The following is a 131,700-nucleotide window of genomic DNA, read 5'->3' on the forward strand; positions in this document are numbered from 1 at the left end:
TTGGCCCACGAGTCTCTTCCACTACAGGAGGATCTATCCTACAATGAGGTACTAGTCGACATTGTAGATCGAAAGAGCAGATTAGTTCGCAACCAAAAAATTTCCTTTATAAAGGTTATATGATAGAACCACACACCGAATGAGGCTATATGAGAGTTAGAATCATACTTTAAAGTCCAGTATCCCCAGCTATTTGATTGAGAGTGAGAGACAAATTTGAGGGACCAAATTTCTTTTATGGGGGAGAGAGTTATAACACCCATCAAAATCTTTTTTTTTTATAATTAATAAATATAATTTTTTTATATTTATTTTATTTTATTTTAATGAAAAAGATGGAGTAAAATTGATGGAAGATTAAACTGAAAACAATTTTGAGAAAAAGGGGTGAAAAATTGGATTATGATGGTATTTTTGAAAGAAAAATTGAAAATCGGAGGTCAAAACATAATTTAGAAAAAACTTACCACGTCAGACGCCTGGTCAGCAACCCCCACCAACTAGAACACGCCAAGTGGCAGAGGCGCTAACGCGGGAGGCCACGCGGGGGCCACGTGGGCGATTCGCATGCGCGCGATCAAACGACTGAGGTCTGTTCCCGCGCGCATGGACGGCCCAGATGTGCTCCCTTCCAAACACAATCGAACGGCCAGATTAAAAACGATCGGATGGCCCATAGTAAATCGCGATGGACGACCCATATTGGATCGCAATAAACGATCCAGATTTACTCCCTATTTAATCACGATCGGACGGTTCAGATCAAACGCGATGGATGACCCAGATAAAAAGCGGATGGCTATAAATAACCCCATCCGCACCAAACCCTAACCCTAACCGCTAGAACCCCTCGTCGGAGAAGATGACTCAGCCATCGGGGAGCCGACCATCGCTACCCGCCGCCGCATCAGAACTTTTCTAACCGCCAAAAAAGGCAAAAACTTTTCTTTTTGCATGAAATTCAATTTTAAGCTCACCCATAGCCAAATCGGAGTGAAATGATTGACCAATTGGCCAAAAAATACCGACGAAGCCCGGTGCCACCACCGCAGGGAATTTCACAAACTGCCTCCGATGAAGCCCTTTCCGATTCTCGTTTCGCGTAATTTTTTCACTGTTGTGATCACCGTTTTCTTCTCTACAGATTGACCGAAGCGAAACACGCAACTGCAATGTGAGCCTGAGGAGTCGTCGCACCGGAGAGTCCCGTCGCCAATGAGTTTTGGTTTTTCGTATTTCATTCAGAGAATTTATTCTGTAATATTATTTAGTACTTTTAAGTTATTATGTAAGGAATGTAAACTTTAGCATTTTATTTTGGTTCCGCACTTAAATTATTATATATTTTTATTTGGATTTCCGGAGTCGTTACACCTCGGATTTTTTATTTTTCTTTCAAAAATACCTCCAGAATCCAAAATTTCACCAATTTTTCTCTAAATTATTTTCAATTTCATCATACATCACATTTCCTTCATTTTTACATAAATTAAAATTAAAAAATTATATTTTTAATTAATTTAATTTAAAATTAAATAAATTTGGGTATTACAAAATAATTGCTAAATACTTAAAAAATTCTAAAAACAATAACGATTACTAACAAAGTTTTATACTAAACTAATTAACACAGAATCTAATTAAATTAAAAATAAATTATTATTAAATTAGTATTTAAGAATTTATATCTACGAAGAACATTAATACTTTATAAAATAAGAACAAAATTTTTATTTATTCTTATGTACATTTTCCTAGTAAAACATTAGAAAAAATTGATAAATTAACAAATGTAAAATATATATATGTATATATATATTCTAGAACATAACTTAATATATCTTATTATAATGTTCGAATTCTTAAACAACTAAATATAACATTATTTAACTTTTTACTGCTATATTTGTAAATAAAATAATTCATCTTTGTGTTATAAAAATTTAATACATATAAGAAATAAGGAATCAACTCAATCTCATCCACCTTCACCAACTTATATTATATAAGCCAGAGAGAGAGAAACTCAACTTTGTTAGATATGATATCTATTGTTATTTTTATAATAAGATTATATATATATATATATATATTTTTATATAATAAATAATGCAGGATATAATATAATCTTACACTTAGTTGGTAATTCTAAACTCAAATCTTATTTAAATGCATGTAATCCAATATAATGTTGCATGATCATATCTAACATGTATAACCCAAATTAATCTTGTCCAATGCTATTTAATCATGTCTAATCTATAGTTATTAAAGAGATAAATTTTGTGATAGGTTGGTTACTTGCTAGGAATGGGTGCATGTAAGAAAAAACTATATGAATAATATATTATAATATATAATATTATATACTGTAGGTATATGTTAATGTATGTATTAACCAATCAACGCTTGGGCTCGGCTCATTTTTTGGGGTGTCTGGAAGGCAGGCATAGTGCTGAGGCAGGCAGTTGGGCGAAAAGGGTTTTGGGTTTTGAAAAGTTGATTATTGCAGACTCTGCAGCCTTGCTTGGAGCTTGCTAGACTGGTCAGCTTCACCATTCTTCTTCTTCTTCTTTCTTTCTCACAGCCTTCCTTTCTAGTATTTTAGCAGTGTAATCGAAACATGTGGTACCTCTGCGTCTTCTACCACAGATTGTTAGATTACAGAAAGCCAGAAGTAGAGTCTCTGGCAGAGCTATTTGGGAAGCAGGACCAGGACCTGGAATGGCGGCTTCCCTTGCATCACCACCCAGACTCTCCTTTCCATCTCGTCAATCTCCCGTCGGAGGACGTCGCCCGGAGCATCGCCAACCGGAGTAAGTAGTAACCTTCAATTCCTCATGCTTAGCTTTTCTGGATCGCTCAAGTGATTACACTTTCTCATATATTATATTCGAGATTTTTGCAGGTATTCTTGTGAAGGGAATCTATGAGCTCTGGGGAGAAGGAAATAACTACGAAGAACTGGAAGAGGCCATCAAAAGTTACCCCGACGAGTGTAAGTTGCCGTATTTGGCTCCGGAAAGCACGTTTAAGATCACTGTCGACAGCTTCGGGAAGGCCATCAGCTTCCAGGAGCAAAATGATAGAATTCGAGAGCTTGCTTATATTCCGTTCAAGGTCTGCTTCTTTGTCCTGGGAGTTTTAGTGAATTGGCATTTTGGAATTTTGTAGGATAATACTTTGATTTTAATATGGCAATTGAATTGTCTTCTGACTATGCTAAGAGGTAATTAATAAGTTTGGTCCCTGATGGGCACCTTGAGGCGTTGGTTTTTTGATGTCTAGCCTACTGCCAAATGTGTTTTCAGAAGATTCTGGCATCGTATACAAGTATTCACAAAATTATTGTATTACAATTTGTTTGGTCGATTCAACAAGTAATAAGCATAGATTTATTTCGTTAGAATTTATTTTACAGGATATACTACTCGATTTCCAGTGGATTTTTAATTACTTCTGCATTTCTACAGTAAATTCGTTTTACAGAATATATTAATCTTTCTTTCAGAAATATGATAAATGTGAAACTCTCTGCCATAGATTTTTATATCTGCACTTTTAGGAGGTCTCTTACTATAATTCACAGGTGTGTTTGTTGGCTTATAACTTTGCCAAGCAAAAGGAACAATTTACTTCCATAAGAGTCTTGGTTATTATGAATAGTAAGTAAAATTAATCATTATGTTCTAGGGTCGAGTAAATCTAAAAAATCCAGATCACAAGTTTTGGCTTATGGAGACTGATGACTATGGACTTAACAATGGGCTTCCCCCGGTTAGCCAAAGGAGAATATTTTTTGGTCGGGAGGTTGGTGGTGCTGATAGAAAGCTTATACCGACTTATCAGTTGAAAAGTCGCACTTATCTTGGCCCAACTGCCATGGATGCAGAAATAGCTTTCTTGATGGCGAATCAAGCACATGCTGCACCTGGGAAACTTGTCTATGACCCATTTGTGGGCACTGGGAGCATTCTTGTTTCTGCAGCTCATTTCGGAGCCATGACAATGGTTTGCACTTTGTGTCTCCATGTTTGCTTTATGTTGACCTCTATAACAGTTTTCTATTTTTAGAAACTCATGAAACCATTCATACGTTATGAGCTTCTTGTGATATAAACTAATGTGAATATTCAGGGTGCAGATATTGACATTAGGGTTGTCCGTGATGGGCGAGGTCCTAACTGTAATGTTTGGAGCAACTTCAAGCAGGTGAGCTGGCTTTATGCTAACAAATTCTGAAACTGATATCCTTGTGTATCAATGAGATATCTCAAGTGGCATTTATTAGTTTTCAACGTATCCAAGTGAATCTACTAGTCAAATAAAAATTCCACATGTATATGTTACGTTTCTGTTGCGTGCATACTCATGTCCATCATGATTACATGGATTAGATACTGATGCTGATGGATTTTGGTTGGAAGTATATGTGCTTCTGAGCTCTATATTTATGGAAATTATAGTGGAATTATTTGCTGATTTGAAGTTACAACATATCCCTGATAGAAGATTACCTCCTTTGGTTTGGAAAAACAAAAAGTAGTTTACGGCATAACTCAGATTGATACTTACTCATACATGCTTCTTCTCTCAGTATGGGTTACCAATGCCAATTGGACTGCTACGAGCAGATAATAACCTTCCTCCCTGGCGTCCTGGATTGAAAGAGGTAATAGAATCTCTACAATACTTCCTGTTTGTGCTGGAACAATTAGATAATCCGTTTTTGCTCTCTTCTTTCTAGATTTCTAGAATTGCAGTATGCAGGTCTTGAAATTCTTTTCAAATTGGTATCTAGGCTTTATGAGCCAATAAATGTTTCTTACTATCTTGCTCTTTTTTGTTGAATCACACTTTTTCCTAATTTTTGACACAACATGAGTGGAAAAGCAGCATAATATGATTAGCTAAGACACATATTTTTCCTCCTTTTGAGATATGGTATATCTGAAATTATGAAAGGATTTAATATGTCCATAATGTACATCAAGCGTTGTGTGCTAAGTTCAGCCAAGAAAAAAGTTGTGTGCCTTCAGCAAAAAAAAGTTGCGTGCCTTATAGAGATGAATATTTTCCCACAAGTTCGATATGATTTTCTTATTATCTGGAGAAAGAGGATACTCGCATTAAGGAATATGGTTTTGCTGGAAAATGATTTTTGCTAAAGTAAATGAGTTCTCAAAGTAGCCAAAGGAGTTAGCTGGATTGAGAAACTGATTCAAACAGACCAAAAAGAACCCAGGAAATGATTTTTTTAATTATTTATTATTTATTATTTTTCTTTTTCAGTGTTCATCTGGAATTTGTTAGATTTTTGGTTATCAGCTCTGTCTGTTTTTGAACTATGGTTTTACAGAGTGGATTTATTCACCTGCCTACATTTTGATGGTGATGCAAACTAGTGTAGTGTCTCACATGCAATCAAACTTCAGATGGTCTTAGATAATATTATAATCATATTAAGCTGTATTCTTTTCGCTAACAATATAAAAAATTGTATTTGATAGAATATATAAAAGGTAAAGTTTTTTCCCACCCCCCCAAAGAAAAAGAATGATCAAGTTAGGCCCTCTTCAATTGTATTTAAATTTGGGATGATTAACCTAATTGCTTGGTAAAGTATTAGAATCTGATTTTAAAAATATGGAAGTCTTTTGCTGTTTTGTTTCTATTTAAAATAATATATTTCAGAATAAGATACAACAGAATATTTTGCTCACATTTGTAATCCAATATGCATGTTGAGGGGACATGTTAGGATACAGAAACAATTAATTTGGATTATTTTCTAGTGGCTTAAACTTCTAAGTAATTCATATAATCTAATTATTTAGCCAATAAGCTTTGCCCGTGTCTCTCTCTCTAATAAGATGGCACAGCTTTAGTCTGTAGAGACAGCCACCGACCACCACAATCTATCTATGATTTATGTCGTTCGAAATCTTGTCTCTCTATATCTCTTTCCTGGTACTTCTTTTACTACATTGAAAAAATTTTGTTGCAAAACGGACAATATTCATCCTACACCTCCTTGGAGCGAGTTAGAAATCATTATTCTTTACCAAAAGTCCATCTTTTCCCATAGAAGAAGAAATAACAGAGATCCTACTCGGGTGGACTGCCCAGGACTCATGGACTTTTACCTCCAGTTGTATGCTGTTCCTCAATGATTTTATTTGTCCCGTCTCTTTGTTTACCTCTTCTTTTTTTTTTTTTCTATTAGGTGTTTGATGCCATAATCTGTGATCCTCCTTATGGTGTTCGTGCTGGTGGACGTAAATCTGGGGGCCGAAAATTGCTCAAGGGGGTGGTTGACCCATACATTGTTCCTGATGATAAGAGGACAGACCACATACCATCGACAGCACCTTACAGCTTAGTAGAATGCGTGCACGATTTGCTGGACCTTGCTGCTAAGATGCTTGTGAAGGGTGGCAGGCTTGTCTTCTTCTATCCTGTACTAAGAGAAGATGATTTTCCAGAGAACCATTTTCCTGAGCACCCTTGCTTTCAATTAGTTGCATCTTCTGAACAAATCCTAAGTTCCCGTTACAGTCGGGTTTTACTGACAATGATTAAGATAGGACCATACACCAAGGAAATTGAAGAGGCAGCAAGGCTAAAGCATATGGAGTTCAGAGAGAATCATGTCAAGTGGTTAGAAGATGGTAATATTCACTCTTCTGTCTTTACTCCTCCTGATTCTCAGCTTACTGCAGATTCCAACAACTGCAAGGAACCAAAGCCAAAGTATAGAGGGAAATATGTCTAAAGTCTAAGGTTGGGCAATTGTACCATTTTACCTGATTAGCCATTCATCATTAGGAATTCTATTTGCTAATGGAAGTGCATAACTTAACCTTAATGTGGTCTGTAAGTTCTCAATTGTTTGAGTAGAGATACCCAGCAGGCTAGGAATATTTTTGTTTGTAACTCTAAGATGAAGGTTATGAACATTTTTATTTGTTTTATATAAAGTCTTTTTTTTTTTTTTTTTTTTTCATTAAGTCATTGAAGTAGCATTGCAGAGCTTTAAAGTATGTATTGAGATACATCAAGAGTGCCTCTGCTGATGTTCTGTTTAGTGATGGTATGTAAGAGATAAGATCCTGAAACTTAAATCATCCTCTAATTCTTTGATTAAAATAGAAAACAGAACGGTGTTGAAAACAGGTCATAATATTTGAACCTAAGCTGGCACTTTCATGGGTTAAAAGATTAGAACTAAATTATTGGAAAGAGTCAGTTTCCATTTAAGTTGGGAGTTTTTTAGGCTCTATAATTTTCTATTCTAATTTAAATCTTATTTTATTTGAATTATAATCACTATCCCTCTTATGTATTACCCAAAAACATATGAATAATAAAACCATCACAGAATTTCAAAACAAGATTTTTGTTATAGTTAAATAATTATAGTAATTTTAGAGGGGAAAAAAACATTGGCAATGGATGGTAAACCATGAAGGGTTAATTAATTAAGTTTAATAATTTGCTTAATATAATATAAGTAAGTATTCTAATTATAGAGTGAATGAGAAATGGAAGCGGATAATAATTATCTTAGGAGGTCTGAAAGGGTCAAAGATGAAAACTAAGAATGTCTACGGTACAGCCAAATTGAGCTTGACAAGCAGTAGGCAGCCAGGGCGATTGAATTTTCCTGCGTTTGCGGGCAGCGCATGGTTGATTGATCAGAACAAAACACACTCAAAAAAACACAGAAGAGAGGGAAAACACACATCGAAAATCAGAAGAGAAAGGAGAGAAAATTTCACCTCTTCTTTCCCTTCTACTTCCTCTCACCATTAACCTTTTTTTTTTTCTTCAACTAGGAACAAACAAACAGACCCACTTACAATTTCTTTTCAAAAACAATATATATACATATATACACATATTTGTATTGATTTATTGCCAGATTACATTATATACAATAATAAGTTGGAGCCGCAGGTAAGCATCTTATCTCCTTTTGATATATAGATATATATATATATATATATGTGTGTGTGTGTGTGTGTGTATATATACATGTTATCCTTAATAGAGAAAAGAGTTTATTTATTTGTGTAGGTGATAAGAATTAGCTAAAGTCAAACATGGCTCCAAGCACGATCAGGAGAGCCCTTGGGGCAGTGAAGGATCAAACCAGCATTGGGCTTGCAAAAGTGGGTAACAGCGCCTCAATCTCAGACCTTGATGTGGCCATTGTTAAGGCAACCAGACACGAAGAATACCCAGCTGAAGAAAAATACATTAGAGAAATCCTAAGCTTAACCTCCTACTCCCGAGCCTACATTAGCGCCTGTGTCAACACCCTCTCCAGACGCCTAAACAAGACCAAGAACTGGACGGTGGCCTTAAAGACGCTCATACTCATCCAGCGCCTGCTTTCTGAAGGTGATCCAACATACGAGCAGGAGATTTTCTTTTCAACACGGCGTGGGACTCGGATGCTCAACATGTCCGATTTCCGTGATGCTTCGCGATCGAATTCATGGGATTATTCCGCGTTCGTGAGAACATACGCACTGTATCTGGACGAGAGGCTGGAGTTTAGGATGCAAGGTAGGCGGAAACGGAGCGTGTATGGGATGGATGAAGAAGAGGAGGAAGCTACTGCAAGATCAACGCCAATCCGTGATATGAAGACTGAACATATTTTTTCAAGGGTGCAGCATTTGCAGCAGCTTCTTGAACGCTTTTTAGCTTGTCGACCAACAGGTTTGTCTTACTAAATATTTGATTCTAAACATTTCAAAGTTTTTCAAGTCTAAATCAAAATTTCGATTGAATCTTTTTTGAGTATTTACAAATACAACAATAAACACAATAGAAATAAATTTTAGACGAACACATACAAGAAAAAATAGTTTGAATCAAATATATGACCTTTTATAGAAAAGAAAATATAATAACCGTTCAGCTAACATACAGTTGCTAATCAAAATTCTATTTTTAATTCGAGGGAGAAATGATAATTTTCAAACGTGACCGTGGTTCTCTTACATGTGCCTATATATATATATATATATATATTTACCATTTATTGTTTAGAACTGTTGGGCTTTTTCTTCTTCCATAAGAAGTGGAAGAAAAAATTGTGGTTTGGAACTATATCTTTTCATGTACTTCTGATACAAAGTTATTTTATAGAAAGTTACGTCATGATTAATGTATGTATTACTTAATTTTTAATTAATAAATATATATATTAATTTAATAAATGTATACGTAGAGTACATGCTGATATTGGGTTGAACAGGTTGTGCGAAGAACAATAGGGTGGTGATTGTGGCTCTATACCCAATTGTGAAGGAAAGTTTCAACATATACTACGACATTACAGAAATACTTGGCATCTTAATAGATCGTTTCATGGAGCTTGAGATCCCGGACTCCGTCAAGGTTTACGAAATCTTCTGCCGCGTCTCTAAGCAGTTCGATGAACTTGACATTTTCTACGGCTGGTGCAAGACCATGGGCATAGCCCGCTCCTCCGAGTACCCTGAAGTCGAGAAGATAACCCAGAAGAAGATCGACCTCATGGACGAGTTTATTCGAGACAAGTCTGCTTTAGCCCAAAGCAAGAGAATAAAAAACCCAGCTGACCAGAAAAAGGAGATATCAACTGAAAAGCAAGAGGTTGATGAAGACCAGGAAGTCAAAGAAGATATGAACGCCATTAAAGCGCTACCGCCACCCGAGGGTTTTGAAGCTCCAGAGGAATTAAAACCAGAGCCCGTCAGAGAACCCAACAAAGATTTGAAACAAGAGGCTGATTTGTTGAACTTGGGAGAAGATGCAATGACATGCCAACAACATGAAGACAACTTGGCTTTGGCTTTATTCGACGGCGGTGTACCACCAGCAACAGTCTCTGCAACAACAACTTCAGCTTGGGAAGCCTTCAACGACGATGGAGCAGATTGGGAGACCGCACTGGTTGAATCCGCCAGTCATTTATCCAACCAGAAAAACTCACTTCCGGGCGGTTTCGACATGTTAATGCTCGACGGAATGTACCAACAAGGCATTATGTCTAATGCAATGATCGCGGCTACTGGTTCGGGAGCAAGCGGGAGTAAAAGCAGTATGGTAATGGTACGGCCTTCGATGCTAGCATTGCCGGCGCCGCCGACGTCAAGCGGACATAAGGGAGGAGGAATAAACTCGGACCCATTTGCGGCGTCGTTGGCGGTGGCGCCGCCATCCTATGTGCAAATGTCGGATATGGATAAGAAGCAGAGGTTGCTGACGGAAGAACAAGTAATGTGGCAACAGTATGCGAGAGATGGAATGCAAGGACAAGTTGGGTTGAGCAAGATACAACAACCACAGAATTATAATATGGGAATGGGAGGTTATGTGCCGCGCTATTGATTGGAAATGGACCTTGTATAGGGATTCTTTGTGTTTAGTGTAATGTTTTTTTGGGAGCTACATACAGTCTCCATCAGAAACTTTTAGTGTGTATAAATTATATAAGCAGAATGGAATGAAAGGAGAAGAAAACACATGCATGCCATGCCATGCCATGCCTATGGTCATGAGAAAATTCATATGATAATCTCAACTATTTTTAAATTTTTACTAAATACCAATTAGAATTTTCAAGAAAATGCTAGTAACAATATAACTTTTATGAGAAAATTTAGAATTCCAATGTATACCTTTATAAAAAGAGATAAATGTAATAAATATTTAGTTAATAATTAAAATTTAATTAACTCCGTAATATTAATTTACTAATAGTAAATTTATATAAATTTATAATTTTTTTTACTTTTATATATTTTTAATAAAATTATTAATCTTTTTTAGAACTCGTGTAAAACATAGGAACCAAAGTTTCAATAGAGAATCTATTTGGATTGTTTGTTCGGATTTTTGAATTTTACGACATATTAGTTACTTTTTTTAACACTGCAATTATTCGCTTGTTTTCTATTTTCATGTTTATATTAGTTTCTTCATAGTCTTTTCTTTTTTTTTTTTGGGGAAACATAATATGGAAAGGAAGATTACAACCCTATTTTCCTCATCTCCTCTCAATTTCTTTCTCTTCTCTCCCAACCTCAAATTTCTTCTCCTAATCAGATATAGGATCAAAGTGTCATCAGAATGGGAAGTTTGTAAAAAAATGGGAGATTAAAAATATACTGCAAATAGTGAATTGAAGGTCAATTTCAGAATAATGAAATATAATTACATAAACATCATTTTAAAATTAAAAATACAAACCAAACTACCTTCCTCCTATCCATGCATACACCAAGGAAGCAATTTGGGTTTTACAATTGGCTTGATTATGAACTTAATTTCATCTAAGATTGTTTTGAATCACAAGTCTTAACAGTAGAATTAAGTGGATCTTTTTAACTGATGAATGAGTTTGCACCAAATTTTATTGGCCATTAATATATCACGTGATTGGAGAAAAGTGCTGTACAATGGAAGATCAGCACACTCATTGAAGTAGACCACCTAAATGAATAAATAAAAGCTGATTAAAGCTAGAGCTGTTGAAGATTTTACAAAGACAAATTATCCATGCATAGATAAACCAGTGAAATAGTTATGATCCAGCGGGTTAACCAGGAACCAGAGGAGTTCTGCAAGCCAGGAGAAATGTCAGGACCCATGTGACACATAAGAGCTCAAGTGTCAATAGAGAAACTGCTTTGAGTTGTTTGTTTGAATTCCTGAATTTATGACTTACTAAATCTAGGGTGAGTTATTTTCTGGTTTGAACCGGAAAACCAGACTCAACTTTTTGGTGCAGACTGAATTTGGACCTCGGTCGAGGATATTTTGGATCGAAAATCCAATCTATACCGGTTCAAACAGAATTTTTATGTTAATAATATATATATACACACACACACTACAAAATTAACATTTATATAAACATATATATATATATATATATATCCACACAACCCGCAAAAACACACATGGATGTTGCAGTATATTTATGTTTATATACATATATACGCACGCGGCTTTGCAGTGTGTACATATATATATATATATATATGTATATATATATCCTATTGTATAACATATCTCCTCATAATTTACATAGAGAAACTAAGGTAAATTAATAAACAAATTTCATAAATTTAAAAGTGTTACTTACATAACAAATTTAAAAGAATTTTTAAAAGTGTTTTTGTTTTTTAAGTATTGAAGGATGCACAGGTACGTCTGATCCCTCCAGCCGATCCAGTTTTAATATCGATGAGACCCATCTTTATGATCGATTCAACAAAATCGGCCTCAAACGATGGGCCTAGAAATGGGCTTAGAGGCCCAAAGTAAGAGTCGATAACACTTCTCGTTGAAACGTCGTCGTATAATCTAGCGTCAGATTCAAGAACCGCAAATCCATCCCTGATGTTCTGTAGAATCTGTTTATCAAACGTCCGTTCGCTGCCGCGATCGATGGGTAGCCGGACGTTAACGTTGCCGTCTCGAGGACACGTGGCCTTTAACTCTGGTAAGAAACTGGGGTTGATTTCTGGATCAGATCCAGTGGAACTCAGAGCGAAATTGTAAAGCCGGTTGGTCATGAAAAAGCATGCTGTGGTTCCAATGGTATGCGCAGCTGAAAATTCTCATGCAATCGGAAGAACAATTAATTTTAATTTAATTTAAAACGTAAATAAATTATATTATGATGAAATTATGATTGCATCGAATAAATCAGATTAGTATTTAATTTATTTTATGTACAATTATAGTACGTCTCATAAATGGGTGTGACTAAAACTGTGCCACCTGCCACTGATAATGGTGAGGGCATTTGGTCATAAAATTAATTAGTTCATAATAAATATAATTTAATTTCCATGGAAATTATATAGTTTTGGTGGTGTATACGGCAGAGGCCATTCCGCAAGTCATTGTCAATAAAATAAATAAATGATAATAAAGAAACTGAAAAAACAGCACATGGTTTCCTCTTTTTGTTTTGAAGAAGTAGGACACGGTTTCTTTACTCCACTTGATCCAACCCCCCCTAACCAATGTGTTTTATTATTTAATAAATCATATGGTTCTTTTGTTTTGTTGTTGAATTTTATGATAAATAATCATATAAATATCATGTCCTTTTTCTAAAACACGCAATTAAATTTTTTAATTAATACATATTGATAATTTGGAATTTAGAGTTAATTAATGAATTGAGAGAAGGATATATGTATATGTGCACATATGTACGCGTTAAAGATTCATATGAGATGGCGTTTGTACCGGCCTTGACATCACTACAAATGCATGAGAGAGAGAGAGAGAGAGAGAGAGTTATTGTGTATGTTACCAGAGAGAAGGACAAGGTCTTTGTCTGAAAGGCCTTTGCGCAGAAACTTGGCTTTCAATTGCTGTATTGAGTCACCCACATCCGGCATATCGTCTGCCAGTGATACACTTGATACTCTTCCATCTCTCCTCCCTGTCGGAACCTGATATTCAGGTCCTTGCGCCTGCACGTACGTATATGTCAGCTGGTGATCACACAGGTTAATTTAAGGTACATGCAAGAGAGGTATGTCATTAATATTATAATTATAAACATAATTAACATACATTGTGAAGCAAAAGACATTTTACCAAATTTCCTACAAATATGTATTATTATATATATAAAAGATGTATACCAAAGCTACGGCATCTCGAGCAGCCAAGGCTACTATGTCTGCACAAGAAACAACTCCTGGACATACAGCTTCTAACTCAGCTTTGGCTCTCTCTATCACTTCAAACCCTCCAACTCCTTGGTGGCCAAAGGCATGTCTCTCCGCATTTGTTCCATTCTCAATCAGAATCGACCCATCACATCCCTATTAATATATGTATGTGTATGTGTATAATCAATTCAACAATAATTTTACACCAAAATGAAACATACATACACATATATATGTGTGAAGAGGGAGGAGACCTGGACAAAGCAGTCATGGAAATGGAGCCTGAGCAAGACGGCAGGCATGTTAGGGTTAGAGACCGCAGCATCTGAAACAACTCTGGTGATTATTGACTCAGCGTCAGGGCAAGTCTGGGAATAAAATCCGATTTGAACTTGGCTCTCACATATCTGCACAAACAGGATAATCAACAAGAAGCTCAAAACCATAGCCATTGATGCTCTGAACATCAACAACTTTTTTTTTTTTTTAAAGGAAAAAGAAAATGGACAAGAGAATGAAGGGGGTAGAGGTATTAGGTACTAACTATGTAAGAGAAATATATATATACACATAAATACAGCAGGTTATAAGCTGACAGCTTTGAGGATGGGACAGCAATGTGTCAACTAAGCTGCATGCCTCTTTGTCATCTAGCTAGCTGGGTCGTGTAATTAATTTCTTCTATCGCCTACGGCTGATATAGTTCTGGACTTTTTTTTTTTTCTTTTGTTATATATATTTTTTCCAATTAAGATTTTTTTCTTAATTTTCTTTAAAAAAATTTCGGATCTTGCACGTGCACATCTACTTAATCTTGATGTGTTTTCATTGTGTTTGATCTGTAAAGGCAAAAATCATAATTCTTGCGAGAAATTTGTGTGGAGTTTATTTCTTCTACACATATAGACATTTCCGATTTTCTTACTCTTTCCTTTTGCTCAGCGAAAATCGTATATATATATAAATTTGAAAGAAAACTACACACAAATTTCTAGGGAGTATACTTGAAAATTAACAGAGGAGACTGAGAGATTATCTACTTCAAAGGTGATGGTCAATTTGCTTTTGGCTTTTCTTTCTAAGAGGTGGTTTGTGTTAAATAGAGTCACGTGCTCTTCTGACAGAGAAATGCAAACTGGGGAAGAGCGCAGAATGATGATATTTATCCTAATCACATCCTTTACTCTCAGTTTGAAACCTGAAAGAGCCGGTGGCTAGAGACTCTATCTGACGTACATGTTCACCTCATAACACGCCTCCATGCCCACTAATTTTATTTCCACGAGTCAACATCGTCATCTTCATCGAGAAAGGATCCATGGCCATCAAGTGACTCCATCCATACCTACACATATAAATACGAACATACACTATAAAAGTTTTGATTGGAATGAGTTGACTTTATTTTTTTAGAAAAAATGACTCTCGTCGAAATTTTGTATCTCCACTTACATTTTCTTATAAACGTTGAAATTTAAGAGCACGATGTTAGTTACCATCGACATAGAACTTACATGGGCATCTCGACCTTCCAGTGTTTCAAATGCAGTTCTAGTCTGATGAGTTCCTCAAAACTTATAGAATATTTTTGTAAAATCTTAAATTTTATACTTGAAATTATTCTAAATGTAAATAATCTGTTCGAAATAAATTCCAGATAAAATTGGATCAATGTCTTTTCAAATTCATTAGACATGATGGAATTTAGAAATATACATATTATGGCAGTTCAAGAAAAAAGTATATGAACCGTAAACATATTTTGAAATACAAGTAGGATTGCCAGCATACCACTAGGCTAAAAATTCTATACCAAAGAACAAACTGAATTCCACAAGTTATTTTTGAAATTCATAATTTAGTTCAAATTGAAGAAATTATTTACAAATGCATTCCTTATAAAATGTGTTATTTGATACGGAATAGGTGCTAATTGGAATACTCTATCTTTTGATAGTATAAATTTCTAAACAAATGGCTGGGCCAAAAGCAGGGGACCAAATGTGCAGTAATTTACCAAATACACTACCTCGCACATGATACAGGCTCATCAGGCTCCTAAAACACAATTTTCCAAGTTCAACGATACTTGTTCAGCTTGCTTCCTTGTTGAGACACCCAAACTCATCCCAACACAAACCAAAGTTTCCAACGATCTGGCACTATTAGCCAGGAGATCCTCATCAATCTGGATAGCGTCCTGCATAACACCGAAAGGGAGTTCCCAATTTACACTCAAAAGTGGAATAAGATACTGGTTACCCACTGGAACTGAATGCCTAATTACCATTAAGTTTGTTCTACGATAATTCAAGCCATGTGCATATAAGACCTATCAAATCTATTCAAATATAACAACCTCAAGGAAGAGGCTGATTCATCAATAAAATGAGACTTAATATATGCATTGGCAGCAAGAAGTAAATCAGGAAAAAGCCTCAATTCATGTTTGTAGAAACAAGGTGCTGACTACTGGCCATTGAGCCAGAGAATCCCCCTGCTTCCTTTACCCGGAGAAGAGCGGTTCAAGCCTTTTGGTCCTCATTGGGATTTATTCCCTCCTGTGGCTTTGACTATACACCCGTTCAATGAGCTAAAGATAGAATAAAAAAAGGGAAAAATATAATACTTCTCCTTCCCAACGCATTTGAATAGCTGATACCAACCTTTTCAAAGATGCAAATCACTGTGCTCCCACCAAACGAGAAATACCCGAACTGTAGATATGAAGATGAAGATACAAATCAAAGACAAGATAGGACAATTAACATATGCATAAACATAAAACGAGATGGATTTGCAAAATGCTAACCTCATCGCCCTTTCTCACATGGTCACCCTCATTTCTTAAGAAGGTAATACTACCAACCATAGTTGCTCCAATTGCCACAAATGCCACCTGGAACAAAAATGTTAAGAAAACTCTCATATTTTGTGGTTGCAAAAGTTACAAAACACATATTCCCTTTGTTACATGCAATAAATTGTCAAAGAAATATAGAGAAAATTAAAAAAGCTAAACATAGGACATAGGTTATATAGTTCAACAGCTATCCAAAGAGATAGAAATCATGAGGTTATAAGCAATAGATTATATAGGTCATTGAAAGCCATCCAAAGACATAGAAGTGATGAGCTTAGTTTTTCTGATGTCAGTATTACGCACCAAAACCAATAATTATCACTGCCACTGGCTGAAAACCTTAGCATATTATCCTTTTAGTGAAAAGCTAACTAATAGTTCATTTTGTACTCTTATGATCTAAAATAGTTAAATTAGTGATGATACACAGCAAATATGATGTTTTTTTTTTTCAGAAGTAAATGTATGAACTAAGCAGAGTGCCATCCATACTACAGAAAACTTTAAATACAAAACTTTAAATAGTTAAAAATACCTATCAGGTCCTCAAGACTTTAAAAACTTTAAACTATATAACGAGACATGTGCTTCAATAACCAAAACATACAATAGTTCAGGGACAGCATGGTTTTCTGGGGCTCAGGGCTATTAGTTAAAATTTAACAACCATGTCAGGGAAAAATACATCCTTTGAAATGATAGTATCTTGGCTACTTCTAAGAACTTAAAACAAGATATTTAAACGTGAAATCCATATGTAAATGCTTCCTGGTCTGCATAGCAATAAGCCTCAACCATGTAAAATGTTATAGAAAGTTATCAAGTTAATATGTCAGTAGGATTCCAACAAACCTTTCCAAATTCTCTCGTAGAAATAATTGTTGCAATTCGCTTGTTCTCTGTGAAAACATTACAATATTTGCTATTGACAGCAATAGGATTAACCTATGAAATAAAGCAAAAATAAGGCAAATTTTGTAAAAGACCAGGTCAGAAATCAATTCTAGTGGTGAAATTCACACAACAACTAATCCCCCCACCGTATATAAGCATCCAGGAATATTTACAAATCTCTCAATTATTCCAGAAACTGGAACATGAAAACGATGATAATCCTGGAAAAGCCAAAGATATATTTAATCAAAAGCACCACAATTAAATTATATATATATATATATATGAGTGTGTGTGTGTTTGAGTGCTTGTATGTATAGACTATACATCTACAAGACAGTAAAGCAAACCAATACCTGTGGTGCCAATCTGAAAATCACCACAGTTCCATCAATAAAGGCATTATAACATGTTTCTTCTCCCAAAAGGCCTAGAATTGAAAACTTTCGCCCCTATAAATTGCAAATAATAATTTTTTATTATTGCAAAAAATCTATAACATATACAACATACTGAACAATGCAAAATGGTAAAAGAAGCTGTCACTCAAATATTCTATACCTTTATTCTTAAGATTATTCTAAGAGTTCAGTAAGGAATGGTCTTATGTTCATATTCTTATCTTTTACTTCTAATTCACAAAATACTGAAGCAGTAAAGACATTCACAGATTTTTCCACATGTGCACTTAGTACTTGCCAAATAGAGTGCTGTTCGACTTGTATCTCTTCAGAATATTTCAACAATCTTTTATAAAGAAATGCAACAGGATAAAATAATAGAAGAGGGTTAGAGAAAAATGTATACACATTGGCCCGAGATTACCTTTTCTCTTTAAAATAAAAATCCAAGATTACCACATTCTTTTCAATCAAAGCATAAAAACAAAAACAATGATCATTTCAGCAACTAATTTCAATCACAGAGGAACAGTGGGAAGAGTATGCCAAAGAATTTATTAATATTTTTATTTTTAGAGCAAATGTTACTCAAGAAGCATAAAAAGGATGCCATCCAACTGGACCGTGAACTGAATTTTGGAGATAGAGAAGCAACATATTGAAAATCAATATCACAAAGATGCTAGTGCTAAAGTGGATGTTGAAACATAGTGAGCATCCGAAAGACGGTAAAGCTGATATCTATTGAGATGAGAAAATATTGTTTGAGATGTGCTTTCATCAAATGCAGACCTATCCAATGCCAGTGCAAGAAGAGTATTTTGCTTTATTGGAAGGGATGAATAGGAAGGAAACCTCAGCCAAAAATGACAAAATCAAAGTATGGTATTACAACAGAATATAACACTTAAAAATTTTTACTCCAATACCAGGATGATCCTTTAGTGTACAATGATTGGGACAAGGTTTATACATTGTTTTGCTTAATTTGAACCATTTTATTAGTTTGGTCTGGTTTTTCAGTATGAACCAAACTACTGGCACCCCTCATCAAGAATATTCAAACTACACCTAGTAACAGTTTATCTCAATATATATATATATATATATATATATATATCATACTGAAAACAGAATTGAAATCTCCAATTTTTCTGTAATTGCAGATTTTTACAACTCTCCCTCATTTTATGGTACAAGAGTTTACTAAAAATGGAAAATAAACCAAGTAGCTACACCTAATTAATTACAAAATATACACCTAATTAATCAGCAAAATCAATAACTGATTTTCTGCCATTAAATGTCAATCTCAATCTTATAGCATCTTGGATTTCCTTAGTAATTTTCTATTATTAAATGTGAATCATAAGCACTTGACATATGAGAATTTTCACTCCCCCTCGAGTTGGATTGTAGATATCGGTTTATCCAACTTGCAAAGAAGACTACCACAACTTTCTCAAGGAAGAACTTTGGTAAGGACGTTTGCAATTTGCTCCTTGGTAGGTAATACCTTATTCTACCTTTTTCTTAATGAAATGTCGATCTACTTCCACATTTCTGATTCTATCATATTGTACAGGATTAAGCGAGATACTAATAATCGTTTTGTTGCCACAATAGAGCTTTATCAGCAATTTAGCTTCTACTTGTAACTCCTCCAAAAATTTTTTTAGCCATAGTCCTTAAATTCCCTGTGCCATTGCTCTAAATTCTACTTTAGCACTACTTGTTGTAACCACATTTTGTTTCTTACTCCTCCATGCGACCAAATTCCTCCAAAAAATGTGCAATATCCAGTAGTAAACCTTTTATCTTTTGTGATCATGCCCAATCCACATCTGCAAACACTTCAATTCCTCTAATTTCACTATTCTTAAAGAATAAACATATTCCTATAAAGCCTTTGAGATACCTAAAAATCTTGTATACAACATCTAAGTGAGTTTCTATTAGCGAATGCATGTTTTGACCAACCACATTAGCTGCGAAAGTAATACATGGTCAAGTATGTGATAAGTAGATTGGTTTGCCAACTAATCTCTTCCCTACGTCAATCTTCCATCTTCTTCCCTACGTCAATCCGTGTATCACTCGATTTGCATCCCAACATACCGATTTTAGTCAAGAGGTCATATACATATTTTCGTTAAGAAATGCTTATCCTTTTCTTTAATCTGGTAATCTCAACCCCTAAGAAATCTCGTATTAGTCCTAGGTTTTTGACTTCAAATTCAGTACCCAAACTTTTCTTTAATCTCTCTTTCTTCTATCAGAATTATGACATCTACATAAATATTAGGATTTTTTTTTCCTCCCATTTTTGAACTAATGGAAGAAAATAATGTGATAAGATTACCCTTGTCGATATCCTTATGCTATTGTTACCTTACGGAACTTGTTAAATCATGCTTTAGCGATTGTTTGAGTTCATATAGAGATTTTTGCAGTTTGCATACCTAATCTGTTCCTATACAAAACTCAAGTGGCATTGTCATACACACCTCTTTTTCTAAGTTTCCATTGCAAATACATTCTTAATATCCAACTGTTGAAATGACCAATCTAGATTGACTGCAAAAGATCGAAAAACTAGGAAGGAGTTTAGTTTTACCACTAGTGCAAATGTTTATGTGTAATCAACTCAATGAGTTTTTTTCTAACATAAAAAGTATGAAAAGTATTATTCACAAAGATACTGAGAGGGTACCACTCATATACAAATTTACAACTTAGTTAACATATCTATAATATTCCCAAAATCCTCCACCCTTAAATATTATGTCCCAACATTAAGAACCCAAAAAAATGAAACCACCTATCAGTGATCTTGTAAATCTCATTCTCAATATCCTCAAATGCCCTATTATTTTTTTCTTTCCAAATCACCCACATAATAGTAATAGGTATTAGTTTTATAAATTTTCTTTTTTTACAAAGAGCTTCCAAAGCCCAAATCTCATCCCTCACCAAACCGGTAATAACCCAATCAATCCCTAACAACCCATAAATCATCGTCCACATTTAATAAGCCATTGGACACCAGCATCTAGAAATTCCATAATGATTTTCTGCTATTAAATATTTAATCAAAATGTCCGTATCACAGATGGGTCATACACTTTCATGTCTGGAATAGGTTCCATTAACTGTACTCCTGCTATTACACTGTTTTCAGTTTTACATGTACCTACTTTTTCTGACAATCTTTTATTTATTAGTGCTATAACTAGATATCTCAACTGTAAAATTGAATTTTTTTATAATCATTGCATCTTTCAAGATCTTCAAACTGAAAAGAGCATTGACACTGATAGACTGTAAGATAGTTTATGTCTTGGATAAACACCAGAATTTAATTGGGAATCAAGCCACCATTGGAAATAAAGAAGTCAATCTGGAGATATTACAATGGCACTGACGATTGAGACATTCTTCTTTTTTTTTGTTTTAGAAAAATTATATCCTAATTTATTTAAAAGAACTTTTATGAAGTATTTGTTTTGTGATGCATGTGAACTTCTTAAACATAAGAGAAATTCTTATCATTTAAGTAATAATAGAAGTACTAATCTTTTTATAACTATTCACTCTGATGTGTGGGAATCTACTCAGAATACTTCTCTTTCTGGTCATAGATATTTTATTACTTTTATTAACTATTATACTATATCAACATGAATTTATCTGTTAAAGGCAGGATGTGATATACTTTCGTGTTTTCAATCATTTCATAAAATAATATGTACAAAATTTGGTGCTAAAGTTAAAATTCTGAAAATTAATAATGGTACAGAATATATGCATTGTGAGTTCTATGCCTACTTGGAGTCAAATGGGATAATTCATCAGATAAATTGTACCTACACTAGTGATAAAATGGGCTCGTTAAAAGAAAAAATAGACATATATTGCAGGTAACTTGATCACTAATGCTCACAATGAATCTACCGAAGAGTTACTGTGAAGATACATTTCTCTCAGTTGTCTATCTTATCAATAGAATACCTTTACGAGTTCTAAATTTTAAAAGTTCTATAGAGGTTTAGTAAGAAAAAAATTTTTACATTATTCCCCCAAAAGTGTTTGAATGTGTGTCCTTTGTTCATACTAGAAATGTGAGTAAGGTATAACATAAAACTCTCAAATGTGTATTTGTTGGATATTTTTCTATCCAAAAATAGTAAAAGTGTTATCATCCACCGTATAGAAAATACTATACAACTATGGATGTAATATTTAGGGAAAACGAATCTTACTTCAACTCAAAGAAATGAACCTAATTGGGTAACCATTGAGAGTCATATTCAGGAGAAGAGCTTTATTGTAGAAGGTCTTACTCTAGAAGATAATGTTAGACATCTGGATAAACTAGAATTAAAAAGGTATTCAGGAATAAGTAAGTCAGAAAAAGCCATCATGTCGCTTGTCCCAAGTCAAGAATCTTCTCTACCACCAGAAGATACTAGTGAGTAATCTTTTTGCTATTAGAAAGAAAACGAGAACTTGTACTAAGCACCCTATATCTAACTTTGTTTCTTATGATTTTCTATCTCTTTCCTATAGAGAGTTTGTCTTATCTGTTTCTTTTGTGTTTATTTCACAGAATTGGAAAAAAACTCTAAGAGATCCCAAGTGGAAGAAAATCATGATTGAAGAAATTAGAGTATTGATAAAAAATAAAACATGCAAACTTCTTTCACCTCCATAAGGAATGAAGATAATTGGTTGCAAATGGGTATTTACCATAAACCACAAAACAAACGGATTGATTGAAAGGTACAAATCTAGATTGGTGGCTAAAGGATTTACTCAAACCTATAGAATCGACTATCAGGAGGCCTTTACACCTGTTGCGAAGATGAACATAATTAGAATATTTTTGTTTTGCGTAACTAACCTTGATTAAGATTTACAACAGTTGATGTAAAAAATGCATGCCTTCATGGAGACTTAAAGGAAGATGTATACATGAAATTTCATCTGAATTTGAAGATGGGAAGACCAAAGAAAAGTTTATAAATTAAAAAATGCATTATATGGATTGAAGCAGTCTCCAAGAGTATGGTTTGAACGGTTTAAAATAGTTATGATCTCTTTTGAATATCAACAAAGTAATGTTTATCATATCCTGTTTATCAAACTTCGTGAAGATAAAGTCACTCTTCTCATTATTTATATAGATGATATTGTAGTGACTGGAGATGATAAAAAGGAGATAACTCAATTAAAGGAACTTTTTACTCAAGAGTTTGAAATAAAATATTTAGAAAAATTACAATATTTCTTGGGAATTGAAGTTGTCAGGCCCAATAAAGAGATTTTCATTTCTCAAAGAAAATATATCCTAAACTTATTAGAAGAGACTAGTACATCAGTTGACTTAGTAAGATATTAGAGACTAGTTGGACGACTCATTTATCTCTCACATACCAGACCTGATATAGCATATGCAGTTAGTCTGGTGAGTCAATACATACATGATTTTCATGAGACTCATTTACATGTTATCTTCCGCATATTACAATACCTGAAGTCTGCACTAGGAAAAAATATGCTCTTTTCTAAGCATGATCACCTTAAAATAAAAGTATTTACATATATTGATTGGGCCGAACGTCTAAACGATACAAGATTAACTATAAGTTACTGCACACTTGTAGGAGTGAACTTGGTCACATGGAAAAATAAGAAGCAAAGTGTAGTTATCCTCTCTAGTGCTAAGACAGAATATAGAGTAATGGTTCAAATAGTATGTGAATTACTATAGTTGCAAAAGTTAATTAGGGATTTAAAACTTCTTAAAGAGGAGACTATCCGGGTTTTGTGACAATAAAACAATCATTAACATTACTCAAAATCTAGTTCAACATGACAGGGCAAAATACATTGAGATTGATCGACATTTCATAAAAGAGAAGGTGGTTGGTAGCTCTCTATGCTTATATTATGTATTTTCTGGTGATCAAGTGACTGATATTTTTACTAAAGGACTATGCAATAAATCTCTTCAGAACATAATTTGCAAGTTGGACATGTGTGATATCTTTGCGCCAATTTGAAGGGTAAGTGTTGATAAGAATTCCATGCTAAGTAGAATATTATATTAAATAGGATATTTTATTAGTTAAAATTCTAATAGTAAAGTTATATCTTGTAATAAGAATTCTATTAAAATAAAAATAACTACTTTATAGATATTTCCAAAGCGTAAACATAAAATATAAAAAATAAAATATTTTTCTCTAAAAATCTTCAATAAAAGAGGTATTATTGAGAAAAATACAATGAAAGGAGAATAAGACATCCTCTCTGCATTTCAAAGCATATCATACCTTGATCCAAAATCGTGCACTTTCATCAACTGATTTAAATGCCATTAGACGGCTGTCAGCAGCACATATAGCAACGTCATCATAATCCATGCAGGCAATTGATCTTGCACCAGGCTTCAACTCTCTTATGAAGAATTCATTAAATGTCTGTAAGTACAACGATTAGATCTTAATGTTATTAAGAACCATTGAGTACAAACTTACTAAACATGGAATGATATTTATTCGACATGCAAGTTTATATCTTGATTGTAACCAATAAACTTATCAGACTGATTATAACTGAGAATTAACAAAAAATAGCAATATGGTAGTCATAGACATCAAAGTACTATCAAATAAGTATTTTCACTTACCTTATCTTTCAGTTCAGTTGTTTGTATCGTGACTAGACAAGTCCAGGAATGGACACAGACCACTAATATATATACTATGTGCCAAAAGCTCATATCAATACCAAATAAAGAATTTATATTGCTCAAGTCTTTGCCACCTCTAGGAAAGCCTTTCATTTCCTTTTTTAGAAAGGGAGAGAAAGAAGACCGTAACAATGAACTTCTAAAATGATGGACAAACAAAAGACCATGATAATATATTCTGCAAGCACCAAGAAACATATACATATATTTTTATTCCCTTCATTTTTCCTTTTTCCTTAGTTAGATGAATTTAATTTCACAGCTACTCCATAAAAGTCCAAACCCTCCCCAAAGTTGAGGAAAAGGTTAAAAGCCCAATTGCCTAGAAACAAACTTATAGAGAATCCAGCTAAGAAATTAAATAGGAACCTAAATCCTTTTCAGAGATTCAACTTACCTTAAAATATTCCAAAGGATACTTGACTTCAGCCACATTGATTTGGTCCTGAAACAAAAATTAAAAAAAAAAAACCCCTACTTTACATAAATTTCAGGATTTAGATGATTTTTGTAGGTGTAAGCCCAAAAAAGAACATAAAGTCAAACTAGCAGTAAGATACAAAAGTTCTGCAACTACTTCAGGAAATTTTTATTCAGTTAAGGCTTAAAATATGTCATGAAGAACAAACATATCAAATTCGTGGTAGAATTTCAACACCAAATATGCAGAGAGAACTATTCATACCTTGAAAAACTCAACAAACTTTGGTATATCTTTGGCCGATTCAACTGAATTCATTTTTCTTCCCTGCCTTTCAGAGACATTCTGCAATATTTCTTTTGCCCCTGCGTCCAAAAAGCCACCAGATTTTAAATTGTAGATGATATTTGTGGCAGAGACTGTAAATATATTTGAACTAATGATTTATTTCAAAAAATATATATATTTGAAACTAATGATATGAATATTACATTGATTTTTTAAGATACTGAGTGCAATCAGGCATAAAAATATCCTCAATTGCGAGGCTAAATATAAAAAGCACTTCTATGAAAAAAGAAAACAGAAAAAATCATTTATAATGATAAATTATGCACCCCAAAGAGGGGGACTCATACAAATTGTTGAAATAAGATAGTAATATGTGTCTTGATTAATGCAGAGGATAAATCAGCAATTATTAACAGCACAAATGATTTTGAAAAATGGAATAGCCTTTCATTTAGAGGTTTTCTGAAAGGTAAATCAGATGGAGATAAGACACCACAAAATGAAGAGTCCAAATAAGCGTCGCTAAATATGTTCGAAGTTGTAAGATAACTAAGAAAGTATCTGGGATTGCTGAAAATGCACTTAAAGCAAAATATATATGTATTTTTTTAAGTTACTTAAAATAAGTAAATTCTTATTTAACAAATAAGCAGTTACATGTCTGAATAAAGTACTGATTGTAAAAAAATTAATTATTGTAAAAAATCATTAAAATATATCATCTACTCTAAATACTTTATGACTTATGTTATTATATATGGTATTAATTTTAAGAGGATATCAAGAAGGTAACTGAGTAAATTGATTAGATAAGAAAAATAAGAAACAAACTAGTAAAAAATATAGCGCTTGTTTTTTTACCTCTTTAAACTCATTTTTAAGAACCTAATAATTATCCCTTTTTATGTTACCAAATGCATATGCTAAAGCATTTCCAAAGCTGCTTATGAAGTAGCAATAGACATTGAAACACAGCCTCTAAAGAAAACAATGCAACTTGAGAAGTAATCAATAAAAAATATGATACAGTTTGGATGAGACAAAAAAAAACAACTATATAAGGAAGACCCATTATTTGGTAACTACGATGGAGGGTATTTGGGATTGTGAAAAAGATGTACGTGAATTAATAGAGTGCTTTAAAGCAGGTAAATTCTTCTTTAAAAGATTAGTTAATCATTTCAAGAAAGTGTTGATTGTAATGTTTTATTAGAAAAGAATCTTTATTAGAAAGGGATCAATGAAAAAAACAATTAGAGAATAAAACATCCTTCTTAACCTCTCAAAAAGAAGGGGGAAGAAACTAAAGGGTTGTTTCTATAAAAAAATAAATACTATATATATTACAAATCTTCTATCTTATTTTATGTTATGTATATTATATTAGTTTTAAGAGGATATCAAGAAGGTAATTGGGTAAATTAATTATATATGAAAAATAAGAACCTAAAAAGTTTAGATTATGCTACTTATTTTCTATTCTTATAAAATCACTTTTAAGAACATGATAAACGTCTGATTCTTATGTTACCAAATGTGAATATTGAAGCAGAGATACTTAAAACTGCTTATAAACACCAAATAAGTAAGCCCTCAAAACCCTTGGTCAAACTTCACTGTCTCCCATTGCAGCTTCAAATTTCTTGAATTAAAAAGAAAATGTAGTTGATAAAGCAAGCAGATACCTTTGTCCATAAGCTGCAGCCCCACTTTTGACTGGTAGATGGCTCTCATTGACAAAACAATCTTTCCATCAATTAATTCTTCCACCAGTCTCCTTGTTTTCCGATCAAATACCTAAAGTAATAAGCAATACTGTAACTTGATTACATTATAAATGAATAAAGGCTTGAACACTGTCAACATTGCATACATTGATTGGCTTATCAGTTGACTTTTCTCATTCAAACTTTTTTTCTCTAATATGAGTACATGAGACAACTTAGAAACAAATTTTCCTCACTGTCTGGATCTTTGTTTCTTAAACGAGATTGGGTTCCAATCTGCCTATTAAAAAGAACCCTTGGATCTCATTAACAAAAATATAAACTGAATGAAAATTTCTTCTTACTTAGCCAATCCACTGTTCTGGTATATAAACAGAATAAGGGCTCCTAAAAAACAAGTTACTTCTTTGACAGTAGTAACTGTCTTTTAATAAAGAAAAACTACTTCAACTTATCCTAACTTCCTATACCTTTTACATGGAAAACCGCTCTAGGCAGATAGCAGACAAACTGCTTTGTTACATAATTCTAGAATTAAAAATACTAACAAACAGAGCTTAAAACCAAAACACCAGAACTAGATATTCTGGACTCTTCTTTTTGTGCTGCAGACCCACCCAACCATACAAGAATACAAGGGCCAGTAAAGACCAGTTACTTCTTTGATAATATTAATCATCTAATAACTAATAAAAACTACGTCAACCGATCTGACTTCCTACATTTAGTAAAACAGTTCGTCTGCTTTATTACATATTCCTAGAATTAGAAGTACTAACAGGGGCATAAAACAAAAAAAAACTAATATGGTATTCTAGACTCTTCTTCGTGCACCGGTAGACCAGCCCGAACCACCGTTTGCATAGAGTCATAACATCATGCCCTCAGGCACTCTGTTATTCATGGCCTTTCAAATCACCTAGATGGTAGCCAAAGGGGTAAGAGAGATGAGTCATTTCCTGTCTACGTTAAGTTGTTCCAAACTCAACTTTTTTAAATAAAAAAGTATAATATATATAAATGAGGCATGTGTTAAACCAAATAAGAGAACTTTATAGGTAAGTCAAAATATCAATTAGGTCCTCTAAACCCTCATTAATTGAGATAGAGGATGACCATTAAACCAAAACTCAGATTATGGAATCATAAATCTCTAACTCTACTCTCTTTTCCAAAAAAAATCAAACTCTTTGTGGCACAGAGTGATTAGAAGTATTCATGGGAGTGACAGAACCTTGTGGGTCAACCCAACAAGTAGTCCCATATCCCACCACAGTCCTTAGAAAGTCATCTCTAAAGTACTTCCTTTGTTTAAAACCCCTAACTTGATTCCAAGTGCAAGATGGCTCTAAAGTGAGATTTTCTATATAGAAAAAAATATAATTCTTTTTTGTCAAATAAAAAGATGTTGACTATTATATTTTATTATTTAATTAATTATGATAATATATTTATAATTCTACTAAAATTATAATCTCATGTAATTAAAATTCTAATAGAATAATAATTTTCTTATCATTATGTTAAAAATTTTATAAATACCTCAGGTGTAACAATTTTTTTCAGAAAATCTACTTAGTATCAGAGACAAAATAAAACTATTTCAAAATTCTAATTTTAAGATTTTTTTTCAAACTCTAAAATAGCAAAAATAGAATGGTATATTCAAGCAAAAATAAGCTGAGCAGGCCAGATCAGACGAAGCAGGCTATCTGTGGCAGCAGTTGACAGAGAAGATCTATCCCTGCACGTGGAAGAAGGCCCAAATCTGTGCGGCAGCTTGGTGAGAAGATCGATTGGTCCCTGCAGTGGCAACCAGATCCGGTCCCCAGTTCAACCAGACAGTGAAGAATGGCTCTGCGTCACGGCAGAAGAAACCTGCTCTGCGCACGCACATACAGAGATCTGTCCGGAGAAGAAGCCACACAAGCTGCAGAAACCATATCCAGAGATCTGTCCTCTTGTGGAGCTCTGTGCACGCATGTTCACAAATCTGGCCCGAGAAGAAGAAGCCACGCGCACGTTCAGAGATCTGTCTGGAAAAGAAGCCGCGGTGTTGAGCTGCGCCATCTACACCTGAACAGAGCTGCACCGTCCACACCTGCACAAAGCTCGAGCCATTTTTAAGCCAAGCCAAGCCGTTTTTGAGCCTAACCTGAGCCGTTTTTGAGCCAATTCTGAACTGTTTTTGAGACAAGCTGAGATACTACCTAACAAATCTGATTTCAGTTTGCAGCACTTTTTTAGCATCCTTTGATACTGATTACAAAGTGATATGAAAAAATTAGATGTTACTAGTGTTGAATATAATAGATGAGACTTTGAAAACTCTTTGATAATGTCTTGACTCATTAATTTGTACAACTCCACATTGTTCGAACATATTTGTTGCTCGATACTGTAAAATAATATAAAATGTAGCATCTCTCACATACTCATAAGTGGATAATGATGTCTAAATTTATGAGTTTTGAAATAAGGTTCATGGCACAGAGTAAGGAGGTATGACTATTTTTCAATATTTTGTTGAACTCAATGGACTATGACATGAGCTAAATTACTATCAAAATTTCCAAGCAGATTGCCCTGAAGAGGCAGTCAAATTTCAGAAACTGATAAAGAAAGAGCGGATTTATGATTTCTTAACTAATCTGAATATTAAATATGATCAAATACGGGTCCAGCTGCTTGGTAAGGATCATTTTCTCTCATTACAATAAATATATTCTTATGTTCAATAAGAAAAAAGTAGAAAGAATGTCATACTTCATATAATACCAGTTGAGAAAACTAGATTAGTTGCTCAGTCTGACCAGTTCAAAGATCTATAGAAGTGTGACTATTGTGGTAAGCCAAAACACACTAAGAAAATTTACTTGAAGTTGTACGAAAAACCGAATAGAGATCGTGAGAGAAGGAAAAGTGGACCTACGAGAGCTCAAGAAAATTTAGTTGAAACAAGTGAAATTCCTGACACACTAACAAATGGAGTCTTTTCAACCGAACAAATTTAAATACTGAAACGTATTTTGTTTCAATTTAACTCTTCATTAGCTATAGGTGCATCAAATATAGTAAAATCAGGATTTTCGAACAAAGAAGAAGATTGACATTGGTAAACTACATGATGACTCTTCAAAACTTGGTTTACAAGTTGGGCAGGTGTGATATCCTTACACCAACTTACAAGATGTTGGCTACCATATTTTATTAATTTATTATTCAATTAGTTATGATGATGTATTTAGATTTCTATTATACTAATAATCTCATGTAATTAAAATTCTAGTAGAATAGTACTTTTTTTTATCAGTACGTTAAAAATTCTATAAATACCATAAGCGTAACAATCTAAAAGATGATAACTAAAATTATTATTTTTTCTTCAAAAAATCTACAGAAAATATTTTTAAGATTAGAGGAGAACACAAAGTAGTAGCAGGACACTAGATATTCTCACTAAAAAAAAGAAAAACAAAAAAAACAGAAAATAGACATAAACAAGGAATGTTAACCAGTCTCACGCAATAAAGATAAAGAGATTATACTAGATGTGGAATGGGATCAAACTCTAGATATAATGGATGCTTGCTAGAGAAATGGTCATATCACTCGGCCAACAAACCCTTCGCAATTTATTTCTACTCTTTTTTTTATATAAAAAAGAAAAATATTATTAAGGAGTGAGATACAAAAAAATGAGGACAAGGTATCCCCTCTAGGAAAAGAGAAACAAATACAAGAAATACAATAAAATAAGAAAAGATTGTTGAGCTTAATTTATGATAACTTCTCAATTCCTTGGCAAGATAGATAAAGACAATCCTTAAAAGCACCATGTCCATGCGTCTTCACCCATAAAGAAGTTGTTCAAATGTTAATTCCACGTCTTAGTCCTTATATGTAATTATATTGTAACTTTTAATTTGAGCTTACTTCCAACCCCATTTTGAATTCCTTAAAAGTGAGAACTCATGCTCACTCCTACCCCCATCTTGAAGTTTTTTTTTTGGGGTTGGGGTGGGGGGGGGGGTTAAGATTCTAATTCCTACTTCTTATTACTACGAAGATTAAGAGTAGTAGTAACAAGGAATGGAATGAGAATTGAAACAAAATGAGTTATTTATGTTTAACACTTTATTCGATCTATAAACTGTCATATGACTATTTGTTGATAATATAAACTTTATTTTTTCACACTCTCTATGTTATTACACCGAAGTATTTATAAAATTCTTATTCTATAGATAAAAAAATTATTATTTTAGTAGAATTCTAGTTACATGAGATTATTAATTTCATAAAATTTTAATTACATCATCTCGACTAATTAAATAATAAAATATTCTATTTAACACCTCTCTTAAGTTGGTGCAAAGATATTATACATACCCAACTTGCATACCAAGTTCTAAAAAGATTTGTTGCAACTGCCATGGTTTTCAAATAAAAGAAAAAGAACAACACCCAATAGCTAATCTCACAGGGATAAAACAAAACTTCTAACCAGTATCTACGGAGTTAGAAATAGTAGGATTGGCCAAAAAGGGAACAAGCTGCGAGTCTAAAGTCAATGATTAGAAACAGACCGATTCAACAAGAAATCGTTGGTATCACGAAACTAGAAGTGGATGCGCGTGGAGGAGCCAGATCCATGCGGTTATCAAGAAACCAAAGGCAGATGCACGCGGAAGAGCCACAAAAAGGATCAGAGAAGGCTAGTCAGAGCAGCTTGCACGCAGAGGAGCGGGATCGCTGAATCTGTCCCAGTGCGGTCGGGTTTGCGTGACAAAGAAGAATATGCACTGGAACTGTAAAGTTGCTCCCCCTGTGCACACCAGAAGGCCAATTCGAGCGGGAGGAGAAGATTTTCAGCGGTGTGCGTGGCTCACACACTTCTGTTGCAAAAAAGCGCATGTGGCTCACACACTTCTGTTGCAGCAGCGCGTGTGGCTCACGCACTCTAGAGACGGTCTCCTGAGTTGGGGGGCAGGCTGGCGGTGAGGGTACGACTCTATTTAAGATGGTGGTGAGATTAGATCTTGATAGATGAGTACTAATTCAACCTATTATACTATTTTAGAGTTTAAAAAATAATTCAGAAATTAAAACTCTAAAATAACTTTATTTGACTTTAATACCATATTGATTTTGAAGAAAAAATAAAAATTTTATTTTTCGTACCTTTTACGTTATTACATTTGAGATATTTATAAAATTTTTAACCTACAGATAAGAAAATTACTATTTGAATAGAAATCTAATTACATAATCTCAACTAATTAAATAATAAAATATTCTAATAAACACTATTAATGCATGCCAATCAGCTAAAAACAACTGGAAATGTATCAAATTGATTTATTAGGGCAAAAGTCTGTAAGCAAAGCCATAAACCAATCTTGTTCCGACCTGACCAGAGACTAAAGAAAATTAATCTATAAATGTTTATAAACTTGCGATTATGAATTTAGTATGACATAACTATTTCTAAACCTGAATCACTAAGTAATTAAAGATTTATTAGTCACAGTCAATAGCAGTACCACACTGAAAGATATTCAAATAAATGTTTCATGTGAATTGCACATCACCATTTTAACAAAGTAAGAATTTGAGACATCAAATACAAATAAAAATTGGCAGATGAAGACGAGAAACAAAGCCTACAAGAATATGTGAAGCACTCGACCCAGTGTTCAGACCAACATCATATGATGAAAAATGAGCCCATTCACTTAGTTTGAAAATCCACCTGCAAACAATTACAATGTGAAGAGGCAAGATTCCAATAAAGAATTAAAAAGTTCAACAGTGACAAAATTCTCACCCATATGATGCCTGTTTATCAGTCAAAAACCCTCCTGTCATGACCTGATTACCAGTTCCCTCATCAAAACAGAGGGTTAAATGAATCATAGAGTTCAGCTTATCTGAAACTTCGAGAGTCTCACCACAGACAGGGCAACAATTTATAAGTGGCTCTCTGCAATATAACAATGCAGAAAACTGAAAAGGATGAGAGTCTGCCACAGAACAGGGAAAGAAGTTATCATCTAATTGCAGTTTCAGGTCAAGAGAACTAGCATGTTCCTTACAAGACAAGACTATGCAAGCAAATATCCAATGACAAAAGAAAGGAACCAAGCCCAGTAGAAAAAGATGGCAGATAACCAAACAGATTTACACCTTACTTTTTTATCAAACAAAAAAAAATGTGCAATTCCAATTTAATTAGAAGTAGATGATGTTTTCAGTGCACAGATCCAGGTTCTCCAAAGTGTTCTGTTCACTTTTGAAACTATGGAAAATAATACACTCCCACACCCTCGTCTTAAATTTACGTGAAAATTAAACTGAAATTACTTATCTTAAAGACCTGCTCTTGCATTCCTAAAATATGATAAAGCAAGTCTAAGATTTCAGAAAGTAGTAACACTATGAACTTGACATAACAAATGGATAAATTCATGCTTATCTGCACCACACATCAGTTTATGCAACAGCTTCTGTAGCTTCTAAAGCAGTTTGATCTATAACACGGACTTTACAAGCTTTTTTGTCAGACATTAGCAGTATTGTATGTAACTGATTTATATTGTCTTTTTCACCTTGAAGTCCCATATGCAAACAGTTAGTAACTTTTATTATATTCTATTATATTTTAAAAATGCAAAGGCAGTTCCAAAACAGAGGAAGCAGTTATAACTTCTTCCTAGAGATCATACTTTTGTAATTTAGCATCAAAACTTTTGCTAGAAATAAACTATCAACCAAATAGTGAGGAAGAGTATAAGATAAACATTACAAGGAAGACAGGCTTTGCATAAGAAAGAAGCGCCTTAGTTTTGAAGTTAATTACTTTTCCTATTGAAAAGCAGGAGAACATATATTAAACATGACATTGATTAAAAACACTTTATCTCCGAAAGGTCATTACTTTTCCTGTTGAAGAGCAAGAAGTGCAGCCAACTCATCCATGCTTACAACACCATCCCCATTCTTGTCAGCAGCTTTAAAAAGCTCCTCTCTCTAGAAGAACAATTTAATCATAATGCTAAGATAACAAAATCTATAGAATAAAAAATCACGATTTTTAGATCTAATATGTTGTTTCAAAGCAAGAAGAGTACCAAATAAATGGATTTGAGTTTGATATCAAAGACATAAATAGAGAAAAATTTCTACAAATTTGAGGCCTGAATTCAAGTCCATTGTATAAATAAGTCAGTAAAGATATGAGCATAAATATACTTACCCCACAAAACTTTAAGATGTTGAAGTCAAAACCTTCGGGTGTTAAATAAAAAGTCATTAGGAAATCAATTTTTAAATTTCAATCTCAAATCCAACTCTAAGTACCCTAACAAACTTAGATACAATAAAGTAAACTCACTCTTAAAAGCATATTGGAAATCTACATAAAACAAACATAAATTAAAAAATGAAAAAAGGTCCAATAAAATATGAACCTTGCTGGCTGCGGCTTGATTGCCAAAAGCACTAATCAACTCAGAAAACTCAGAGAGTGAAAGCTTCCCGTCTCCATCATAATCCTGGACAGATTAAGGGTCAAAGTTTCAATAATAAGTGCTAACTGATGCAAGAAAAAAATTTTGTAATTATTTCTTCATTTTTTTTAATAAAAGTATAGAAAATATATTGATGTGTAGGCACCTAGGTGGTGCCACTCATGTACAAAAAATTAAAAGACTGCCTTCCACGGTCTCTTATAGAGATTGGAAAGGAAGAGGGGGTAAAGTTGTATGCAAAAAAAATGGTTGGAAGTGAATGGTTTGGGAAATGCTTTCGAAGAGAAAGAAGGTCAAGGAGGTGATTTACAGGGTGAGTTTTTGGATATTGTTATGCTCAAAGAAACTAAGAGGGAGTCAATGGATAGATTACTGATTAGGAGTGTCCGGGATTTTAGCTTTAAGGACTTGGAGGGTTGTCCTTCCTTTGGGCTTGAGCAGGAGATTAGTCGTGTGGGACACATGAGTGTTTTTTGTTTTTGAAATAAAAAGTATAAATTGTATCACTAATTACATGCACAAGGGGATACAAAACTCATGTAGAAAAAGAATTTACATATCAGTTAGTATATAAATTAGTTCACTTAGATTCTTTATGGAATATAAATGTTGTTTTATTATCAAAACTTTATCGGGTTGGAACTATCTCTCTCTAATTCTATCAATACCCTTCTCCACTACCTTAAAAACTCTGTTATTCCATTCTTTCCAGAAAACTTAAAAAATAGCCAAAGGAATGAATCCTAAAAACTACTTCCAACTCGTAATACCCTTCCATACCCAAATTACTTCCTTGACAGTATCCATCATAACTCAGTTGCAATGCAGAACCCCAAAAGCCATAAACCATAAGTTGTATGCAATAGGACAACAAAGACGAATATGATCACAAGTTTCCTCAGCTCTCTTACATAGACAACGCCAGTTCACCAGAGTCTTGCCTCGTCTCATAAGCTTATCTATAATCAAGATACTTCCACGAGTTGCTTTGCAAGCGAAAAAAGCTATTCTTGGAGGTGCATTTGATCTCCATATTTGTCTAAATGGGAAGTTTTGTTTGTCTCTTTTGGTCAAATACCTATAAAAGTCTCCACAGTGAATTGACCTGTGGAACTGAGAGTCCATAGAAGTTGGTCTTGAGCCCCACTAAGTGAAACTGGAGACAAAACACTTAGCAATGATTCATATTCTTTTATCTGCCAATCACTAAGATTTTGCAGTACCTTCACATGCCACTCCCTCCTGCCCTCTCCTTCAGCGAGTACCTCTTCGACTGAAATGTCCTTATAACATTTCTTGACCAATAACCCTACTTTTTATCTCTGTCGTCATCCAAATCTCATCAAAAGGACAGAAGCCCGCTCAATTCCTTCAAAAAAAGGCATGTGGTTATTTTCCTCATAGTACGCCTTCTAGGAGTACCTTGTGATCCCTTGACCTATAACCACATTTCTTCTCTCTATCATCACCGAAATCTCACACTGCCCACCTAATCTCATCCTCCACAAAGGCTCTCCATACTCTTGACTTTTTTCCAAAGGGATAGGGGTCGGGCCCTTGATTCGTTCATAAAAGGCATGTGGTTATTTTCCTCAAAGTACACCCTTTGGAGGTACCTTGTGATCTCTTGACCTATAACCTCGCTTCTTCTCTCCATTTGGCCATTATCGAGTTCAAGCTTCTTGATAACAGTCTTCCTTCTCTATCCATTTACAATTCTATGAAAAAAGGCTAGTATTAACATTCCCATCTTTTATCCATTTCAATTTTGCCTTTTGTCTTCAATATCTTTCTTCTTGAATCAAATATTGCTTTTACTTCATTATTAACTTCTACTAGTCCCCTCTCTTGATCCTAAAAGATGTTACCCTTTCCTTCCCTTTTATCCAGGTCTCTCAATCCTTCTAAAATTCTTGTATTCTTTGAGAAGATGTTCCCAAAAACTTCTTCCTTCCACTTTTCAATATCATCCTTCAGGTTTCTTATTTTGTGCATGATTCACTATCCTTCACAAATTTAGCATGTTCTCGTCCTTTCACCCTCATCTAACCACTTCCTTGAACCTAGGATGTTTCAACCACATATTTTCTAACCTAAAAGGAGTTGACCCCCAAGTTACCATTGGGATTCAAGTGGGATCAGGAAATGATCACAAACTGCTCCTGGGAGAACTTCCTGGACCATGTAGGGGAAAGTGTCCTCCCACTGAGTAGAGACCTAAAACCGATCAGAACTAAACCACTCCTATCTATTAGTAGAGCATGTGTATTCAACATTATTGAAGGGTAGGTCTCTTTGGCCACACTCATCTAAAAAGGTGTTAAATTACTGCTTAGATGTTAAAATACCTATAGAGGAATCTCTCTGACTGCCTAATTTTTCTTGAGGGAATTTACATATGTTAAAATTACCACCAATAAACCAAAATGGATTACAAAGACTGGAAAAATATGACAATTCCTCCCAAAAAGATAACCTTTCTTTATGTCTAGTAGGTCTGCAGATACAGATAATCCACCAACAGCCTTTCCCTTTTATGTTCAGCAGACAGACAAAGAATAGTTGCCTTATAACATGTCTATTTTTGTTGCTGCCCTTGTATCCCAACTGATCAAGATGCCCCTTAAAGCACCAGATATCTACTTTTCTTCCAAGACACTACTCTCATCTCATACCCTTATCTCCCTTTTTTTTCTTTTTATTGCACATAAATTTTCTGAGCCACATTCCTAATTCCTCTCTTTGCTGTTTTCTTCCAATGAGTGTAGGTCATTGGGGACATAACTAGCTGTACCTTCTCTCCCTTTTCCCCCACTACCTGAAAACCCGATTTGTTCAAGAAATCAGATGGTGTTTCCTGATTGCAACGCACCTTAATTGGCTTTATGGCAACAGTATTTTCCTTTGGTTTCCTTATATCTAGTGGCATATTATGGATTCCAAGACCCTCCTTGTAATTTGGTTTTCGTAGAATGTCCCTGCTTGAATGTGTATGTATCTCACATGTCCCTGTTTCCTTCAAAGGTTTTGATTGGTTAGGAACAGCTATAGAAAGGGAAATTTTACCAGGAGGGTGAATTGTGTTGCTGTAGGAATTCTAACTTGGCTCCTTGTCCATTACTACTATAAGCTAGATGCTAGCACAAGGACTCATCTTCTGCTTCTCTTGCACAATTTGTTCCTCTGCGGTTATTCCTATAATTTGTCTGTAAATTTTAGCCCTTCCCACACCTCCTTAACCCTCTCAGAGCTACTCCTATCTTCATCTATTTAAGGGCTCATCATATCATCTTCTTCCATGTTGTTGTTGCTGCTAACCTCATCTTCTTTGTCGCCTTAATCCTCTCTTAATCTGGGCCGGTAACTCAATTCTTCAATTAAGTAACTGTTTCTCTGTCCAGTTTCAATTTTCTTCCCACTTGGGCTTCATATTTAGAAGAAGTTCTGGTTTCCTTTTTGATATTTAGTTTTTGTCTCTGCTGATTGTAGGACAATCTTGTCCAATTGAATATTGTCACAAACAATAATGTATTTTAATCTTGCTCTTCTGTTGGTAGTGGCACTTCCTTAGTACTCATCTACTTTGTACTTCTTTCTAGTGGTCACCAAAACTTCCTCAGGAGGCTGCTGAGAGCAAATGCTTGATGGATGGATCCTGGTGGAATCGGGTTTCAGTTTTGACATGATGGGCCTCCCATCGTTGTAGAAACCTTCTAGAGGTAATTGCTTTGGTAGGCCAATAGCAGGAGATGAGTTGCCCTGGGACGAAACTGACTCATTAAGGACAGCCTCTCTCAGTAACTCATTTTTGGATTCTCCTTATCAGTTATGTTTATTGCCCATCTAACCGTCCTTTCCCAGAAGAGTGGACCATTATTCGTAATGGGAATTCCCGAATTTTCTTCAATATCTCCACAAAATCCTCCCCAATCTAGGTATCTATGTTGTAATGCCAAAGTGGATTGTGTGGTGTAATGTTGCCGATTTGAGAATTGAATCTTGTACCCAATTTGTCCTCTTTCTGTTCCTATCATCATGATCGGTGCACAGCCGCTACCAGGGTTGCTCGCCATCTTCAGCACCGTGTCTGTTTCTGTTATTTGGAAGCACTAGCAGCCCTGCCGCCTTTCTTCCCTCTACATCTTTTGGTATCTCTCTTCCCTGCTCCAGAGAAATCACAGAAGACAGCACATCAGCCATCTTCGTCTGCCTATTCATTGAAAGCCCTCAATAACACAGACCCTGTTGACTAACACTGAGCCTCTGAACTCATCTGTTTCCAGGAATCTCCCGCATTCATTTTTATTGATGGCTGCCATCATATACCCTTTTGCTAATCTGCAGATTGGATTGTAAAGCAAACCCTCTGCCACATATGGTCTGAGGCAATTACAGAACCACACAGCCTGCCTTACACCCATTCTAGTTGCAGAACTGTGTTGATTCTGCTTCTCCTGTATCAGCACTATCCCTTGCTCCCAGCTGTTACCATCCTCCCTCCTCACTGTGAAATGATTCCTCTCCAACATGAATTCCTACAATACTCCCTCATGGATTCCCATAATAACAATTACATAGAAAACTCTAGAAGTAATTCAAACAAATGCATTCAACTATTAATATAACCAGAATTGTTTATGCTCAGATAGGGAAATTTCATATGAAGATGATTTGGACTGCACACCGAAGGCTTGTCTTTTTTGGTTTTGTGTTCCTCGTTAAAAGTTGGGGTGAAAAAAAAAAAGGATTTTTTAGGGGGCACTATCTTTGCTACGATTTATGTTTTGTGTTTAGAGCGAAATCTAGGACCTTCAAGGTTTGCCACTTTCCACCTTAGTTTCTTTGGGATAGATTAACCTTTTTGGTCTCTTCCTAGGCTCAGGCTCAGGCTCATGGTTGTTCTATGGACATTTCCTTATCCTTGTTAAGAAGAAACTGGAATGCTATTTTATATTGACTTGTCCAGTGTGCTTTTGCCTCTTTGAAGGTGTTTGTGGGGGTGTCTTGTCCTCCATTCACTTAAATAATATTTCCTTTCCTATAAAAAGAATCTGCTTATTTTGCATCATATAGGAAATCACCTAGCACTCATGGTAGGCAAGATAACCTTTTACCTATTTCTGGACATGAAAACCTTGTAGTAATATCTCAGAATTATTTCTAGAGGACCAAAGTCATGATGGTTGAATATCAGCAATTAGGAAAAGGAGAGCAATTATAAACAAATAAACTCATTGTTGTGGCTACCGTAATGTTACATTCACTTTGTGAAATAAAAAGTGACTGTAATGCTACAGTTATAACAATAACGTTACAGTAGCCACCAAAGATTCTTTAATTCTTTCTGCTCTTTCCTCCTCAAAACTATTATATTCTTTCTCAAACTCTTGATCATGCAAAACTTCAGAAGAAAATTGGCTGGCTTTAAGATTCTAAGGGATTAAAATGGAACATTATTTTTAGCAACATACCACAATTGACAAAATACGTCTTGCGAAATTCTTCTCTGTTTCAATTGGATCCTGCAAATGTTTATGGTGAAATCTAAAGGCAATTATCATAGTCTCGGTAGTCAATCAAATAATTGTTACATTTGCACACCTCAACAGAACATGAAATAGAAATGTTGCCAACAATATCAGATGACAATGGATCTAACAGGTCAAACGATTCGCTGTCAGAATCAGATTCCTGCAATCACAGCAAAGGGAAGAAATGATCACATCACCTCTGATCCTCTGAAACACAGGCAATGGCTACCTAATCTAGAATGCTCTTATAAGCTTACCAATAATGAACAACATCAACATTAAAAATGTTGTGAAGATCTTTAGCATAACAAAAATGACTGGTAAATTTGTGTCACATAGAAAATTTTTTCTCTTTCAGGGTGAGAAATTCAAAGATAACCTCATTATTCTGCTACGATGATATAATGACAACTATGAGAATATGATCACAGAGATGGTCAATTATGACCAATTCAGGCAACTATTAACCAGTTACCATGCCATGCTTATACTATTCTGTCTTTTTTGTGTTCCTCCAACAGAAAATCAGGTAAAAGGAACCTAGGTACCCAAAGCTAACATTGCAACAAAATTGTTCAAAATGGATCATTTGTTTAAAGAGTTCAAAATATAAACCAACTTAACAATAGAAATGATGTACGAAGTGCTCACATCTAACAAGGGACCTGAAAACACAAACACTTCATTTGATATCTTTGCAGGTTCATTATCCCAACAAGTTAACAACCAAAATGCATCCATAGAAATAAAATTCCTTTCAAACAAAATTAGGCCTTTGTTTTTGTGCTGAGAGACACATTTTGCATGTTATGAAATGGAGTAAATGGGGCCATACTGAAAGTGAAATAAGGCATCTACCTGTGTCAGAAATTCAAGTAGATCAATCTCACAATATCCCACAAGATTGTTCTTTGACAGCTTATTAGTCTGCAGCACGTGGAAATTTCTATAAGTTCATGTCCTCCCGTTATATAGAGAATAATGGACTCTATAAAATGAAAAGTCATTCTGAGAAAGAGCCTATTGTAAATGAGCTCAGATTTCATATGTCCAACTTAAAATAAAAAATTAACACATTTAATGTAACAAGTACACAGAGACATTCATGATTAGCGCAACAAGATGAGCAGTGGTACAATACTAAAGGACTTCTGCATTATTAAATATTTATTTCTTAAACTTTAGGCCTCATATCTTCTATGAGCCTTAAGGCTACCATGTGGAAACCCTGGGGTCCAAGAAACCTCCAGCATTTGTGTGGCATTTGCCTAGGACCAAAATGATTTACTTCTAAATTGAAATAGACTCCATACTTAGAAAAATAAAAATAAAAAAAAGGAACAACAATAAGCAGGAACGACACATTTAGTGTAGGCACAAAATGCTAGTTTGGCTTATCACACACCTCAAATACTGAGATTCTAGCAACATTAGGCCCATTTCTTTCCAAAAGAAATTTCTTTTCCTGCAGAAAAAAGATGGATTCAAGATTATAAACTACTAAGAACAAGTGCATATTCATCAGGAAGTTTAAAATGACTGCAAAGGAAACAAAAGATTACCACTGATTCAGATAAATAGAGTATAATGAGGATGATGCTTACAATTGATGTTGGGGAAGGAAAATGGAGGAAGGAAATGGCAAATTAACTATTAATATAATGTGTACTACACGACCTTATCACCCAAAGTAATAATCAAAGTAATAAAAGTGAGGATAAATGGAAAGAAACTACAGTCTACCCCAGCTTATACCAACTAGAAGAACTTGTCTATGCTCAGATTTAAGAAGTCTGAACCACATAATTTATTCCTTGAACCTATAATTGATGTTAGCTTATCACACACCTCTCACCTTCAACTCATTTTTCAATTTGCTCCATGATTTTCCAGTTGATGCAATTAAGTTACTAACTTTTTATTTTGTAAATTTTTCAAAAGGATCATTCGGAACTTTGACAAGAAGTCCCACCAAAAATTAAATGGAACATTTTTACAGAGTCTGGATTGAGAGACATGAAGGGCAAAACTGGACGAGATGGCTTCAACAGGTCAAGTTTGGATCTTTTAGAACCATGTAAAACGTTAAATGGAGTATATTAATTCCCGTGACGGTCATGTCATCATTTGTATGGCTATCAACTGGTGATGATATATTAAAAAATGTGCTTATTTCAATCGATAACTAACTAAAGGACTTATTAAAAAATAAATAAAATAAAATCTAATGGACTTAATTAAAGCAATTGGAAGGTTAATGATCAAATTGAAGATTGAGTTGATGTTCAAGGATTATTTTTCTAATTAAAGCATATGCATCAATTACATATGATGACAACCTCGCAGCTATACTTTTCATCTGTCAACTAACGCATCAATATTCTCAATATTTTTGTGCAAGAAAATGAATAGTGGTAGAGTAACATCTTCTAACAATTTTTTCCAATTCCACAGCATAATTTTGAACTCCTATTTCTAAAGTCTAAAAATTGCATGCTATTTCAGAACCTATTTTGGGCAGACAAACAGATTCTCTTGCAGACAAAACCAACTATAACGCAAATATGCTGTATATTAGCACTGTTTAGGTGCGCACACAAAAGCAATGGATAATTCGCATACAGTTAAAAGGCAAGACGTTTTTTGCTTGCGTGATTGACATACAAAATATGAGGTTCAGACTTCAGAATACTTACAGCGTTCCAAATAGGCATTTCTGTCCTACACCACCACGGAGACAAAGTCAGTGTATTTAAAACTTGAAAATCTAGTTGTTAGCCGTCAAAGTTTAATCAAGAATAGAGTAATCACTATTTATTTAATCAAAAGCCTTCAGAACTCAAATAAATTTCCATGACCTAAACCGAAGTTTACAGGAAAGAACAGAAAAGAAAATTATTTTGAAAATAAGATGGTCAAACATTAAAATCAAATAATTTTAAATCACTAAATATATAATATGTGGACGAAAATAATCTCGATTTTATATGGAGCGGAAAAAGAAGAAAATCTATGAAGTGGAGGTGCATAACTGATCGGAAATATCTGTGCGGAAGGTCTGTTCACCAAAAGAAACACAGGCAAGCCACTTGTCTTTGACCTTCATATCCGCCTAAGGCCAAAATTCAAAAGAGAAGATTAATCAATGATTAACTTCTATCCGGCTTAAGTTTGAACTGGAAATGCAAATGAGAAAGAGCTAAAAACGAATGAAAAAATCTCATACACCGATTAGAGTGAGGATAGCAATGCCAGCGAAATCCTCGGCGTCCAGGACCTTCAAATTAGAACCAGAGCTCGAGCCGTGGCCACGTGAACGGCGATGGAATAGGCGGTGATGCTGATGGCGGTGGAGGTGAAGCCTCCGCCGGAAGCGAGACAAGCGGGAGCCATTAGAATCTGGAGTGCCGTTGCCGTTTTCCTTCGACCTGGAGCTTCCATGGCCCATTGAAGCAGAGCAGGAACTGAAAATTTTTTGGCGTTTCAGTTTCTGTTGGATGAGTGGGAAAAGAGAATCTGAGAGTATACGAGGGGATGCAGTGAAAAAACAAAGTGGATAGAAATATAAATGTGGCGTTGACACGTACGACGGGACACAGTGGTGGGCCCTGCATAATTGCAGTCGTTTCAGACGCCTTGAAGTAGTTGGAAATATCATTGTGATTGGACCACCAGAAAATCAATCGACTTTTTAGAGTTTTAATATTAATAAAATAAATAATAATACGATCTCTGATAAGTTCTTACATTTTTCTCACGATATTTAGTTTATCCAAAAAATATATATATAATGTCATAGAATTAAAAAAAATAAATACAGCACACAAAAAACAAATATAATAATTATTTAGATAAATAAGAATTAATTCTTTCAAATTTTTACATTTTTAAATTTTAATTTTTGATATTTTTCTTTATAATTTATTTTTAAATATTTTATTTATTTATTTTTAACGTCTAAATTTTTATTAAATTAATAAATTTATATTTAAATATTTTTTAAAAAATTAAAAAATAACTTAAATAATTAATTAAACTAATAAATTAATGATAATAATGATAAGTTTAATATCATTATAATTTATTAATTTAATTAATCAATTAAAATTATAGAATGTCCTAATATAATTTTATCATTATAACAGAAAAAAAAATGAAAAAAAAGCCAAAAGAAATAAATGGAAAAGAAAAAAAAATAAAAAAATATTTCAATCAAATAGAAAAGGTAATAAATAAATTAAAGTGAAAGTTTAGGATTTTTTATACTTCCATTCATAATACTTTTATTATAATATAATCTTTTATAATTTCAGTATGAAGATGGGTATGACTTTAAAAATTGTAAGTGACAAAGTGAGTCTATGTAGTAATAATTATAAAACCAATAATTACTAAGTTTATTATAATTACGAAACACTAAAAGTTTAATGTAATCTTTATTTTATACATGTGTTTATTTTAATTATAAAATATGATCACATAGAACTGTTTTTGTCTTTTACAGTTAGCCGCCTAATATAATATTTATAGTCCCGATACTCTTGGCGAATGATTATCCTCCGCCACCAAACAAGCTTGCACCCACAGACACAACCTATTTCTTGTTTGTTTAATTGTTTTATTTGGCTGGCTGTTGATAGTACTACTAGTTTGAGCAATGTTTGATTATTTTAAACTTTAATAAAGTTCCATAAAAGGTAAAAACAGTACGTTCAACGCATGATAACATCTTAATATAATGTTTTTAACTCTTGATTTTTGTATTGTAATAGTTTAACTTTGAATTTTGTTGTATTCTTAACATGCAATCGATATATCTCTGTGAAGAAGAAAAACATGCATCTTTATTTTTTATTTCACGAGAGTCCCATCTATACAGTGATATACAAGGGCTGATAAGTGATTTTATAGTTTTTGTTCGGCTAAAGCAGAGACTTTCTGAAATTTAATAGGAAGAATTGTTTTTCGTCACCCATACTAGTAATTATAAATGACATTGGCTAGTATTTCTACCATTCCATAAAATTTTGGTTTCAGTACTAGGCATTTCTTCTAATATGACAAAAAAAATTTAAAGAAAAACTGAAATATTAATTTATTATGAGATTATTTAAAAATTTTATATTAAAATATAGACAACAAAAAATCAAAAGTAATATTCATATTGAATAAAATGCATGTAAAAATTAAAATAAATTATTTTTTTGAAGTAATGCTTATATGATATCTTCGTCAATAAAGATTTAATTCCAACTAGAACCATGTATGACTCCTGAGCCTTGTTAATTTGCTAAGACCAGGAGACTTTCATTACTGAGCAAATATCGAAAAAGGGTGAGAATACTTCCAAAATGTTCCAAGCTCAAATCTCACCTTGAGAGTAAAGAGTTTAAATTAAGAGCATTCACAAGCTTGGAGAGCAAGTTTTTCTCTCAACTTATTGATCACCAAACATAAGGAAGATTATTTTCTTTACAATTTTTCCATCCCATCTCTCAGATTTCCCAGGGTTCAAACACATCTTAAGGGATTTCCTAAAAAAAAAAGATTGAAAAAAAAAAAAAAAACACAAACAAACAAACAAAGCAAAGCCTAAGGGAATGAAAGGTTTTATGTATAACAGTACAGTTCCAGGATGGAAATAAACCTTCCATAGATGTGTTCCTTTACTAGGATTCAGCAAGCATAATGAATAGTTCCTCATCAGTAATTGCTCCCATCTCCATTGCTCTTTCCAGTGCACTTAGTCCCCCACCATCTTTGATTGATGGACGAGCACCTCTGCAGAAATAAGCATGTTTACTACACGATATCTTCCAAAGGCACTATTAGAGTGAGATAAAGATTATCCATTTGGATTAGAGTGAGATCAAGATGACCCATTTGGATTTTTTGGCGATGGTTGAAATGCTAAGGGAATCATGCACCCAATAAGACCAATATATATATACATATATAAGGCTACTCTTAAAACAATGGTTACCAAGTCATCCACAAGCTATCATAAAAAAGTTTAATGGCTATCAGTTAAGTACTGCAAGAATCAGATTGGCCAAAACTATCTATACTATTTTGTTTAGATATACTTTCTTCATATAGATTTTCTTCATATAGATGGAGTCATGGAAAGATTCTCTTGAACTTTCGGGGCAATTTAAGATTCTTGTGTTTGGTTCAGTTTTTAAGATAATCTGCAAGCACAACTTACTTTCCTAGGAGTAATTGACTTAACGGTAATTTTAAGATTATGTACAACAAAAATGTTACACAATAAGTTGCTATATAACGCTCCATTTGGTATAAAGTAATCAACAAAGGGCATTTTTGAACATAAATTTCAAAAATATAAACAGATATATGCATGTAATATTTGTATAAAAAATAACATATGCATAAAATAAATCAGCAAATTACTTTTGTAGTTTGAGTATTATTTGTTATCTTACATTTTGATAGAAGAATTTTATTTTTTTATTACAATTTGGTTCTCAAACTTATATTTTTTTCCTTAATTCATGATCTTATTATAAGACTGTAAAAATTTTATCAGAAGAGCACTGAAATTTTTTTGTTTCACTCTTTTTTAAAAAAAATTCAGAGTTTAAGTATTATAACATTAAAATTGATCTTAACAAACTCACTAAGAACAATTAATTTTATTTTAAATAAGTCATAAACATGGTAATAACAGATACATTAACAATCAAAAATACTAAAGCAGAAGAAACCAACACTACAAAAGATCCCATGCGTTCAGCAGGATCCTAATTGAGAATGCAGCACAATGGCCCTAGGACAGGCCAGAATGAGTTGGACTTGAGACTTTGACTCTAGGGACAGGTCGGGTCAAAGATTGTGACCCGAGCAAGTCATAAATAGGATTCTGGCCCGGGGAGGTAACGATGTAAAACTTGAAGAGTGGAATGGGAAAAAAGTGATGGAAGAGAGGCATTTGAGAATAAATTTTCTTGTTTTACTAAAGGACAAAAGTTTTCATATGGTTTTACTCAGGATATCATTGGGTATTTCAACAAATTTCTTGTAATGGTATTAACTAACGAGACATAGTTAATTTGGTTTGGAACTTAAAAACCAAACTAAAACAAATTATGTACATAAACATAACCAAACATTGGTGTGGTTCTGGATCAATTTTTAAACTTCATTAACATAATCAAAAACTCTAAGTTATTCTAAGAGCAAATGTATAATTTGATGATTTATATATAATTTGATTTTTGTAGTTTGGTTGATTGGTTTCAAAATTTTAGAAACCAAACAAAACAAAAGCATTAATCTCAACTTGGTCTGTGAAAGAATTTGTTTTTGTTCAAATCAAACCAAATTGGAAATTTCTGTTTATTTTTCAATTTGCATCCAATCATTTACACTCACAATCTGAGATGCCTGGTTACCTTTCCAGTTATTCCCTAATGGTGATCTCTTGGTTAAATCCTAAATCCCAAGTAAGTAGATTAACCCTAGTCTATCAATTGTCAGGAAAAAAATAAGCTGTCTAGTTCCGACAAGCAGAAATTTTACCTTCTTAGAAGAAGTTTTGAAAATATGTTGTTTCTTGAGGATATGCAATGGTGCAAAGGAGTCCTTCCATGGAAATCTCTCATATTTATGTCAGCACCAAACTGCAGCAACAGTTCAACCATCACTGGGTTGCCACAATGACATGCTAGATGCAACAATGAACAACCTTGAAGACAGTTTCCTGGTTCATTGGAATCCTTGATCCTTTGGCAGGCTGATGGATCATACTCTTTCCTCTGAACTTCATGGGAATTAGGCTCTATGTCACATGCCTCAACAACATGGTGATACGAGTCAATACCAAAAACATCATTAAAGGTGGTATTGATGATGTTTGTATCTGACGTCACAATGAGGCGATAAACTTCTCTTAAATTATGAGTTTTAACAGCGTGCCAGATGCTTGTGGTGGGGGAGAAATCACCTCTTAGAGGTGCATTTCTGATGATCAGAGCTTTCTCCACATACTGGTCAGGTGCAAACAAAATTAGGCTCCACATATAGTACCAAAAATTTTACAAAGTCACACGAGAATAGAACACAGATTTTCCAAGATATGAGCAACAAGTTAAACCTTTCAAAATAGAACTTGACACAAGTTTCTTGAAAATGGCATTTATGGATCATAACAGAGTAAATGGAATTCTTTATGATGAATACATACATAATCCTCCATATCCAAACTTATGTTAGTATGTAGCTAATCTATTAGATCCAACTACTCCAAACCAAGTGAAGCAGCAGAAGATTATCATCCACAAAATATTAAAATAAGTTTTTCCACAGTTAATATGAAGCAGTAGAGGAGAAATCTTTAGTAATCTGAGAAACCTATAAAAATATTCCTATTAGGATTTTCAAGTAGAACAACAAAACAAAAATCAACCATCTTTAATATTAAAAAGAGGCTGCATACAGTTTTCTGCAAAGAAGACCAAAAAGTTCATCATCAGACACCATGAAAGGTAATACACATGCAGATATGTTGTTTACTCTTGTAACATTAAGAGAAACAGTTTTCAATATATTCACTATATTCATTAAATTTTGGTTTAGTTGAATTATTGCAGGTAATTGTAGGATCAGAAGTATCGGCTACAATATATTTATTCCATGTTAAGAATATACATCTTGATGTTAATGACAACCAAAAGCATGAGTTAAGCTTTTGAAAGCTAGTGATTCGAACCTAAAAAGTTTTTGTGTCAATCTTGGTTCGAAGACATTATAAATGATATCAAACACAAGCCACTCCAATGATTGTGTGCTGGTGCAATTTTTAATTGTCTGAGCTTTAGGTTATGATTTATTATTGTAATGTGTCGCCTTGATAGAAAATCAATGATTTAAGTAGAAAGAATTGGATATAGCCTTAACCTATGTTTGAGAGATATAGATGCCACTCACTACCAATTTAACTTGAGCTTCATGTTTTTTAGGAACAGTTTCGATTTCAAAAAATTGTTAGGTTTTGGTCCAAGGCGCGACAAAGCTATGCCATGCTTATTCAAGTTATAATCTGAAGATAGAAAAATAATGATATGGAGACATGCACATGATGTACCATGCAACATAGAAAAAATGGGTTTCTCAAGAGCTGGTTCCTGATGAGTTATCAGTCCATCAATCTCAGAGACAGACTGTACAGTTATCCTCCCTTGAAAAATCTTCGTTTTTTCCTTTCATTGGATTTGAACACTGAAGATAAAAGCACATTCTACTTATTGTTTTGTATGCTCAAGCCAATAGCTGGAGGATATTGGAAAAACACAAATTACATCTGCAGTAAGTCAAATTTATCATGACCTTTGTCAAAGTTTTTCGTTGGTTCTTTTGGGATAGGGGAAGGAGAGCCATATGCAGGCAACCATAAGGTCAGATGTGAAAGAAGAAAAAAGAAGGATAAAAGGGAAGCAACTGCTATGCTGATGTTTCTATCAAAATCTATCACATCTATTTATTCACTGTATCTGCTGATCCAAAGGTGAAAAGAGAGGGCCAAAAGAAGCGATACACATTATGTATCCAGATTATCAACCTGGATTTTGAAGAGTCCATCAGTTTTAAAGACTCTCTACAAATATGAATCTCAACAATATGAGCAAAAGCTAGATTGTCTTTGGAATCAGCTCTCCAGATATCAAAGATTTGAGTCCTGGCTACAGCTCGGTCCATTAGGGATCATTTGGAAGTACTTTTAAGCTGCCCATAAGCACTGCCATCCGTTCTGCTTGTTTCAGGTGCTTAAAAGCACCTGATTATTAGGTGGATACAAGCTTCTCTCAATCTAATTATAACATCTCCAACTTATATATATAGGTTGTAATATTTAATAAAATACACCTATTTCTTTTGAGGTGGTAGGTCAATAATTTTCCATTTTTGGTTCTTGTCTAGGGTCTGCATTTCCTCTCTCATCCACTTCTCATCAAATAATGCCTCAAATATTAAAAATTTGAATGGATAGAAAACTTTTATGTAAAAGTAAAAATTTCTCAAACGACAGGAACTTCATTAATGGATACAATAGGTGTAAAACTTTTATGTAAAAGTAAAAATTTCTCAAATGACAGGAACTTCATTAATGGATACAATAGGTGTTCAGTACATGCTCTTGTATCTTTCCTAATGGCAATAGGAAGCTCATGACCACATACTAGTTGAGGAGAAAGTTTTAGAATTGCGTTTACCTCATTATGATTAGGTTATGAGTTTTGAACTTGCATAGAATTGGAATCCAAGTCCCTTAATCTTCAATGTACCAACTTAATCTTATTGAATCTTGAGGTTCATTATTCTCCTCATGGATTGGTGCAAATGGTTGAGGATGTTGAGATGGAATTGAGGTGATTTGGTAGGTTGTACAGGTTGGACTCGTACAAGGACGATTGAGATGGTGAGGAAGTTAAGCAAAAACAAAATATTTGTCCCTATCTTCAATGGATGACAATAACTCGCCTTGAAGATAGGGCGGCATGAAAAAAAAAATTCTCATCAAAACTTGATATCAATAGTAACAAAATATTTTTTGGTAGATAGATGATAATACTTGTACCCATTTTGGGTTGATGAATAATTGGATAATATACACTTAATAGCTTTTGGATCTACCAATATGTTCACCAACACTTAAGCTGTCAAGTGACCTATATCCAAATAACTTTGAGCCACTTTAGTTCTTCAAAACCAATTAGTGGTTTCCTCAGAAAAAAAATACCAATTAGTGGCATATAGGTAGGAAATACAACAATAACACCCTCCTATCAAATATAAAATGTGAATGTGGAAGACGTGGGGTATTAAATCTCTAATATGTTAAGGTGCTAATGGAAAAAAGGTTGTGGAGATTCATAATAGATGGTAGTTCTTAGTGGAGGGTGATTTGAGCCAAATTTGTGTTGGAAGAGAAGTTGCTGGGCTAAGCCTTCCGGAATGTTGCATGGTGCGGGGCCAAAGGAAGAGTATCAACTTTGGCTTGGAGAAGTTCTTAAGCTACAGCCAAATGAGATTTATATCAAGGAGGAGGGTAAAGTTTGAAGTAGTGAGGTTGTGATGATGGGCCTGCAGACCGTCGTTTTCTTGTGGGTTCTTTTTCGCTGAGGAGAAAGGAAGCTCAGGTGAGTGATTTATATTATGTCTCAACTTGTCATGTCGTGTAGTAGGTGAACCTTGTAATAAACATTAATGATTAGGAGAAACAAGAATATACTAGTCTCCTCAAGTTCCTTTTCTATATAGGATACATCCTAATGGGGTTAATGCTTGAGTGTGGAAGTTACATGTTAGTGGCTTGTTTTCTTTGATTATGCAACCCCATCTCCCCACTCCCCCAATTTTTCTAGTCTCCTCAAGTTCCTTTTCTAGCAATTTTGTTCAATTACATGTTAGTGCAATTTTGCTTGGAAGAAACTCAAAAGAAGAATCATCGCCATTGACAATTTGAAGAGAGGGTAAGATTTTGGTGGTTGCTTCTTTGTATGAGGGTTGTTGAGACATCGAACCATCTTTTGTTGTTGTGACCTTTTGCTTATCAGCTTTGTTGTATAGTACTTAAGTTCCTTAGTTTGAGCTATGTAGTTGTTGCTCAATTGCTGTGGAGATGGGTGTGGCAGGATATTTGAGATGACAAGAAGAAAGAAAGAAACCTCATGTTGCTCTTATCCCAGTGACTACTTTTTGCATCATTTGGAAAGACATTAACAAAAGAGCCTTTGAAGATATAGCTTTTCTGTGATAGAGTTTAGAACATTTGGCTTTAGAATCTGAGTTTTTTATTCAAGTGTTATCTTCTTTACTGTAATGAGGACCTTGCGGGCTTTATTGATATTTTCTTCTGTAGAAATTTAGAGAAAAATATTTACTTTATTTTCACTATATATTTGGTGTTACAAATGACTCATATATATACAAAAATTCTTAAATACAAATAAATAAATTTTCTTTATAATAAGAATTCTGAATAATTATAAAAAATTAATAGTAAAAACTATATAGGAAAAAATATTACATTATTTAGACAACCAAATATTCATGTCAAAATCTTCATATCTAGGCAGCACCAGATTCATGACTTGAGTATATATAGATTTCTTTTTTCTCTATGAAAAGGTTAAACAGTAGAACAAGGGATTGAAGTGTATGCTGTAATGTAAAATAAAAACTGCTGGGTATTGTTTCAAGAAAGCTCCTAGAAATCTCTTGCATCCTCAAGCAACCACAAACATAATTACCAGTCCTTTATTAGTGTATTAAAGTCAATACAAAATTATGACAGAATTGGTCAATTGTAGTTTCACATCTTGCCAGACCTCACAAATATAATTTCTTAATCCCAGTGAACATGCTTACCGCAAGCTCAAGCACATGTTTTGGCAAGCATGCACATAATTGCGTTGGCCAATTTTAAATTAAAAGAGGATTCACTACTCAGGCAAAATCAAGATATGCATTTCTTTCAAGGCAAGAAAAGAAAGTGATTACCTTTGCCAGAATATATTTCTCCTTGAGATAAATGGAATCTTTGGGGCTTGGTTTGGAAATTGATATGTCCCTCTCACTTGATTTATCCATACTGCAAGAATATCACATCCAAAGAGAACGACAAAAAATGAATTGTCAAGAAAACCAATTAGCCAAAATATTACTCACTTTTTGGGGAGAGGGGATAAGTCTAGTCGGGATTGTTACAGATGGAAGTAAATTAAAGCAAAGCTGAATTGGCATACAGATATTAGTTAAAAGTTTCTATCTTCATCAATTACAATACTTAAATAACGTCGGATAAAATAGAACTAAATTTTAATACTATGTCAAAACTAAGGATGAAAATTAAATCTATTCACTTATCTAGACAATTGTTAGGCCTATTGTTGAATACTATATTTAATTAATTAATTAATTATTTATTTAATTATTTAATTATTTAATATTATATAATTCAAATTTTATGAGAATAATAATCTCATATTATTAGAATTCTATTAAAATAAGAATTTCTTTATTAATAGGTTAGGAATTTTATAAATGCCCTAACTGTAATAATCTAAAAAATGAGAAATAAAATTATATTTTTTCTCCAAAAATCTTCATAGTATCAGAGTCAAATAAAGCTATTTTAGGGTTCTAATCAGCTTGCTTCGGTTATGCCTTCGACTAGATTGGGGAGAACAGAAGGTTTGATCTGATTGTTTTTCGGTTTCGCAAATCGGATCCAAATCTGCACAACCACTGATACGCAACGCGGTAAAAGAAGAACGTTAGTGCCGCGGCAAGTCAGTTCTGTCCGGAGAAGGAGCCGAGCCCGAGCTGTTTTTAAGCCGACTTCAAGCCTTTTTTTAAGTCGACTTTGAGCCGTTTTGAGCCGAGTTGAGTTGCTGCCTTACCAAACAAATCTGTTTCTTCTGCGCGTGAGCCGCTACGACCAACTTTTTTGGTTCCTTTACGCGCGGCCACCTCTAATTTCGTGACCAGGCCTCCTTCACGCGCGAGCCACTTTGACCAGCCTTTTCTGGTCCTTTTTCCGGTTCTTCTACTCGTGCCCGCCTCTACTTTCGCGATCCGGCACAAATCCGTTTCTTTTACATGCAAACCACTCTGACCAGCCTTTTCTGGTCATTTTTTGGCTCTTCCGCACATGTATGTCTCGGGTTTGCAACTTGATATGTAAGTTGAGTATGTGTGATATCCCTGCACCAACTTGAGGAGGGGTGTTGAATACCATATTTTATTATTTTATTAGTTAATTATTTAATTATTTAGTATTATGTAATTAGTATTTTATAAGAATCATAATCTCATATTATTAGAATTCTATTGAAATAAGAATTTTTTTATTAGTAGATTAAAAATTTTATAAATATCCTAAATGTAATAATTTAAAGAACGAGAAATAAGATTATATTTTTTCTTCAAAAATCAACACCCACGAATATAAATCCTAATGTTACAAGAAAGAAAAAAAAAAGTCATTAATATTCTAGGATAAAAGTTCTGCAGGCATTCTGTTAACATCTTTGCATCACTGGTTCTTTCCATCCCACTGCCTCTCTGACACAGTCCTTGGAACCTATCTCAAGTCCCCATTAGGATACAATATTCAGAATGTCAAATTGGCATTAAGGAGCAAGACAGCATAATGTGTCAGCCTGCATCATCTTCTATAGTTAAGTTCTATTTATGATTTTTTTAGGATGTTTTATAACAACCCTCCTGAGTTTACATGGAAATTACAGTACCACACGTCGGTATGAAAACTTGGCGTGGTTGGGGGCCTTTATTTGCCATTGCAGAATTGTCAGTAGTGCAGGGCTCTAGTATAACTCCTTTTCTGCTTTCTTCTACACTAATACCTCATTCAGGGATGACATCTTTTTTTTCCCAGGTCCCAAACTCTCACCTAATCATACTCTTCATCGAGTCCAACCCTGAAATAGTACACCCCATCTTTTTCAACTATTCTTTTCAAACCTGTTGCATCTTTGCTGCACTCCATAGTAAGACTGCGATGCTGATCAAGCTTCTGCAAACAAGTCTTCAGAAGGTTGTTATAGTATGTAACTAATTTGTTTCATTGGTTAATTGTCTAAGTTTTGACAGTCAAGTCATATATCTAAGCTCCATCATTCACTTTAGAATATGTTTCTTTGATTGAGTCCCAAACCTCCTTCGCAGTAGAAAGGAATATCATTGTATTGCTTATCTCTGGTGCCATTGAATTCTAGAGCCAAGCCATTATTATTGAATTTTTTCATCCCATGTATCAAAATTCAGGTGATCTGGTGCCAAGAAGTTGATTGCTTTTTCCTTTTCCTTTCAGGATGGTCCTAATCAGTTGTGACCAATTAAATAGTTCTTACTATTAAAGCAGTAGGCAACCTAAATTAGTTGAAATTCGCCATTCGTTTGTGTCGAATTTCCCATGTGAGAATTTGTGCCAGTAATTTGGAGAGTAGCCTCCAACATGATTTAAAACTTCTAGGGCAACTAAGATTGATTAAACAAGTCAAAGGAAGGAAACTACTGACTGGACAGGCGTGACTATGTGGCAGAGACTTGTTAGACAATAGGCACAGCCTGAAGCTGCACGGTTGGTGGCTATGCACAAGAAGTGCAGCTGCAGCTAGATTTGCATGTCTGGAGAGACAGTGTGGCTGAGGCTGCGTGGATGGTCCTGGGGCAACTGGACTGGACAGATTCTGGCTGCACGCGGTTAGGGCTATGCGACTGCAACAAGCAGCACTTGAGGCTGTGCATTGCAGGGGATGGCAGCTGCAACTGGCCTGTGCATGGATAGAGACTGGTCACACAACTGGGACGCGGTTGAGGGGCTAGAGCTGGCGATGAAGGCCGGACTTGGTGGCTGGTGGTTGGCAGCTGGGGTTGCGGTGGCTGGCACTAAAGGCTGGTCCTTTAGGGTTTTTCTTATTTTGCAATGAACTGACTAGAATTTGTAAAGATTATTAGGATTTTTTTCTAGAGCTCTGATATCATATGAAAAAAAAAATCTTCTATTATTATTGAATTAGAGGGTCCTATATATACACATTCTTAGAGTAATAAAAGGAAATAGACATTTAATTACATGAATATTTTACTACTATACTTTTTATTCTGATTATGCAAAGATATACTTTCATACATAATACATAATTCCTAACAGTTAACTCTTCAGTGGCACCAGTAGCTTGTGACATGACTTCAGACATGGCTAGAAAAATAGTGGAAGGAACTCCGGCAATAAAGGTGAGCTGTTGTAGTAGCCAACAATGAATGCTGGCTGAAGTGGAGCAACAACCATGTATCAGCTTTGTCGAAGCAGGGCTATGTGCAGCTGAATGTGGTGCGTGGATGTGGTAGGAGCTGCTGTGCAGCATGCAGCTGGAGAGGGGGCAAGTGACTAGCATGGGGGCGTGCAGAGCAGGGCCGCGCAACTGGTGCAGCATATGGCTGTAGCAGTAGCGGCAGCTGCAGTGCATGTCTATAGCACTTGGAGATCTCGGATCTCAATAATCAAAATAATCTCTCAATATTTTAATAATTATCATGAATAACCTGCCTAATAACTAAACTAAGTATTTTATTTATAGATATCAAAAATATTAAAAATAAGAAAGCTAAAAAACCTAGTAAATAAAAAAATAACTTAAATAAAAAGGATTAGAGAAATAGAAAATTTAGGAAGTAAGAAACCTAAGAAATAGGAATCTAAGAAGTAGGAATACAATCATCCTATTTTCCTTATTATAAGACTTTCTAAAAGTTAAAAAAACAAAGAAATTAAATAGTCCTATTCCTTTTAATTAACTAAGAAAAGGAAATTAAAATCTTCATATTCCTTTAAATTAACTTCTCGCAATGTTTATACTCCTTTATTGATTCTACTTCGTATTTCCTACTATTGAAATATACCCATTTTAAGAGATTCCTATTCTGCATCAGCATAACTAGAGGTTTCCACTATGAAGGACGGTTGTGGGTGGTGATGATGGTTGACTATGATGCCTGGACTTGTTTAGGTTTTTTTTTTCTTTGTCTCAACGATGAAAGCAAATTAGGGTTATAAAAAAAGTTAGAATATTTTTTCTATAATCCTAATACTACATGGAATATTTAAAAAAAAAAATCATGTGGAAGAATAGAATGATGTGTTTATTACTGAATGAAATGGTTATATATATAGACAACTGAAGTTTTTGGAAAAAATAAACTTCTAATTTTATTTCTTATTTTTTGTGTTTACATTTAAAAGATATATAGAGTGGTTATCCTTATTTTAATTAAACTCTAAGTATAAGATATAATTATACTATTAAAACTCTAACTAATATAATATTCTACTTACTATGAAATTTTTATCAATACTATTCTTCAAGTTGGCGCAAAGATACACATATGCCCAACTTGCAAATCAGGTTTTGAAAAGATTTATTTCATAGTATTTAAGTGAAAATATCAGTCATCTGGTCGTTAGAAAATACATAATATAAGCATAGAGAGCCCCCAACCACCTTCTCTTTTATGAAGTGTCGATCAATTTCAATGTGTTTTGTTCTATCATGTTGAACTGAATTATAAACAATATTAATTGCTGCTTTATTGTCACAAAACATGGATAGTTTCTCGTCTTTAAACAGTTTTAACTCCCTCATTAGTTTTTGCAACCATAGTAATTCACATACTCCTTAGACCATTGCTCTATATTCTGTCTCAGTACTAGAGCGGCCAACTACACTTTGTTTCTTACTTTTTCATGTGACTAACTTGCATCCTACAAGTATACAATAATCTGTAGTTGATCTTCTATCATCTAAGCACCCAGCCCAATCAGCATCTGTAAATACTTCTATTTTAAGGTGACAATTCTTATAAAAAAGCAGACTTTTTCTTAGTACAAACTTCACGTATGGTAAAATGCGGAAGACAACATATAAATTAGTCTTACGAGAATCATGCATGTACTGTCTCACAAGACTGACTGCATATGTTATATCAGGTCTAGTATGTGAGAGATAGTGTCTGGTATCTTCCCAAGTCAATTGATGTACCACTACCTGCTTGTAATTTGTGGTTGTTCTTAATAGGTGATTATGCCGACTTACAACCCATCATATCAGTCTCTTTTAGTAAGTTTAGGATATACTTCCTTTCATAAATGAAGATCTCTTTATTGGATCAGACAACTTGAATTCCCGAGAAATATTGCAATTTTTTTAAATTTTTTATTTCAAACTTATGAGCAAAAAGTTCTTTCAACCGAGTTATCTCTTTTGTGTCATCTCCAGTCACCACAATATCATCCACATAAACAATGAGAATAGTGACCTTACCCTCACGATATTTAATAAATAAGGTATGATTTGTATTGTTTTGTTGATATTCAAAAGAGATCATAACTCTTCTAAACTGTTCAAACCATACTCTTGGATATTGCTTTAATCCGTATAAGGCCTTTTTTAATTGGCAAACTTTTCCTTGCGTCCTTTCATCTTCAAATCTATGTAGAATTTTTATGTACACCTCTTCCTCTAAGTCTCCATGGAAGAATGTACTTTTTATATCAAACTGCTGTAAATCCCAATCAAGTTTAATTGCGCAAGATAGAAGTATCCTAATTGTATTCATCTTTGCAACAGGTACAAATGTCTCCTGATAGTCAATCTCATAGGTGTGAGTACATCCTTTAGCCACCAATCTAAATTTGTACCTTTCAATCGATCCGTCTCTTTGTATTTTACGATGAACACCTACTTGCAACCAACTATCTTCTTTTCTTGTGGAGGTAAAACAAGTTCTCATGTTTCATTCTTTGTCAATACTCTCACTTCTTTAATCATGGCTTTCTTCTACTTGAAATCTCTTAAAACTTCTCTGTAATCTTGTGGAATAGATACAGAGAAAACATACAAGACAAAAACTCTATAGGAGGGAAATAGAGAGTTATAAGAAACAAAGCTAGATATAGAGTGCTTAGTGCAAGTTCTCGTTCTCTTTCTAACAGCAATAGATTTGTCTGATAAATCACAAGAGAAAGAAAACTCACCAGCATCTTCTGTAACCAGAGAAAATTCTTGACTTAAAACAGACTGCATGATGACTTTTTCAAACTTCTCTCTCTTTAAATACCTTTTCAACTCTGTTTTATCTAGACATCCAACATTATCAACTTGATTAAGACTTTCTGCAATAGAATTCTCTCATTGGATATGATTCTCAATTGTTACCTAATTAGGTATCACTTCTTCCTTCTCACTCTCCCCCTGAAGAGGTATTGGGTTTAAGTTAAAGTAAAACTCATTCTCCCTAAAGGTAACATCCATAGTTACAAATTATTTTCTAAATGGTGGATGATAATACTTGTACCCTTTTTGAATAGAAGAATATCCAACAAATACACACTTAAGAGCTCTAGATTCTAATTTACCCACATTTCTAGCATAAACAAAGCACACACATCCAAACATTTTTGGAGGAACAATGTAAGAATTTTTTCCTTGCAAAACCTCCATAAGACTTTTAAAATTCAAAACCCGCAAAAAAATTCTATTAATAAGATAAACAGCTAAGAGAACTGCATCTCCCCAGTAACTATTTGGTAAATTCATGATGAACATTAGTAATCGAGCTATCTCTAATATGTGCCTATTTTTTCTTTCAAAAATCTCATTTTGTTCACTGGTGTAGGCATAACTTATTTGATAAATTATCCCATTTGACTTCAGGTAAGCACGGAACCCACTATTCATATATTCTGTACCATTGTCAATTTACAGAATCTTAACTTTAATACCAAACTGTATACATATCATTTTATGGAAAGATTGAAAACATGAAAATACATCACTTTTTACTTTTAACAGATAAATCCATATTAATCTAATACAACAGTCAATAAAAGTAATAAACCAGTTATGAGCAGAAAGAGAGGTATTCTAAGTAGGTCCCCACACATCAGAGTGAATAGTCATAAAAGAATCAATACTTCTATTATTACTTAAATGATGAGAGCTCCTCTAATATTTAGCAAGTTCGCATGCATCACAAAATAAATACTCAATAGAAATTTTTTCAAATAACATAGGATATAATTTTTCTAAAACAAAAAATGAAGGATGTCTCAATCGTTGGTGTCATTGTAGTATCTCCATATTGATTTCTTTATTCTCAATGATTGTTTGATTTCCAATTAAGTTTAGATGTTTATCCAAGACATATAAACCATCTTACAGTCTACCAGTGTCAATCCTTTTCTCGATTTGAAGATCTTAAAGATGCAATAATCAAGAAAAAATTCAATTTACAGTTGAGATCTCTAGTTATGACACTAATAAATAAAAAATTATTAGAAAAACTAAACACATGTAAAACTAAAGATAATATAATAGTAGAAGTACAATTAATGGAACCTATTTCCAACGTTGGAGTGTATGACCTATCTGCTATATGAACATTATCTCCTTCAGTACAAGAAGAATAGGTTAAGAATTCTTTAGAAAAACCTATCATATGTCTGTTACCTCCAAAATCTATAATCCAATTATCAGGAGCGAAAATATGATAAGTACTACTTGATTTTACCATATTTGATGTGCCAACAGTTGATACAGCGTTAAGTTGATTCAGAAGTCGCTTCAGATTTTGAATTTTTTATGTGGAAAAGGCTCCAACGGATGGTGAAGCAAGTGTTTCCCTAACTTCAACAAAATTTGCTTGAGCTCTTGTAGTTCCATCTCTTCTTCCTTCCCGACCTCTAATTGGTCTTCCATGCAACTTGCAACAAGTTTTCCTAATGTGTCTTATCTCGCCATAATAGTCATACCTCCATATATCTCTAGATTGATCAAACTAAGCAATTAATTCAGCCTTCTCAACTGGTGCAATGTGAAATATGACATTTCCTCTATTCTCTTCTTACTGAACATAAACATAAGTTTGTTCTAATGAAGGAAATTGATCTTTACCAAGCACTTGGACCCATATTTAATCATATTTGGTGTTCAAACAAGTTAAAAAATTATAGATTCTCTCTTTTTCTGCAGGACACTCTACTTGAAAATCTTAATAATAATCTAACTTCTGTCATAATCCATTCAGTTTATAAAAATATCGAGAAATAGTCATCTTTTCTTACTCTGTGTCATAAACTTTATTCTGAAATTCATAAATCTGAACATCATTACCCATCTGTAAATATGTAAGAGATATTGCATTTCATATTTTTTCGACAATATTAAGCAACATATATGTTCTGTCAATATAGGGTTGCATCTAATTTATGAGTCATGATATTACTAATGAACTCTCAGAGTCTCATTTATTATATTCTAAATTACCAACAACTAGTTTCTTCACCTTACTAGTAATGTAACTCTGTAATCTTCTAGTTTTGATGAACAATAAACAAAATCTCGACCAAGCAAGATAATTAGTTGCATAAAATTTTACGTGATTGATTTGTAATGAAGAGTTATCAAACCTAGTAACACTCACGTTTTTTACTTCTGCATCTTATAATGCTAAAAATAAGAAGGAAAAATACCCAATAATGAAAAACGGACCTCCTATCTACACCAAGGAGCCAAAAAGGAATCTAAAAAAACCGAAAAAATGACAAAAAAATTAGAACCAAATCTGGATCGCCTTGGCTCGGCTCGACTCAGCTTGGCACTAGCTCGGACATGGACAGCTCTGCTCAGGCGCGGACAGACCAGGTAGAAGTGGTCTGGCGTGCGAAATGGCCACACAAACTGTCCCATGCGCGGAAAAGCGGACTGGCGCGAGAAAGGGGCTCTGTCCGGTCAATGCAACGTGACTCAGCCCAAGACTGGGGCAGCATGGTGTGCAGGAGGATTAGTCCACCCATCTCCAGACGCAAATTGGCCAGATCAGAGCGACGGAGGATGCAGAGTGGCAGATCTTTCGAACGCGGGCAGCCGCGTCAAAAAAGGCCAAATAATCGTGATCAAGTCGGATTTTATGGTGAAAGGAACCAAATTTATGGTAGTATTCCACTATTTTTCGGGCTGAATGGGATGAAGCCGACAGCACGTGTGGCTCACGCGCCTCTGCTGTCGGCGGCACGTGTGGTGGACGCGCAAAAACTGTGCCTGTTTTGGCCGGGCTTGAGTGGCAACTCCATCTGGGTGACGTTGAATTTGGTTTCTTTAGTAGTTGATTACCAATTTTGGTCTATTTTGCTTATTTTAGGGTTTTTTCAAAACCCTAAAATAGTCTTTCTTTAGCTCTGATACCATGAATTTTTTGAAAAAAATAAACTTCCAATTTTATTTCTTATTTCTTGTGTTTATATTTAGAAGATATATATAAATTGGTTATCCTTATTTTATTTGGACTATAATTATATAATATAATTATATTATTAGAACTCTAACTAATATAATATTCTACTTAATATGAAATCCTTATTAACAACTCATAATATAAGAAAGAAAACCTAGAATTAATTACATACAGGTATTTTACTTTTATACTCTTACATACTAAATTACATATATGTACACTTTTTAAAAGTTATATGACATTAGATCATATAAATTCCCTCTTGACAATGATACTAATTTGCCATCTACAACGTAGACACATCTTATTATATTTTTACACTATGCTCCAAATTTTAAGTTTCAATATTTAATCAGTGAAATTTCTAGCTAACATTTATACATGCTAATGCTATTGAAATTTGCAAATACTAAATAATCCTATTACCATAAAGCATGGACCTTATCATATTTAATTCAAAGAATCATACCTTCCAGTCTCAAGTAGGAACGGTCCCTCCCATACTGAATTACAGTAAGCATTGCCCAAACTGCGAAATAAGTCCAAGATTGTTGACTCCCACACCTTCACATCTAATGTAAGAGATCGCACCTGTAGTTTGTTAAATAATCAGTTGATGCAGCTGACTAAATCAATTAATTTGTTAATGATTTTGCTTTTTTTAATAAAAAACTCATAGAAAATTAGAAAGGACAACCCTAGATTCTTTTTCTTTTTAATAGAGATAGAAGTACTATTGAAAGAAAGTAGTGAACATTACAAAATGTGCAGCCATAAGATATCCAGCTAAGAAAAAAATAAGAAAAATGCAACATACAAGAAAAATCATTATCACCAAGAAACAAAAAATCACGTGACAAGAACATCCCAGTCCCTATGGAGGATAGTAAATGGAAGGTTCCCACAAGCCTTGGCCCAAAGAGAAAGCCAGAAAGATCATCTTCTCCCAAAGAGACGAGTCTGGAAGAGAGCGGTTGTGTCAAAGATTCGATGATTTATTTCCAATCAGATAGTGCAAATCCGAACAAAATGGGCTCCTTGCCATAATGGCTTTGCATCCTTCCTAGCCCCTTGCCCACCAATATTGGAATAAACAAAGCCTTTCAGTGAAGCAGTGTTGACTAGAATATTATATTACCTAATTAGTTAAAATATTTTTTCCTGCATAATATTTCATATAATTATGTAATCAATTACAATCTCTATTATGATGTTAATTTTCTTATCTGTAAATAAGAATCTTATATATATACCCCAACTATAACAACATAATTTGTATCAGAAATAAAATAAATATTTTTTTAAAAAAATCTTCAAAGTCAAATGACACTAATTTAAGATTCTAATTTAAGGATTTTTTCAAACCCTAGATAGCACAAAAGATTGAATTGATATTCGTCTATCAAGATTTACCACTCCAAACGAAGTTGCAGTCTCACCGGTGGCTTGCCGCCTTACTCCGGTAACAATTTTTTCGAGCGCATGAGCCACACGCACCGCCAAATAGTGGCCTTCTTCCAGCGTTTGAACCGCACAAGCCGCCGGTAACCGAGTCAAAAACCTCATCCGTGTGCTGCATCATCGCCAAACACCTTGATCTGGCCTATTTTAGCATGCTGTATGTGTCCCCGACTTGCATCCCGACTGTTTTTGCCTCTGTTTTCGAGTGGCCACTGATCCCAAGACACATTCACAGTCACGCAAGCCGTCTCAAGCTGCCACTGTGAGTCACACAAGTCTGTGGACTCCGTCGCCCGCAGAACCCTCACATGGATCCGTCTCTTCTGCGTCAGAATCGGCAGATCCGTCTCTAGTAGTGCGGATATGCATTTGCTGCCGGTTCCACCACCGTTTCCGACTACTAGCCTCCTCTGCTGGCTGTTTGCTCTAGTTGTGTGGATCTATCACTGCTGCCACTTCTGGCGCCACTTTTTTAGATCTAGTTTTGCCTCCAATGGTTTTGGATCTAGTTACTGGGTTTTTTTTTTTTCTGGTTATTATAAAAATGACATAAGTAAAAAAAAATAGTTATTCCTAATTCAGATAACCCTTCGTTACAAATCAGTCGTGTAAAACTTGATGGAACTAATCATCTTACTTAGTCAAGATTCGATTTGTTGTTTATCGAAGTGAGATGATTGCAGAGTTATATTACTGGTGATATGAATCAACCGAATGTTGGTAGTTTGGACGATAACAAATGGGAATCTGAAAACTCCTTGGTGATATCTTAGCTCATCAATTTCATACAACCTCACATTACCCGAACATATCTATTACTCAACACTAGATCAAAAATATGAAATGCAACATCTTTTACATATTTACAAGTAGGTAATAATGTTCAAATCTTTGAACTCCGAAATAAGGCACAAAACAAGTAGAAATTATTTTTTAATATTTTTCTAAACTAAGTGGCCTATGACAGAAGCTAAACTATTATCAAAATTTTCAGTTAGATTGTGCTGAAGACAAAGTCAAATTTCATAAACTAATAGAAAATGAACGGATTTATGATTTCTTGTCAGATCTAAATACTAAATATGATCAAATATAGATGCAAGTGCTTAGTAAGAATCCTCTTCTCTCATTACAACAAACTTATGCTTATATTTAGTAAAAAAAAAGTAGAAAAAATGTCGTATTTCATACAGCACCAGTTGAGAAGACTGGATCACTCGCTCAGTCTAATCAATCCAAAGACCAACAGAATTGTGAATATTGTTACAACCCGAGACAAAATAAGAAAACTTTTTGGATATTGCGTGGCTGACCATCTAGAGATCGTGGGAGAAGAAAACATGGACCTACAAGAGCTCAAGCAAATTTGGCAAGTGAAACCCCTGAAACACCAACAGTTGGAACTTTTTCAAATGAAAAGATTTAAAACTTGAAGCGTATTCTATCTCAACTTAATTCTTCATTCAATGGTGCATCACATATGGTAAAATCAAATATTTTTACTCTCCCTATTATTTTCAATTCTGATATTTGGATTATACACTCTGAAGATAACAAATACATTACAGACTCTTATAAAAATTTCTTAATTTATGTTTCTTGTATTAAAGGGGAAAATGTCCGTGTTGCAAATGAGTCATACACTTATGTATCTAGAATAAGTTTCATTCATTGTACTCCAACTATTACATTGTCTTCAGTTTTACATGTGTCTAGTTTTTCTGACAATCTTTTATCTATTATGTCATCACTAGTGATTTTAATTATAAGAGTAAATTTTTCCCTTAGGGTGATGGTGATGATGAACGAAAATATCATCTAGCGAAATGGGATACTATCAAAGAACCCCTCATCAAGGGAGGGTTGGGGATTAGATTCATGATTGATATGAATAATACACTTCATGGTAAGTGGTTGTGGAGATATTTGAAGGAAGAAAACAGGTTATGGAGGAGGATTGTGCATTCGAGATGAGACAAATACATGGATAAGAGGGATGGCTGCAGGTTTTCTATTACACATGGGGGAGGCCTGTGGAGGAAAATTATGATGCAATGGTTTAAATTCCAGCAATTCTTTTCGTGGAGATTGGGCAGATGCAATAAAATTAATTTCTGGGATGATGATTGGAATGGGGTAGGATGCCTTTAGAAGAAGATTTCCCAGAATTTTCAGTATTATTTATTCCAAGAATTTAAGTGTTGAGGATGTTGTCTGGTTTTCGAATAAAAGAGCTGTGTGGTTAATCAATGTTATTCGGAATCCGAATGATTGGGAGATTAGTGAGTTTGAAGAATTGATGCAATTGCTTGAAAAATAGAATGTTTCTATGTGTGATGACCAATTTGGTGGAAACTTGAAAATAATGACATATTCTTTGTCAAGTCTTACTACCAATATCTGTGCAGCAAAGATAGTGAGGTTAGTGACTATTTTCTGGCAAAACAAATTTTGAAACTAAAGCTCCCCCCGCATTGCATATTTTGCTTGGGAAGCTTGCTGGGAGCGAATTCTGACTATTGACAAGTTAGAGAAAGAATACTAGTGAATGGCTGTCACTGCTGTATAAGCTAAATAAACATGCAATCACTTTTTATTGTGGTGTCCGACTATTTACAGGTTGTGATGTATGATCTATGAACTTTTTGGGATTGAGTGGGTAAATGATGAGTCTATTAAAGGGAAAATTTGGGCATGGGATGGTTTATTTGTAGAAAATAAGATTACTAACTTGATTCTATTGTCTAACTTTTTGGATCATATGGAAGAAGAGGAATGGTAGAACTTTTGACAATGCTAAGAGTAGTATTAATATATTAAAAGACGAGTGGATACACAATTTTGGATCAATACTGTTAGGTCATGACATTATTTGTGATGTACCTTTTGAAAATATCATTAAAATACTAATATGTTTATAAATCTTTTGTAAATGGGCGATACGCCCATTTTGGTACCTTGTTAATATATATACCTTACTTTTTTATTTAAAAAAAAAATTTGAAAAAGTCATCTTGCAGTCAGCTCCAAACCAAAAATCTTCTTCAGGTCCTGAAGATACAGGTAAGTTCCCTTTACCTTGTGATTCGTATGATAAATATTGCTTGCTCTTAGAAAATGAATTAGGACATGCACTTGTGATTCGCATTTGTCTACGCGATAGTGATGGGACAAAGCCCCCGGACCCAATGGTTTCAACTTTAAATTCCTCCAAACATTTTGGGATGTCATCAAATGCGAAATCATCGAATTCTTCAACGATTTCCACAATCATGGCTCCTTTGTCAGATCTCTAAACTCAACTTTCCTTGTGATGATACCAAAGAAAAGTAACCCCAAACACATCAACAAATTCCGACCTATTAGCCTCATAAACTGTATTTACAAACTACTTTCTAAGGTGTTGGCTCAAAGGTTATCCAAGATTATCAATTCTATCATTAGCGACTGCCAACATGCCTTTATTTTTGGCCGACAAATTGCTGATGCAATTTTGATTGCTAATGAGACTGTGGATGAAGTGATTAGACAAGGTAAAGATGGCATATTATGCAAGCTGGATATGGAAAAGGCCTTTGATCATGTAAATTGGGAGTTCATTGACTACATGCTTCTTAGAATGAGTTTTGGTGTTAAATGGAGAGGCTAGATCATATCATGTATCTTTACTGCAAATTTTGCTATCATTATAAATGGTGGCCCTCCTTCTTTACTGCTTCTAGAGGCCTAAGACAAGGAGACCCTCTCTCCCCCCTCCTAATTATTATTGTGATGGAGGCACTAAACAAACTTCTTGAAAAAGGAAAGGAACTGCAACTGCTAAAAGAAATCATTGTTGGCAGTAAGGAGAAAAAAAGAAATCTCACATATATTTTTCGCCGACGACACACTTATCTTTTGCCAGCCTAATATGCGGTCTATGATTTTTTTGAGATGCATACTCATCTGTTTTCAAGCTGTCTCGGGTTTAAAAATCAACCTCCATAAATCGGAATTAGTGATGATGGGCAACAACAGTTTGGGTGATTCTCTGGTGCAGGTTATGGGTTCCAAAAAATCTACTTTGCCTATCTTTTACCTTGGTGTTCCCCTTGGAACAAAGCACAAAGACATCAAATGTTGGAATCCTATCATTGAAATGGTTCGCAATAGACTTGCTAACTGGAAAAGGAAATTTATTTCCAGATGTAGATTGACACTTATCAAAAGCACCCTCTCAAATCTCTCAGTTTACTATCTATCGGTGCTCCACATTCCTGTCAATGTACCTAAAAAACTAGAAACAATTTAATGAAACTTCTTGTTGGGTGACAATGACAACACAAAAAAGCTCTACCTTGTCAAATAGGCTGATGTCAAAAAACCATTCACAGTTGCTGGCTTAGGCCTTCGTTCCTTGAGCATTCTCGATAAACCTCTGCTCGGAAAGTGGATTTGGAGATTTTGGAACGAGGAAGATAGCCTTTGGAAAAGGATAGTTGATTGTAAATGGTTCAATGGCAACCCTCATGATCTCACCCGTATAAAAAATTCCACTTATGGGCTGAGTCTTTGGAAAGGAATCATGAACCTCAACAGCAATATCCTAGAATGCTCTAACTGGACTCTTAGGAGGGTTAACAAGATAAGATTCTGGGAAGACACTTGGTGTGGTGATGAAAATTTTCAATCTAAATTTCCTCTCATTTATGTGATCTGCAGCAATAAACACTGCCTGGTTGGTAATATGTTCAGTAATAGTAACCCTGATGGTGAAATATCAATGTTACTAGAAATCTTAATGATTGGGAAGTGAAGGAATATGAGAATTTACTCTATATTGTGAACAACCTTCAGCCCTCATCCCACGAAGACAAGCTTTATTGGAAACTGAAAAAAAATTGTCAATTCTCTGTAAAGTCCTTCTATTATCACTTGGACCAGTCTAACATGAATGTTTCAAGGGACTTTCCTTCAAAAATCATCTGGAAATTTGGTGCCCCACCCAGAATCTCTTTTTTCACTTGGGAGGCTACGTTGGAAAGGATACTCACTATTGACAACTTGATGAAAAAAGGCCTTCCTATGGTTAACAGATGCTTTCTTTGCAAACTCAGCCAGGAATCCTGCAACCACCTTCTTCTTGGCTGCCCTCTCTCTTATAAATTATGGTCCATGGCTTTGGATCTCTTAGGCCTATTTTGGGCGATGGCTGGCACGATCAAATCTGAATTATTGGCTTGGGAAGGCATTAACAGCAGGAAAAAAGTTATTCGCATCATACCCTTTATTTTGTGTTATTTGGAACGAGCATAACAATCGCACTTTTGATGGAAAGGAAACTGACTTTAAAACTATCAAGGACAATTGGTTTCATTATTTTAACTCTAATGTTCTAAATCATAACCATGATTGTATTGATGATTTTGCCTACATTGTAGATATGTTAATCGACATGTAAATACCTTTTACACATGGGCAGTGCCATCTTGGCATCATTTTAATACAACTCTTCCTACTTTTACTTTAAAAAAAAAATGAATTAGGACGTGCACTAAGCATCCTATATCTAACTTTATTTCTATGACTCTCTATCTACTTCCTATAGAATTTTTGTTTTATCTATTTTCTCTGTGTCTATTCTACTGAATTAAAGATAGGCTCGAGAAGATCCCAAATAGAAGGAATTCATGATTGAAGAAATGAAAACTTTAACAAAAAATGAAACATGGAAACTTGTTTCACCTCCACAAAGAAAGAAGATGGTTGGTTATAAATTGGTGTTCATTGTGAAACACAAAGCAAACAGGTCGATTAAAAGGTACAAAGCAAGATTGGTTGCTAAAAGATTTACTCAGACCAATGAAGTTGACTATCTGAAGACATTTGCACCTGTCACGAAAATGGACACAATCTGAATATTACTGTCTTGTGCAGCTAACCTTGATTGAAACATACAACAGTTTGATGTCAAAAATGTCTTCTTTTATTGAGACTTTAAGAGAAAAAAATATATAAAAAATTTTTTTTTGAATTTGAAGATGAAAAAATACAAGGGAAAGTTTGCAAATAAAAAACAATCTTATAGGTATTTCTTCCTTGCAATACCTCCAAAAAACTTTTAAAATCAAGAGTTATCAAATGTATTCTATTAATAAGATAGGTGGCTAAAAAAACTGCATCTCCTCAATAATTTTTCGGTAGATTCATGGAGAACATAAGAGACTGAATTACCTCCAGTATTTGATTGTTTTTCCTTTCAACATTACTATTTTATTCACTAATGTAGGCACAACTCGTCTGATGGATTATCCGATTACACTCCAAGTAGGCACGAAATTCACCATCCATATATTCTGTACCGTTTTCTGTTCTTAAAATTTAACTTTGGTATCGAATTGTGTACATATTATTTTATGAAATGACTGAAAATATGAGAACACATCACTTTTTGTTTTCAACGGGTAAATTTATGTTAATCTAGTACAATAGTTAATAAAAATAACAAATCATTTATAACCAAATAAAGAGTTATTCTGAGTAGACCCTCAAACATCAGAGTGAATAGTTATAAACAGAGTATAACTTTTATGGTTACTCACATGATAGAAACTTCTTTTATATTTAACTAGTTCACATGCATCACAAAATAAAATATTCATGAAAGTTCTTTTAAACAAATTGAGATATAATTTTTTTTTAAGTATAGAAAAAATGATATCCCAATTAATGCAATTGTAAAATTTCCTAATTAAAATTCGTATTCTTGTAGGCAACTTGATTCTCAATTATACTTTGATTTCTATACAAGATATATAAGTCATGCAGTCTACTAGTGTCAATCATCTTCCTTATTTGAAGAACCTAAATGATTTAATAATTAGAAAAAAATTTAATTTTGCAGTAAATATCTCCAGCAAGTACAGTAATTGATAAAAAACTGTTAGGAAAACTAAACACATGAAAGAATAAAGATAGAGTAATAGTGAAAATACAATTAATGAAACTTATTCCAGATACAGGGGTGTATGATCCATCTACTATACGGACATTTTATCCTTTAGTATAAGAAAAATAAGTTCGAAAGTTTTTAAAAGAACTTGCCATGTGTCTGTTAGTTCAAAAATCTATAATCCAAAAATTAGAATTGGAGATAACAGGGAGATGAGTAATACCTGATTTTACTAATTTTCATTCACCAATACCTTATAGGAGAGGTTTCAGGCTTTGAATCTTCTTATTTGAAAAAGCTCTACTAGTTGATGAAAGATTATCCAAACTAGGAACAACTAATTTTCTTATTTCTGTCATCGCTTAAAATAATTATAGACAAGGAAAAATAATATCCAATAGATAATCTCAACGAGATAGAATAGACTCTCTGACTAGCACCAATAGAAGCCAAAAAAATGCTACAAGCCCAAAGAAAATCATTGAAAACAGGTATATCTAGTAAGGTAGCGGTGGTAGATGCGGCAACAGAAGGCAACTCGGCTCAACGCATGGATGGACCAGATCGGAGCAGCTCCGTGCGCGGCGAGATGCAGCGAAAGCTCAGTCGGCGGGAGATGTGGCAGCCACGTGAAGGTGGATCGCGATTTGGTCCGAATCGCGTGCGACAAAGCCAGATCCATGCATATCGAAGTGAATCGGCGCATGGAAGGTCGTCTCCGTGCACGACAGAAGCTCAATCGACAGGATGCGCAGCAGCCGTGTATAGGTAGGTCTGGAAAGGCACGATTCGGGTGGAATCACGTGTGACAAGACCAAATTCTTCCCCATTGCAATGTTCAGGCAGAGTCGGAGGTAGGATGGGTGCGAGTCTACGACACCATCATAAATAATGATCAGGGTAAATGTAGGTAAGTGGGTACCAACTTATTCTACTATGTTATCTTAGGATTTGAAAATTTTCTGAAATTAAAATCCTAAAATAACCCTATTCTAACTCTGATACCATATAAATTTTGAAGAAAAAATATTAACTTTATTTTGTCATACAACTTATGTTGTTACAACTGAAATATTTATATAAAATTTCTATTTACAGGTAAGGAAATTAACATTATAGTAAGGATTCTAATTTATTCTAATTAATTACATCATTATGTGAATGATTATATAAGAAAAACTATTTTAACAAATTTGGCAACAGAATAATCCAGTCAACACTTCCCCATTTGGATAATAAGTATAAGTAAGATATTCTTAGTAAAGTCCTACTATCACAATCTTTTGGATCAGATTTTGGACAATTTGCATCGAAACAAGTGTAGAGACAAAAGCTTCTCCTCATGCTGTTTTTTTTCTTTTTTCTTGGGGAGAAGCTATGTGAGAGAGGATACTTGCCTTGGATATGCCTGGCAAAAGACATAAAATCATTGTCAACAGGTGGGAAACCCCAATTACCTCTTCTTGTTGCAAGACAAGAAAATTTTGGTACTGAGTCCTCTCTCTTCTTAATCTCTCTTGAGTAATGTGTGATGATATCAAGAAAGAAGATACATCGTGGGTTAAGGCCCATGGACATTATTCTACCATTAGTACCATTGACCTGCATCGAAATTAGGAAGCTTATATATTTAGGAGCTAGTTTTTTGTTATGTATGCATTACATTTTCATGACAATTTTGAGGAGGATATCTTATTCTCCTCGATCGTACCCCTTTTCTTTTTCTCCCTTAATAATATTTCTTCTTTTACAAAAAAAATGATATAAAGAAAGAAATTTGGGCTTGAGATGGTATTCTATAGCTTAAGTCCAAGAAGATTATCTCCCTAATTCCTAGGAAGGAGAGGATGGGAAAGCTTTTGATAATGTATCTTCTTCTTTCGCTGATGTTCGGGATAAAAGGCAAGTTCATTCAAGATAGGTTTTGATATTGTAGATTTATTGGATTCTGTCTTTGAGAGATTTGTAAATATTTTTGTACTTTGCTTGTGTCCTCTTGGTGCATCACTAATATATGGCTTCTCCCAGACAAAGATCAGGCTTTTTCTATAGAAAGCTTTAGAGTTTGTATTTCACATTTTGTAATAAAAAAATCAATATCTTGTCATGCAAGCGCTGTATCAGCATGAAACCAACAATTAATAATGCATAGAAGATAATCAAATTTAGATAATAAATTAGTTCATCCAAACAGTGCACCTTTGATATATGAACACCAAGATTTCTGTGAACACCAGAGCACTCAATGCACAACAAAATGCCAAGATTAAGAGATGCCCAATCCGGTTCCGGAGCACTGCACTCTGCACATAGATCATTTCCAGGAATTTCTCTGAGCATCACACAAACAGAGTCCTCAGCACTAATTCTTGCATCATTGTTGAGTCTATCTAGTGAAAGAACATCAGAAACCCCACAACCAGAATCACTTTTCTCCAGATGCTTTGCTCCGGCATGTGGCTGAAAAGATACTTGTTAGTTGAAATGTCAACACTTGCAATCCACATTTTTAACAGGGTGCAATATGAAATACAAAGCCAGGAAGCAGAAAACCTGTTTCAGGAAATGGGAATTGAAAAGTGTCGTGATCACTCCAGTAATTTTGTTTACCCAGTCCATCCTATCTGCTCCATTTTCAGCCTGCATGAACCAGGTGAAAAAACAAGATCGTTTTCAAAATATTTCAGTTATATAATTTTTTTTAATGAACAATAGATATTTTACATAGAACAGAAAGATGTTCTCAACAAATAAAATTATTACCAAAAGCAAGATGACTTCCATTAAACAGAAGAATGTTTTACATAGAACAATAGATACTTACATAGAACAAAACAATGTTTTGCATAAACAAAATTATTACCAAGAGCAAGACAACTTCTACTAGATTTCCTCATTGACACCTCTATCTTATCAAAGGAAAGGAGAAGAGCAGGTGCATTATCCATCTGAAACGGAGTTAAGTACAACATGTGCACTCTTCTATTTCTCTCCTTCCAGAAGCGACAATCAGTTAAAAGGCATCAATTTAATTGCTTTTCTTGTGTCCTCTGAAACTAAAAACACCTTCCATACACAAAGCTCTTTTACCAATAGATCCCACAACTACTCACCAGACTCCAACAAAAGAAAAAGCAACGTCCAAAAGATTCCACATCCATGGACGAATAAGACCTGATTGATAGTTTCTGCATTGTCCATACAGAGTGTACATGCATTCCCTTCCTCCTTTTTCCTGATAAGGTCACTTTTATGGGTGTAAAAGTCAGTTATCAAGATGTTCTCTAGAAAAAGTTCACCTATCAAGATCCTCTCTAGACCAACCTTAACAGACCAATTCTTAGAAGGCTTTTGGCTGCTCAAACTGCAGAAGGAAATGCTATCAATAACTGGTTTTGCTGTAGGACAGCTTATAGTTTAACATTATCCACCTCATAATATTGAGTAGTCTTCCCAACATCACCTCTAAAGCTACCTCGTGATTGGTTACTTAAAACACACGTAAAAAAAGGTATTCTTCCCCCTTGCGTGGTAGGTTAAGATAGTTATATTCATTAGCAAGTTGGAACCTTTAGGAACCATTACATGGACCATATAATATATTTTATCTGACAGATTCACAATGTTAGTCAATACATATAGTCTGACATCGGATTTCTTTTTCTAAAAAGAAAACAATACTGCAGAACTATTAAGATATAGTGCAAGCTTTTTTCCTTTTTGAGAAGAACAGAAGAAAATATTCCAAGCTTTTCGTTGACTCCGTTAACTAATTTGCTTCAATTCCTCCTCAGTTACCTTTCTCTTCACTTAATTACTAGAGAAGTAGACAATAAAAATCTACTCTTAAGGAAGTCGAAGTCGAGGAGGAGGAGGACCGGGGGGGGGGGGGGGGGGTGAAGGTGGTTCAAACATAAAAGTTACAATGCAATTCTACTGATTATGATTAGTAATTTAGTACACGAAGAAGATAGGAATTCATGCATTGAATAAGCATTAACCAAAACAGGCTATTAAGAGTATAAACAATAAAATTAATCCTTCTTTCTCAGTCAGTTTAGAGTTTTGAAACAATTAGTCATCTAACTAATAGTAACCAACCAATATTTACATGGTATCTAAGTAGAAATCCTGGGTTTGAACCACGGAAACCTCACCCCTCCTATGATCATACACATCTTTCGGGCTTGCCAATGTTTAGGGGCTTGCATGTACTAAGCTCATTCTCATACTTCCACCTGAAGGGCATGATAGCAAATAATCTGTTTCTTTCTCATCTTACTTACAATATAATCTGCATCTGTTGGGTATCCCTTTCATTACATTCTGTTTTGATTTTGGTACTTTCTGTTATGCTTCAAAGCTCAATTTGTTCCCATATAGTCACACCATTTCCAACACATTGCAAAAGTTTTCCACTTCAGGCTTATTAAGGAAGTGTTTGGTGCTTAAACATAGGAGTTTATAAGCTATAAGCTATCTTAGTAGCATAAAAGCTGTTAATTTATTTTATAGACAAGTTGTTAATTTATTTGCAAAATGCGATTTTATAAGAAATATTAGTCCAAAGTAATTTAAACATTGACTTGCTGAGCATTTTATTTAAGAGAACATAGAAACTCTCTAAAATAAAAACTACTACTAAAATAAAAACTACTATCTTCGTAAAAGAACATCTTTGTCAGAGCTTATCAACAAACTTATATTCTCTACATTAATTAACGAATACATCATCCAATTTTTTAAGCTCTTATAGAGGTTATAAGCTCCCTTGACCAAAATCTAAGCAAAGCAAAACATGCTCCAAAATGAAAAAGTAAACATAAATTAACACCTTGCTGGAAACAACAAACAAATAAATTGGTTATCACCTTAGAAGTATCATTCAGATCCTTGATCAAGCTCTAATCTAGATGAGGGATGACATGCACCATGAAAAGGTTAAAGGATCCCGGAGCACAATGTAATTAAACCCAATTAACTATTCACCTGCAATGTGTAAGCTTTCTGTGGAGAGATTATTCTGAAGCATAGCCGAAGATCTGTATCCTCAGCATCCATTTTTATTGTTGACATACGAAGATCAACAGTATGGCATCCAAGTGTTTCATCATTAAGTGACCCTGACCTTTGGTGTCTTGACCGGAATCTACCAAAGACACCACTATTGTGTTCAGCAGAGCCAGTATAATGGTGGTGAGAGCCCTACGGAAAAGAACATCAAGGAAATCAAGAGTTTATCATGGTTATACAGAGACTGAAACCCATTTCTAGTAAAACTGAAATGATGGAAAAAAAAGAATGCGTTACATATATCCACATGGGAACAAAAAAGGAAAAAATTAAATAAAAACATCAGTAAATTCCAAATCCATTTCCAAGTTTATCCAGCTACTACAATGTCGATTCAGCTCCAAGAATCTTCAAGTACAAATTTAGTTTGTAAAACCAAAAAATTGGCACGCATCACATCATATTGCATTGATACTTCAAACTTTTAAAACAAAAAAAAAAAGTGCTCACATTTCCATATTGCTTTCATTTTTTGAAATAAAATTCTTGCGGATTTTATGATTGTATTTGAACTCCATCTTATTATTAGTTCAGGGGTAAGCCACGTAGCACAAATATTTGTTTAAAAGGTTATTTACATGATCAAGAATCTGGATAAACAACGCAAAATTTTAGCGGTTTGCACTCCCTAGGTGCTTGTGAATAGATATTATTTTTATTTAAAAAAAAAAACTTAGAATTGCATGAGGTGTCAATTTTCAATATTTTGCAAAGGATACCAATTAAAATACATCTATATTTCTAAATAAATTCCACACAAAAAAATCCCAACATAATCTAAAACCATAAGTTAGCCAGAAAGAAGCAAGGTACATATACTTGATAGAATTTTGTTGAACAAATCATAGACTGTTACTAAGGCAGAAGAACATACTGTCGGTTTTGCACCCTTGTTTCGGTAATAATATAAAGTTCCCTGACTGTTGAGTACAAAAAACCTCCTTTTCCAATCTCCCCTGGTACTTGAGGAACGTTTTAAGAGGTATCCTTGTTTGATAATTTGAATCTACATAACAAAAGGTTGAAAATATGAAAGCTAAGAAGATATTATACAAATACAAATACCAGAATGAAGATGAAACTTAAAATAAAATGTTATAGAACAACAACAGAAATTATATTCAGAGAGTAATGCACACACACCAAACATGCATGTGCACCCACCCATGCACAAATTATAGAACACTCAAAGAATATAAAAAAAATTGGCAGCTTCAACTTTTCCCTAAGAAATAGGAGCCATTTCACTGAAACACTAAAATTGTCAAAAAAAATGATGTCAAGTGCAACAATATATCCATCCATACCAAAAATGAATCTCAAGATTTTGCTTTAATGGCAGCAAAACTAAGCCATGTCCTCACCCCACTACTTACAAGCATATGTAGGAAAGATAAAAGTAACTTAAATATGGAAGCAAAACTTGAAAAATGAATTACAAGAGACAGTTACCTCTCCATCTGTAGTGGACTGCATAAGTGCTTCTATGTTTTTGTATGAGCTAATACCAACAATATAAATCCCATCATTGTTTGTAGGTTCTATATTGCTAGAAGCACGCAAACTGTCCAACTCAGATTGGGTCCTGAATTCTTGAATGCGTTTTGCGAGCTTATCTTGCTCAATATTAGCCTGCTCTTTTGATTGTTGAGCATATGTTAATATCTGCCAGAGAAGTATGTCCAAAAATTTAGTGATAATGCTACTTTCTTATATTTCTTTCCGTTAAAGAGAATATGTAATTAACTTAAAGGGCATTAGAGCAAAATACACCTTATATAATTAATAAAATTAATGGTCTATTTTATTTTTTATTCTAGAAAATTTTTATGTATAGAGCTATAATGTTTAATAAAATACATATTCAACTATTCTTCATATGGTATCAGTATCCTAGTTTAAAATAAGAAAAACACTAATGAGAGAAGAACAGCCTTCATAGCCAGCCACCTAGTCCAGCCACCGCCCAGCACAGCCGCCGGCCATTAGGAGTCAAGCCAGCCATCATTGCTGGCAGCAACCAGAAAAAATTGAGCCATGAGCTGCGGCTCTCTCCTGCAACCACCTGCGGCCTCCACTGCCATCAACTTTGCGATCAACCGATGCCAGTCCTGCATTCCCGCAGTTCTCACCTGCAATCACACAGTCAAACCACACCTGTCCTTGCCATGCGTATGCATCCAGTCCGGTCCAGGACACACAAACACCACTTCTCTAGCCGTCAGCCACCATAGACCAATCATCTCTACTCCAAGCCAGCATTCGTAGCCGGACCTAACCACCATAACCTCACGGCCAGAAACAGCCAGAAGGAACCGCTCAGCCGCCAGCTGCTAGAACCACAAGCTTGCACCTGCAGCCCCTGCCCAACCAGCCTCGTCACAGCCACGCACCCAGCCTCCTCAGCCACACAGAGCTAGCCACATGCAGACCGAGCCGCAGCCAATTCTCCTATGCATATCTCTGTCCAGGTTCTTTCCAGGTTCTATCCTTCTCAACCGCTCCAAGTGGTGGTTCTGTTCAGGGCACAAAATGGCTCTACCTACTGGTAACATCATTTCCATAACCTTTTATTTGGCCTTAATTGGCCTACAACTCTAAAAATGTCGGAGGTTACATCCTAAAGTACAGGAACAAATTCCTACATGGGAAACCCTACCCAAAACAATAGCGAATTTTAGCCAATCCAGGCTACTTATCGCTTCACCTGGAAGACCTACTTGAGTTGGTTGCAATTAATTCATATCACTCTCAAGGGAAATGGACAACTCAACCACTTCTTAGGCACTGGATCAAAAATAGAGGATCACGCTTTTGACCCGTGATGAGGAAGACTCAATGATCATGACGTGGCTTTACCACTCTCTGTTGCCAGATATTAGTAAAACAATTATGTTCCTGCAGCCAAAGAAGTATGGGGCTCAACCAAAGGTACCTATTCTAAAATCAAAGATGCAGCCCAAATCTATAACTTGGATATCAAGACATGGTCCACGAAGCCAAAAAAAAGACCAATCACTGAATACTCTAACATGTTGAAAGGTCTCCACTAATTTGTTAATAAAGATCGAGCCTATTAGTTTCTGGCAGGACTTAACCAGGAGTTTGATCAAGTAAGAGTCCAAATCTTATGCATTGGAAAAATATTAATTAATTAATACTGTATCAGCAGAAGAGAGCAGAAGAAAGATCATGTTAAAAACCTAGTCCACTGATAGCTCAACACTAATCTCCAAAGGTCTCAAGTCACGCCAATAGATAAATGAACTAAGTCAAACAAGAAATTCCAAGCCTAGTACTGACAACAAGAATAATTTTTAGTGTACTTTTCACATGAAACCCAAACACACCAAAGATAAATCTTGGGAACTCCATTACAAGCCCAATACCCTCAAGCAATGACTGAGGTTACACAAAAGTCCTATAGATAGGTTCATGTGGCCACCAAAAAGAGAAAGACAAAACTACTAATACTTAAGGATTCAAAGTTGAGATAGAATGACTGTGAAGCAGACAAACCCACAGGTATACTGTCTTTCTCAAAGGGTTCTAATGCCTCGATAGACAATATGAAAACTCATCGATAGTGGATTCAAGGGGCCACTAATTATACGATCAACACTTCCATATTTTCACACTTACGTGTCATGCCTAATAGTAGAAAAAATGTCATTACTGATGCTTCTCTAAACCCCATTAATAAAAATGGCAAAATCAAGTTGAGTCCAACCCTAGTGTTCTTCTAAGTGTGTTGCATGTTCCTAAACTATGTACAAACTGTGTCAATCACAAAATTATCATAATATTTGAATTATAAAGTGACATTTTTTTTCTTTTAAGTATAACTTTTAGGATTAGAACTCAAGGACTATGATTGGACATTCTGAAGCTAAAAATAGAGTGTAATACTTGGATACACCTAGTGGATCTCTCTGCTATTTCCACAGACATTAATTGCAAGTTTTGACTCTACCACAAGAAACTTAGTCATCCATCATTTTCCATTTTAAAAGTTATATTTTCTATGTTATTTAAAAATTCTGATTATGGAAATTTACATGGCAATACATGTAAATTAGTCATATATAAACGTGTATAATTTCCTATTAGCAATAAAAGAAGCATGCTTCCATTTTCTTTAATCATACTGATGTTTGGGGGTCATCCTACATTATCAATATTTTTTAAGTTTGATAGTTTGTGTTATTTTTTGATGATTGCAGTAAGATTACGAAACTTTTTAACTCAAATCCGAATCAGATATTAGCCACATAATACTCTGGTTTCGCAAAATGACAAAATTCAATTTGGAACCCACATAAAACGATTTTGCACTGACGACACAAAAGACTTTATTAACCACACAATCTCCTCCTTTTTCCACCAATAAGGGATTATTCATGAATGATCATGTATCCACACCCCACAATAAAATGGAGAGGTAGAACGTAAGAATTATCTCATTCTTGCAACTATTAAGAGTGTTTCTATTTCAAAACCACATCCCAGAAAATATTGGGGTAAAACCGACCTTACTGCCACATAAATTATTAACTGCTTACCATCAAGTGCCCTCGAATTCAAAAGTTCTCTAAAACCCTTTCTAAATTCTACTCAGAAATAAGTGTTCTGGTCCAGTCGATGGATCTGCCACGAAGCAGATACAGGATCAAGATGAATTTCCATCACGTTTCATCCATGAACATGGAGAGTTTCATGTCAACCTCCTTCGTAGTGATCGGCTCGGGATTTTCTGGTTCTGATACCACCTTGTCAGAAGCTTTTGACACGATTATCTGATCTAAGAAAGAACGAATGAGAAGAGATAAAGAAGAGAGAAAGAGAAGAGAAACAAAGAGGGAAATCTGAGAAATATTCTTATTCTTTTTCTTAATTATTAAAAGCACCCCAATCACCAGTCGAAATCAGTAGTTGATTGTAATGCAACGGCAGTTGCGATGAAGATTATTACATAAATATTAACCCTAACCCTAAATTTAATTGATACATAAAAAGACTAATTTATCCGTTTTGTTATTTCTCTTTTTTTTTTTACCGTTAATGTCCTTACAAGAATCCATTTCTACATGAAGATCTACAAGAAGAAATCTATATAGAGATCCCACAACGACCTGACAGAAGAGTAGGGTCACATAAAGTTTCTAAATTGAAGAAGATACTTTATGTACTCAAGCAATCACCTAAAGCATGATTGATAGATTTGCAAGGTTGATGACAAGCTTAGGATAGAAGGAAGCTCAAAGAGACCACATCATGTTTATTAAGTATTCTGATATAAGGGAAGCTACCATTTTTCTAGTATATGTTAATAACATTATTGTAACCGAAGATGATGAGAAAAACAAATTGATGTTCAAGCAATGCCTAGTTAGAAAATTCAAAATCAAGGAACTAGTTAAGTTGAAGTATTTTCAGAGAATTGAAGTCATTCGTTCAAAATAAGAAATCTTCATCTCCCAGCAGAAATACATTCATAACTTGTTAAGAGTATTGGCAAATTAGCATGTAACCAGCTAGTACTCCTATGGGTCTCAATCATAAGCTGGCACTAGCAGAAGAGGATAAATCAATAAATAAAGAAATGAATCAGAGATTAATTAGGAGACTGATATACCTGTCATACACAAGACTCGACATTGCCTATATAGTTAGTGTTATAAGTTAGTTCATGAACAATTTTTAAAAAGTACACTTACAAGAAGCCTACAAAGTGTTATATTAATTAAAAGAGTCACTTGGGAAAGGAATCATGTTCAGAAAGAGTGATAAGTTGCTCTTAGAAGCCAATATGAATTAATATTAAGCAGGGTCAATGGTGGACAGAAGATTTACCACAGATTACAATACCTTCTTTAGGGTAACTTCCTTACATAGAGAAATAAGAAACGAAATTGTAGTTGTAAGGTCGAGTCAGAATTAAAATTCTTACCAATGGCTCAAGGGGTATGTAAATTACTAATAGCCCCATGAGCCTAATCCTGTAACAACAAATTGACCATAAGTATTGTCCACACTATGGTCAACATAATAAAACCAGACATATTGAAGTTGATATGTATTTCATTAAAAAAAAAGAAAGAAAAAAGCTAAACAATAGCTTAGTATATAACTCAAAACATGCCAACTAACTCACAGCTTGTAAATGTCCCCATTAAAAGTATGAGTAATCCAGCATTCTATATTATTATTGTCAAGCTGTGATAGGCAATATTTATTCCCCAGTTTGAGGAAAAGTGTTGAAAAGGTTATGTAAGTAGGTTAAAAAGCATTAGGGTAAAGTACACTCCTTTTTTTTAAATATTAAGGTAAAATACATACTATGTAATTAATGTAATTAATGGTTTATTTCTTTTTCTATATACAAAACTTATATACATAGAACTATAATGTTCAATAAAATACACATTCAATTTAGATTATCATATACTCAACCGTCTATTTTAATTTAAAAATATATACTAACTTAATAGAAATTATGAAATTATTTTAGTTACCAATGTATATAGATAATAGAAAGGATAGGAATGAAACAAAATTGGAAGTTATAATGTCCTTCTTTGGGAAAATTAATATATTTTCATGTCAAAACAATTTAATTATGAATAGAGAATTCAAATAAAATAAAAACTTAAATATCCTCACCAAGTACGTGTTAATTAGTCTAGCAGTCAATTAAGTAAAAAGTATCCGAACTTCAATTATTGTGAAATGTTTATACAATAATTTATTTGATAAAAAAAGTTAAAAGTATTTTTGGATTGGAAAAAAATTAGAGATAAGTAGAAAAGGTAAATAGGAGAATAGAAAATGTAATTCTTGAATTTTTATAAAAAGAGACCTTTAGGTTTTTGAAAAAATATGATGAGTTGGCAGGAAGTCAATGTCTTCTAAAGGTGATTAATGGCTAATTAATTGTTGATTAAAGGGTAATTATAAGGTGACAAATTTAAGTTACCCTTCTAGTAATCCGCAAATCTAGAAAGATAATATAAAGTAAGATGCTTTGCAGGACCATCTATAATCAAGGCTAAGGGAAGTCGATGTCTTCCCTGCCAAGCTATTAGAACGTCCAACATTCTTTAACAATTGTAATGCTTACTAAATGATAAGGACATCAAAGTTTTACCTGGTGAATAAATGGTTCCATTTGGCTCAATAAATCATAACCCTAAATATTAAAGAGATTAAGTTAGTTCATTGCACGCATAAAGTAGGTAGAAGCTTAGTACATAGGAAAAATTTAGGAAAAAAAAATACATACTAGCTTAAAGTATCTCAGATGGGCATCCATAATTGCACTTATAGACTCCAGGAACTCGTACTTCTTTTTGGATTCAACATTCATCAGTGCACTTACCTGTATTCCTTAAACACACAGAAAAGTTCCTTTAGAAGAAGAAATTGAATAGATATTTAATTTATTAGAAAAAGTTAAATGGAGACAAATATTTACTAAACATACTAAATTGAAGCGGCTTCTTTCAAATGCCGATTTTGAGTTCTGTAAATCCTGCAATGAGAAAAAGAATATGCTCCTTAGTTTTGCTTACATTAATCTTCTTTTAAAATTATGGAAAAGGAAGAACTATCTATCAAATAATGATAGACTAATTAGCTAGGATCTTATTTAATTATTCTTATGATATATTATTCTAATTAATCTGCTTATTTTCCTATTTAGTAGAAATTTAGATAGACTTAAAGAATTGTATTTTGGTACCTATAAATAGTACCTAACTTAGTTGTTTGGAATATTATTCATATGATTAATGTACAAGCATTGAAATATTAATTTAATCATTAAGATCACAGACACACCTATTTTTGGTTCTTAATAAAATTTTCTCAGAGTATTTCATGGAAACTATCATTATCCTCCATCATAAGGGGCATAAGGTATTATGGAAATAATTAGTATCTCCGAATTATCGGTATTTTGGTTGAAAGTAGAAGCGGCAAATGCTGTCGTCTGGAGTTTAGACGCAGAAAAATTGGTACAGGACTATACCATTAATACTAGTCCAGTCTTGGACCAGTAATAAGGTTATTTGGTGAGTTGAGCCTAACCAGAGGGTGGGTGAAACACGACAAGAAAGGAAACAAACCATTTGGCTCCTGTTCAAAACCGGATTGGATTGTGGGTTTTTTTTTCTTTTTTTGTACTTTGTACCCCTAATGGCATAGGTAGTTAAATAATAAAAATGATATAACTACCATTCAAATTGTCATTTTAGAACATAAATCAATCTTTTTATAAAAAAAAATAAACACATAAATGATCATTTGATTGATATGTAATTACTTTGTATATGAGTGATACCCCTTTCGTACCTATATTTATAACAATATACTTCTCTTTTATTTCAAAAAAAAAATACATAAACTAATCTTTACAATATTATTATATGCGTATTTGAAAATCTATCGTTTTCTTACATACTTATCTTTTAAAAAACCAGTTTGTTTTCTAATACGTTATGCTATTTGCACATTAGTAAATTAAGATTTTTTTTCAATGTGTACTCCTTTATAGTTTTTCGTTAACAAAAGAACTTCTGTTGAAGAAAAGAGAACCTATAAAAGAGGAAAGGATAAGGCATTCTACAACCAAAAACATGGTAAAAGGTAATACAAAAATAGAGTAGAAAAGGTAGTAGAAAGTTGTCCTCCTCGGAGTCTCTTTAGGTTAAGGCACATGAATATTTTAAAGATTATCTCTGGCAATGTTTCATATGGACTGGCTAGCTATCTTTTCTTACAGGTAACTGAACTTTCTCTCCTTTGTTATTCTCTCTCTTGGGAGGATATCTATTCTCTGTATTCTTCTTTCTCTATCTAATAATAATTTATTTCTATAAAAAATATATAAAACAAAAATCTTTAGGACAAAATAGAGAGCAAATCCCTATGCTACATAGATAGAGGCACTCAGGCATCCTTCCAAAATTGTTGTAGGCTCTAGCCCGAAGTGAAGCGAAGAAACTTGTCATAATCCAAATCATGTGATGCAGTTAAAAATAACTTGAAAGCGTTCCAATTCCAACCAAATGAGCCACAAACTGAAGAAAATATACCCTCCCTAGAACATTTTCTGCTCTTTTGAGCATACCACTACACCATAAGGTAAAAGAGATTTTGTTTGGGATAGAAAAAGAACATATTAATATAGGAAGAAACAGACAGATAAGAAAGATTAGATATCCTCTGAAATAAAAAATAAATGTGGAAATATGGGATTATGATTTGTAATTAAATGTCAAGATTAGTGGGATTTAGTTAGGATAGGTTTCTATTTTTAAAGATGAGAGAATCTCTCCTAATTAGTTGTTTGTTTCCTTCTTTAGTATCTAGAGATACTGATTGCATAATATACGGCTACAAATTAGAAGTTCAATTTGTAAATATACACTCACTTTGTCTCTAGAATTGACACAAGAATAAAAATATTTTCTTCATGGTATCAGAGCACTAGATTTGAACCATGAGGGAAAAAAACAACTTCTTCCATGACAAGGCAGAACGAAAGGATCAATCTAGGAAGTAATGTCCAGACCTAAAGTAGTTCACTCTGGCAACACCAGCGCCACAGAATGAATTATTCTTCCCATAACAGGTCACAAACTCAATTGACAGAACTTTGTTCAATGGGCACAGTCTGTCTGACTTTTCATATGCGGGAAAGATAAGGAAGAGTACCTTACGGTAGTCGTTGTTCAGCCGAAGGAAGATGATCCAAGACACCAGACCTAGAAACTAGAAAATAGCATGGTGATGTCTTGATTAATTAATTCTATGACCAATGACATAGGAGAAAACTTCATGTACTATGGCACAGCAAAGAAGATATGGGATGCAGCTAGAGAGACCTACTCCAACATCGATAATATCTCTACGATTTTTTAAATCAAAAGTATTCTCCATGATCTTTGACAAGTAGATTCAACTGTTACTGAATACTTCAACGTCCTTACACGGTATTAGCAACAACCCGATATTTATGAAGAATTGGTGTGGAAGTGTTCCGAAGATAGACTCCTATACAAGAAGGGTGTTGAAAAGGAACGTATTTACAAATTCTTACTTGGCCTTAAATTCGCTAAGAAGAAAGCAGACAAAAAGGGATGTTAAGAAGCCAAAATTCCTCTAAAAATCTTGAGAACTCAGTCCTATCTCTGCACAAGAAACTCAATCCAACAACAACAACCAAATAAAAAAAAATCATCCATGGTGCGATCATAGCAGAAAAATTGGACACATAAAAGCGACTTGCTAGCATCTACACGGTAAGCCTACCGATTGGAAACCTTCTTGGCCACACCAAAACAGAGGAGATTGAGGCTATACCGCTATAGCCGAAGAAGAAAAATCTAACACAACCCCAAATTCCAGTCTTTTTAGCGAAAAGCAATTGAAGGCACCACAGAAAATGTTCCAACAAACTCTTTAATCCACTGGAGCAACTACTAGTACTGCACATATAGCCCAGAAAGGTATTTTTTGTCATGCCCTCAATGTTAGACAGGAAAATCACACTATATGTATAGTGGACTCAAGAGCATCAGATCACATAATTGGAAATCTTATGATTTTTTATGAATATATACCTTGCCATAACAATTCCTCTATTCGAATTGCTGACGGAACCCTTTCAAGGGTAGTTGGCGCGGGTGCAATTATTATTTCTAAGGACATTACCCCTCACTCTGTACTCTATGTACTGAAATTGGATTGCAACTTATTATCTATAAGTACACTAACACGGGATCTTAATTATGGTATTAAATTTCCTCCACACATGCGTGAATTTCAGGACTTGTACTCTTGGAAGAGGATTGGTAATGATGAGGTGCGTGTTGGACTTTATCTCCTAAGAGCTGAGGAAATTCAAAAGCCACCAATGAAGACTGCTTGTATAGTTTCCAACCGTAGTACCAAAACAAATAGTCTTCCAGAAGATTTCAATGCGAAATATGTCATTTGTCCAAACTCAATCGCAATTCTTATTCCATTCAACCATACAAATCATCTCATCCCCTTTTCTTAATACACAATGATATTTGGGGAGCCTCTAGAATCAACAACATTTTTTTCAAATAAAAGTAAATTATTATATGCACAAGATATCAAGAGGGTACCGCCCATAAACAAAATAGTTACAAATCTATCAATTAGTCAATGACCACACCCATATCATCAATATTTTTAATATCATAACTCAACAAAATAGCTCCAAAAATATGTATCCATCTATTTTTAATGGTGCCAAAGTTAGTCTCTATTCCCTCAAAAACTCTATCATTTCTTTCTTTCCAAATTATCTAAAAAATAGTAAATGGATTTGTAGATAGTTTGTCACATTTGTTGATGACCTCTGTTAATCACCTTTGTTGATTCCTCATGAAAAAGAAATCAAAAGTAAAGAAAATATTTGAAAACTTTAATAACATGGCTCAGACGAATTTCAGGCAAAAATTCAAGTCCTTCAAACAGACAATGCTCGAAAATACTACCACAACATCCTCGAGTCATATCTTTTGGAGAATGATATTATTCATCAAAGTTCGTGCATTGATACTCCGTGGCAAAATGGAGCTGCAAAAAGAAAAAAATAAACACTTGATGGAAGTTGCACGGTCACTCATGATAGTTTCAAACGTGCCAAAACAATTCTGAGGTGAAGCAATACTCACAGTAACCTATTTGATCAACCGAATGCCTTCTAGAATTCTCAAATTTAAAACCCCATTTCAAATCCTTCTCGCTACATATCCATCAATTCGAATAATCTCATCTATCCCAGTCAAGGTATTCGAGTATACTATTTTTGTTCACATCCATAAGTCCCAACGTAACAAACTCAATCCAAAAGCTACTAAATACATTTTTCTAGGATATTATCTACACCAAAAAAGGATACAAGTGTTACTCTCCTGCAACCAAGAAATTATACACCTCCATGAATGTCACTTTTTTCGAAAATCAACTCTTCTATCCTCAAAATGCAATCCAAATGGAGAACTAGTCCACGGATAAATTTTATTTTTGGGAAATCGAAACCAACACTACTTCTCCTTCGAGTTCATCACTACCTCCACAAACAATTACTATTCCTATCCTTGAAAACAATTCCTTAGATGTCCTTCTACCACTCCTAAATTAACCACACAAGACAGTAAAAAGGTAATGGTATATTCCAGAAAAAAGCTTAAAGAAAAGCCCGAGAAACCTCCTCAAAAGGAGCAAGAGAACAGCATTCCATCTTTACATAACCAAGAATTGGACCAAAATTCAAGCAATCTGAACTTACAACCAGGTAACATGATTCATGATTCATGATCTAAACTTCAATATAACCTGAATGATCTTAATCAACCTATTGCTTTAAGGAAATGGGTAAGATATTGCATTAAGCATCCAATCTGTAATCATGTGTATTACGAAAAGCTTTCACAGAATTTCCAGGCATTCATTTCTTCTCTCGAAGATGATCATATCTCATCTAACATCCAAGAAGCATTTCAACAGCCTGAATGAAAATCTGTTGTTTGGGAAGAAATACAATTCTTGGAGAAAAATGGGACATAGGAAATCTCGAAATTACTAAAGAATAGGAGACCTGTTGGATGCAAATAGATATTCACTGTGAAGCATAATCCAAATGAAAGCATAATACAAATGAAAGCATAAACAGGTACAAGACACGACTAGTAATTAAAGAGTTCACTCAACACTATGGCATTGATGATGAAGAAACCTTCGCGCTAGTAGCAAAACTCAACTCCATCAAAGCATTACCGTCAGTTGCAATAAATTTGGACTAGAATATGCACCAACTTGATATAAAAAATGCATTTCTAAACGGAAAACTAGAAAATGAAGTCTACATGAAGATTCCACCTAGTACGGGAACTCCAAAAAACTCAAGAAAAGTCTACAAGATGAGAAAGTCCATATATGGTCAAAAATAGTCACCTAGGGTCTGGTTTGATCGACTAACCAGAATTGTAAAAAAACATGAATTCATCCAATTCAAGCAGATCACACATTGTTTGTGAAGCATTCTAAGGTATATAGACTTTATTCATTACCTATGTTGATGATATTATAATTACCGAAAACGATGAACAAGTGATAGGGAGTCTCAAAAAACTGCTAGCAAGAGAATTTGACATCAAAGATCTTAGACAACTCAGATACTTTCTTGACATCGAAGTTGGTCGAACTAAAGAGGGAATTGTGGTCACACAAAGAAAATGTCTTTGATCTGCTTCAGAAAACTAGAATGTTGGGATGTAAGCCAGTAAACACGCCTCGATCATATTGGTAAGATTGATGAAGATACTAAAAATCCTCCAACTAGCAAGACAAGTACCAGAAATTAGTATAAAAGTTGATCTATTTAACTTACACAAGATCTGATATTAGTTTCTCTGTTAGCATGGTAAGCCGCTATATGAACAACCCGACTAAGAGACACATGAAAGTTGCATACAGAATTTTACAATACCTCAAGAAGAGCCCAAGTAGAGGAGTTTACTTCAAGAAAACCTCAAGTAGAGAAGTTGAGGTGTTCATTGATGCGCATTAGGCAGGATTCTTGACGGATTGAAGATAAACTACTGGGTTCCTACGTGTGGGGGAACTTGGTGACTTGGAGAAATAAAAAGCAGTTCGCAGTGGCGAGAAGCAGTGCAAAGGTAGAATTCAGAGCAATGGCTCATGGTAATGTGAAGGAATGTGACTTCAAAGAATATTCAAGAATCTTGGAATTACATTAAACTTCACTATAATGATTTTATGTGGTAACAAGGTTGCCATGGGTATTGCGAAAAATTATGTTCAACACGATATAACTAAGCACGTGGAGATAGACCATCACTTCATCAAACAGAAAATTGAAAGGGGAACAGTCAGACTCATGTATACTCCACCTAGTCGTCAAACAGCAGACATTCTAATAAAGGCACTTCTAAATGTAAGTTGCGAAAACATGAAGAGCAAGTTGGGAATGCTATATATCTACCACCCAACTTGAGGAGGAGAGTGGAAATATGGAATTATGATTTGTAATTAAATATCAAAATTAGTGAGATTCAGTTAGGATAAGTTTATATTTTTAAAGATGAAAGAATCTTTCCTACTTAGTTGTTGTTTCCTTCTTTAATACTTAGAGATACTGACTGCATAATATACGACTACAAATTAGGAATCCAACTTGTATATATATACTCACTTTGAATCCAAAATTGACACAAAAATAAGAATATTTTCTTCAATAAAAATAAAGAATGAGAGAAAATAGCTAATTAAAAAAAAGTAGTTTGTCAGTATCTAGAGGACCTGACGAAGAAACATTGTTAAAATGTCTTGGCCCAAATGGAAGCCAAAAAGCACTTATTTCAGATAATCAAAAAAGGTGATTCATAATTCCAGAAAGATTCTCACATTAGCATCCAGCTAGATCATCAACATATCAACAGAGCCCAACCAAGAGCAAAAACTTTTCCACTTCCTCTTTGTCCTCAAGCCTAAGAGCACCAAAAAGAGAAAATCCTCCATATTCTAATGTGAAACCTAAGAAACACCTAAGGTATCCAAAACATACAACAAATTCTTCAGCCTCTGATAATGTAGGAAGAGATGATAATGAGTCTCAACATTTCTATAACACATCATAGACCTCAGGTGACAAAGCACAATTCAGTCTACAAACTTAAAGCAAATCATTAGTATTTACCATGAACCGCAGTCAAACAAAACCATTCACCTTAAAGCAATGCGGAACCTTCCATAAGGGTTATGAAGAAGAACATTATGATTAAAAAGATTGTTGAATCAAGAAATTCACTTACAATCTACAAGAATGTAAGCTTGAGAAATCCAAAGACCATATTCTACAATCTAGGTGATAAGAAAACACCATAGAATCTAAAATATTGGTAAGAATGGTTATGCTATTGTGTTCCGATCATTAAGATTTCCAAAGAAAGAAAAATTCCAAGAAGGGGAACCATTATCTCGAATCAGAACAAAAAAGATGGGAGAAAAATGATTACTAGATAACCCATAAAGTCTCAGGAAATGAGAAGCAATAGAAACAAGTCAATCTAAGGATCCTCCCAAAAGAGAGAAGAAGACCCATCTTTAATTCTCAACTAAAGAAGTGGTAAGAAAACTAAAAGTCTCTAACTGCATTTTATTTAGAAAAAAAAGGTTCAGTCTCAGACTGAACTAGACTGATTTGGGACAATCCACCCCCTCTAAATATTTGCAGCCTTAAAATGGATAGTGCAAAAGAGGCATACAGGAATAGATAGGATACACTTTCTCCGAACCAATTAGAACAAATCAAGAATCGATCTGTCCAAAGCTTTTCTATGTCCAACTGGAAGGAAACATTAGAATCTTGAAAGAACAATCACAACCATAGGATGTCCTTTGGGATAGAATGGTGCATTTTTTTGCTACTTTTTGAGCTAAGGCTATCAGTTTTTTCGAGAGTGTCTATATCCACTTTGCAGCCATTTTTATCTGCTATTTTGTTTTGATGTTTTTCTTGTTTATTATTTTTTATTTTTGATGGCTTATCCTCCTATAGATTATATTTTATGTTTCTTTATCTAATCTATTGCTTTTCCCATCCAAAAAGATTCTTTTATGTTTTTGTTGGATGACACTCTATCTTCGTTTATCTGGCTTACAATAACTTTTTCTATCAAGTAGTATTTCTTCGTCAATCAAACTATTACAAAAATTTCCACTATAATATTTCGTAATTATACAGAATTCTAAAAAAAAAATGTTATTCACATGAACAAAAGGACAACAATACAATTTTACATTCATTAGAGATGGTTCCTCAGCCAACAATTTAAGATATCCAGATGCAAGGAAACTAGAAAAATGACTAGTGCTAGAAACTTGTGTTTTTTTTCGAACTTCAGGTAAGTGCATCGTTGACCATTAATATGATTTGAACCCAAAAAGAAGTAATAATCATGATTATGATGAACTCAATCATGACAGAAAAAATTCTTTCTTGTTTTGATATACTAGAATATAGATACATGAAGCATACCTCTTCCAGTTCTGCAACAATTTCTCCTCGTGTGCTCTTTTTCAATGACACAAATTTTTCACGTGCCTGACAACATGGAATTTATATGGATCATACACTCAATTTCAAAAGTGTAATTATTTGGAAACCAAGAATAGAAAAAATAGGTTCTGAGAATAAAATGCTTGTGAGAATTTATACATCTTAATACACTTTATACTAAGTATTTATCGAAAAAGCTACTAATAGTTCACTTTTTTCAGTCAGACAGCAAACAGCAGAAATTCTTCTATGTGCATTATAATGATCCTTAAACTTTTTCTCACAAGAAAATATATTTAGAATTTAGTTTTCCATTAAAGTCAAAATATTTTAATATTGGAGCATTCATCATTAGTATCAATAATACTTCCATAGCAACTTGACATGAAAATTGTCACTGTAGGAACCATTCAGCATTTGGTAAGAAAGGCCTAGGGCACTCAAGAGAACAAATATTTTGATAAGTTTGTTTATGTGATTATCTCTGTGCTGACACACAAGATTGTCAAGAAGAAGGATGTGTAACAACCTCATTCCTTTGCTAGCGGGGTTGTAAGCTAGCCAGCTAGTTGTATGGACAATAGTAGGTCAGAGGAGATGGTGGTTGGCCACCCAGGCCTACAAGAGAAAAGTATCTCGATGATAGCTGCAAGAAGAGGAAGTTCTTTTTGATGATAGAAAGTCTTTCGACGTGTTATGGGAAGAGAAAAAAAGGTAACAATATATGGATTTTTGAAATGGGAGAGGCTTCAGAATCTCAATCTTGCTGGAGGAAGGGGACGAGACCTAGTTGATGGACTCCTTGGAGGACTTTTATTAGAGAAAAGAGGGGAGAACTTGGGGTAAAAATAGAGCTGGGAAGAATCATCAACTGCGATTTGCCCTAGGGAGAAACAGAAATGGCCAGTTCTTGGTATTGACAAAGAAGAAAGGGAAGTCGATCAAATGTATCCTCATCCCGGAAGGAATCAAAGTTGGTGGATGGTGGGATCTAATGCACGTGGTGTTCGCATTGGCGGAGAGACCAGTAGTTAACCCAGATAAACCAAAACCCAAGGAGGCGACGACGACAGACCGAGAGGCAAAAGGGGAGGAGGGGATGCAATGGAGAAATTGTTTTTGATGCCCTCATTGTCAAGGTGAGATCCAGATTGAGGCAGAGAAGTCGTACGCTACAACGGTGATAGGTAAAATTGCTGAGGGGCGTTGGGTAGAAAAGATGAGATCTGGAACTGAGTTGGATTGGGTGGATTTTGAAAGTCAAATTGAGAAGGGAGTCCGGCTTTAACTGTTCAAAACGAACATTTAGAGAGTTGTTTTGATAAAAAGACAATGGATGGACTGGATAAAAGACAGAGTGGAGGTCAAAGTGTAACTGGACCAAGCTTGAGCCGAAAATTCACTTGGGCGGGAAAAGGCAAGTGGATTGATGTTCCTGGACCGAGCAAGAGGCCTAAAAAAAGGAAAAGCCCAGGGTTTAAATGGGTTTGGAGGCCCATGGAGAAAAACCAGTTATGTTATCAGGACACAATCCAGGCAAAAACCTTGCAGACATTAGAGCTGGGCAAAAGATAAGGAGTGGCCAAAAGAGGAAAAGCGGAGAAGGAAGGGAAAGAAGGGAAGGCGGCGAGGGTGTCGGAAGAGGAAGGTGAAGATGAAACTGACGATGTCATGGGCGCTCAATCAGAGGGTAGAAATGAAGAATGTCGAGATGGATGTGTGATGGAAATACTGGAAGGAGAAAGAGGCAGAGGCAGGATGATTGATGAAAAAGAGGGTGAAAAGCAGAACTAGCATTAGTGTTGTTTGAAAATGGAATAGAAGTGGAACCGATTGTCTGCCTGCAGTGGGAATATAGCCTGAGAGGTGATAATCAGAAACAGGCTGCAGCAAGAGAGGAGAAAGAAAATGGCTACTCTGTGGGTTATGAGGAACATTGTGAAGATTAGTAAAATGTAGGGTGTGACTTTTGAGGGGCTGAAAGATCAGATGCTTGACTTGTCTGGTGTGATAGAGAGGAGAAGGAATGGAAAGAAGATAGAGAGAAAAACAGCAACCAGAAGGAAAAAAAAAAAAAAAGCAAACGAAGGGAGGCAATAAAGAGTTGAAGAGATTGAAGACTTCAATTAACTATGACAACAGAGAAAAGAAAGATAAGAGCAGCGGGGGTAGAGGAGAAATTTGCAAATTGTTATTAGATGTTTGAAAAAAATAATTTCATGGAATGTCAAGGGAATCAATGACAGGAAGAAAAGGCAAATAATTAAGGGTTGCTTGTCTAGATGGAAGTCATATATTGTGCGCTTACAAGAAACAAAGATGGAAGAAGTAAATGAGAGAGTCATTCAAAGTCTGTGGAGAGTGAAAGAGGCTGGGTGGATCAAGCTACCTGCAACAGGATCCCTCGTCATTATGTGGAGGAAGGAGAATTTCAGTTGAAGAGAGTTTCTAGTGGGTAAAACCATATTATCCTGCTTAGTGGAAAATAAAAAGGGAGGGGAGGAGTGGGTATTTAGTGGTGTTTATTGCAGAGGCAATAACAGTGGAAAAGAGATATTATGAAGGGAGATGGGAGAATGCAAGAGAAAGTGGGGATGGAGGTGGATTGTGGAGGATGATTTTAATATGGCACCAAAGAGAGGGGAGAGATCTGGTGGGAGCTTTTCCAGTAAATTGGCTGTGGAGTTCAAGACTACCTTGGTAAGCTTGGATTTGGTGGATTTACCTCTAATGAGAGGAAAGTGGACATGGACCAATCAGTGCAGTAATCCCTCATGCTCCAGAATAGACAGGTTTCTAGTGTCAGATGATCAGATGATATTTTGTTTCATCTTGCAAGTTTATGTCAAGAAAGAGCTTACAGAATTTGACACGTAACCAAAAACAAATTAATCAAAAGCTGAGGGAAAAAAAGTACCCATATTCAAAGCAGAATATCTAAGAAATACATATTTACTAAAAATAGAAACTCATCATTATCTTCTTTTCCATGGTTCTATCAACTTCTTAAAGAAGTACATACCTACATGCCCACAGATACATGCATACAAATATAAAATATGTATTTGTGTTTTAGTTCCCTATAAATATATATATGTATTTATTGTATCATTATCAAACTTCATATTCCAAAAACTAAACTATTGCAAAGAACTTGTCCATCATAGTCCATAATACCTGATCATAAGAAGATATAGCTTTGTCATAGCGTCGACGAGACTCCTATAAAAGAGAAGGGGAAAAAACCAAAATACAACTCACAAAGTTGAAATTATGTCAAAAAGATATGAAGGAAATTAAAGGAGATAAGAGCAAGAAAAAGCATATGTTATTAAGTGCCGATGTACCCAAATTAAATCCTATTTGATGCTTATTGTTTTTTGCTTACAAAAAAGGTGTAAGAATTTTCTCTTTTGCTAAAAATTAGGAATTCAGTGATCTATAAAGGCAATATCCTACATTTTTCATTTAAAGGCAATATCCTGAGGGCTTGTAGGATAAATATTTTCAGTGATCTGTAAATTTCTCTTTCCTCTATAAGTGAGCTACATCAGCTTAATGCCTTAGAAGTTCTATTGTCAAGTCACCAATATATTGATTAGTCCCTTGAAAAAATTCCACCATTATTATTTCCCAAACACCACATCAGAAAGATTGTATTCTGTCCAACCTTTCTTTAGAAGAGAAATCACCAAAAATTTTTAATGAAGCCAAGAGATATCATTCACCAAGAACATGAATTACCATATTACCTTTGCTTCTTGCAAATCACCAGTCATAAATTGCATCAGCCTATCAAGGAGAACATGCTCTACCTGCAAAAGTTAACTCACAAGTCTGTCATGAAACAGAGTTCAGAACATGTAGGAGGAGAAAGAAAGCAACTTAGTTGCAGTGCGCATAAAAAGAAAAAATGCTATATCAGCCTGCATCATTATTAACAAAAACACATGATCGCCATCAATTTCAGGAACAATTGTGACCGGTGTTCCCTCCCTCCCTCTTTCCAGAAACGAAACAAACATTTATGTGAATCATTCCAAATTTAAGTGGGGAAAAGCTCAAAAGTCAGAAAGAAAATAAAGATTTTCAGGATAAAATAAGGGGGAAAAAATCAAAAGACAATTAAAAAACTTTAAAAGAAAAACCCATAGAGTGCTAGGAGGTTCCAGCTAAAGATATAGAATTCGAAAGAAGTTTCATATGCACTACTAAAAGTGTGAAAATTATGAGGTTTCATCCACGATATGGACTTAATAGATTCATTTCATGTTATCTACTTTATTGGCATGAAGTCCCAATTAGGTAGAAAATTTGAGGACTCACTTGCGAACGAAGAAGCTCCTTGTAACTGGAAATCTCCCGAAATGCATTAATAAACTTGGATATGACTGGACCTGGAAGAAGGAAGCCAATTAAGACAAAAAAAAAAATTGAAAAACAAGTTTTTCCATTATAAGTACAAAAAGCCATGTACGTAATGCATATACAACAATAATAAAAAACTGATAAGAACATATTGACAAAAAAATGCTAGTCAGAACAGAAATTAAGACTAAACAAAAGAACAAAAATCAAAACTATTTATTGAAGAAATAAAAAGGAATAAGTGAGAGGAATGCGTTCATTTGGACTTTGTAAAAGGCTTATGACAATTAACTTGGAATTCTTGATAAGATTTCTGGGTAGAAAGGATTTTAGAACTAGAAGGAAATCCTGAATTAAATTGCTTGTCATTTGCTACATTCTTTTTTCATTATCAATGGAGAACCAAAATCAAGTTCAAAGGTTAAAGAAAAGTTAGGCATGAAAATCCATTGTCACCTTTTCTGTTTTTGTTTTTTCAGGAAAAATAGATAAAGAAATATTATTAAATTAAAAAAAAAAAAAAAGTGTTTAAGGCTATGAATAAAGGCTAGTGAAAATGAACATTCTGATAGGTAGAACTACGAATCATAAAATTAATATAGCACTTACAAGAGTAATATCCAAGAAATCTGAAGACCAAATCTAATGTCCTTGTTAACTTGGTTAAACTCTTTTTCCGTAGAGAAACAAGAGTACCTTAACAAGGCACCAACAGAATGCCGCCCAAGTACAAAAGAAGGGAACTTTGCAAGTCAATTAATATGTTCATAAAATCCCTACGTCCTCAATATAAATGAGAGGGCTACTCTATAAAAAATAAAAAAATAAAAAAGAGCAGAGTCCATAGCTACAAATCTCTAGCTCTGTCACAAGAAGAAGTTACATTAACAAAAACTCTTCGATTCCTCTTCTTCCGAATAACCCACAAGATAGCTAACAGAGTAATAGAAATAAGTTTTCTCCCTCTATTATCCCCAGATATCATGCCAGGTTCACATATCATCTGCAAAATAGACAGCAATCACCCAACTGAAGCCCAGGAAATCAAACCGAAGGCACAAAGGAGCACCACAAAAATAAGGATTAATAGATCATGCTTTCCCCTTACAGAATAGCACATATTAATCATAATCTTGCCCCTTTTCATCAAATTATTGATATTAGTTTTTTCCCTCCCATCACCTCCCAAATGAAGAAATAAATTCTAAAAGACACATTTAGCTTCCAAATAGGCCTCCAACAAGTAGCATCCTCAACAATAATAGGGCATACAATAAGGTCCATGTAATATAACATCATTGGAAAAGAGCCACTAGAATGTAACCTCCAAGCAGGCTAATTAGCCCCATGGAAAAACATTGTAATGCAAAAGAAGATGTGAGATCTAACATATTTATCTTCCTCTCAATCATTAAGGTGTTGCACAAGCCCCACATCCCAAACCTCATGACTTGACGAAACTAAGACAGGATCCGTAACAGTAGCCTCAAACAATTAGGTTGAATTTGACTACAGGAGATCTTGATGCCAAGAAGCAGGAAAAAGTTTACAAACACTAGCGGTTATAACATATAATACTAAAATTAAGAAGATAAAAAGCTTCAGAATCATTCAGAATAAGAAATGTCATATCTATTGTCAGTGATCAAGATAAATAGAATTTAAAAAAGATATATGTCATTAACCTCCAATAGATACACTAACGGGATCATCTTGTCCACCACCAAATGATTCTAAAGAATCTGCAAAGGCGATGTCTCCATTACATGCTTCTCCAAGAGCTGCCCTGTAGAAGACACCAATAAAAAGAAACTTGTATCTTCCCCAAAATTTCAACTTATTCTTTTTTAACATTAAAACCATTCGACAAAAAGAGGAATGCAACTTATAATGCTAATAGCAGATGCAAATAACTTCTTTCTATGAAACACACGCAAACAATGTTAATTAATGTCGAAGTGAATCAATTATCACCTAGATGTTTTAGTTTAAAAGAGTAAATGATTAGCAACAGGAAACCCAAATATTTGGGGGTTTCTTTCTTCACCCTACTAAGAGATTAAGTTGCTTTCTTGTATCAAGAATACTTCTTTTTTTTTCGCTTCACCCTTTTATAGGAGGATCACTTACCCTTAGCCTCCACAATTACATTTCTCTCTCTTTCTAATAACATTTCTTTCAGAGAAAAAAAGTATTTGGCTGCATTACTCATAAGAAAGAATAAATAATAATGTATTTGGCAAAGCAAATATCATGTGAAAATATATTTGGCAAATCAAACATCAAGGTCCTTCCTAATAAGGAACCATTAGGATTGCTCGATAATTTTGAGAAAGATTCCTGTAAATAGGTTTTGCAAAGAAAAAAGAAATAAAAAGAACTCAACAAATTTGGACATGAGACACTGCCTACTAGTGACTGGTGGCACCAACATTTCATACAATCAAGTCCATGAGGGCACATAATTAACACCTAGGAAAAGAATAAAGAAAAGTTAGAAAAGAATAAAGAAAAATCCCAGTTCTAAGAATATAGGATTTCAAGACACATTTCACATTTCATAGGTTTGCATGCAAAAAGAAGAATATTAAAATGATAAATAAGAAGACAGAATGAAACTTGTCTTTATGATAAGCTTCTCCACACAATAATATGGTAAGAATTGGATGCATTAGCTTTTAGATTCAGGATAAAGTTCAATCTGCTCGAGAGTATGATCAATAGGAGACACAAGGCATAGCAAGAGGCACATACATAAACTTCTTACATCCCTTGTATAATCTTTGGCAGCGATCTTTCAGCTCATCAGCTGTCTCTTCTAGAGAATATATCTAATCAATTAACATAAAATGCAACAATAAGTACCAGAAGTCTTCTCCAGAATCATATTTTACTGCAATTGTAAAAATATGCTATTTGGTCAAGCAAACAAACAAAAACAATCCTACAAAAGCACAACGGAGGCTGGCAGCAAGACTAAAGACTATTATCCTTGGAAGTCTGTGTTTAATTGTGAACCAATAAACTTAATTATCCATGGACTAAAACAGCATCAGTGGGATATGGTCCAGGTTACTAATTTCATTTCTGAATGTCCCTGACCTGTTATCATATAAATTTAAGGCTTCACTTTATCCTCGCCGACATATATCCACATCATCCAAAGAACATGATTATGTTGCATGATATTCTGACAAGATACAGCATCAGAAATCCTGAGAAATTTGTCCGAGGCCTAACTGAGGCACCATATTTTTCCCTCTAGGAGGAAAAATGATTTAATTTCCCAATACTAATTTCATAACATCTACTATATTCAGATATTAAATGACGACGGAATTAGCCACACAAGTTCCATTTATGCAACGGAATATACGAAAACAATAAAACGGAGCTCCATTTTCTCGAGATCCAAACGAGAAAAGAGTGTATTATATATCTCAATCTGGTCGGTGTCTCTTACCTGCTTTTGAAACATTGGGGAATCTTCCAGCTTGATGAAGGTCGCCATTGATGTTTCGCTTTCAAGGTTCAAGCAATCTCTCTCTCGCTTTCAGGTCGAGACTTCTTCAGATGTAAATATGAAAAATCGACGACAGGCAGCAACACAGACAGAGACCGGGAAATTACGGAATCTGATTAGCAAAAACTACAAATCTGATATTGGTCGGTAAATTATGTTTTTTTTTTTTTTTTTTTTTTTGAAAACTGGTAAATTGTTTCAAGTATCAGGTCTGGCTTCGTTGTCGCGTGCGATCACGCGCGGCACGCTTATATGCAGTTTTATTACGCAGATCAAGTAGGGTGGATTACTACCAAACCGAAACCGGTAAATTACATGCAAAAAATTATATCTAACTACTATGAAACTTTGTTGCAGGTATGTGTAGAATTCTTATTCCACCTTCCATTTGATATAGTTAAAGGTATTAGCTTTGTTGTATAGTTTTGAAATACCATAATTGAGGGACCTTGGTTTATGTCATAGTGGAAGGTGATGCACAAATAGTTTTGACTATGATTTCTTCTTGGTCCGTTGCAAAATAATGAATTAGGTCTTTTGTTAAATTGTTATATATATTATGTTCTATAGATTCACCAAGATTTTAATTTGGTATCTTACCTCATTATCTCTTAAAATCAATAAATTAAGTGAAAAATATATAGTTGTTTGACTTTTTTAACATGTCATAATTGTCTTAAGGGCTTTTGTGAACAAAATGAATTTAAATTATTGTAATAAAAAAAAAATTGTGTCTTTAATGGATAAATATTCAAAATAAAGGAAAAATACAAATGCAACTTTATTACATTTTACAAGGGCTCATTTCAATTTAATATTTTGTAAGATAAATATTTTTAGTTTCATAAAAGTACATAACTTACTATGTCTTAAATTTTGTGAATTTCACATTTTATAACTTTCATTCAAAATCAATTATCAATATTAGACAAATTAAAGTTCAACATTTCTCATTTCTTTTTTTCTTTTTTTTTTTTTGAAAAATTACTTGTTGCAAATAAAAGCTCTCATTTAGAAGAGTGTCTTTAAAAATAAATAAATCATTTGTATAGAATTTATGTAAATTAATTAAAATAATAAATTTTAAATATATAAATAAAAACTCTCATTTAAAAGAATAAAAAATAAACTTTAGATAAAATAAAATAATACATTTTAAATCCTATCAATTTAAAACATTGTCTCAAATTTTATTTAAAATTTATTTCGAATTAGTTTTAATAATTTAAAATACATTTGAAAATTTCAACAAATTTCACATAAAATAATTTGTTCATTCCAAACATACCCTTGAAATCATTTTCCAAGTCTTCTCGAAAAAGATTATTTCAGAGCGCCATTCATTATGTGTGTACTTGAAACATCCGTCCAGTCAATTTCTTCTCATCTGATTTATCCTTTAACCATGCGCTTCCAGCTAACACGACTTTCTGAGAGTGGAGGGAATGTTTGCATAAGCAGACTTTATATATCTGTCAATTCTGTACTTGGAAATTTTATTTTATGAATGTTGATTTTTCAAAGTCGGAGAAAATTACAACCAGCAATAAATGTCTCCGTCTCTCTCAAAATGGGCCAAAAAGCCGTCAACTTCTTAGTTTTCTAGTGAATTCCAACATTCTCTCACATTCAGAGGGAGAGTCGATGCAATTACCAACATGTCCACGAAAGAAAACCAAAAAAAATTGAGAGAGAGAGCGAGAGAGATGAGAAGTATCAAGAGACCAAAGGAAAAGATTTCACTAGAATTGTTATTACAGAATAATCTTAGTTATTAGAAGAAGACAAGAGATATATCAACATGCCACATGTATATTGACAAAACATGCATGGAAAAGAGAGTTAGGCACCTGAATCAGAAGAACGTGAACTTCAAGAGCACCAACCCCAGCAGGAAAATGAGGAAGGTATTTGGCCAGTTCTGCGAATGTACTCTGCTTGTTGTTCAGTTTTAGCAGCTTGATGGTTTCTCTTGGCTTCAGCAGCTGCTCGCTTTTCTTCAGCTTTATGCCTTGCAGCTGCCAATTTGTTCATAAGTTTGTCATGGGCCCTCCCTCTCATCCTTTCAACCTCCACCTGAAAGCCAGAAGTGGTACTGGATTAGTTAACTGTTATTTATATATCAGAAGTTCTGTTAGAGTTTATTGTAGATTTATATTGCATATCAGAACTTCATAGGACCTTGAATGTCCATGCTTTTACATAATAACCTAAAGACAGTAAAGGCGTGCTTGGTGAATACAGCCAGTAACTGCCCTCAAGAGTAAATGCTTTATTACCCATTGATAAACCACATTCGGTGCTCACAAACCATGATTAAGAAAACAGTTTCTTGCAACGAACTTCGTTCTAGAGATCAAGGATTGCTTATGCCATTCATTCTATCATTAACCATCTATAAGTTCCTAACGTTGTGATGGCAATCTTTTGGTCAAACATCTCAACTTAATCTCTTAAGAACCTTTTCATAAAAGAAGTCATATATCTCTAGATATAAAACATGCACAGTATCTGTGACCTTGAGTATATGAAGAACATGATTAGAGATCATTCGAATTTTAAAAAAACAATGATTAGAGGTCATTCTAAAGGGCCCAAGAATATCTTGCTTGGAAGTACTTTCAGCTTCTTAAATGGGAAAAGTATCTTATTTGAGTACAATTTGGCAGGTACCATCATAGTATTGAATAGGCGATATCTCTTTTGAGTTTTTGGCAGGTAACAAGATGGCTTTTCTTTATTTCAAAAAAAAAAAACAAGATGTGCTTTTGTTTAGGAAAGAGAGAAGTAATATTAACAAGGCACCAAAGGGTGCCACCTCGGTACAAAATATAGCTTTACAGATTTCTTTTGACAAGAAAGCAAGATGTCTATCAGTTTCCCTAAATCCTCTTTACCGATAAAGAAGATGGTGTTTGGTGTCTCTCTGGGGCCAAGGTGCATGGTTTCTAGAGGAGTATATCCTTAGATCAAGGATAACATGCAGAAATCAAGAAATATCTCTTTAAATGTCCTCCAAGAGGTCGACAGCTATTTTCTATTGCTTCCTTTGCTGACTTCTTATCCTCCCTTGATGTATTCTCTTCACTTCTCCCTCTAATAATAGTCTTTTTGCACATGATATTAAAATCTTCTAAATCAACATGCTTCTGTAAATGGTAAAGAGCCTCCAGATTTCTTCAAACAATCATCTAATAACTAGTTCTTTTTCACCCCTTGTCTGCTTGGTAAAACATGATTTGTGTCTTGAGTCATTTATTTTTTTTATAAAGATAAAGCTATCAGTAATTCTACAATCCTTTGCTCTTTACAAACCACCCTCCCACCCCCCACACAAAAAAAAAAGAAGAAAGAAAGTCTATAGCCCTTTGCCCTTATTTTCTACTAAAATTCCTTGACATTTTCCTTTTTCTTTTTTGTTTTTACACTTTTATTAGTGTTTTGGAAATAACTTTTTAAGGCTCTCAACTGCAAGAATGTTTCCTGACTTTTCTAACTCATTTTTCTACTTAGGTTCCTGACCTTTTTGGTTACTGCAATTAGGTTGCTGATCTTTTATATTTTTTCTAGATCAGTCTTTGAATTAACTTATCTATTAAAATAGATAGATTTGTGGACACGTCATCACGACATGACAGCTATGCCATAAAAAATTAATGACATAGGTTTTACACAGATTAAAAATTTACAAAGAGTCCAGACAAGAACTAAATAAAATATATTTACACAGCTTGGGTTGACAGACAGAGAATGGAGCTGGAAGAGATGGTATTTTACAAATCAAGTTTGGATCTTTAAAATTGAATAGGATTTGAATTCAGCATATTAATCCACAAGACAGCACCATGTCATTACTACCACACAGTAATGATGTGTCCAAACCTCTATTTGTTTTAAGTGATAAGTTAACTGGGTGACTAATTTAGAAAATAAAAAGATTATGGACTTGATTGCAACAATTGAAAGGTTAGCACTAAATTGAAAATTGAGTTGAAGGTCATGGACTATCTTCCCAATTAAGGAAAATTTTAATAACGTGAAGTTCACATCTTGAGGTTTTTGGCTTGCCTTCAGGAGTATAAAACATTTTAGTCCACGGTTTGTCTTTTCTAAAACCATGTTCTCACATATTAGGAAGAATATCATGGCTACAGGGAAAAAAAAAAAAAAAAACCTTTAAATGCAAGATAATACACGATACCTCAATCTTCCTCATCTCAGCTTCTGTTTTTGCCTTCTGATGATTCTCCCAAGCTTGAATTTTCATCTCTTCACGCTTGAACCTGAATATTGCAGCCACAAAACCAATTTCAATATGCAATCAAGAAGTGGTAAAATAATGTAATTGCATATGCAGCGATATTCCCACTATGGATTAACAACAGTGCTCGACAAGAACCATGGCATGAAAATGCAGTTGGACTATATTACCCCTTTGCTAGAAAAGTAGCTTAAATGTCAAATCACATAAGCTACATGTTGGGAATCACCAATGAAGTTCCTAGATGAGTGGAAAATTGAATAAGGCCTCTATATCTGAAAATATAAAGGTACCTGGCCATATACTTCGCTTTCTCAGCCTCTTCCCATGCTGCTGCACGTATTTCGATGACACTTTTAGCAGGTTGATCTGGAGCTAAAGTTTTCAGTGAAGTAGATGCATCCTTATCCTCTTCCTCTTTGCTAGCCCAGGCAGCAATGTTCATTTTACCCAGCTGTGTTCCCAGCACCATTATTTCTCTCCTTGTTTTCATTTGCAATTCCTTTTCTGACAAATCGTTGTTTGAATCCAAATGGTCAGTAGGTGGATTTAGAGATGAAGTTGGCGCAGTTCTTCCAGGAGTAGATGGCCTGGAAGAAGTTGGGCTCCGCATTGGTGTTGTTGCCCTAACAGGGGTCCCAGTCCTGGAAGGTTCTTGGCTAGCAATAGGGGTCATTTCTGTTCCCATGTCTCTCATTGATACGGATCTGGCTGTTGAAGGAGGTGGAACAAATGTTGTTGCATGCTGCATTGATATAGATGGATCATGCCGACTAAGACTAACTGCAATAAAAGAAAAGGTTGTAAGTTCCCAGGTTATCCTACTCCCGTCTGTGCATGGAAAGCTAAATCAACATTAACTTTTCCAGAAAGAATTTTGAGAGACACGCAACAATCAGCTTAAACTAAATTTGTCATAAAAATACATGTCTCCTCCAGAAAATGAATGCAAGCCCAAGCATTATCTACTCAACCAATGGAAGTTCTTTGGCAAAAGAAGCTGTCAAGACTAGCACAGAATAAATTACAAATGCCATCCAGTAATACAAATTGTAAGCCTGTCTATCTAATATGAAAAACAAATGCTTAAGTAAGCCTCACTTTATCGGCTGCTAAAGTAAGCCACTTTACAAAGGTGTTCACAACTATCAAAAACCTGATAGATCACCTCGGGAAGATTAAAAAATTCCAACTCTCATCTGCTAAAGTAAGCTCCTGATATTAATAATTTTTTCTTTGAAATATATATCACCTGATATTAATAAATCATAGAATCAATATTAAGAACACGTAATACAACTCAGTACTCTCTTTGATGTAATTTCCAACAAAGATAAACCAGAAGTGTAGTTATTTTCAGTTAAACAATGACGATCATCAAAAATTTCTCAAGAAAGCATATTACTGAAGAACCATCTGTAGTCACTACATATTATATAAAAGCACAGGACCACAAGATTGTAATTCAGTTATAACAATGTCAATTGCTGCATTTTGATACACAAATTGGAGCAACTTGTTTCCAATAATTAAGAACTTCAAACATAAATAAAAAACACAAAGATAATTGCAAAAAGATGAAAGAATATATAAAAACCAAGCAGACAATGAGTTCTTACTTGCCGTCTCTGCAACAGAGCTCTGAATCATGAGAACAGGCTTTCCATAAGAATCTACTGTTGGGTGTGGATCACCCTCCCAACTAACAAACTTCTGCAGTCCAATTTCCCTTTTAGTTTGAGTAATATCAATTCGTTTTGTATCTGGCTCATCAGAAGCAACCACTTTCTGATCTGGAACTTCAACAACGACCTTCATGGAGGATTGCCGACTGCCAATACCAAAGGTAGGCATCTTTCGTGATCCAACTCCTTGTGTGCCCTGAACCTGCCCAGACTTAGGGCGATTCGCAGTGGGGCTTGCTATCCATTTCTGAGCATCATCCCATTTGGAGGGTGCTGGTTTGGAAAATGGCCCAACGGCCATTCTTTGAGGGGCTCGGTCTGTCTTTTGGAATTCAAAGATGGATGAGGACATACTCATGCTATCATGGCCACTTTCATAGTCTAAAGGAGGGTCCTCTTGCAACCTAACTCTTGAATTGAGAAAAGAGTGATCCTTCACTCTGCGGTCAGCAACCATCTGGACAGCCAACGAGTCAGCTGTAGCTGAAGTGGAGCATTCAGGAAGAACACTCACCACATCTACATCTTTACAATTATCAGAACTACTACCACCTGTACAAATTGCCATTAACAATCTATCAAACGGAGAAGAGCAAAGTTCAAATAGATGAACAATACCTTTCTTTCACATTTTACACCATTACATTTCAAGGAAGTTGACAAACCAAACACTACTAACAATACCATATTCAAAAATTAGATTCTATAGCTGCACAGAAAGAAATACATCCGTAGATTAAGATTGAGATCCCGCTAAGAGTTGGTCCCAATTCCCAGTTCCTACATTTTTTCCCTTCCATACATCTGAAGTATTTGCACCCAAGCTATGACCTTTCTTGGTGAGGTTAAGCTACTTTGTATGTTAATCAAATTATAAGGTCCTACTTTTCAGCATGCCAATGAATGCCCCTTTTTAGTGTATTCCTGTTTGGTTACGGAGGAAAAAAAATATCCATATTTACATATGCATAAGCCATATACCAGTGCTAAAACAAAAGAAAAGGGGAAGACAATGAAAGGATAAATAGAAATACCTGTATCCTCAGTCTCAGTGAACTGAGATCTCAAAGTAAAAGTAGATTCAAACTCTTCCTCTTCCTTTCTCTTCTTCTCCACTCCAAGCAGCATACTCCTCAACTTTCCAGGCGAAAATCCGCCGCCCCCGCCCTATACACTCCAAAATCACCACCAAATGAAACAAAAAAAAGATCGCATGAAACACTTGGGTTTATTACTAAATAGTAAATACCTATACTAGCACGATTTCCTCTTCCAACTTGGTCGTTTCAGAGGGAAAAAATCAGAGAAACTATTGAGAAATAGGGGAGGTGAGATCGACAGATCAAAGGCCTGATTTCGCATATACTTGAACAAAACAAAAACAGAAAAGAGAGTGGAAAATGAAAGCTTGTCCTTTCCTTTCAAATATGACCCATCGGGAGAAGAGAAAGTGAAATTCTTCTTTTGCTTCCAAGTCCAGGAAAAGGGAGGAAAGATAGCGAGAGAAGCGCAAGTACCTGGGGCTTTTGGATTCTCTCGTAATCCATAGACAGACGACTCTGGCTTTGCCTTTGCTTCTACTCAAAGCTCTGTTGCTATTTCAGGGAATTATTGCCCTGCAACTTTCACAACATTGTACAATGCCAGATCGCTTCACTATTGACATAACACATTTCCCTTTCCCCCCCTCTCTCTCTCTATCTCTCCGTCGCTCTCGCTCTCTATTTCCTGTTATCGTTTTGTATTGGTCTCTTCCATGGCAGTACAGCGAATGAAGTCATCTTCCCATCTCTACTGCTGACAGCAATAGGTCCAGTTGAATCATGGAAGTTCATAGCATACGAGGCAACAAGTTATGGAACAGTATCGCATTGGATTCTACTTTTTTTTTTCCCCTTTAACTTTCTCTTTTGGTTTAAATCTGCTTCTAAGCCCGCTTATCTTACTAACCATGTTTTTTCTGTGAATTTTTAGAACCAACCAAAGGCATCATTTTCTTTTTTCTTTTTTCTTTTCTCAGTTCTTTGACTGAAGCCAGTTAAAATGATCAAGTTACGGTGTCTTACACACACTGATATGACAGACAAATCAAGACTGTCCATCAATCAGAATAAAAGAATTATCAAACCGTTGCAAACGTAAATGCCCGTGCTGATATTGTCTTTTTCCAATTAGTTTGTCCACCAACCTGTTACGCTAGAAATACTCCCGCCGATTTTGGTTTTTTTTTTATTTTTTTTTTACAATACTTTTTCGCCCATGTATATAAACTATTACATGGTTTTCTTAAGGTGATAAAAATTATTATATTATCAATTGTACTTTATTATTGACCGTTTGAGATTATTCAAAATTTGATTAATTTTAAAATCAAATAAGACAAAGTGGTTAGAATGGGCAATTCACAAATTCACATGCATACCAAGATTACTTGTATGAAAACACGAGTGTGTTCGATCCAAAAATTGCTGCATTCGTGCATGTTCTTCTAGTAAGGCGCTGGTCCCCACGTGAGTTGGTCATTATTTTATCAGGTTACCGTGTAGAATTTGAGGGTTCCCCAAGTACCCATGCTTTTTCTTTTTTTGTTTGGTTCATTTTTATTTTTATTTTTTTTAAATTTAATAAATATTTAAATATTTTATTAATAATATCACACTCAAAATATTAATTATAAAATAATCTTCTAAAAATACATACAAAAATTTTGTACCAATTCATACTTATAATGTTTTATTCAAAAATAAAATAACAATTATGAGCGAAAAATATTTAATTGTTGAAAATCTAATTTATTTAAAAATATTTGATTTAATTTAATTTATATTTTTTATTATCATATTAATCTTAATATGTACCATCAAAGCATAATTTATTTCATCTATCGATTGATATCTTACTCCAAATTTATTCGTACATTATGTTGAACGGTCAAATAATATTTTACAATTGTTAGTTTGAAATTTCTGTGCTCTTACATATTGTTGTGGTTTATTGTTATTTCATAAAACTTCTCAAAATTTATATCTTTTATTTTTTAATTTTACTTTTTAAATTTCTAAATTTTTTGAATATTTGCCTTTTTCTTCTTCATAATTTTTTTATGATCAACAAAAATCTATTATATATCAAATTTTTTTGTTTCAAAACTTTTCTTCCTGCTTTAAAAAAAAAAGGTATAAACACCATTTTCGTTATGTCCAAATTTCAGAGTATAATTTTTTTATTCATTTGAAACAAAATATTCATGTAATAAAGAAAGAAAATTAAAAAGAATAAAAAATGGGTTTCCAAAAAACAAAATGCAAATGAGTGCATAAGAGAAAATTTTGGTGAAAATATTAAAAATAAAAAAAAAAAAAGATAATATGTATGTATCAAATAAATAGATAAGAAAATAGAAATAATATAATACTTAGACACAAAGAAAAAAAAAGAGAAATTAAATATAAAAGAAATGAAAAAAGAAAACAAGAAAATTTTGAAAAAAAATTATAACTTCTATTTTTATTTCTATTTTTGGAAAATAAAAGTAAAAAATTATATAACTTAATTTTTTCCAAACATAAATTAAATATTATTTTTTTAAAAAAATGTGATAAGGAGGATATCTGGGCCCATAGTCCATGACAAGCGGCATGGGCTTTAACACCAACTTTTGAGTTTGGAGGACCAGGTTCTACACTCAGGTCCGGCCTTTTCTTTGATTTATCCTTATTTTTTGATTTTTTATTTAAAATTATTTTCAAACAATATTTTTTATCAGCCCAGATGGGTCGGTAATTTATAGAGCTTAACCCAATCTAAAATCAAATTAGGTTGACAACCATAGTCCAAATAATACCAATTTTTTAATTATTATGTTTAATAAAAAACTATTTAAATAAAACAAAATTCATAATTAATAAATAAAATAAATGTGTGGGGTCGCTATGCTAAAAGAACAATCAATAATATTTTGAATGTAACAAATTAGAAAAAGAAAGTGTTGGATAATGCACGTGAATAAATAATAATAATAATAATAATAATAATAATGTCGTCAAGCTGGCTTTTATTTCATTTAATGGGGTGGGATGTTTCCTCCAGAACATGGAGTAGCACGATCTTTGAACAAGCAAGAAATTTGTCCCATAAATACGATTTCTGGCGTCTTATGCCCACGCGCGCATCGTTTCACAGAGGTTTTTTGTTCGGCAGAACATTTGAAATTACTACTAGACCAGATTTCTATCCAATGTTTATAAATTAATTATACAATATATAAAGGATAACTAATTAATATTTTATTTTATTTTTATATTTAAAAATTTTAAGTAATTATTATATATATAATTAATTTTTATATTTTAAAATTTAAATGAATAATATTTAAAATTTTAGTTAATGAATGTATCTTTCTCACATCCATTTGCCCTCGTATTATTGGAACAAAAATATCGTATTCATTGACACAGATCTTATTGCGTAACATCCCGTATAATTTAATGTTTAAATTTTTGGGATGTTTTATAAGAGTTCTTAGATAATTCATAGGCCTTATACAAATTTAAAAAAGTTTAGAGACTTTGTAAAAGTCCAAAACTTAAAAGAAAATAATTTATTATTTAAATACAAAAGCGAATAATAAAATTAAAGTTTACATTATTTATACATTAATTTGAAATGTCTAATAGGATTACGAGAGTGTCTTTTCTAAATTGGTTCATAAAAAAAAACGATAATTAAAAGCAAATAAATAGATATTATAGGGATTAACCTCCACTAGCACTTAAAGGGGATCCGATAGGTGAATTACTCACAACCCTATTACTGATCGAGATCTGAATCTTTATTTTATTGTTCTGAAATGGTTAATAAAAGGGCGAGCAACACTAACCCAGTAAAAATATTACACTAATCACTGATACAAAAATTAAAAATTAGTAAAAATTACAAAACAACTAATGGAACTATTGATTTAAGTAAATACATTTAATTTTAAAATATTTTATTTCATACTTACTCTTACGTATTTTTTCAAAATCAACATATAAAAACAAATAACTAAGTGACATTTTAATTTCATATCTAAGATCAGTAATTCTTCCTTTTAACCTACTTACTATGACCCCTGAGGGTCTATAAGGATATCTCATTATTCGTAAATCCAGTATCTAAATTGACGATTAACTCGACAGTCTCCATACCCTATCCGATAATAGGTGCCAAACATACCATCACCTCAATACCCCGTCCAATATAAGATTCAACTATATCTTTTAAACCCTTCCGGTATGGAACTTTTCAGTCTCGTTCAACTGAGGTAATGTTCACAACAAAGTTTTCTATGTACCGGGTCTGTCCACCCTTTCCCGAAAAACCCAGTAAATTTTTATATATTAGATTCTCATCATCCAAACAAACATCAATCGCATACCAACAACTTATTCCATATTTACAGATTAACCTAAAAGATATTTAAGTAAGTAACACAATTTATCATAATCGGTAACTAAATAACCAAATAAATAAACAGTGTAGGAAAAATCAAATAAACTATATAATCGAGAACACAATTCAAACTAGCAATTTAATGCACATAATCCAATAATAAACATTTTAAGCAATATAAAAGAAAATGATAGTAAACTAGAGTAATTGTACACTAACCGGTTTCAACTTCATTACTGACCTGCATCATGATCTATCTCGTTCGTCCGATCACATTTAAAGAGAAAACGCATTTGAGTCGTTCACACGCGCAGTATGAGATTTGAACCGTCGGATCGCTAGACATGTAGGTCACTCGAGTTGCTTCCAGTGTGGTGCTAATGTCAGCAAGGTTGCCAAGCGACAAGATTCAATTTGCTAGAGCTACTGATTGGATCTCACGTGACTGAACTTTTTATTTTTACGTTTAATCTACTGTTTTTAATTTTCTTTCGAAAATACATATATTCAAAATTTTATTCTTTTTTTTAAAATTATTTTTAATTTCGTATTTAATTTAATTTTTTTAAAATTAAAAAAAAATTAAACTAAAATAAATAAATTATTTATTTTAAAAAATTTATAAATAAAATAATAAAAAAAAATAATCGGAGACCAATTTTCAGACAGGGGATTACAAACTTAAATATATAAAAAAAATTAAATCCAGAAATTAACCACTAAATCAAAAATCACCCCACTAAATTACGAAGGCATTGCATCTGCTCAGGGAAAACCCAATAGAGAGAATGGAGCGACATGGAGGAAGGAGAAGAAGAGAGGATCGATCGCGAGAGAGAGGGAGGTAGATCAGAGGCTTTCCGACACATGAAGGAAAAGTGCCACCACGGGAAAGTGAAGACTGGGAAGGAGGGAGAGACTTCCGGGAGACCAAACGTCTTCTACACCGCTCACGAATGCCAACGCTTATGCAAGGAAACATGCAATGAAATATCAATACTCACCATTCTCCCTAATACAAGCAAAGTCGTAATAGGGAGAGGAATTTGGAGGAGGCTGCATGCAGAACTTAATCAGAGCATAGCCACTGACGAGAGAGGGTCAACAACGCAATTGTGAGCGAGATGCAAGTAAATCTGCCCCCTACAGCTTAGATTTAAAAAAAGTACATATTGAATTCTGGTTATGGTATATTATAAATCGGTATGAAACGACCTAGAAATTAAGAGTGAAGGGGGAAGTTCAGTGGATAAGACACTTACCATAAGAGTAAATCGGAAGAGAAATCTAGCAAGGGTGGGTTAGTAGAAGAGGGAGATTAATATGAAAAATGATGAGCATATCGGAAAACAAAACTAGAGATGTCACAGTTTTAATGAAAGAAATAAAAGGATATTGGTTCCATTAGATGAGTGAGATATGCAGGGGTAAGGGTTAAATGACATATATAAAAATTGGAGAAATAACTGGGGGGTTAAGGTCGATGGGTATGATTAGAGAATGAAATCAAATAAATGAGAGTTGGAAAAATGATGAATAAAAATCTTGTTTATTAGACGACTAACTGGAAAGAGGTTGTATGTATAAAATACTGGATTTATGATAGAACATGGACTGAATGGTGTAAGTTTCCATTTATCAATAGGGAAAGAGGAAAAAAAATTATTTGTACAACACTGATATTGAGTGTGTGTGTGCGCGCGTGTGTGCATGCATGTGTGGCGGGGTTTCGAGTCGTTTCTGTAAAAAGGCAGTGAACTATCGTGCTCCATAAAGGGGCCGATTTATTGTGATGTTTATGGCCTAATAATGGGTCGAGGGGTTGATGCTTGGAGAATACATTAACCGGTTAATGCATGTGTTTTTATGGACACTCTGAATGTGCATGTGCTTGTTAAATACGATTGTTTTCTATTTTTTTTCAAAATTATTAAGATTACCATTTAAAGTCTAAAGTCTCAGTTGCAAATAGGGCTAGGTTGTTTAATGTTTCTAGTTCCGGGGACCAAAGTTGTCTTCATTAAGATATTGATATTTCTATTGGTAGCTTGAGTGAATATGGTGCAGGCATAAGAGAATGGTTAGGTGTGTATGACTGTACGATAATGCAGGGGAGCATGAGGGGAGAAGGCATTGAACCTCTGTAGGTAGAAAAGATGTTGGAAGGGAATGAACAAACTAAAGGAGCTGGTAAAAATTATTGAAGTGGCAGAAACGAACTGGTGTCCCCACTGAAGTTGTTAGATACATGGCAGATTAGCAGGAAGTGTAACGGCCCTGGAAATTTAAATGAAATATATGTATTAAAAATGTCAAATGCGGAAGCCTAATAAAAATTTTGATTCGCATCCCTTACACAATAACTAAAACGAACTCAAAACATGAAAGAACAAACTAACTAAAAGAGATGCTCGAAATAAGAACTACAAATATAACTATGGAGTCTTTAGGCGTCCCCTTCGCCGTCTTCCTGCGGAACGGGCTCGGGAATAATGTCTTCCTGATCTGAAATAGTTAAATAAGAAATGAGTTACACCAGCCTAGTAAAGACATCACACTGTCTCACCGCCACGGAAGTAAAGGTGGGTAGAAAATAAAATGACCAATGGAGCATCATTTATAACAAATTCATTTATCAGTAATAAAATCTTTTACTGTTCACTTACCTTGGCGAGATCTATGAAAACAATATATGAAAACAATAACCTTATAATATCATGAAATCATACACACTTTATAACATAACATATATCACACATTTACATTTCAATCATCCGAAAACAGATTTCCTTTTTTACTAGCCTACTAGTATCCCTGGGGATCCATAGGGGGTCCCCTCTACACGTGAACCATTAACATTTATAACCTGATTCCAGGGCCGTCCCCATACCCCGTCCGGTATGGGCTTCAAAACCATGAACCTCAATACCTCGTCTGGTATGAGGGTGAAACGGGTCGTCCCCATACCCTATCCGGTATAGATGCCAAAACACATAAGGTCTCCATACCCCGTCCGGTATGAGAGACCACGTTCCTGGTAGGGTTCCCTACGGACCCGGTCCATCCACCATCTCCCAGAATACCTAGTCAGGCTATCCATATTTTCCACTTATCAATTCACATAACATTTTTGCCTTTTTCCTTAATCTCAATAATCCAATCATACAAAACATGTAAACCAGTAATTGACACCAAATAAGACAACACAGTACCGGGTTAATCATAATATCAACCATAATAAAAGGAACCGTAGTTCATGCATACGAGACCATAACATAATTACATCAAACATGATGCTGCATTTAATACTGAAAATTAAATCAAACAATAACAGACCAACACTGTATCAGACTCGGGATCCATTGGCAACCTTAATTATTTATACATTTATAAAGTCACACAGTACAGTTTAATTATTTATTTAGCTTTAATACCGTGATAGGAAACAGGGTGAAGGGTTCTTACTTGTTTCGGGGTCTGAATACGGCTCTACAGTGCGCCTACAGGCTGTTCCTAATTTTCCTGAATTTTTTCCAAAAAACTGAAATGCACTACCGGTACCTGCACATGTCCCAAAAAATCCAAAATCAGACCTAAGGCCCCTTTCGGCCAATATCGCAATTCTGGCACGGCGGCTCTGCCGTGCTCCGGCAAGCGGCGGCGATTCGCCTCGGGTTAGCCGTTTTCGACCGTTTCCGACCGAATTCGGCCACACTTGCATCGATTCCTGCGATAAAACAACCCTAGGGTCCTCGGTGAGCCAAAAAATCACGAAAAACCGAAACTTACCGGCGGCGGTGCTCTCAGGTGCGGCGGCTCCTCCGACGTGAGTTGCGTTTTGATGTTTGGCTCCGATCAACCTGTAGAGAAAAGAACGGTGATCACAGTGGTATAAAAATTGCATCGAACGGAGGTCGGGAAGGACCTCATCGGAGGCAAAAACTCAGGAAGGACGCGGCGACGCCGCTTGACTTCAGCTAGGTTAAAAATAATAATAATAGGAATTCAGTGGCTTAACTGAGGGTGCAGGGAGAAAAGATTAGTTTATATGAGTATTTAAACATTAGAAGAAAAAAATCTGGAGTCATTGCTGACTTTCCGGAATGAGATTTGAAGAAAAAAGCGATAATGGTAAAAGAAGGCCAATAAAGATAGGTGGGCAGTGGCTCTAAGAGAATGATGAGATCTGAGTGGTACATCGTAAACGAAAAAAATATATATATATATATACATATATATTGGCAGCTGGGTCAAGTTTTAAGATAAAAGTGTATTAGGCTCTACAGGATAAAAAGAAAAGAGGAAAAGGAGAAACTAGGTGAGCAAGTTGGGTGGGAATACCGGGTGTTGTCATAAAAATTTTGGTTGTAATTATTTCTCATCTTTTGGTGTGCAGTGCAGATTTTCCTTGTGGGCAAAATAGCTCATTATGTTGTATATTTTCAAAGCAAGTAAAGCAAGAACAAGAGTAGGATTGTGCAAGAGGCATGCTCGCAGAATTAACGAAGTTTAGAAAAATTATGGGTAGGTGCAGATCCATGTACAGGCCTACTGTAAGGTTAAAACTGTTTGTACTAAACAGTAGGGTATGCAGCATTGCAGATTATGTACGTTATTTACAATAGGCTATGTAATTTACTTTTGTTTATTTGTTTGTGCAGCAGTGCAAACTAAAATTTAAACAATAGTGATATGATGAAGTAATATATAGGGGAAAAAAAATATTTTACACATAGATGAGATACCACTTTGGAATAGAAATGTGTTACAATAAATTTTACGGAAATGAGGATGACAACTATTATTGAGTATACAAGTTATCACATGTTGTGTTCTGGAATCAAAGAAAAATATTCAAAATGGTTCTTAGGTTGTAATTTAGAATAAATCTTTTTTTATGGAGGAACGGAATATTGATTGAATAATTTATTCCTATAGAACATCTCGAAATAAGAAGATTAAATAAGAAATATTAATAGATTTTTTTTGTATAATCAAAATAAATATGAAATTAAAAAAATTTACTGTTCTGAATTTATATCTATAGGATTTTAATATTAGAATAGTGGATATAGTCATGATTCAGTAGGTTATGTCCACTTACTTTTTTTTTTGTTGATTTATAATCTTTACAATTGGAATAATGAAAATTAAAAATATATATTTGGCAATTTTTTTTACATATATTATATATTTATATAAAAAATTTCAAGTAATATTTTCTCGTATTTCATTTACATATATATATATATTCATTTAAAATTATATAGTATATTATTTGTATTTTAAAATTAAAATAGACAATATCCAAATTTTGATTTGTATATATAATATATACATTTATAATTAATATTAATATTTTATTTTTATTTTTATTTCATAAAATTAAAAAAATCATGTGACATTTTCCCATGTTACTTTTATATTATATATAGATATGTTGGTTAAGAGTGTTTTTGTATAATTAATTATCTATTACCAAATTATTTGTAATTAGTTAATGATTATTATTTTTGTAATTTTATCATCGTAGTAAATCTAATTATTATTTAAATAATGAATGAGTCAAGCTAAATAATTAAGTATAATACAAAATAATTAATATATATACTATTATTTTAACACATGGATCTGAAAATTAGTCTGTGATGATATTTATGGATTATAAATATATATATAACAATTAAAAAATTTATTTTATTTTAATTTAATTGAATTTTTGAGAAAAAACGAATTAGGAACGAAATTGAAAATAATTTTTGAAAGAAGGGATAAAAATTTGAGTTCGGTGATATTTTTGAAAGAAAAATTGAAAATAGGGGTCAAAGTGCAATTAAAAAATTTTGTCCACGTAGAACCGGCCAGTCAGCAACCTCGATGAACCGGAGCGCGTCGCGTGGTTAGACGCACTGATGTTAGCGCCACGTGGGAGGCCACGCTGGCAATCCGCGTGTCCCGCGATCGAACGACCCAAGATCGATCCCTCACGTGTGGACGATTCACATCCATTTCTCCCTTAGGCGTGATCGAACGGTTAAGATCAAACGCGATGAATAGTTCAGATTCTTTTTTCCTTATGGACAATTGAACGGTCGAGATCAAACGCGATGAACGGTGCATATTCGTTTTCTCTTTAGGAGCGATCAGATGGACGAGATCGATCAAGATGGATGGTCTAGATTAACGCAGAATGAGTATAAATATTTCACATCCACAGAACCCGAATCCTAGCCGCCAAGCCCTTCCACCGAAGAAGAAGAATCAGATGCCAGAGAAAAAAGTCGATCGCCAACTGTCGCCGCACCGGAGCCACCTCCAATTACTAAAAAAGGTAAAAAAAAATTCTACTCGCTCGAAATTTGATTCAGACCACCTGTGTGGCCATATCGAACCAAAACAAATGGCAGATAAATTGAAATCACAGGCAAAATCCGACGGGCCGTCGCGGCCCAAAACCCATAACCTCATACGATGAGCTCCTTCCTGGTTCTCGTTTCGAGCGATTTTTCCATCATTGTATTCACTATTCTATTTTTTGCAAGTTGACCAAGGGAGGAGTCCCAGCCGCGAAGAAGAGCCGTCAGAGCCGCCGTACTTAGAAACTCTACCAGCGGTAGGTTTTGGTTTTTTTATTTTTTTTGGGCCAACTGATACTCCTTAACATGTTTTTTCACAGGGACATGTGTAAAGTCGTCCGAAACTGGCCTAAATCGGCCGAAATCGGCCTAAACTAGTCGAAAAAGGCCAGGCCGAGACAAACCACCATCGCGGGTGGCGGCACCGTGCTGGAATCTCAAAATTTGTTGAAAGGAATTTTTAACACTGATTTTAGATTTTTGGGGTATTTTTTAAGTATGTAGAACATGTTTAATCTCCGCATAAAATTTTAAGAAATTCGGGGACCGATAGGAGGCTCGGTAGAAAGTATGGTGTTTCGGACACCGATTCGGGTAAAAATCCTTCACTCTATTCCTTGTTATGGAATTAAAGCTTAAAAATCAATAATATAGTATTCTGTGAAACTTAAAATTTTTTAGGAATAATTACAGGTCACTAATAAAGTCAGAACCGGTTAGTTTTTCATTTGTTCTGTTTAAATGATTACTTGCTCGTACAGCTTTAAATACATGATAATATATTAAAATAGTTAAATTATTCAATTGTGTTTTCTTGATACATATATTGCTTGTTTTGCATTATTTATGGTTGATTGTGAAACTTGAAATTAATATATAGATGAAAAATTTCTTGATGATGTGAATTAATAAATGATTGTCTCATTGGATATCCTTGGAGATGGTGGACGAACCAGGTTTATAGAAAACCCTACTGTGAACATCACATCATACCGGACGAGGTATCGAAGGATGGTATTTTTGGCGCTCATACTGAACAGGGTATTGGGATGACCCTGTTCAACCTTATACTGGACGGAGTATCGAGGGATGACACTTTTGACAATCGTACCGGACGGGGTATGGGAACGGTTGGATGATCGACAAGTTTAGATATTGAGTTCATGCGTAGAGGGACATCCCTATGGATCCGTAAAGGTGCTAGTAAGCAGATAAAAAAGAAAAGTTGTTGTTTTTGCTCACTTGTATAAGAGATCGTAATGTCATTTGAGTTATTGTTTTTATAGGTTAATTTTGAAAATCTCATAACGGTAATTATACAATAAATTGTTTTTCTTATGATAAATAAACTTATTTAAATTAAGAGCTCCATTAGTTGTTTTATGTTTGTTTACCAACCGTCAGTTTCTGTGTCGGTGAGTAGTGTGATATTCTGATTGGACTAGTATAACTTACTCCTATTAACTATTTTAGATTAAGAGGATCAAGATCCAGATTATGATCAGTAGCAACGCTGTGAGTAAGTGTCTCCTAAATCCCATCAAGAGCTAGTGAAGGTTAACCTCCCCACAATATTTATATACAATTTTCATATGTTTATTTTGTTTTTTTATACACCGCTATGAAAAAGACATTTTTGTATCCCTACTGGGCATTTAAATTTATGTATAAGGAATGTAAACCCTAACGTTATTATACGCTTCTGTATTAAATTTATGAATTTCTTTCCCTTACAGTTCCAGGTTATTTCAATGATATTATATTTATTTATCTAAAAAATGTAAATAAATTCAATTTATGGTAAAAATAATTAATTTTACGCTAAACTTATATAGTATGAATATACGAATATTAATTACCATGAATTATTAAAAAAAATTAAATTCATTCGAAAGTTTGAATGCAAAAGTCTCATAAAATTAAAATGTGAATTATTACATAAAATCAAATATAAGTCTAATTTAAGTTTCTTTTAGTTAAAATGGGAATTACTACTCAAAATTAAATAAGAATCATATACTAACTTAGACAATGACAAGTAGCTAATAACTTGGATTTTGATATCTAGAGTAGAGAAAATAGAGAACGAAAATGGTCAATATATCTCTTAATTGTCTCTTCCCAATTTGGATTTGTGATCATTTCTCTCATTCTCTTCATTACCACTTATAAAATATCTTCACTTTTATTTCACTCTTCATTTCTTCCTAGCTTCCACCCTTAGCTATTTCTTCCTTTTCATGTCCTAGCTCCTCATGTATAATTGTCTTGTTGTTCTCCATTTATTTGTGTCAGTCTTTCAGTCTTTTGTATTTGAATATATCTTTCTCAATCATTCCTTGTAGTTATTGGAAACAAAACTAAACATAAGTTATTTTTTCAATTTTTATGTCTTCTTAGAAAGCTCTACACTTTATTTTCCATCAAACTCACAAGTTAGCCCATATGGATCTAGAATTTGCCATGGCTCTGATCTTATGTAATACCCAAATTAATTTTAATATAATTTAAATTAATTTATAAATATAATTTTTTGATTTTTAATTTTAATTTAGTGTAAAAATGAAGAAAATTTGATGGAGAAAGAAATTAAAAATAATTTTGGAAAAAAGGGGTTAAAATTTGGATTTTATGGGTATTTTTAAAAGAAAATTCAGAAATTAGGTGTAAAAACATAATTTAAGAAAATTATGCTACGTAGGACGTCCAGTCAGCAGCCCCGATGAATCGGAGCACGCCGTGTGGTGAGGGACGCTGAGGTAGTGCCATGCAGGAAGCCACGCGGGCGATCTGCATGCCATCGATCGAATAGTCAAAATTCGCTCCCGCGCGCACGGACGGTTCAGATACATCAGATTTAAATGCGGTCAACAGTCTAGATCAACTCCCTATTTAAACATGATCGGACAGTTAAGATCAAATCGCGATGAACGGTCCAGATTCACTCTCTATTTAATCGTGATCGGACGGTTCAGATCAAACGCGATAGACGATCCAGATAAAATGAGAACGGATATAAATAATCTTCTTCACACTAAACCCTAACCTTAGCTGCCAGATTCCCTCCTTCCGCGGTCGAAGAAGAAGACCCAGCCGTCGTAACCCACTGTCGCGCCGGAGCCACTTCTGACTGCCAAAAGAGGTAAAATAATTTTAATTTTCCCGAAATTTAATTTTAAACACCCCCATGGCCAAATTGGAGCAAAAGGATTGGCGAATTGGCTGAAAATCGTAGGCAAACCCCAGCGGCGCCGCCGTGAAAAATTGTAAAAAATCGTCTCCAATGAGGCCCTTTCCAATTCCCATTCTGCATAATTTTTTTCATTGCTGTAATTACCGTTTCCTTCTTTACAGGTTGACTAAAGCAAAACACCCAACCGTAAAAGTTAGCCGACGGAGCCGCCGCACCGATGGACTTCGCTGCAGGTGAGTTTCGATTCTTCATTTTTTTTGGGCCAACCAGTGCCCCTTAAAGTATTTTCTGATAGGGATTGATGCAAAATTGGTTGAAAACAATCAACTCGAAGCAGACCGCAGCCACGGGTGGCGGCTCCATCGCCGGAGCACGGGGGAGCCACCGTGCCGAAATTTCAGAATTGGGCAAAGAGGGGTTCTGATACTATTTTTGGATTTGTTATAATATTTATACTTACTTGTAGCGCATTTTAATCTCTAAAGAAAAATTCAAGGAATTCGGGGACCGCCAGTAGTCGCAGTCAACGAGTTTATTTTTTTAGGTATCGAATTGAGTAAGAATCTCTCATCCTATTCTCTGTTTTAGAATTGAAGTCAAATTAGCAATAATACGGTATTTTGTGCAATCTAGAAAATATCAATAATTAATTATAGGTTATTAATGGAGCAAGAACCGGAATCTATTCACTGTTGATTATGTTGATTGATTTTGCAGTTTGAATGCATGTGTTATTTGTTTTCTGTGTTTACAGTTGAATTGGAAAAAAATGAGATTAAAGAAAAACAGAAAATTGTGTAATTAAGTGAATGGATGAAATGACAGTCTTACTGGATATTCTGGGAGATGGTGGATTTACCGAGTACATAAGGAACCCTACCGTTAACATTATCTTATACTGGGCAGGGTATCGAAACTTGGTAATTTGGCACTTATACTAGACGGGGTATGACGACGACCCGTTTTGCCCTCATACCCGATTGGGTATTGAGATTTAGTAGTTTGGAGCTCATACCAGACGGGGTATGGGGACGGCCCGTTAATTGAAAATATTAAAAAAAAAAGGTTCATGCATTGTAGGGACATCTCTATGAACCCCCATGGATACTAGTAGGTTGATAAAGGATAAAATTATTTTTTCAATCAATTATATATGAAATTATGATCTGTGTTATGTTATTGTATCTGTAAGTTATTTTGTAAATCTCGTTACGGTAAGTAGTTTATAAATAATTTTGTTTATAATAAATGAATTTGCTTAATTAAGAGCTTCATTAGTTGTTTTGATTTTTCTACCAACCTTCATTTATGTATCGGTGAGTAACATGACATTTTTGTTGGGGTAGTATAACTCATTTCTTATTTAACCATTTCAGATTAAGAAGACCAGGATCTAGAGTCTGATCCATAAGAGGGTTGCAAGTAGGATGCTAGTTTTTTTTATTTTTCGTTTATTTTCTTAATTGTTTGTATTTCCTTCAAAAGGTTAATTCCCGTAGTACTATTTGGTACTTTAAGTTATTGTGTAAGGAATGTAAATCCTAACTAATTATTTTGTTTTCGCACTTAATTTATGATTTATTTCCTTTAAAATTCCGGGGTCATTACAGTTGATATCAGAGCTGCGTTTCTCAAACCCATTCCTTACACAAAATTCTTAGGAAATAAAAAAAACAATGAATTATCAATCAACTATTTCTTACGAAATACAGGTACAGATAGATAAGAAGAGGAAGTCCGCTACTAAACCGAGCAATACGGGAGGGTTCGCTTAGAGAGAATGTTGACCGATTATTTGAGATGCTGGAGAGCCTCATTGCTGCCTAACAGGCTCGGGAGGAAAGGAGGGAGGTACCTGACCCTCTTCCACTGCCACAGGTTGAGCCATCTATGCAGTGAGAGGATCTCAAGCCACTCTAGTATGACTTGACTCCACTACAGTGCCTCCTAGTACTACCACAGTATGATCTGATGCCCCAACCATAGTACCACTCGACACCACCACTATATGACCTGGTGCCCCAACCACATCACCCGGCACCATTAGAGTACAATCTGGTGCCTCCATTGTATCATATAGCACCACTGCAGGGCCATCTAGTCCACCCGCAGCAGAATACAACCCCGCTTCCACGGGATCCAGTTCCTCCCATGATGGACTCAACCTACATTGAAAGGTATAAAAAACTAAATTTATCTACTTTTACAGGGGGATCCTCCTTTGAAGAGGTCGAGTACTGGTTAGCTGAGATAGAGAAGGCCTTCACGGTGTTTGGGGTAATTTCCAAACAAAAAATCATCCTTACCACCTATATGCTTGTGGGAGAAGCAAGCTGCTGGTGGCAACTCAAACAGGCCACCCTACCGTTCCAGTCACTTGGGAACAGTTCCTAATGGCTTTTCATGCAAAGTACCTTCCAGAGTATCTCCGACATCTGAAGGAGATGGAGTTTACACACTTGGTCTAGAGGGACATGATTCTGTCAGAATATGCTCGTAAGTTCTTAGAGTTGGTCCGGTATTCCTCTGAGAGCATGATGGATAAAGGTCGGAAGGCTAGAAGGTTCGAGTGGGGTCTCCGTTCTGAGATCATACAATAGTTGTATGTGTTCGAGCTCAGTACTTATTCTACTGTTTTCATCAAAGCACAGCTAGTAGAGATGAACCTTTGCACTTTTTCTCCAACAGTAGGGAACCTCAGGCCCTCGGCTCCACACTGTAGATCAACATTTACTGCACCTGTTCGATAGAACAAGAGATCCAGGCTGATGACTCAGGCTCCCCCTCAGCTTCCAGCAGCAGGATACAGTACGACCTGTCAGCACTGTGGCAAGGATAATGGGGACCGACCCGGCTATCGCCTCAACGACACCTGTTGCATATTTGGTAGCGCCCAACATTATACAAGGGAGTGCCCAAGGAACCAGAACTAGGCCAGAACTCCTATTCGGGGCAGGATTTATAACATTACTCAGTAGGATGCAGAAGCCAACCTAGACATGGTACGTGATATGTACACTATCTGTAATCACCTTGCTCATATTTTGATTGATACTGGTACATTACATTCATTTGTTTCACATGTTTTTGCATCAAAATTAAATGTATTATCTAAAAAACTTGATTATGTGTTATTTATGTCTACTCTTGGGAGTAGGATACTACTGGGAGAGGTTGTATACAGAGCCTGTGTCATAGATATAATAGATAGAAAATTGAGTGTGGACCTAATAGAAATTGACACAAAGGACTTTGAAGCAATTTTATGAATGAACTAGGTAGCGGCGTATCACGCCACCATAGATTGTTTTAACAAGAATGTTGTATTCAACCCTCCTAATGTAGAGTCATTTACAAATTAATAAAATTATTTAACATTTGTTCCCTCATGATAAATTTTCTTATTATCAAGTACTTTAGCCCAGCTGTTTTCTCTAACTTGGAAAACCCAAGAAAGAAATTTGTATTCAAGAGATTCTGGTTGTTCGAGACTTTGCAGATGTGTTTCTGGATGAGCTACATGAACTGCTAGTGGACAGAGAAGTCGAACTCACCATAGACTTTCAGCTAGACACCCAGCCTATTTCAGTTACTCATTACCGCAAGAGTCGTGTTAAGATAGAGGAACTGAGGAAACAAATCACTGAATTGCAGAACAGTGGATTCATTTGACATTGTGTGTTCCCTTAGGGTGTTAGAGTTACATTTTCAAGAAAGGAAGATAGGACATTTGAGATTATGTATTGACTATAGAGGTCTTAACAAGATCACGATCAAGAACAAGTACCCCCTCCCTAGGATTGATGACTTTTTTGATCAGTTGCAGGGTGCGTAGTTCTTCTCTAAGATAGATATACGTTCAGATTATCATCAGGTAAAAATCAGGGCAGAAGATATTCCCAAAATAACATTTCGAACCAGGTAGACACACTATGAGTTTCCGGTCATGCCATTTGGACTAACCAACACTCCAGTCATCTTCATGGAATTGATGAGCAGGATTTTCAGACAAATTCTGGATCAATTTTCATCGATGATATCTTGGTTTATTCAAAAAGCAGAGAGGAACACGTTCACCATCTAACTCAGGTTTTGCAGGTTCTCAAAGAGAAGTTGTATGTAAAATTGAGTAAGAGTATGTTTTACCTTGAGTAGACTACATTCTTAGGACACATCATATCAAAGGATGAAGTGTCAATGAATCCCCAAAAAATTAAAGCAGTGCCCGACTGGGAAAAAGTGACATCGGTTAAGGAGATTCGTAGCTTTCTGGAGATGACAGGTTATTACTGTAGGTTTATAGAAGGGTTTTCTAATCTAGTTATCCATCTGACTCGGCTCATAAAGAAGAACGTAAAGTTTGAGTGGAACGAAAGCTGTGAAAGAAGTTTTTTAGAATTAAAGAAACGGTTAACTACCGCACCTATATTGGTCTTGCCAAGCGAATCTGGTGGATATACAATTTATAGTGATGCCTCTTACCTAAGGTTGGGTTGTGTTTTGATGCAACATGGGAAGGTCATAACCTATGGGTTCAAGAAGTCGAAGAGTCACGAGAAAAACTACCCTACACATGACTTAAAACTTGTTGCAATTATCCACACCTTGAAGACTTGGCGCCATTATTTATATGTTGAGATATTTCAGATCTATACCAATCATAGGAGTTTGAAACACATATTCACTCAAAAAGATCTCAACATGTGTCAGAGAATATGGATAGAACTCCTCAAGTACTATGATTGCGATATCTTGTGTCACTCGGATAAAGGCAACGTTGTAGCCAATGCACTCAGCAGGAAAAGTATAAGTACATTAGCTCATTTGATGGTTTCAGATTGCAGGTAGATAGGGGCCACACAACAGGTGCAGTTTCAAGACCTGAAAAGATTCACATGTTTGAGCCAACTGATTGTTCAATCTAAGTTAATCTAGAGAATAAAGAAAACTTAGTCTGCTGATTCCACCCTAGCAGCCCTCGAGAAAGAAGCATAACAGAGAGCTAATTCAGAATTTCGAGTCTTCGTCGATGGGTTACTCAGATTCTAGGATAGGGTATGTGTTACAGGTGATAGTGAGTTGAAATAGGACATCATTACAAAGGCTCATAACTCAAAGTTTGTCATGCATCCCGGAAGCACTAAGATGTATTAAAGTATGCGACCCTGATTTTGGTAGAACAGGATAAAAAGAGATGTAGTTGACTTTATTTCTAAGTATTTGGTATGTCAGCAGGTCAAGACAGAGCATCAATGCCCGGGTGGACTACTTCAGCCATTACTAATTCCACAGTAGAAGTGGGAACATATCACCATAGATTTCTTGACAAGATTGCTTAGGGTACGCTCAGAACATGATGTCATCTAGCTAATTTTTTATTAACTTACCAAGTTTTCCCACTTCTTGGCTATCAGAGTAACCAATCCCTTGAACAAGTTAACAAGAATGTATATCCGGGAGATAGTCAGATTACATGGAATGCCAATGAGAGTAGTATCCGACAGGGACCCTAAGTTCACTTATCGATTCTAATCTAGCTTTCAGCAAGTCATGAGAACAAAACTGTCCCTTAGTACTGCATTCCACCCTCATACTGATGGATAGTCAAAAATCACGATCCGCAAACTTGAGGATATATTACGAGCTTGTGTTCTTGACTTCGGAGGCCATTAGGATGAACATCTACCCCTGGTAGAGTTCACCTATAACAACAACTACCAAGTAAGTATTGGCATGGCTTCGTACGAGGCATTGTATGACCGCTCATGCAGATTGTCTATCTGTTTGAAAGAAGTGAGCGATAGAAAACTGTTCGACCCAGATCTTGTAGAGGAGACCATAACCAAAATAGTTAAGATCAGGAAGAACATTCAAACGATTCAGAGTAGACGAAAGAGTGATAGGGACATCCGGAGGACAGATTTAGAATTTGAAAAAGGTGATCGAGTGTTCTTTAAGGTCACTTTTTTCAAAAGAATCAGCAGGTTGGGCAATACGGGAAAACTAAATTCTCGATTTGTTGAGTCATTTGAAATCGTAGACAGAATTGATACCGCTGTCTATAGACTGACACTGTCTCTAGAACTTTTCAATGTCCATAATGTATTTAATGTATACATACTACGCAAGTACAACTTGGACCCCTCTCATATCTTGGCTCGCAGGCCTCTTTCACTCTAGGAGGATCTGTCCTACGAGAAAACACCGGTCGGTATTGTGGACTGAAAGAGTAGATTACTTCGCAACCAAAAAATTTTCTTTATTAAGGTCCTATGACAGAATCACACACCGAGAGATGCCACATAGGAGATAGAATCAGATTTCAGAACCCTTTATCCCAAGGTATTTGATTGAGGGTGAGAGAGACAAATTTGATGGATAAATTTGATAAGGGATGAAATTGAAAATAATTTTGAAAAAAATGGGGTTAAAATTTGGGTTCTAGGTTATTTTTGAAAGAAAATTCAAAAACTGAAGGGCAAAACATAATTTAAAAAAATTGTGCCACGTAGAACGCTTAGTCAACAGCCTCGACGAACTAGAGCACGCCGCGTGGCGAGGCATTTTGACGCGGTACCATGCGGGAAGCCACACGGGCGATCCGTATACTCGCGATCAAACAGTTCAAATTCGCTCCCACCTGTACGGACGGCCTAGATGTGTTCCCTCCCAAAATGCGATCAACGATCCAGATTAACTCTCTATTTAATCGTGATCAGATGGTACAGATCAAATGCGATGAACGGTATAGATTAAATGGAGATGAATATAAATAACCCTTTTTACACCAAACCCTAACCTTAGCCGCTAGAGAGCCTGCGCCAGAGAAGAAGACCTAGCCGCCGGGAAGGAAGCCGCCGTGGCGCCGAAGCCACTTTTGACCGCCAAAAGAGGTAAAAATTTCCTTATTTGCTCAGAACTCAATTTTACATACCTCCATAGCCAAATCAGAGCAAAAGTACCAGGGGATTGGCCGAAAATTGTGGGCAAAGTTTGGTAGTACTGCCGCAAGAAATTGTAAAAAATCGCCTCCGATGAGGCCCTTTTCGATTCCCATTCTGCGTAATTTTTCCACCGTTATAATAATCGTTTCTTTCTCTACAGGTTGATCGAAGCAAAACACCCAACCATAAAAGTTAGCCGGCGGTATAGCCGCACCCGAGGACCTCACCGCTTATGAGTTTCAGTTTTTATTTTTTTTGGGCCAACCGATGCCCCTTAACATGTTTTCTCGCAGTGATTGATGCAAAACCGACCGAATTCGATAGAAAACGGTCAAAAACAGCTGATCAGAGGTAGACTGCCGCCAGGAGTGGCGGCGCTGTCGCTGGAGCACGGCGAAGTTGCCGTGCTGGAATTCCAAAATTGGCCAAAGAGAGGTCCTGACACTATTTTTTAGTTTTAAAGATATTCGTAGGTACTTGTAATGCGTTTTAATCCCCAAAGGAAGTAAGAATATCTCACAATATTCTCTATTATGAAATTGAAGTCAAATTAAGAATAATATGGTGTTTTGTTCAATTTAGAAAATATCCATTATTAAGTACGGGTTACTAATTGAGACATAACCAGAAATTATTCACTGTTGATTCTGTTGATTGATTTTACAGTTTGAATGCATGATAGTATCTTATTGATCGTTTTATAGCTTTGAATGCCTGTATTATTTGTTTTATGTGTTTACGGTTGAATTAGAAAAAAGTGAAGATTAAAGAAAAATATAAAATTGCGTGATTAAGTGAACGGATGAAATGGCGGTCTTACTGGATATCCCGAAAGATGGTGGACGAACTAGGTACATAGGGAATCCTGCCGTGAATGTTGTCTCATACCAAATGGGTATCGAGAAGTGATATTTTTGGCACTCATATCGTACGGAGTATGGAAACGATCGGTTAGTTGACAACGTTGAATATTGGTTCACGTGTAGTGGGACATCCTTATAGGTCCTCAAGGATACTAGTAAGCAAATAAAAAGGGAAAGTGGTTTCTATTGCTCACTTAAAAATGAAATTGAAATGTTATTTAAATTATTGTATCTCTATTGATCGATTTCGAAAATCTTGCAACAGTAAATATATGCAATAAATGGTTTTTTCTTATGATAAATGAATTTATTTAAATTAAGAGCTCTGTTGGTTATTTTTATAATTTTTACTAACATTTAGTTTCTGTATCAGTAAGTAGTGTGATATTCTTATTGGATTAGTGTAGCTCACCATTTCATTAACTATTTCAGATCAAAAGGATCAAGATCCAAATCCCGATCAACAAGAGAGTTGTGAATAAGTTCACCATCCGAACTCCCTTCAAAAGTTAGTGAAGGTCATCCTAGAATACTCAATTATAGATTTTTTGTTTATTTCCTTAATTTTCGTAATTTCTTTTAGAATGGACATTCCTGTAAACCGATTGAACATTCTAAATTATTATGTAAGGAATGTAAACCCTAAACTATATTATTTCGTTTCTGCAATTTAATTTATAACTTTATTTCCTTTTAAGTTTTGAGCATTTACATAAAGTGGTAAATAGTGTACTAGTTATTATCTCGATTTTGTAACCGGAGTAAAATATATTGATGTACTGTAAATATTTTTCAGTGAATTTTTTAGAATTATTAATTTTTATATTTTATATCTAATTAATTTAATATATACATTTAACAATAATATGTTTTACAGGAAAATAATAAATTATTTAATTTAATAATTTATTTTTAATCATTAAATTAAACTAAATAATATATATTTCCGTATTTAGTTTACAAATATATTACATAAATCAAACTTATGATTTAAATAATTAAACATGATAAAATCATATAAAATAACTTCAAATGTATAAATTAAGCATTTTTTACATATTTTTTAAAAATAAAATTTAACATTTATTTTGTTTTTGAATAAACTTTTAAAAATTTATAAGTGGTACTAGTTGATAATTGTAACGGTCCCTAAAATAAAAAGAAAATGTATAAATTTATTTTAAGTACGGAAGTAAAATAAAATAGATTATGATTAACATCACTTACACAATTACCAAAACGAATTAAACGTATGAAAGAATAAACTAACTAAAATAAATACTATAAATGAATACTATAAGGAAAACTAATAAGTTCTTAGGCTTCTACTCGTCGTCTTCCTTAAGAACGAGGTCGAGAACCAAGTCCTCCTGATCTGAAATTGTTAAGTAAGGAATAAGCTACACTACCCCAGTAAAGACATCACACTATCTCACTGTCACAGAAGTAAAGGTTGGTAGAAAATAAAAACGACCAATGGAGTATAATTTATAACAAACTCATTTATCAATAATAAAAATATTTATTGTTCACTTACATCGGTGAGATTCATGAAAACAGCTTATGAGAAATAATAACATCATAAGATCATGCACACTCTGTAACATAACACATATCATACTTTTGTATTTCAATCATCAAGCAACAAATTTCCTCTTTTATCAGACTACTAGTATCTATAGGTATCCATAGGGGGTCCTCGCTACACATGAACCATTCACATTAATAACTTAATTTCAGGGCCGTCCCTATTCCCCGTCCGGTATGGGCGCTAAAACACATAAAGTCTCCATACCCCGTCCGATATGAGAGACCACATTCCCAGTAGGGTTCCCTATGGACTCGGTCCGTCCACCATCTCTCAGGATATCTAGTTAGGCTGTTGACATTATTTATTTATCAATTCACATACATTTTTTCATTTTTTTTAATCTCAATTATCCAATCAAACATAAACACATAAACCAGTAATGGACACCAAACAAGGCAACATAACATCGGGTTCACAATAATTCAAACCATAATAAATGAAACTGTGATTTATGCATTTAAAACTATAAAATAAATAGATCAGATATCATAATGCATTTAAAACTGTAAAATAAATCAAACAAGAACAGACCGACAAATACATCAGGTTCAGGCCCCATTAACAATCTTAATTAATTATACATATCTATTAATTCATAAAATACTGTTTATCATTTATTAAGCTTTAATGCCGTGATAGAAAATAGGGTGAGGGATCCTTACTTGTTTCGGAGTTTGAAATTGGGTTCTCACTGCACCTACGAGCAGTCCCTAGATTTCTTGATTTTTTTTTTCAGAAACTGAAATACATTTCCGGTATCTACACTGTCCCCAAAAAATTCCAAATCAGACCCAGGGCCTTTTTGACCAATTTTGGAATTTCGGCACGGCGGCAATCTGCCTTGGGTTGGCCGTTTCTGGCTGTTTTCGGCCAAATTCGGGCAAACTTGCATTGGTTCATGTGATAAAACACCCCTAGGGCCCTCAGTGGGCCAAAAAATTACAGAAAACCGAGACTTACCGGTGGCGGAGCTCTCAGGTACGGCGGCTCCTCCGGCGCGAGTCACGATTTGGTGTTTTGCTCCGGTCAACCTGTAGAGAAAAAGATGGTGGTCACAGTGGTATAAAAATTACATCGAACGGGAACTGGAAATGGCCTTATCGGAGGCAAAAACTTAGGAACCCCGCGGCGGCGCCGCTAGACTTTGACGATATTTTCTAGCCAATCAGCCGGTGGTTTTGCTCTGATTTAGTTACAGGGAGGTTTAGCATCGAAAAACGAGCTAAGAAGAGAAATTTTACCCCGTTTGGCGGCCAGAATCCTCCGGTGCAGCGGCCGGTTTCTCCGGTGGCTGAGTCGTCTTCTCCGACGAGGATTCTGACGGCTAGGGTTTAGGGTTGGGTGTTGATACGATTATTTATAACCTTCCTCTTTTAATATGAGCTGTCCATCATGATTTAATATTGGCCGTCCGATCGCAATTAAATTTAAAATAAATCTGGACCGTCCATCGCGCTGCGATCTGGGCCGTCTGTGCATGATTAAATCTGAACAGTTCGCACGCGTGAGATCTAGGCTGTCCGTGCGCGCGGGAACGGATCTGGGCCGTCCGATCGCGCGCACGCAGATTGCCCACGTGTCTCCGTCCTGCGTGGCTTCCTGCGTCAGCGTCCCTACCACGCGGCGTGTCCTGGTTGGCCGGGATTGCTGACGCAGCTGTTGACGTGACACTATTTTTCTAAATTACGTTTTGACCATCGATTTTCGATTTTCTTTTCAAAAACACCATCAGAATTCAAATTTTCACACATTTTTCCCAAAATCAATTTCAATTAAATTCCAAAAATAATTTTACCCCATTTTATTATTATTATTATTATTATTTCTATTAAATTAAATTAAAAACTTATAAATTAATTATTAAAATAAAACAAAATTAGATAAAATTCTAATAAAAATTAAAATAAAATAAAATAAAATATTTTTTAGGTGTTACAATAATTA

At 34.5% G+C, this 131,700-nt stretch overlaps 5 protein-coding genes across 10 annotated transcripts; 2 read left to right on the plus strand and 3 right to left on the minus strand.

The window, feature by feature from the left end:
* Positions 1-2,403: 2,403 nt before the first annotated feature.
* Positions 2,404-6,996, plus strand: TRM11 (tRNA modification 11 protein). The gene is made up of 6 exons (XM_088213942.1): positions 2,404-2,816; positions 2,909-3,120; positions 3,694-4,011; positions 4,138-4,212; positions 4,598-4,672; positions 6,227-6,996. Exons 1-6 carry the CDS (start codon positions 2,624-2,626, stop codon positions 6,773-6,775), a joined length of 1,422 nt encoding a protein of 473 aa, XP_088070068.1. The 5' UTR covers positions 2,404-2,623; the 3' UTR covers positions 6,776-6,996.
* Positions 6,997-7,715: 719 nt separating this feature from the next.
* On the plus strand, positions 7,716-10,539 carry LOC110816220 (putative clathrin assembly protein At1g03050). Its single transcript, XM_088213943.1, has 3 exons — positions 7,716-7,959; positions 8,080-8,730; positions 9,272-10,539. The coding sequence occupies exons 2-3, from the start codon at positions 8,106-8,108 to the stop codon at positions 10,387-10,389; spliced, it is 1,743 nt and encodes a 580-aa protein (XP_088070069.1). The 5' UTR covers positions 7,716-7,959; positions 8,080-8,105; the 3' UTR covers positions 10,390-10,539.
* Positions 10,540-12,100: 1,561 nt separating this feature from the next.
* Positions 12,101-43,667, minus strand: LOC110816225 (phosphatidylserine decarboxylase proenzyme 3-like). 2 transcript variants are annotated; one of them, XM_088213945.1, is made up of 26 exons: positions 43,344-43,667; positions 43,150-43,229; positions 42,814-42,838; positions 41,523-41,582; positions 40,976-41,044; positions 40,188-40,277; positions 40,058-40,108; positions 34,527-34,610; positions 33,995-34,086; positions 32,885-33,040; positions 32,725-32,809; positions 27,013-27,124; positions 25,301-25,401; positions 25,013-25,060; positions 24,197-24,343; positions 17,814-17,909; positions 17,604-17,678; positions 17,416-17,508; positions 16,513-16,599; positions 16,367-16,417; positions 15,864-15,900; positions 15,276-15,297; positions 13,955-14,096; positions 13,671-13,853; positions 13,334-13,496; positions 12,101-12,616 (listed from the first exon to the last, which is right to left on the minus strand). In XM_088213945.1, exons 1-26 carry the CDS (start codon positions 43,563-43,565, stop codon positions 12,189-12,191), a joined length of 2,799 nt encoding a protein of 932 aa, XP_088070071.1. In that variant the 5' UTR covers positions 43,566-43,667; the 3' UTR covers positions 12,101-12,188. The 2 variants fall into 2 exon arrangements, with proteins under 2 accessions (XP_088070071.1, XP_088070070.1); XM_088213944.1 differs by lacking the exons at positions 12,101-12,616; positions 13,334-13,496; positions 13,671-13,853; positions 13,955-14,096; positions 15,276-15,297 and adding an exon at positions 14,633-15,045 and having other exon boundaries at positions 15,730-15,900; positions 43,344-43,666.
* Positions 43,668-45,469: 1,802 nt separating this feature from the next.
* On the minus strand, positions 45,470-99,796 carry LOC110823637 (ADP-ribosylation factor GTPase-activating protein AGD4-like). Of its 2 annotated transcripts, XM_088213946.1 has the most exons (19): positions 99,371-99,754; positions 98,662-98,738; positions 97,593-97,693; positions 95,866-95,936; positions 95,292-95,354; positions 94,717-94,761; positions 91,519-91,584; positions 82,903-82,950; positions 82,702-82,797; positions 82,567-82,608; positions 76,872-77,084; positions 76,294-76,425; positions 75,336-75,551; positions 72,900-72,986; positions 72,546-72,806; positions 62,424-62,545; positions 52,640-52,730; positions 47,660-48,126; positions 45,470-45,898 (listed from the first exon to the last, which is right to left on the minus strand). In XM_088213946.1, the coding sequence occupies exons 1-19, from the start codon at positions 99,416-99,418 to the stop codon at positions 45,787-45,789; spliced, it is 2,358 nt and encodes a 785-aa protein (XP_088070072.1). In that variant the 5' UTR covers positions 99,419-99,754; the 3' UTR covers positions 45,470-45,786. The 2 variants fall into 2 exon arrangements, with proteins under 2 accessions (XP_088070072.1, XP_088070073.1); XM_088213947.1 differs by lacking the exons at positions 45,470-45,898; positions 47,660-48,126 and adding an exon at positions 71,804-71,948 and having other exon boundaries at positions 52,679-52,730; positions 99,371-99,796.
* An 803-nt stretch (positions 99,797-100,599) lies between these two features.
* Positions 100,600-107,310, minus strand: LOC110823638 (Remorin family protein). 4 transcript variants are annotated; one of them, XM_088213949.1, is made up of 7 exons: positions 106,894-107,310; positions 106,411-106,543; positions 105,311-105,928; positions 103,985-104,474; positions 103,632-103,713; positions 101,281-101,506; positions 100,600-100,860 (listed from the first exon to the last, which is right to left on the minus strand). In XM_088213949.1, the coding sequence occupies exons 1-6, from the start codon at positions 106,921-106,923 to the stop codon at positions 101,303-101,305; spliced, it is 1,557 nt and encodes a 518-aa protein (XP_088070075.1). In that variant the 5' UTR covers positions 106,924-107,310; the 3' UTR covers positions 100,600-100,860; positions 101,281-101,302. The 4 variants fall into 4 exon arrangements, with proteins under 4 accessions (XP_088070075.1, XP_088070077.1, XP_088070074.1 ...); XM_088213951.1 differs by lacking the exon at positions 100,600-100,860 and adding an exon at positions 106,626-106,685 and having other exon boundaries at positions 101,145-101,506; positions 106,894-107,309; XM_088213948.1 differs by lacking the exon at positions 100,600-100,860 and having other exon boundaries at positions 101,145-101,506; positions 106,894-107,309.
* Positions 107,311-131,700: the final 24,390 nt, after the last annotated feature.

Source organism: Carica papaya, chromosome 2, assembly GCF_054855325.1.
Source record: "Carica papaya isolate Zhongbai chromosome 2, ASM5485532v1, whole genome shotgun sequence".
In the NCBI taxonomy this organism is placed as follows: domain Eukaryota; kingdom Viridiplantae; phylum Streptophyta; class Magnoliopsida; order Brassicales; family Caricaceae; genus Carica; species Carica papaya.

What these genes read in the sequence shown, in the direction of transcription:
- LOC110823638 (XM_088213949.1), bottom strand. Translation starts at nt 106,923, where the DNA reads ATGGATTACGAGAGAATCCAAAAGCCCCAG. An exon ending in CTCTGTTGCAGAGACGGCAA is followed by an intron (nt 104,475 to 105,310) that starts GTAAGAACTCAT and finishes CTTTTATTGCAG; the next exon opens with TTAGTCTTAGTCGGCATGAT. An exon ending in CTGAGATGAGGAAGATTGAG is followed by an intron (nt 101,507 to 103,631) that starts GTATCGTGTATT and finishes TCTGGCTTTCAG; the next exon opens with GTGGAGGTTGAAAGGATGAG.
- LOC110816225 (XM_088213945.1), bottom strand. Translation starts at nt 43,565, where the DNA reads ATGGGCCATGGAAGCTCCAGGTCGAAGGAAAACGGCAACGGCACTCCA. An exon ending in GACGTATTTTGTCAATTGTG is followed by an intron (nt 34,611 to 40,057) that starts GTATGTTGCTAA and finishes TAATCTGTCCAG; the next exon opens with GATTATGATGGAGACGGGAA. An exon ending in CTCGAGATGCCGTAGCTTTG is followed by an intron (nt 13,497 to 13,670) that starts GTATACATCTTT and finishes ACGTACGTGCAG; the next exon opens with GCGCAAGGACCTGAATATCA.
- LOC110816220 (XM_088213943.1), top strand. Translation starts at nt 8,106, where the DNA reads ATGGCTCCAAGCACGATCAGGAGAGCCCTTGGGGCAGTGAAGGATCAA. An exon ending in TTTAGCTTGTCGACCAACAG is followed by an intron (nt 8,731 to 9,271) that starts GTTTGTCTTACT and finishes TGGGTTGAACAG; the next exon opens with GTTGTGCGAAGAACAATAGG.
- TRM11 (XM_088213942.1), top strand. Translation starts at nt 2,624, where the DNA reads ATGTGGTACCTCTGCGTCTTCTACCACAGATTGTTAGATTACAGAAAG. An exon ending in TTGCTTATATTCCGTTCAAG is followed by an intron (nt 3,121 to 3,693) that starts GTCTGCTTCTTT and finishes ATTATGTTCTAG; the next exon opens with GGTCGAGTAAATCTAAAAAA. An exon ending in GGCGTCCTGGATTGAAAGAG is followed by an intron (nt 4,673 to 6,226) that starts GTAATAGAATCT and finishes TTTTTCTATTAG; the next exon opens with GTGTTTGATGCCATAATCTG.
- LOC110823637 (XM_088213946.1), bottom strand. Translation starts at nt 99,418, where the DNA reads ATGGCGACCTTCATCAAGCTGGAAGATTCCCCAATGTTTCAAAAGCAG. An exon ending in ATCTGAGATACTTTAAGCTA is followed by an intron (nt 82,609 to 82,701) that starts GTATGTATTTTT and finishes TTTAATATTTAG; the next exon opens with GGTTATGATTTATTGAGCCA. An exon ending in TTCCTACTTGAGACTGGAAG is followed by an intron (nt 52,731 to 62,423) that starts GTATGATTCTTT and finishes ATATTCTTGCAG; the next exon opens with TATGGATAAATCAAGTGAGA.